This window comes from Crassostrea angulata, chromosome 3 (genome assembly GCF_025612915.1).
Source record: "Crassostrea angulata isolate pt1a10 chromosome 3, ASM2561291v2, whole genome shotgun sequence".
NCBI classification, from domain to species: Eukaryota; Metazoa; Mollusca; class Bivalvia; order Ostreida; family Ostreidae; genus Magallana; species Magallana angulata.
Window position 1 is genome coordinate 15592580 of NC_069113.1, and position 129921 is coordinate 15722500.

General features: G+C 32.9%; 8 protein-coding genes, 1 long non-coding RNA gene and 1 pseudogene across 13 annotated transcripts; 2 read left to right on the plus strand and 8 right to left on the minus strand.

Moving 5' to 3' along the window:
• Positions 1-4957: 4957 nt before the first annotated feature.
• LOC128177595 (integumentary mucin C.1-like) lies at positions 4958-11411 on the minus strand. 2 transcript variants are annotated; one of them, XM_052844368.1, is made up of 5 exons: positions 11246-11411; positions 10419-10589; positions 7517-7687; positions 7144-7314; positions 4958-6349 (listed from the first exon to the last, which is right to left on the minus strand). In XM_052844368.1, exons 2-5 carry the CDS (start codon positions 10450-10452, stop codon positions 5799-5801), a joined length of 927 nt encoding a protein of 308 aa, XP_052700328.1. In that variant the 5' UTR covers positions 10453-10589; positions 11246-11411; the 3' UTR covers positions 4958-5798. The 2 variants fall into 2 exon arrangements, with proteins under 2 accessions (XP_052700328.1, XP_052700327.1); XM_052844367.1 differs by having other exon boundaries at positions 4958-6382.
• Positions 11412-14259: 2848 nt separating this feature from the next.
• On the minus strand, positions 14260-15644 carry LOC128177598 (uncharacterized). Its single transcript, XR_008242853.1, has 3 exons — positions 14769-15644; positions 14535-14618; positions 14260-14292 (listed from the first exon to the last, which is right to left on the minus strand). It is a non-coding gene; the product is annotated as an uncharacterized LOC128177598 (long non-coding RNA).
• Positions 15645-16113: 469 nt separating this feature from the next.
• On the minus strand, positions 16114-28784 carry LOC128177596 (semaphorin-5A-like). 2 transcript variants are annotated; one of them, XM_052844369.1, is made up of 6 exons: positions 28644-28784; positions 28380-28427; positions 24337-24507; positions 23529-23690; positions 22602-22763; positions 16117-16493 (listed from the first exon to the last, which is right to left on the minus strand). In XM_052844369.1, the coding sequence occupies exons 1-6, from the start codon at positions 28699-28701 to the stop codon at positions 16183-16185; spliced, it is 912 nt and encodes a 303-aa protein (XP_052700329.1). In that variant the 5' UTR covers positions 28702-28784; the 3' UTR covers positions 16117-16182. The 2 variants fall into 2 exon arrangements, with proteins under 2 accessions (XP_052700330.1, XP_052700329.1); XM_052844370.1 differs by lacking the exon at positions 22602-22763 and having other exon boundaries at positions 16114-16493.
• A 10003-nt stretch (positions 28785-38787) lies between these two features.
• LOC128177594 (coadhesin-like) lies at positions 38788-51575 on the minus strand. 2 transcript variants are annotated; one of them, XM_052844365.1, is made up of 10 exons: positions 51420-51574; positions 50412-50612; positions 50041-50235; positions 48180-48377; positions 45939-46109; positions 45608-45778; positions 45243-45413; positions 44916-45083; positions 44373-44543; positions 38788-39399 (listed from the first exon to the last, which is right to left on the minus strand). In XM_052844365.1, the coding sequence occupies exons 1-10, from the start codon at positions 51475-51477 to the stop codon at positions 39146-39148; spliced, it is 1758 nt and encodes a 585-aa protein (XP_052700325.1). In that variant the 5' UTR covers positions 51478-51574; the 3' UTR covers positions 38788-39145. The 2 variants fall into 2 exon arrangements, with proteins under 2 accessions (XP_052700325.1, XP_052700326.1); XM_052844366.1 differs by lacking the exon at positions 45939-46109 and having other exon boundaries at positions 51420-51575.
• Positions 51576-53070: 1495 nt separating this feature from the next.
• LOC128175247 (uncharacterized) lies at positions 53071-59083 on the minus strand. The gene is made up of 4 exons (XM_052840738.1): positions 58941-59083; positions 57659-57673; positions 54956-55186; positions 53071-53192 (listed from the first exon to the last, which is right to left on the minus strand). Exons 1-4 carry the CDS (start codon positions 59002-59004, stop codon positions 53101-53103), a joined length of 402 nt encoding a protein of 133 aa, XP_052696698.1. The 5' UTR covers positions 59005-59083; the 3' UTR covers positions 53071-53100.
• Positions 59084-64343: 5260 nt separating this feature from the next.
• On the minus strand, positions 64344-83153 carry LOC128175248 (thrombospondin-1-like). The gene is made up of 7 exons (XM_052840740.1): positions 83034-83153; positions 74613-74627; positions 69669-69935; positions 68343-68495; positions 66741-66911; positions 66468-66638; positions 64344-65051 (listed from the first exon to the last, which is right to left on the minus strand). Exons 1-7 carry the CDS (start codon positions 83095-83097, stop codon positions 64741-64743), a joined length of 1152 nt encoding a protein of 383 aa, XP_052696700.1. The 5' UTR covers positions 83098-83153; the 3' UTR covers positions 64344-64740.
• Positions 83154-97840: 14687 nt separating this feature from the next.
• LOC128175754 (uncharacterized) lies at positions 97841-99117 on the minus strand (annotated as a pseudogene).
• An 852-nt stretch (positions 99118-99969) lies between these two features.
• On the minus strand, positions 99970-106271 carry LOC128177509 (uncharacterized). Of its 2 annotated transcripts, XM_052844233.1 has the most exons (5): positions 106117-106271; positions 105644-105797; positions 100619-100764; positions 100181-100225; positions 99970-100083 (listed from the first exon to the last, which is right to left on the minus strand). In XM_052844233.1, the coding sequence occupies exons 1-4, from the start codon at positions 106163-106165 to the stop codon at positions 100197-100199; spliced, it is 378 nt and encodes a 125-aa protein (XP_052700193.1). In that variant the 5' UTR covers positions 106166-106271; the 3' UTR covers positions 99970-100083; positions 100181-100196. The 2 variants fall into 2 exon arrangements, with proteins under 2 accessions (XP_052700193.1, XP_052700192.1); XM_052844232.1 differs by having other exon boundaries at positions 99970-100225.
• A 3539-nt stretch (positions 106272-109810) lies between these two features.
• Positions 109811-116179, plus strand: LOC128175755 (uncharacterized). Its single transcript, XM_052841592.1, has 5 exons — positions 109811-110740; positions 111247-111299; positions 111792-111863; positions 112399-112500; positions 115019-116179. The coding sequence occupies exons 1-5, from the start codon at positions 110350-110352 to the stop codon at positions 116177-116179; spliced, it is 1779 nt and encodes a 592-aa protein (XP_052697552.1). The 5' UTR covers positions 109811-110349.
• LOC128179104 (uncharacterized) lies at positions 116114-118906 on the plus strand. Its single transcript, XM_052846604.1, has 4 exons — positions 116114-116171; positions 116308-116585; positions 116826-117021; positions 117209-118906. Exons 2-4 carry the CDS (start codon positions 116460-116462, stop codon positions 118258-118260), a joined length of 1374 nt encoding a protein of 457 aa, XP_052702564.1. The 5' UTR covers positions 116114-116171; positions 116308-116459; the 3' UTR covers positions 118261-118906.
• Positions 118907-129921: the final 11015 nt, after the last annotated feature.

Here is a 129921-nt window from a genome sequence, read left to right on the forward strand (position 1 = left end):
GATTTAGAGAATGAAACATCCACATAAAGGCAACTACTTTCCCATCAAAACGGCAATAGATAGAATATTTATAGTACAAAATAGCGATTTCATAATCATTCATGCATGATTAAACAAGAGGCCGATGGGGCCACATCGCTCACCTGAGCAACAATGGCTTTATATGCATTGGGTGTTCAAAGGATATTGTGCCATATGGCCCCTCGGTAGAAAAAAAAAATACAATACAATAAACTGTATCCAAATTTTACACTTATTTTCCTACCCTTAATCTTTGACATTGTACCCTGATGAAATACCATTTTTACCAAAAATAAGATCCTTTGCAAGATATAAAATTAAGTTTCTGGTAGGGGTACACTGTAAACTTCCAATTCCCTTTATTTCAGTTCTGCCCCCTCACTTTATAAAACAATTAAATTATATATGAGAATATGCATATAGGTACATATTCATCTTCAACTACATTGTACTAGCCATAAGTTATTGTATTTTAGTAAAAAAATTCCTATATGTGAAAGGAGAAAATTGTACCTCAAGGCGCTCAAATTAAAAACATTAAAAAATTTAATTGGTCTTCCGCATTATAAATAAACGATTGTTGTTTACCAGGCGTGAACTCGTGCGACGTTCTATAACCTTACTCACTTGATCGATGAATTCACTCGAATGAACAATGTTGTCATGTGATACATGTATGTTAAAGAGCTTTTATATGAATAATCAATGCATGGGCGTCGGAACTGGGTAAAAGGGGGGGGGGGTCCCCACTTTTTTTTGGAAAGTTAGACATAGCCGTACCCAAAATGGGTTTTATTCTCAATGAGTCTCAGACTGCAATGTATTGACAGGCATAACGCTCTATTTTACTTAGGTGGCAGGGGATAGTTTTTTTGGTCGATGAAATGTGAGGCAGATAGTGCTCATTTATGAGATTTAATTTTTCAGTGGGTTTTTAAATTTGCTAAAATTGGTTTGCATGCAGGGGACACATGGTCCCGACTCTTGAGAATTTTTAAACATTTCAGAATAAAACAAGTACAACTTACATATAGCACTATAAGAATAGCCAGGGACGGTCTCAAAATTTTCTGAAAAATTGCCCTTTTTTCACATTTTCACGGGTCCAGAACCACGCTCCAGTCCCGAGCAACTGCCATAAACTACCATAGGATTGGTAGCTTAATGTATACCCATGCAAATAATCACCAATTGATGGGGGGTCAATCACCTTCTTTTCGAGTGACATTTCGTGTTCTGAACCCACCCTACTTTTCAAGCACAAAACCGAAAGTGAAATTTTGGCCACAGCTTCGCATTTTCATTCCATATCTGATGAAAAGTGCTACCAGTATTAAAGTGTCGCATATCAATGAAATTGACATGAGCTCCTCTATCCACAAAATGAATGCAATAAATAGTCTACCAATTTATACCCCTCAAATAACCAGCCAAACCACAGGTTCTCCCTTTATTTCAAAATTTTGATCAGGTCTTTCCTTCGAAACTATCCCCTGCCACCTTTAACTTTTAGAGTTTGTTTCTCTCTAACCAAAACACTTTAAATTCAGAAAGTTCATGCAATTCTGAGTAAAACTCTCCAAATTTGGTCTGATTTCATTGAAAAATAAAAAAGTTATGGCTGTTTAAGTATTACCCCCTTTTCCGGCTGAATCACCTTAACCTGTTTCTGTAAGGTTTTCAAGATATATCATGACTTCTTTCAATCCAAAAGACATTTTTTCTTTTAAAATCAGTTATAACAAGAAACCTTTATCCAAATCTGATGTAAAAACATTGAAATATTCACATTTAGTAACAACATCTAGGAGAATTCAACTCATATGTATCACCTATCCCCCTCTAAATGGAAATAAGAAAAAACACACTATTACTGCTTGCAATCAACCTTTTTGTTTCTAAATGGTATTAACAGGTTTAAAAACTCCATTGGAACATAAAAGCAACTTATTTGGAACACAAAACCTTCACTTTCATCTCTTCATAAGGGACAGGTACCTAGAAAATGGCAATCAGGCATCTTACCCGGGGAGTCATTTCCCAAATATGCTGATCGGATGATGAGGAAACCTAATTTCTCTGTTTATTCTTTAACCAATAGTAAAAGATCTAGATTTATTGGTTAAAAAGATTGAAATACATGTGTTACATACAAAGAAATACCAAATTTGAACATCATGACCACACCCCCATCATGAGGTGGACTACATGCAAATGACAAATGGTTAAAAAATGCACACAAATTCAATTTTTCTTGATATATTTTCAATAAAGAAGAAACCAGACATATGTGTTTTGTTTTAAATGGGAGCAATTTTATGTACCTATGAGATTTTATCAAGAGAAATGTGAAATAAGGGCTATTTTTTGGTTTTCGGTGAAGAAAATTGAAGGGTGGGGGGTGCTTTTTTGACAATCAGACATTTTAAAATTGTTTATAATGACTTAAAATGCAGATATTAACTATTTAGTATTACATGTAATTACATGTAATTTACATGTAGCACATGTAAAATATATATTTAGCCATAAAATCTACTTTTTGTCAGTTTTAGCTTGAGAAAGGCCAATATTTAGCAATTTCTTATCAAAACTAAGGGTTTAAAACTTCATAAAACTGCATGGCTATCAATTAATTTCAAGAAAATTTAAAGAAAATGGTACAATAGTATTCAGTTAATCCAAATTCAACCCTGCAACTTATACAAATAAAAATAATATGCCTATAAAGGGTTTTAAAATAAGGACAAACCCAAAACGCTAAAAAGTTGCACTTTTTCTTAGGACCACCCCCTGTTACATTTTGGCCCCTAAATCTCATCACAGGGTTGATCAATCATAAAAATTCAGCCAGTTTCCCATTTTACACACATTGAACATCTTTTCTGTTCCCATATTACTTAACTCCAAGCCTAGTAAAAATTTGACATTTTCTTGAAGGTGGCAGGGGATAGTTTTTTTGGTCGATGAAATGTGAGGCAGATAGTGCTCATTTATGAGATTTAATTTTTCAGTGGGTTTTTAAATTTGCTAAAATTGGTTTGCATGCAGGGGACACATGGTCCCGACTCTTGAGAATTTTTAAACATTTCAGAATAAAACAAGTACAACTTACATATAGCACTATAAGAATAGCCAGGGACGGTCTCAAAATTTTCTGAAAAATTGCCCTTTTTTCACATTTTCACGGGTCCAGAACCACGCTCCAGTCCCGAGCAACTGCCATAAACTACCATTGGATTGGTAGCTTAATGTATACCCATGCAAATAATCACCAATTGATGGGGGGTCAATCACCTTCTTTTCGAGTGACATTTCGTGTTCTGAACCCACCCTACTTTTCAAGCACAAAACCGAAAGTGAAAATTTTGGCCACAGCTTCGCATTTTCATTCCATATCTGATGAAAAGTGCTACCAGTATTAAAGTGTCGCATATCAATGAAATTGACATGAGCTCCTCTATCCACAAAATGAATGCAATAAATAGTCTACCAATTTATACCCCTCAAATAACCAGCCAAACCACAGGTTCTCCCTTTATTTCAAAATTTTGATCAGGTCTTTCCTTCGAAACTATCCCCTGCCACCTTAGGCCCACTATTTTGTGATCGGCTTCGGTCGATCACAGTTGTGTCCATAAGAGGCATCCGGCAAATTTAACTATTTTCGTACGCATTGCGCCTTGCACTATTTTATTTAATATGCGATGACAACCTTATTTAAATCTATAATTAGACGTAGATTACTACAAACGTTACTCTTATCATTTTACAAAATTTATAGGGTTACATACATAATGATTCAATTCACGATTTTTTTCACATATGCGTAAGAATATTAGTCGGAAGTATGATTCGCCTACTAAGTGTAAAGTTCTTTAATGCCTTGCCATTTCGGAAATCATTAAAATATATATATTACTACATGTAGCGTATATTATATTTACAGAGTTGACCAAGTGTATTTCATGCCGATCATTCCTTTAAAAGGAATACTTGTTTTCATCTTTATTCAAAATCAACGTTAACAAATGGCTAATAATCAAGATGATTTTCCGCTATTTTCTTAAGAATAGCGATAATATATTTATATTCGTAATAGTAAGGTTTTAAACTATTTTAAAGAAGTCGTTTTTATTTGTGTCTGAAAATCCAATAAAAGTTGGTGTAGATTCATCGTATAAGGAGGGGGCCCCAAAAAGTTGTTACAGCATATCATCCTTTTAATTTTTCTGTTCAAGTATTTAATGTTTAGTGAGACATTTCTAGTGATTAATCAAAATGTTGGCGTCAATTGTAGAATTATATGCAATATATATTCAGAACTCACAATTCAGCTTGGTTTTAGTCAACTTTTTGTTCAAAAGAGTTAATTACAGTAAACTTAAGATTTTTGAACTTGGAATTTCCTATTCAAAATGATCAAAAGCATTGCCTCAGTTCTGTGAGCAAAGCTCTGTATCTTGCTTATAATTCGAAACTTGACACAGCTGAATATGGTTAGTAAAGAGAAAACATGCACTAAAACAAAGAAAGAACACAATTTTTTTCATTATATATATATATATATATATATATATATATATATATATATATATATATATATATAAAGCACAGAGAAATTCATCTTATTGGAGCTCCACCTCCGCCCCAGCCGGGGCTTGAACTGATCACGACCTGTGGAACCCATTCTCCTAGCAGTGAGCGGCCACCGCGCTAACCACTGGGCCATATATATATATATATATATATATATATATATATATATATATATATATATATATGTATATATATATATATATATATATATATATATATATATATATATATATATATATATATATATATATATATATATATTTCTAGCAGCAAATACAATACTGAAAATGCAAAAAACACGTTGCATTATAATCAACCATAACGTAGCGATCGTACCGAATTACCAATAGAATGTATAGTATTTATAATATAAAATGTCGTTAGTGCATCAGATTTTGCTCATTTTGCGCAGGTAAACAATGAACTGTCTGATTTACCGAAGTCTATATTTGATTCGATACGTAAAAATTCCAAAATACAGGCAATATTTCCCCTCAAGTTAAAAAGCATAAACGAAATTCAAAACAACGTAAAACCACGGTCACGAGTGAAAATGTCAACGCATTGAAAGATTTAACCTCAATTTACTTTACGAAATAGGCACAAATATATTTAGCATGCTTCAAGTATCCCTTCGCACGTAAACTGTTGCCGTTGCTTAGATATTTGAATATGTACATAATAAGATTTGTGAATTCACGGAATAACATGTAACTCAGATTCCATATGCTTCCTTAACACCCCTGCGAAACTTGCTGAACAGATTAAAAATGTAAATAACAGATCAAAATTATACCTTTTAGCGTCTGATCGACATATTTTTTAGCAAATTACTTTTTTACACTCCATTCTGTTCAATATTCACTGTTTAATTTGATTCTTGGTACAGAAGACGGTAGGAAATGATATTGTGCATAACAGTGCATTGTTTAAACAAATATTAACCAGCGATTACATACTTGAGTTGGCGAAATTTAAGGAGAAAAAATAAAGAGTTATTTTACTCATTTTATATTTAATTTCGATATCAGCTGTAATGTTTGAATTTCCTCTGTTCTGTTATCTTGTATTGAAGAATACATGTAACATCTCATTTCATTCTTAAATAATTGTATGCTTCGAAGCTTTCATAAAGAAATACAAACCGGTAGATGACGTGTAATGCTTATGCATTACTGTTACAATGTTTGTTTATTTTCATTTAATGGTAAGGCTCGTATTGTAAAAAATCTTGCTTTTGTTGTAGTTGGTGTCGACTTTGCTGTTGTTAATTGAAGTTTGGTGGTTGTTGGTTGTGTCGTAGTAGTAGTTGGTGGTGTCGTAGTGGTAGTTTGTGGTGTTGGTTTGATGGTTAGTAGTGTCGTAATTGAAGTTGCTGGTGTCGTAGTGGTACTTGGTGATTTCGTAGTGGTTGTTGTCGGTGTCGTTGTGGTAGTTGTTGGTTTCGTAGTGGTAGTCGGTGTCGTAGTGGTTGTTGCTGGTGTCGTAGTGATAGTTGGTGGTGTCGTAGTGGTACTTGGTGATTTCGTAGTGGTTGTTGTTGGTGTCGTAGTGGTAGTTAGTGTTGTCGTAGTGGTTGTTGCTGGTGTCGTAGTGGTAGTTAGCGGTGCCGTAGTGGTTGTTGACGGTGTCGTTGTGGTAGTTGGCAGTGTCGTTGTGGTAGTTCGCGGGGTCGTTGTTGCAGTTCGTGGTGTTGATGATGGTATGGTAGTTGGTAGTGTCGTGGGGGCTGATGGCAAAAAACAAAGAATGTGCTTTGTACCTGAAAATTGGTCAATACATTTCGTACTTTTGAATGTATTACTGCCATTTTTGAACAATTAGCATGCACATGCACTAGCTGGTTTTTTTTTCAGAATGATGTCTGAAAAAATAAGATAATAATTTTAGGACCCTTAATATTAAATTAAAAGTAAAAGTCTCTAGCTAGATGTACCTGTATTTTCAAATTTTGTCAAGGGTAGCCATAAGAGCATTAGAAATAAATAGTCGATACAACTTGATATAACCTACACTGCGGAAAACAATAAGCAGTGGAAAAGTTTGGTCAAATCAAATATGATTAAAAACTGTGAAATAATCCTTAAATCAAAAAATGTATCTCTGAATGAAATAATGTAACACAATTATTTTAATACTTTACGTGCTGTGTTTTAAAAAAAATTAATATTTCATCAATTAGATGTAATGCAGGGGCAAGCGACATATCAGTATAATCAAAATATCTTTTTAACCAAAAAAAAGGTTAATGTTCATATTCCTATGTATTCCATTAGAAATGCGTCAAAACAATATCACAAGCAATGCTAAATTTGAGGCGGTATCATATACACAAATGCGTAGGCATTTTCGATTAAAATTTTCTATGATAAACAGTAAATCTGATGAAACGATTTGACAATTTTTCAGAGTATGTCTTCCTGTACATTTTTTTGCGGTGAACTCACGGTCCACCTTAAAGAGCTACATATTTCATTAAAATGCATATACAAGAGTTTAATAAAATATTTATATGAGTTTCACCTGGGCACGTATAAGTGTTACAGTGTTCGATTTTGAGTGAGCTTCCCCAACAATGATGACCATTATTGGCTGGGGTTGGATTGGTACACGTCCGTGTCAGTACTCTCATTCCCCCGCCACACGTCTTGGTACACTGCGATGGATTTTGCCAACTTGACCATCCACCGTTTACTGGAAAAATGCAATTTGTATAACTCATTTAGTTTGACATGTTTATATGACCGTTTTGATTTGACTAAGTTTATATGATTAATCTTATCTTGAACAAGTTTAAAAAAGGGTATACTCGTTTCTGCTGCTTTTAACTAGCTATATATCTAATAAAATATGCATATGCACAAGATAAAAAATAAAATGTCCTTAAGAGGTTAACCTGGACATGGGTTTGTATTGCAATGTTCCCTCTGGAGTGATCTCCCCTGACACTGGTGGCCGCCATTTGTTGGAGTTGGGTGGTTACACGTTCGAGTCCGTGTTCTCAATCCTCCACCACACGTGACACTACACTGCGTTGGATTTTGCCAACTAGACCAACCGCCGTCAACTGAAAAATGACGCAATTTTACCCAAAATGAATCCAAAATTGATACGTAGACGTCGAAGCTCAATCATATGTTATGTTTATATTCAAGGAATACATATTTATCCGTCGTTACCTTTCGTTATGTGTTTTTTTAATGAGCAATACGAGGAATAATACGGTGAGCAGTTTCTTTTTAAAAACTATTATATTCTATTTCGAAATAGTATTATGATAACAAATGTAGTAACTTTTTTTTTTACATTACACGATAAACTTAGATTTTACAGGTAGAAAAATCGCCATTCTCAGTTATTGAAAAACAATGTGCAAGTGAAATATTTAATATTTACTCTAGCATTTTAACCATTAATTTAAAACAAGAGGCCAATAGGCCCTAACAGTCACCCGAGTAGTATATATAGCCCATACACAAACTTGTCGAGGAATCTCATATATTCATTTAATTGGGTTTCATTCTGGAGAAGAAAAATTATAAATTTGTAATAACGACCACCTCCCTGCCTGAAATCTTTCAAAAAGAACTATGAAACCTATAATTTTGGCGAAAAACTTAAAGATCTGGTCCACAAATTCATGAATTCAGTTTTCCTATCAGGTGTGTGGGAGTAAAGAAGATAATTTTTAAACATGATCTGCATTAACACCTATACATCCATTTTGGCCCTGCCCTAGAGTCAAAACCCATACCCCAGGGCACATGACATTTAAAATTTTAGTAGAGGACTTCCTGGTAAACATAGTTATGAAGTCAGTTTTTTATACAGATGTGTGAGAATATAGTAGAAGATTTAAAACGTTATATGCATTACCACTATATTGCCATATTGCCCCCACCCCCGATGTCCTGAACCCCTGACCCAGTGGGCCATGAAATTCACAATTTAGGTAGAGGAGTTAGTGGAAATCATAACCATGTATATAGTATTTTGCCCACATTTTTGGGAGTAAAGAAGAAGATTTTTTAAAGATTAAATACATTTTTCTATATTGCCATATTGGCCCCACCCTAGAGCCTGAACCCCTGACACAGGGGCCATGAATTTCACAATTTTGGTAGAGGGCTTCACGGACATCATAATCATGCATTTAGTTTTTAACAAATATGTATGGGAGTAATGAAGAAGATTTTCTAAGATTTAATACATTTTGCTATATAGTCATATTGGCCCCACCCTAGAGCCTGAACCCCTGACCCAGTGGGCCATGAATTTCACAATTTTGGTAGAGGGCTTCATGGACATCATAATCATGCATTTAGTTTTTAACAAATATGTGTGGGAGTAGAGAGGAAGATTTTTGAAAATTTGGCTTTTTGGCATATTTGGCCCCACTTGTGGTGCCCCGGGGGTGGTAGAGCCACCAACTTAATAATTTAGATTCCTCTTACCATAGAGATGCCTCACACCAAAAATGGTTACAATTAGCCTTGTAGTTTTTAAGAAGTTAAAAATGTAAAATTGTTACCGCACGACGAACCACGCACGACGACGGACGGAACGGATAGCAATAGAGGACCTGAGTTTACTCAGTTGACCTTATAAATACCTTATCCAAGCATTAATCTTAATTGAATAATTAATTTATTCTAGTTAGAGATAACAAACATACTGTTGAACATAAATTATTATTCTTTGTTTAAGTAATTATTGCTTTTCCCTATTTTTTTTAATAATTCACATACTCATTAACATTTTATTTTTATGAAACAAACGACTTTAAATTACCGGTATACACACTTTTACTATTTCCATGATCTGTTGTTATTGAATATCAAAACACCTGAAGCTTCTGCGTAATGTGTCTAAATTTAACAGGTCTGATTGCTTTTGCCTTACTATTTAGTAATATTTCAGAGTTCTAAACTTTATTTTTGCGGAAGATGACAGTTTTATATAGATCTAGTTTAAATAATTGTTTGAGCAATAAAATGCCATCAGGTTTTCATTGGCCTTTTTTATACTTTTTTCATACAGAATAGAATGCAAAAGAGACTAAACCATATACATGTACGGCGAAAAAACCCTAAGGATTATGTTTTAACCGCATCAGTTTAGGACAACTTTGAAATACATGATACAGTTTGTTTTTAAATCGCCATGTTAAGATATTCATCAGTGGATCATTCATTTGAAAAGCTGATAATATCAATCAATAGATCAACGGAATCATGCAACTCATATATATACGGAGAAACAGGCATAGCGACAAGATATTGGTTAAGTTAAATTTTCTAAATACAGACAGATTAACCTAGTGCTATGTATCGCTTACACCAGGTCTGTGGGATTTCAGAAAACCACAAAACCAGGAACGATAAATAAAGCGTGTTACAATTATATTCATATGTTGAGTTCTCACGATGATATCTCAGTAAAGAAAGTCAAAAAAAATGGAGCTACTACACGTAGGCTGATACTCTTTAATATTGTGTTTGATATTCAAAAAAGAAATCAGTGTCCAAAATCGTTTTGTATTACCTATGACATTTAAAATATTTAATAACGGTAAGAAAACCGAACTATTATTCATCAACAATAGATAAAAGATACCATACATATTTTATTTGGTTAAAAAATTGATAATGTGATTTCAGTCAAATGATTCAGGTTGGTTAAAAATAGGACAATATACAGTAACCTCTATTTTCTTCACACGTCTAATATTATATATTGATATGCGATATTTAATCAACTTTTGATGGTTATTATAACAGCTGTATAAAAAATATTACCTGGACATGGCTGTAATTTGCAAGTTTTAAACATAGTCGATGGCCCATGACAATTGTGGCCTCCGTAAGCTGGAGTAGGATTGTTACATGACCGGATGTATGTTATTACTCCCCTACCACACGTTGCGCTGCATCTGGATTGTGTATACCATCCTGACCAATCACCGTTTACTAAAAGAGTGAAATCATTCAACTGTGTCTTTAATTATGAGATAACGATTTGGATAAAAAACGAAAGTGTTTAAAATTATGTTTGAATCCCCCCAACGGTAGCATATTACGTGCAATTTGTATATAACATGGACAGGGGTGTCTGTTTATATAAGATTTCTACATATCGAGGAAGTTTGGCAATAAACTACAACATGTCGGCAGCAGAGAAACGGCTTACATCTCAGTTACATGCACTTTTACATATGTGAAATTATGTCCAACATTCACATGTTGCGTTTTCAACTTGATATCTCGTTTATTTGAGGCAAAAATGAATAACCACACGTAGCAATACATTCTTTATTATCGTGTCCCGTATTCATGAAAGAAATCAGTTTCACAAAAAACGTTTTTCATAATCTTTGAAATTTCGAATTATGTCATCAAGATTAAAAAAAATTATCATTCTTCTACAATAGATATTTGATATCATACATAGTTATTAAATTTGGTTGAAAATATCGATAATGAGATTTCAGTCTAATGATTCAGGTTGGTCAACGAACGGTCACTATACAGTGACCTCTATTTTCCTCATACAACTAATACTTATTAAGATATATCAACTATGGCTAGTTATTGTAGAGGTTGTATACTAGGATAAACATTTTTACCTGGACATGGCTGTAATTTGCAAGCTTTATACTTAGTCGATGGCCCATGACAATTGCGGCCTCCGTAAGCTGGAGTTGGATTGTTACAATACCGGATGTATGTTATTACTCCCCTACCACATGTTCCGCTGCATCTGGATTGTGTATACCATTTTGACCAACCACCGTTTACTAAAAGAGTGAAAAAATCTAACTGTCTCCATACTTATAAGATAATTTTCTGAATAAACACAAAACAAAACTGTTTCGGCAATAAACTACAAAATGTCTACATCAGAGAAACGTACTTTCACATCAAGGTATTATCCCGGCATTGGAAAACTTAGAGTAAGAGTACATGTAAGTTGGTAAACACGCTTTTGCCGTTACAAGTCAATGGGGGATTGTTTCAAAATCTATATTTGCAATGATATAATATTGCATGATTTCGTAAAGCTTGGGTGTATTTATTGAAAATTAATTTATACATGTGTAAACATAGGAATGACTTTGATTAAACATAGGAATGACTTTGATTTGTTTAATAGAAATTGCGTCAATTGGTTTCTTGAAAGCGCGATTTCAGTTCAATGGGAAGAGCCTTCAAGATAATGTCAAGATAATGTCGATGAACTTATATGATGGAAAGTGTAGGGTTAGATCATTAAGCATCGAGCAGATACATGTACCTTGGATCACAGCCGGATAATGTTGGTTTAAAATTTAAAAAATCATCTAAAAGTAATCTAAATAGTTTAGATTACATACCTTTTAAAAGTCAATGACAGATTGTTGCATGTATTAAAACTAATATATATATAAATATAAATATATATATATATATATATATATATATATATATATATATATATATATATATATATATATATATATATATATTCGTGACTGTCAACTCTATTGACAACTCTCGGGTGCTGTTGAATCATATTTTTCGTGGGAGTTGAAGATTTGAACAATTTACCCAGAATATTTTTGTCTGATTAAGGAGATTTCAAGTCAATTAAGTTTTGTAAGAAAATTTACGCAAATTTCTTGTTTCAAGTCTGTTGCTAAACATTTGCCTCACATATAAACAATATATCAGTAATTTTTCAGATTGTTTTATTGTACAAAAAAAAAAAATGATAAAGTATTTTAAGGATAATATGAAATTGAATTGAACTATTTTCATCGTTTATCTTGTATTTGATAAAAAGATTATGATATCGATGTGTGGAATATTCCTAACTGTACATAAAAGCAGATATTAAGTGAATAATATTGTTTTTATTGTAAGATAACTAAATTTGAAGAGGAAAGCTATAGTCATAATTTGATAAATTGGTCCTAATGTGTCACTTTTTTTTCTACACAACTAACTTCTAAATTTCAAATACAAGTGGGTTTTAGAAATACTTGGAAGAACATTAATTGAAACATTATTCGAAGGCAAAAATTACAAAACACCGTCCAAGAGTAAGCCAAATGGACAGGTCCTTCCATATTCTAGTATACATATATGTGTTGTAAAGTTCTTTGGAATCATTTCTAAAAATCAAATCTCTGCTTGTATTGATGTGTTGTTGTAAAAACTGAACAACGCGCTTTTCTTTTTCCTCGGAAGTGTGACCAACAAAGAGGAATACATTTATGAAGAAAGAAATCCTAAGAAATCTTGTTTTCTTGGGAAGACAATTTAGCTTGTGGTAAATACTTGTCTAATGTTGCTAATGCCATTGCTCACATTACGCAGAAAAATACAGCTTGAGACTTACTAAGACAATACCCCGATTGAGTAATCCTCTAAACAGCCAACTAAATCAAACATCTAATTTTACTTCAGTTTTATTACTGTAAAGATTAAATTCAAATAAATGTTTAAAAATAAATTTAATGTTGACAAAGATTGAGGGAATGAACAAATACATTTTTAGAATAAGTCTTTGGTCAATTTGCCTGAAGTTGTTAAATTTCTTGCATATATATATATTTCTTTTTAAATATTGATTATGGACTTTATGATTATGCATTATATTTAAAAGAAATCGTTTATATATGAGAATAAATATTGAAGAAAAACTCTGATATCAGAGAGATGTGTTTCATTATGAAGGTTAGATGGTTATCTATATAATCTACCCTAAATTTTAAAAAATGTTTATGACCCTATGTATCATGAAGGGAAAAGAAAATCTAAACGTAATCCAAACGTATTAGCTTATTTACCTTTATCGCGATAGAGATTCTTCGTTCTGAAAATAGACTTGACCACTTATCTCTAATAATCAAACAAAAAGAAATCAACAAATTTTTAGTATCTGAAGTCAGAACCTACCATTCAGTGCATCTGAAAAACAAAAGAAATCTTAATTTAGTTCATGTCATTTCTTTTACAAAAGATTCACAACTCTTATGTACTTCAATCAATTTTTAAAACATAAACACCTATAATATATATACTACATCTAATTTTATGTCTGGGTTTTTAGGTTTATACATAGACGATGAAATTTCAACATTCAAAAGTAAAATTATATTTAAAAAACGCTTTACCATACAAAAAGTTTTTTTTTTTTTTTGCTTTCTTTCGAATAATAAAGACTTGTCGAAATGTAATCAAATTCGGAATTTGCAAAGACTTTGAACTGATAGCGTATTAGTTTTATGTATAGCTTTTGATTACTTTTTCATCATTAATGTTGGATTGATTGACAAATTTGTGTTCACGTAGTAATCTTATTGCTTCATGGACAAAATTAATTATATATACTGTGTACTGAAAATCAAATCAAGTTTTGCCATTTTTAAAAACTTGTCATAACATAATTGAGACACATGCTTCGATATTAAAATCCACTCATTTTTTCCAATATTAAAAGAAACGATGGCAATTCATCCTAAAAAAAAGCACAATCTTACTATCAGTATATTTTTAATAATGTATATTTCTTAATATTTAATTTTAATCCTACTCCTGTTTTGCAATTTTTATATAACGCCAAACAGAAATATGATTGAAGAGTAATTTTACTTACTATTTAGTATATTGTTTACTGTTGAAATCACGCCTGTCAAAAAAATAATAATATAAAAATCCAAGTAGCCAGAAAGATGATGGATATATGATTCGAACACAGACACACACAGGTAAAGAAGACTAACACTTATAAATCAGTTTGCTCAGATTTTCAGATGTTGTGAAGTCAAAAATCGTACCTTAAGTTATTGATTTTGTCTGACAATTTTTTTTAAACCAGTCATTTTGTTTTAACATTTTCACATGTGGTTCAATAAATTGCATTTCACGTACCCTCCAAAATAGTCTGTGCACTATGGTGTGAATAACTATGACATTTGGCTCTGAAATCCTCAAGTTCTTTGTCTGACAGCGGGACTGAAATTTAAAAATATGTTACCTAAAACTTTACAAAACTTTATGGAAAGCTTTGAGTTGAAATGCAAGAGACATTGGTCAAATTTAAAAAATATCCATAATTTCGTTTTTTTTTTATTTTAATGTACAATCTCGATTTCAACCTCTTACCAGTGCATATAATCGGGAAAAATCCAAAAAGAAGAGCTAAACCCCACTTTGATCTCATGTCGTTCTTTAATATGTAGATATAAATTCCTTATCTTAACTAATCCCTAAGTTACGATACTGGTCAAGTGTTAAGTATAGGTCATGTTCATCGTAAATCAATGAAATGCCAAAAAGTTAAGTTTATATCAATACTATTTCTTTCACTGTCGAAAGAATGAATTCTGTTGATGAAATAATAGAAATTTATAGTATTTCAATGTTATATTTAAGAGTATATTTAATCCTCCGTGACTTCAAATCGTGCCTTTTAGCGAAACAAGTAAGTTGTTATAAACGTTATTCAATTTTTCTTTGTCACTCTATATTGCTACATGTCCTATTTACAAACTTATTACAAATTCAAACAAAAATGTTCACTACTAAAAAATTTTAAAAATGGTATTTCTGGGATTGTCTCTTTCCTGTAAGTAATATTGATTAAATGTTTTCTTTATATAATATAATTTCCTTCAATTATCAGAGAATATTTGCTGTGTGTATTGTGTGTGAAACTTTATGTAATTGTATGTGTTTATCTATATATTTATGTTATACTTCAAATGATACCAACTTGTTGCATGCGAGATTTTGTAAGAGATGTTGTGTTGTGTTTTATCTGTCTGTATTTCTTATAGATTAATGTGAAAACGTACAAAACTCATTTTATCTACAAAGCACATCGACGTTTAATCTAAATCATATTCAAATCTGCATCGACCGATTTTTTGTTAAATATTTTAAAATTTGAAAATTCTAAACCTGTGAAAGCATTTAAATTATAATATACTTTAATCCATATTCATATCAAAAGATGTTCCATACCACCTTAAGGAAGGATTTTACAGCAACAGCTCAGCAAATACAACAGAAATGTTAGTATCTTTTTTTAAAGTCATTGCTTATTATTATTTTTTTTGAATTTCGTTAACCTGATTACTAAATTAATAAAACTAGAGCTCGATATAATTAATGAATTTCTATATTTATGGAATTTCAAACCGACAACCATGATGTTGAATTTGCTATTGATTTTAAGGTGTGCTGCTTATGGTAATGAGTGTGACTGTTCAAAGAAGAAACAAGATCCAATCTAAGACATAGATTAGGTGGAATGCTGCATGGTGCCAACGTTGGGCTAACATGTGGAGTCTTATGTTGGGTAAACCCCAGTTGGCCAACGTCAATTGCCAACGATGGCCCAATGTAACCGGTGACGTTGGTCCATCATTGGCCGAATGTAAGCTTGCTATTTCGAAAGGGACATACCTACATGTATATGATTAGACGTTTAAAATAAGTGTCAATGAATACATCTGTTTCGTATTAATTATTTAAGTCCTCCAATGCCAATGCATAGTTTATTGATCTTGTCAACTTATTTTATTACAGCGCGTATTGTAAAAAATTTCTTTTTCGTTGTAGTCGGTGTGGATTGTGTTGTGGTAAGTGGCGGCGTAATGGTGGTAGAAGACGTTTGTGGTGTCGTCATGGTAGATGTTGCTGTTGTTGTAGTAGTAGTTGAAGTCGTAGTTGGCGATGGCATCGTAGTTGTTGTGGTAGTCGTCGTCGGTGGCGTGGTAACTACTGTTGTGGCTGTTGTACGTATTGGTTTAGTGGTATTAGCTGGTTGTTTGGTAGACCAAATAGTTGTGGGTGGCGGCGTTGTAATGGTTGAGGTCATGGGAACTGATAACGATTTTAAATATCAAATATTAGTTATCTTTAAATTTATTGTACATATTAGATGGTCAACTGTTGTCTAAATTGCGCTTCAGTTAAATATCATTCATTTACACCTTTAAAAATATTTTGATACTATCTACCTAACTGAATGCCAAAGCAAACAAGAGGCCCATGGGCCACATCGCTCACCTGAGCAACAATAGGTATGATAAAATCAGCTTTAAGCTGCTTGGTCCGATTTATTTGTAATTACAGTATAAAAAATTTTTCCATACAAATCATTTATCTTAGAAAGTTATGGACTTTCTCTTATTTACACCAGCAGAATCAGTCTCCTTTCAAAGTTAGAAATATTCAAAGTAAATAAAAATAATTTCTCTTTTAGCAAACGAAAAAACAAACCAAAATGCATCACGGGAATGTTTAGAAAAGGAAACCGCTTGGTTTCGTCCCCCGAATGATTAGGGTTATTCAACCCGCATGCTATGCATCGATTGTAAAGAAAGCAGACTTTGGAAATATTAGCGAACAAAACGTACACATGTTTATTTGTAATTTGTCTGATCATTTCGACCTTTATTTAAAGCGATGTCAAATTCGTAATACATACCCGTCTCGTCGTCAGGGGTGAAATTTAACATGAGGCGAAATAACGCGGTACCTTTTAATGTCGTTTGTTTTGTTAGCAAATTTTGTGCGTATCATTCTTCATTGAAATTTGGCATAATTGACGGGTAAAACTCCTGCAATGTCTATTATACATATACTAAGCATAGCCATCATTTAAAAGCGTACATAAAATTTGATACAAAATCGGACCAAGCAGCTTTAATGGATTCATAATACAAACTATCTGGACAATGTACAATAATACATGTAGATCCATTTTTCCCCTGGATATTTTTATGTTTATAATCATTAGTCCCATTTCTAACAGGATGATTTTATAGTCATATCATATGTTGAGTATTGCAGTTCTCAAAAAGATCCTTAACAATAGTTTATATATGGGATATAAACCTACATCAAATTCTAAACCTTCTTTTGAGGACAAAGAATTCTCCTGGGGATCTATTCACAAAAAATCGTACGTTTAATCGTAGATGTAAGTTTGACGTAAGATTTTTTCATAAGATTTTGCTTATTCACAAAATGTCGTACGTGTGACGTTACGTCAAAAAACAGTCGTAAGTTTACGTCTACTACTGGGTTGACGTAAGTCTATAATTGATATGTTTATAGTTGAGTTATGGCAGTTCTAGGGTCTTCCTTCATTTTGTCATTAGCAAAATTAAGAAATTAAGAAACTCCTATTTGATAACACGCTACGATTTAACATGAAAAGACAGTGCCAGAGCTCCTTTCGTATCACATGTTGCAAAATATATAAATGGTGGTTGGAATTTATTTTTCTTAATCATATTTGAAGAACAATTATAATCATTCGAGCATACAATAGATAATCACCAGTACAAACTCTACACATATAGGAAAAGAGATATATTTCACCAATGAATTTTAAGTGTAATGTTCCTATCGCGAATTTTCCGTGAAGTTGTTGTTAGCCCAGAAGCATGTCACTCGGCTTTCTACTAAAATACTACCCAACTTTCACGAACGTATCTTGTATTTTTTTGTATTGTAAACTGTAAATCGTAATGTAAGAGTTCATAAAATCCATATGGTGAATTCAGGGGAAAGCTCAATACGTTACACTTGCTCAAGTTTAAGCTAAAAAAAAATTCCAAAACGAAACAAAAGTTCAGCAAGTTGTATTTAAGTTGATCAAATATCGGTACATAGTATTCCAATGAAAACCGATTCTCGGAGTTCCTAGGTAACAACTAAAACGTGCAGAGGATCCAGCATGGACAGTCCGATATAATTCTGTATACACAACTGAAAAATCGACACTAACGTGCGGAAATCCAGCACAGCTAGCCCTATATCACACACACTCCACTAACGTGCGGGGTTCCAGCACAGTTAGCCAGACCGTTCTCTTCCAGATCTGAAACCATCCTCTTTTACACTTATTTATTTATTTATTTATTTTTTTGACAGGCATTGCTCTTTTTCGATGACAAAGAGACGGTAATGACATTCCAGAAAAATAAGTATTCACACATCTAGCTGTTACGATAATTTCACAATTCTATTGTCCAACAATTATTTAATTTGCCAGGATACTAAGTAAAGAAGATATCAAAGACTAGTCTCAAGAGGATTAACATTTTTGTCACATGAAAGCATCTCCGTTTGTTTGGTTGTTTTCTTTTTTGTTACAAACTAAATTGCCTAGTTAATTTGAGAGAGAAAACAAATTAAACTGAAGTTCTCATAGCAGCTTGTAAATTTTAAATCGATAGATTTAGAAATCTTCGATTTTAAACCTTTTATTTATATATTAATCATATATTACGCGCAATCAATTAATTCCGGGTATATAAAATCGGTATTAGATAAAACTACGAAAATTATTTGATAATAAAGGCGTTTTCTTTAATTCCTACAAATGCATTAAATCAGTAAAACGATAGTCATATGCATACACACTAATTATATATGAGTATGTAATGTAATTAGCGTACTACATAATATGCACGGATCTAGAGAGGGGGGTCCGTCTGGCCCCCCTTATAAATTTGATTATTTAAGGTATACCTAGCCTTTAAGAAATTTGTGTCCCATTTCTTTTTCTTTTTTTTTTAATTTGAAACAACTTTTAAACTTATTAAAAAGACCAAAATATTTATACCTTTGCACGTTTCTTTTCAGCTCACAAGGTCCAAGCATTCAACCGCCAAATGATAATACAATGAAGCATGATCTTATAATTTATAAAATTATGCACAAAAATGCATCATGTTATACCATAATTTTGATAAAAATCAAATGATAGTCATTAACCTAATAAATTCTTTTTGATTTTTCTACAGAATATTTTTAAGAATATATATATCACATCTATTCCTCAGACGATCTTTAAATAAATTCAAAATATCGAAAGAAAAATTATTAACGAACACGCCAACGTGGGTGATACTACTTAGTTCCTATATTATCGCCAAAACAGACACCCCCGACCCCCCCCCCCCCCTTAAAAAACCGGCATATTTAGAATGTACATATAGCGATAAACTGACAGTAATTTTTGACAGTATTTTTTTAAGTATGCCACGTTTTATTACATTATGTAGTAGATTTTTTGGAAGTTTAAAATATGAAATATTCATACAGAAATAAAAGTTTCTCACATGCGTCTGGCGTTGAAAATATTTCTTTTTATAACAAAATTATTCCCAGGAATATAATAACACTATTAAAAAAAACAGGGAAATGTCGTATTATAATAAAAAATATGTTTAACGTCAGGCACATTTGGATTTTCTTTCTGATGATAATTGTAAACATACATACATTAGAATAGGCGTATGGAAAGAAAAGAAGCAACTTCGTTATATATGTCTGTGCTCAAAGGCGCTAAAAAGTTCCGCGAATGTAAATGAGCGAATAGACAGAGTGACGTCATTTCTCTACAATGCCTACTGCGCATGAGCATTGTCGGTAACTAAGAACTTAGACGCACTTACGACTGTAACAGACGTACGACAACATTATTATCTTACGACAGCTTTTGTGAATAGCACCATAAACGTAAACGTTCGTTTGTCGTAAGTTTAAAGTGTTATCGTAGACGTACAATTTTTTGTGAATAGATCCCCTGGGGCCTAAGTCTTAACAATTATAAAGAATCATCTGGCTGATTAGTTTCTGAGAAGAAGATTTTTAAAGATTTACTCTATATATTCCTTTGTTAAACTTTGACCCCCCCCCTTGTGGCTCCACCCTACCCCTGGGGATCATGATTTTCACAACTTTGAATCTACACTACCTGAGGATGCTTCCACACAAGTTTCAGCTTTTCTGGCCGATTAGTTTCTGAGAAGATTTTTAAAGGTTTACTCTATATATTCATATGTTAAACTTCGACCCCCCCCCCCCCCCCATTGTGGCCCTACCCCCGGGGGTCATGATTTTCACAACTTTGAATCTACAGTACCTGAGGATGCTTCCACACAAGTTTCAGCTTTCCTGGCGTATTAGTTTCTGAGAAGAAGATTTTTAAAGGTTTACTCTGTATATTCCTATGTTAAATTTCGACCCCCCCCCCCATTGTGGCCCCATCCACCCCCGGGGGCTATGATTTTCACAACATTAAATCTACACTACCTGAGGATGCTTCCACACAAGTTTCAGCTTTGCTGGCTGATTAGTTTCTGAGGAGAAGATTTTTTAAGATTTACTCTATATATTCATATGTTAAACTTCGACCCCCCCCCCCCCATTGTGGCCCTACCCTAACCCCGGGGGTCATGATTTTCACAACTTTGAATCTACAGTACCTGAGGATGCTTCCACACAAGTTTCAGCTTTGCTGGCTGATTAGTTTCTGAGAAGAAGATTTTTAAAGATTTACTCTGTATATTCCTATGTTAAACTTCGACCCCCCATTTTGGCCCCACCCTAACCCCGGGGGTCATGATTTTCACAACTTTGAATCTACACTACCTGAGGATGCTTCCACACAAGTTTCAGCTTTGCTGGCTGATTAGTTTCTGAGAAGAAGATTTTTAAAGATTTACTCTGTATATTCCTATGTTAAACTTCGACCCCCCATTTTGGCCCCACCCTAACCCCGGGGGTCATGATTTTCACAACTTTGAATCTACGCTACCTGAGGATGCTTCCACACAAGTTGCAGCTTTGCTGGCTGATTAGTTTCTGAGAAAAAGATTTTTAAAGATTTACTCTATATATTCCTATGTAAAACTTCGACCCCCCATTGTGGCCCCACCCTACCCCCGGAGGTCATGAATTTCATAATTTTGAATCTACGCTACATGAGGATGCTTCCACACAAGTTTCAGTTTTCCTGGTTTTATGGTTCATGAGAAGAAGATTTTTGAAAATCTCTCGAAAATTTTGATAAATTCCTTATTATCTCCCTTTGCAAAACGGCGTGGTCTTTAATTTTCACAACTTTGAATCCCCTTAGGCTAAGGATGCTTTGTGCTAAGTTTGGTTGAAATTGGCCCAGTGGTTCTTGTGAAGATGTTGAAAATGTGAAAAGTTTACAGACAGACGGACAGACGGACGACAAACAAAATGTGATCAGAATAGCTCACTTGAGCTATCAGCTCAGGTGAGCTAAAAACATAAACTGTGTAGATTTTAAAAAATGAATTATTAATGGAAAAATAAAAGATTATTGTAATTGTGAGAATAGTGTGATTTTCTTTGGTACTTTGTCACAAGAATTTGCCATTCATATTTGAAAACTTTTGTATTTGACAGCATATAGGAAAATAGTTTCGTTAGGAAAATAATTTCAGAATTAATTTCTTTAAGTGACAAATAAGTGTAAAATTGAATTTTTTCAATGGTAAATTGATGCTTTTTATGCTTGAGCAAACTTTAAAAGTCAAAAGTCAAAATATAAACAAAATACAGAGCTTTAAAATCTTTATTATGTAATGAAGATTAGCTGAAGTCCGGAACACCCCTAATTTCCTCAATTAACAAATTAAAATTATCAAAAATATTACTCCGACCCCATTCCGCACAACCCAGCCCCTGGCAAACCCTAAATATTCATCGGACCAATCTTTCCCTGGAAAGAAAATTTTGAAAACCGAGCATGAAAACTTGGTACGTTTTCTCCTGGTTACTTTTTCACAAGGGTACGATTTCTCCTGATACCTCTTTACACGCCATCTAATTATCCAGCCAATTACTTCTTTTTTAATTCAGATTTGAAAACTCTGTTAAGAATTAAAATCAAATAAAATAAATTTGGACGCATTTTACAGTTTATAAAAAAAATCTGGTTTATCATACAAAACAAATTAAGTTGTAAAGAGTTAATTTCCGCGCATTAGCGGGCTTTATCTAGTATAAAATAAAACAAGTTTTCCTATGAATATTGAACGGTGAATTTTTCAGACTTTTATAAAATTAATGAAATTATAGAGTTCCTGTTTTAAAGTGGCATGTTTATAAGACCAAACATGAAGACAACTTTGAGAGTATAGTAAACAAAATACAGACCTTGGCATGGATGAGTATTGCAAGCTACGTATTTATAATACAGTCCTCTGCAGGCAGACCCCCCAAACCGTTGAAAAGGGTTCGTACAAGAACGTTGCATCAGAGCGTATCCGCCTCCACAAGTCTTGCTACAAGAATGGGTGGTCCAGGAACTCCATCCCCCTACAACAACATTACAAAACTGCATTATTCCAGGTCTTAGCTTTCGACAATGTTGTTAAACAATATGTAATGTCGTTATGACGTCTTCCAGAAATCGCTGTGTTACAGTGTGTTTAAACATTTGTTTGAATGTATGGCCATGATACATGTAACATGCATACATTCTATTTGCATCAGTCATTTTATACAAAAAACAGGCTTTTATCTGAAATTTACATATAGAAACAGTGTGACAATGTTTAACTTATATTGAAATTTGATCCAAAGAACAATTTTTTTAAAAAAGGAGATACACTGAATGACACACTATACCACGAAATAAAAATGATTAAAATCCATAATCGTGGAAATGCGACTGGTCATGAGGTTGCAACAACAAAAAATGTTGGTCGCGTTTAATCCATTTCAGTTTAATTATCCTTACTCGCTTTTCTTATTATCAAGCTAATCACTTTAAATTTAGGTTTGAAAACTATATGAAAAATCAAAATCAAAAAAGGAAACTTGACACAATATACACATTTTATAAAAACAATATGGTTCATCATGCATGTACAAAGCCCATTAAGGTATAAAGACAAATTCCGGCGCATTAGCGGACTTTCATCTAGTATTAAACAAAACAAGTTATCCTATGAATATTGAACGGTGAATTTTTAGAATTTTATAAAATAAATGAAACTATAGACTTACTATCTTTCAGTGGTGAGCTGATAAGACCAAACACTAAGACAATTGTGAGAAAATAATAAACGAAATACAAACCTTGGCATGGATGAGTATTGCAAGCTACGTATTTATAATACTGTCCTCTGCAGGCAGACCCCCCAAACATTGGAGCAGGATTCGAACAAGAACGTTGCATCAGAGCGTATCCGCCTCCACAAGTCTTGCTACAAGAATGGGTGGTCCAGGAACTCCATCCCCCTACAACAACATTACAAAACTGCAATATTCCAGGTCTTAGTTGTCGCCAATGCTGTTAAACTATATGCAATGTCGTTATGGACTTTTCCGAAAATCGCTGTGTTACAGTTTGTTTAAACATTCGTTTGAATATATGGCCTTGATATATGTAATTGTAATATGCAAACATTTTAGTTGCATCAGCCATTTTATACATAATTATGTAAATATTATAAAGGTAGAATTCCAAAAGACGATATATTATTGGGTTTATAATATCGGTGTATTATTTTGATTAACTGGAGTATCATTGGGTTTTATGGGGTATCATCGGGTTTTACTGGAGTACCATTTGATTTTATCGGAGTATCATCTGGTTTAAATGTAGTATTATTTTGTTTTATCGGGGTTCATTTGGGGTAAAAGGACGTACAGCAAAAGTGTTTTGATTTGCTTCTATTTAAACAAAATCATCTAAACGCATTTGCTTAACAAACATTTCCATCTTTGGAATTTTTATTATATTTACTATTTTCGTAACACAAGAGCGCCCTTTTCTTGACAAAGTACATCCACACAGTAACCCTTCGGCTAAAAGGTCATCGAATCTACAAAAGATTTCCACTTGTTTTGGATTACAACAATATTGAATTTTTCTGACACAAACCATGGATAGCTGTTGTGCATATTCTTTGTTGATATGTCCCAACAGGACAGGCAAAAGAAGAGTAACAGTTTCGGTATCTTTTTTGAATTCCAAAGCCAGAACTTGACGAACACTGACTCCAGTGTGACCATGTCGTCCATCCTTGAAAGTGACTGTAAATGGTGTGACTGCCTGTTAAAAACAGAAAATCAAATTTTAAATATTGCAATTATACAAATATCAATTTGTACGGAATTTTTAGTTTCAAGCAATTATAAATTTTATCAGATTATTTATGTGCTTTAAATCGTCACTAACATTAGAAATGAATCAAATTCTTATTTTATTAAATTTATGATTTGTAATAATTGAAAAGTCTCCTTTTTAATTTGAAAGACAGTTTATAAGTCACGGTTAAAGTTTAATCTGTCAGATAACAGTGTACTTTTGACAAAAGTTTTGCTTAAAACTTTGAACTTTTCTTTTATTTTCATTTTTGTATGTCAATAACAGGAAACTCAATCATTTGAAATATCTTATCAAAATTTGAATGAAAATGAAGATTCATAGGATATTTTTTTTTCTGTTAACAAAGCTAATGTCATGTATATGGTTTACAAATAATGTAACGTCAAAAAAAGTTACTATTTGACTTAAACTAAATAACTCCTGAAAACCGAGATTAACTTTTTCTTTACAAAGATGAATAACTATAAATAGATTAAAAACAAGATATCAATTAAACTTTGCTAACATATTACCATATGCATGAAAACAAAACAAAGACACGAGCCTTGTTTACATAACAAAAATTTCTGATCTCTATCTCGTTTCTGACCCGACTAATAATATTTAAAATTTGCCCAAGCATCAAAATGTCCAAATTAAAATTCTAGAATGAATTGTTTTACGTAGTTTAAAGAATTGTTTTAAATTTATGAATGAATATAATAATTAACATGTAAAACAAACCCTTAAGACTTCGGTTTTTCAGATGCAACGAACTTTTTTGTAAAGGAACAAAATTAATTTATCCATTGTCTTTTGAATTAATATGACCGGATTCTATTATCTTTAAGGTTCGTAAGTAAAACCTATGTTAAGTTATGGATATTTTTAGTGGCACAAACAGATTAATTTCGTGTCTTCTGTGTGACGTTAAAAAATTTTTTATGGGGATCTTGAGTTTATTATTAAGTTTAAATTGAGTGAGTTTTAAAAACACCCAGAACATATAATGCATTAAAACAAGGTAAACTTACAAATTGCTACATGTAGTATACTTAGAAATAAAACAAGAAATCTAAAGTGTTTGACATCGTTTAACACATTTTGTTCCATAATTTTCCACCTTTATATCGTGTTCTATACTACTGAATTTCCCTTCCTTTTAAACTCTAAGGAATCGATGGTTAACCTTGTTATAATTGCTCTCTACATTATAGCTTAAACATAGTATACTATGTATTATGAAATTGGGGGAAAACTAATCTATACATTTATTCACAATATTTACTCAATTGTATTCGTACACAAGAAAAAAATTAAACTGATTCACATATCCAAAATACCATTATATACTGTGGGATCATTAGATTTATCATTAGATTTCGTGGTCGCTTAATTGTCATGGAATTCGTGGGTAATTCTCTTCCACGAATTAACATCCTCCACGAGCTAATAATTTAAGGTTTTAAAGTAATATTTCCTTTTGTAGGTATAAGTGAAAATTATGTCCCCACAAATCTGTAAAGTTAAAAAAATCCACGAAAATAGGCCTCCACGGATTTTAATGATTCCACAGTAGTGCATTGTAAAAATAATAAAATATTTTTAAATCGTTGTGAATAAGTTAAATATGTATTGCTAAATAACAATGAAAGTAAAATGAAGCAAATGAACATGACTGACAAAATATATGAAGCTGGCCATTTTGCACCTAAAACTGTTTGACGAGTTATCTTCCCCTATTGAAAAAAAGACAAAAATTGTCAAAATGTATGTAGTAAACAACACACTTTATTTCATATATGTAATAAAACGAAATTGTATCAATACATTTACCAACGGATTTCTATGAATTTCAAGTTTTCACACATTCTTTACCTTTCTCATCTTCATTTAACGAATGAAGCGTAACTTGTGCTTCAATGTATGAATACAATTTTTACAATACACTATGATGATATCGTATGTGTTAAGAAAACTCTTCATCATGTTAATCCTAATAAAAGTTTAAACGTTTAAGAATTATAATATGTCATATAATAATGACTGGGCTATCCGAGAATTACACATACCAGATCAGGTTTGATAAATGTTACCTGTAATAAACCAATTCACACTCTACAAAAGTTATATCCCTTGGCCAGGGTTAGGGTTAGGCTTTGAAGGAAAACCTATAGATTTCTCACAGTAGCCCTTGTAGTTTAGAGGTTTGTAACTTTGTCATTCACCATCAAAAATCCTTTTCCGTATTGCATTTTGATTATTCCCCTTTTAACCTTTGGATTGACCCCGCAGAGGGAAACAACTTTTGCAAAGCGTGGACTGGAGTATCGAGACACTATCTGCGAACACGCTAGATTTCGTAGGAGGTTAAATGGGAAACATTTGGACTACTTCCTGCACCAGCTCAGACTACACCTTGTCCCGTTTTACAATTATCTATTTTTATCAAATTTCCGGTTACTGGTTGCCGATTTCGTGTTCCTCTGATTGGATTCACAGATCTATGTCTTGTTTAAAGGCGTGGTACATGTAATAATATGTGCTAACCAATGCAGTTATACTGCATGCATGCATTACCAAGTTATACACAATTTACTTTTTATTGGATAACATCCTTTGTTTCGGTCTCTTACAGATTAAGATTTAATAATGTTTTGCATTAGAGACAATAGTCAAAATCCTTGCATTTTGCTTGAGTTAAAAGAAAATATTACAACTGATCTTAAAAGTCAAATGAATATCTTGAAAAGATATGCAAAACATATATACTTAGTAATGTGTATCACGGGTAGCTTCTTTAACATGAAACTGTGGAGACCACTTTGTTTTCCCTCTTATGTCTTTTTTTTAGGTCTTGCGCTATGTGTACACTAGGCTTAGGAATAAAATTGAGTGTTCAAACTGCTTTGTGCGGGTCTTTTATTGGCAAAAGACATAAAAAATAACAAGGTATGCTCGTAGCCTTGAAACACAGTAAATTATCTTTTGGCAGCTCGACATATAATTTAGAACATTTTAAAGCGACTTTATAACACATTCACTCTATTCTACGCATGGCAAAATATATTGTTTATCATTGGTATCCTGTTGATTAAAAAATAAAATTAGCATGTAAAATATTTTGGGCCATTTTTTAAGATTTTTTTTTCAATTTGTTCTTAAAAGTTAACGATAAAACTGGAAATTCTAGAAATAGTAACTGAATGAAGTGCGTCAAAGTGCTTAGCCGAATACCTCACCAATGTAAACGTTATGCTATTGTAGACCAACAGATAAAGTACTTTATCAAATTTGAATTACAGGTTTTTTTAACATATAACCCTTTTGATATACAATAAGAACGACAAAAAGATTTTATTAACGACTTAGTTGACAAATATTTTAAATCCATGCATATCATCAACATGACACTAACAACAAAAAATGAATTTATCATTAAAACTTGATTTAAAAGATAACAAACTGGCAATGCATTTAACACGACGCAAGCTTAATAATTTCCATATCATGCTGTGTGCAGCATATCATTGATTGATTTTTAAGATTTTTTTTATATACAGTTTTGTCCGTGCTTATGAAAAGATAGATCAATTTAAAATGGTTATGTAATTGCAAAGATGACCACACTAACGAAAATATAGTCCACACAACCCATTCTCGTATAACAAATTTTTGACGAACAAGTTTGTAGAAAAATATACATGTTAAGGTGATATAAACCTGAAAGAAAAACCACTTTGTTTTTAATGATGCAATTTATAAGTAAATGTACATCTTTAACAATTTTCTGAAATATTTCACCAACATAATTTTTGTTCGATATAAGTACTTACTGTAGCATTTTACTCTGATATCCTCCTGCTCTTTTTGTGACAGTGAGACTGAAATTTCAAATAGTCTACATGAATCATAAGTCAATGTTTTAGAGTAAAATAGAAGTGATCTGTTATTTATTTATTTTTTAGATTAGATTGAGTTTCTCCAAACTGAATTTGTACAATGTTTTGATGAGATAAGCAAATTAAATAAATAAAAAAAAAGAAACAAGATAAGGTTTTGACAAATTTTGACTTTTTTTTCGAAGTTTAAGCTCTTACCAGAGAAAATAACAGGAATAAGTGCGAAAAAATGGACTAAATGCCAATTAAACCTCATATCGTTGTTAGTTGTCACAATGAAATAACCAATTGCAGTGCCTTATCTTTCACCTTGGTTTATACGTTAAATGTAGGTCAAGTGTACACTCAGTCAATATGCCCAATTTTCTTTCTACAGTTTTTATAGTTTTCATTCTTAGAAATATATAAGGTTAAGGTTTAAAGCATTTTGCTCAAACGTAAAAAGTTTGCTTGACTTTTAAATAAGTAAGTAATTTGGAAACTATCAATAATTTTGCTACACTTAATAAGGGTCAAATACAAACAAGCTAATTACAGTAAAGTATTCGACCCCGTTTCGTGTTTTTATTTTCGCCCTTTTCTCATCAAGCGAATTTAAGAAAAGGCATTTCTGATTCTCAAGTTTCGACTCAGGGCGAATTCGAATTCTTGGGAAATTAAAGATGGGACAAAACCGTCAGGAAATTAAAAGAACAAAAAAAACCCCAATACATAGGATGAAAATATAACCCTGCATAAAGTACTTCAATGCCGAACAAAAATCTCTTGTTGTTGTTGTTACACCAAATTTTAAAAAAATTAAAAAGGGACACCCATTGACTTAAGAGAAAAAAATACTACGAATACACATATTCATCTGTATACGTGCAATTGATTTATATGATAAAATCAAAGGAAACGAATTGTAGACTGGTCAGAGGAAATTGCCTGCGAGTTGAGGCAAGGGGATGTGAAGTTGATCAAATGAATAGTTTTTTGAATTTTCTGATGTAAAGAATGTTTGAAATGTTCATAAAAAACAACTATATCCATATATACCGTTGTAATTCAGTTGCATGTTAACATAATTAAGTTGCATGTCGACATAGATATGTTACATGTTAATATAAATAAGTTGCATGTCAACATTAATATGCTGCATGTCTACATTTTTATCTTGCATGTGAACATAACCAAGTTGGATATTGACATAAATAAGTTGCATGGCAATATATTTATCTCGCAAGTTAACATAAATAAGTTGCATGTCGAGACATGAATAAGTAGCGTCTTGGAAGTCACATGTGGGGGATATTTGAGATATTTTTGAGATTATTATCATTCTTATTTGATTGCAATTTTTTGCATGTCAACATAGCTATGTTGCATGTTGACATATAACTATCTTGCAGGTCGACATATTTGATAGAAAAATTGCTTGAACACAAGGGGCAGAGATGCAGAGATATGCCACCATACGATACTGTTAATATTGAATGTTTCTAGTACCACCTCCTTCAACGTTGTAAAAGGTAATCCAAGTCCAACAAGTCGTCGGGATAGCTAAAATGTATAGAGAATTTCAAAAATGCACCATATGATTGAAGACATGGAACCAATACCATCAACACCAACCCCACCCTATCTCACAAGATCTTCGATTTAGAATCAGCGTGACGTGACTCTCCCTTTGATAAATATTCTTTAAAGTCTTGTACACAACATGTCCCTTTTTGAATGAAAAATAGTTGATCAACGTTAAACACCATCTGTAATTAAGAGAGGAAGTATCTGCAACTCAGGTTTGTTTCCATTTCTACCCTTCGTAATATTGTAATCTAACTAGACCATGTCAAGCATATTTCTAAAAAAAAAAAAAAAAACAAGTATGGTAACCGATACATAAATCAACATCTTTCAGTGACGAAATGGAAACTTTTGCACTATAAAGTTCGAGTTCTTCTGCGCCCGATACTAACCAACAAATTTTTTTGGAATTTGACCATACAATAATGATCAAAAGATGTTTATTTTTGTCCAAGTAATCTAGCGTAGTAGCATATCCTTTTATATATAGTTAAGGGTGTTCTTCAATTCGGAAAAAAAATTCCTTTGAATTTTTAATATTTGGATATGGACATTTTGATTACTTGATATTTAAAGTATTCCGATAAAAGGGAGAGCCAGCTATCCTGGAATTCTCAGTAAGCAAGGGGATCCTGCCTTAAAATACATGTGAAAAATCCTATATACATTTATAGGCAACCGAACAGTCAAGACAAGTCGGTGTTTGTGCATCTGATTTATTTCGGAAAAAATGACCTACAATACATTGTAAGTGTAAGAGAAAAAAAGACAAAAATTTAAAAAAAAGACAAAAGCTATGATTTACAAATAAGACCTGTATTTGTTTTAAAAAAAACATAATGAGTATTGTAAAGAAACTTATTCTTTAAAATTTACCAGCATATTCAAAACTTGCAACTTGCTTCTACAAAGTAATACTGCAATGCAATTGAAATAAAACCAAAGAACACTCCATCACATAAAATAAAACGTAAACTTAAGATAATATAAATTTGTGAATCTGATGTTTACAATAATATTCTTTTTTTTTCTTTTTTCTACACTTTGAAATATTAAAATTCATTAATATATGAATCAATTGACCACATTTTAACCCTACTTTTGTTGATAACTATTGATAACATTTTCTTCTAACATATTATGCATTTTAAACTTAACAAAAAAATGCAAAAAAAAAAAAAAAAAAACAAAAAAAAAAAAAAAACCAAAAAAAAAAAAAAAAATAAAAAAAAATAAAATAAAAATGCAAAAAAAATGCAAAAAAAAAAAAAATAATAATAATAATAATGCAATCATTGCGAAAATGTATAACAGTGGTTGTAAAAGCAAACTTAACTGAAAAAAATATGATAAAAAAAGTGTTGAAGAAATCTGGCAAATTGGTAAGTTTATTTTATAAATAAGATATCATTTTTGGATGTATATCGGGATATAAATACGGGTTGGTCACGTGATCAAATCCCATAACGCTAGGAGGGCTTTATGGCAGATTTGATCACGTACCAACCCGTATTCTCCATACTTTCTTTTTTGTGTTGACAAGTCGTTTTGATTAAGATGACGTAACATAAATAGTACAAGAATGCTTTGATTATCATGATAAATAAATATGACACTACTTTTGACTCTTTTTTATTATACTAAAGGGAAACAGAATAGTTAATTCACTTGTACAATTGAAAAACACGATTGAAGCTTGGCGGAATAGTACCACTTCTGTTGAAGTCGCCGAGCGGTTGGGAAAAAAACCGATTGAAAGTTGAGTTAGAGTGTACTTAGGCATTTTAGGGGAAACTCTATAGCAGAATCGGATTCAAGAGAATAATGATTTTCCTTCGACATTATAGAGGAAAGCAGTTTTAACTTCTTAGTTATTTTATGGAATTAAACGGTCAGAGAAGCACAAAGGAGATGACCGTGGTCAGTGGATGGACTTGACACGAAAGGTCTGTGATATTGCGTTTGCGATTTTGATCGAGGCTTATAATAAAGTAAGAAATGAATTTTAACTGAATTAAGTCCTTTGACAAATTGCGATTGTAATTTTCAAGAACGTCTCGCGCTCGTTATGATGTCGATCCATAAACATAATTCCGTTTACAGACCCATCTTTCAATAATTCGTACTATTCCGCCAAGCTTCAATCGAGTTTTTCAATTGTACAAGTGAATTAACTTTTCTGTTTCCCTTTAGTATAATAAAAAAGAGTCAAAAGTAGTGTTTTATTTATTTATCATGATAATCAAAGCATTCTTGTACTATTTTTGTTACGTCATCTTAATCAAAACAACTTGTCATCACAAAAAAGAAAGTATGGAGAATACGGGTTGGTACGTGATCAAATCTGCCATAAAGCCCTCCTAGCGTTATGGGATTTGATCACGTGACCAACCCGTATTTATATCCCGATATACATCCAAAAATGATATCTTATTTATAAAATAAACTTAAAATTTGCCAGATTTCTTCAACACTTTTTTATCATATTTTTTTCAGTTAAGTTTGCTTTTACAACCACTTTTATACATTTTCGCAATGATTGCATTATTATTTTTTTTTATTTTTTTTTTGCATTTTTATTTTTATTTTTTTTTTGGTTTTTTTTTTTGGTTTTTTTTTTTTGCATTTTTTTGTCAAGTTTAAAATGCATTATATGTTAGAAGAAAATGTTATCAATAGTTATCAACGAAAGTAGGGTTAAAATGTGGTCAATTGATTCATATATTAATGAATTTTAATATTTCAAAGTGTAGAAAAAAGAAAAAAAAAAGAATAGTTCATTATATATGTTTGATTACAAAGAGACTCAGGGGCCACATTGGGGTTTTTTGTATCACCTGCATATAGAGTTTTTGTCATACAGTTTATTCAATATGCCTCCATGTATGAAAAATTTCCAAAACAAGGCAAGCTAATAACAAACAAGTTGATAAAGAACATTATCAACAGTCTCGATTGAAGTCATCATTTTGTAAGTTCTATGGTCGACATAACGACCTCGTCAGCACAGTCTTCCGCTAGGTCAATTGCTGAGTAACTGATTTATACTTATTGTTTAGTCTAGCATATTAATCACCAATTTGTCAACTGATTTTCCAGATTTTCTAAGTACGACAAAAAGCACAACGCGGGTTTGACCGGTCAGCAGAGGATGCTTAGTCCTCCACCCACGGCACCTGATCCTACCTCTTACTTTTGTAGAGGTCCGTGTTAGCTCAACTCATGTTTTGTATTTTCCTGCGGACTTTTGATTTTCAATACCCTCTGTTTTCACCACATTTCAATAGTCTTTGATAGATATATTTTCAAAATGCCTAAAATATTTCTTAATTGTATCCCCTTGAATAATGACGTGATCCATCATTTTTATAAACTTTATAAAGAATCTTCTCTAACTAAGAGTGTTTGATCTTATTTGGATTAAAATTCGCATAATGGTTTGGGATAGAAAGTATAATTTCTGTAAAGTTTAGAGTCATGCAGACAGACCGGCAGTCCGAGGACGTCAATGAAAAGACCAGATAAGCTCAATTCAGCTCTCATCTCAAGTGAGTTTGAATTAACATAAATGTCAAATCATATTTTATTCAAGACTGCTTTTCTGTTACCTATTTTCCAGGATTTTTTCTAAGTTTAACGGTTATCCTGATATATATTATACCATAGTTAAAGGAAGTGAACATGAAAAAATTAATTGTTGCTTAATAAATTTTAAAAGCCTTTTGAAACTTAAAAATTAGGTCTGTAACCCTTTTGTTTACTTCTATAAAGAGGTTTTATCAATTTAACACTCTCAGTGAAAGGATTATGGAGGTAATCCATTTTTCCCCAGCAAGCATCTGTTCTCTGACGTATATACAAATGTAAGCCACATTGCTGCTGGTGACTAGGTCATTGTTGGAACTAGGCCAGTGTTTATATACAGAGTTGATAAAAGTTACGAAGAAAAAATATGCCTGGATGTGAAGAAAATTTTTTTACTGTCATGGAGGACAAGGATTTAGTACATTGCTATAAATGAACATATGATAACTATATATGATTTGTGCAAAATTGAGATTGAGACAATCGCATGTTTGTACGGAGATGTGGCAGTCAGTGTTTACGTTTACATAAATAAAATGCTGTTTGTAGATTTCAATTTAAATTAATATAAAATTGTAATTTCATTTTCTTTGTGGGGTTTCTTACCATTACTTTTATTTAAGTGCCCTGGACATTTTTTCTGATTAGTTTTTATCTTTTTTGATAGATAAGATCTTGATGATATGTACGCCGGTTCTGTTTATGCCGTGACAGTGTCAGAAGAATAACAGAACTGAGACACTTTTTTTAAAGTCAGGATCCTGAGCAATGCACCCTGAGTGCTCATTTATGTAGCACACAGAATGTTCAAACTCATAAACAAGAAATTCCCGAGTGCAAGAAAAAAAGGTCACAATAACACTGATCCAAGGACATTCCATTCTAGTTACATGTTACATTAACAGCTGGTGGGAATGCATCATACTGAGATCCAAAATCTTTCTCCATAAACACTGTTTCAAAATGACAACTCCTTACATCCATTTCAAGTTTCAATGCACATTTTGATGATGGCATTTTATCTCTGTTACTAAACGTGTGTAAAAATGCAATGTGTCTCACTGTCATCAGCATCAGTGCTGTCCTCTCTTAGACCCAGCAAGGCGGTAATGATTTAAACAATATAGCAACGCTATAGGATTGCAAGAATTAGTTATTCTAAGTGGTATATCTTCTTACTGAGGAAAGCTCTGTCTAAACGGTTTTCAGATATCATTATACACATCAAACAGGCAAATCTGAGCCCTTGATAATTTTTTCATGTTCACTTTCTTTAAGGGTTGTAAAGATGATAGCAAATCGGTTGTCCCCTAGACAGCAGCAATTTCCGTAAGCTGAGCCGAGGAGTTGTTTCTGTTTAACCTTGATATTGTCCAAATTGGTAGTAAGTAGTAATTTTAATATATCTAGTTTGTCGGCAATAGAGAGTAAGTCCGATATTTGACACAAGGTATATTGAAAGCTGTTTTTGCATAAACCAACACACATGTACGTTCTCTCCTAAACATTATAACTTATAACTATACTCTGTTCCTCGATCCACATTTTGCTTAGGTACTAGAAATATATATAAATACCTCAAGGTTAAAACAATTATTCCGAGTACATATTGATAGTGTATCAAAGAAGATATTATGGATATTTTGTCTTTAATGCATTTTCATTGTACTTCTTTCATAGTTATATGTATTTTGATTGAAAATGTCCATATGTGACGGAAGCAATAGTTTTGGACAGACTACTGTAAATTCCTTATTATACCCGAGTCCTTAATTCCGCGAACACGCTGTTGTGTATCAAATGCGAGAATATAAAATCACGAGCGCGGAACATTTATTTATATGTCTTATAGTTCACAACTTTCAGAAAATAAAGGCGATATTTTGAAATCCGCACGATTTTACACGGATATAAATTACTCGCGTTTAATTAAGAATTTACAGTATACCTTTTTCCGTCTTGCTATTACTCTTCCTACACACTTTTAGCTGTGTTCCTAAAGGATTGCCAACCATGATAAGACACCTTTGTTTATCTGATAAAATGTTTGAAGAATATAGCAAGATATCAGAGTATCATCTGTAGAGTAGAATCTACAAAACAATTTACCCATTGAAATCTGTAATTATATTACATGTAATATGTTAGTAAAGAAATAAAATACACTACTTATTCATATCTAAGGAACGAACGTTACGTATGTTCTTTGACAACAAATAGCTATCAAAGTTTAAGTGTATCAAACTTTCCTCTAAATTATCATGGGTTGTATCCTTTTTGTTAGAGGATTTAAATTACCAACATAATTATCTCATACACATAAACATTCTTTCCTCTTGGGGGAAGGGGGATTTTTATCTTTAAACTTGTTGGGTTTTTTTAATAAAAGTTTTTGTAAATTTTTGATAGCATTTTCATTATTTGTCAAAAATATCCAGGATATTTACAGAACTTTCTAAAAAAAAAAAGCTTTTCAAAAAGAATTTCAAGATTTTTTTTTTCTTATTGAATTAGTGTTAATAAGTTAGTACGAAAAAACGTTGCAGTTTTACTATTTAGGTTTCCGGACACATTATTTGGTTGTTTTTTTTAGTAAAAATGAAATATAATATTTTCATTTCAAGAACCCACAGATTGATTTCGACAAAGCGATGTACAAACCAAATGCTTTCTCTTATGCAACAGAAAATACAGTACATCACATTAAAAAGTCAATTATCTGAGTCGGTACTTAAGGAAGGAGTCTTCTCATTATCAAACATACTTCTTAAAATAAGAAATTCTTGAAATTTTGACACAGTCAAACGGATCATATTACCAAATGATTCAAATTTTTAATCAAATTCGACCTTTTTGTTTTCGCATAAAGATAGGTCAAGGTCACTACCCTTTTCCTCAACGTAAAGGATTATAAAAATAAGTGTAGCTCTTTGTTGTTCTGTTGACATTTGTTTAAGATCTGAAGATTCTATTCTTCAATGAAATTATAGAATATCAAAATGTCTATCAGCTTATACTTCTAAATTGGAATAAATATTTATACTAAAATTTAATATTGCTTAGCCCGCATTTCCCCTAATTTTCTAAAATTTTAAAGAAATTTTTTATTATTTTGTTATGCTTCCAATAATAAAATATTTCTGATTTTTATGTATTATGAAGATTTCATATAAAGATATAAATTGACAGAAAAGCTTATATATTGACCATTTAATACGAGAGAAAAACTGATTTTAGTGATTTTTTTTCCCAAAAATCAATGTATAGAATGGGCGCATTAAAAAGCTTGTAAAAATGTAATTTGATAGGCAAATCATATTTTAAAAACATATTCTAAAACCCAAGTATCATATCATTAGTTCATATTAATAGTTTATAGTAAAAAAAATCCAACATTTATTTCATTCTTTTAAAACGCTAAAACAGACTCATTAATCTGCCGCAATTCTGGATTGCGGAACGTGATATTTTCCTACGCCAATATTACGCCAAAAATATAGTCCTTGTCAGATTTTAAACATTGATTACTTTTTCTATGACAAGTTGTATGATAATAAAAAAGAAAGAAAAATATACTATTTAAATTTCCTTTCATCTTGATTTACTGAACAATTAATCAAATTTACGTTTGACAAGTCAAAAACCAGAAAAGACTCCTTTCTGAACGTTGAGATGTACCGAGCAGCTATATTTACTTATTTCATGCTAAATTTAAAAAAAAAATGAATAAAACATATCATATGAAATAGAATTTTTATTAGCAAAAAATATGATTGTATCTGTCTGAAAAATTCTGTCAAAGCTGTCAAAGATTCACGCTTTGGGGTGGACATCGGATAGAGCGTCACTAAAAATTTGTCAAATTAGCAAAAAAAAACTTGGTTCATCTGCGGCGTTTTTTTTTTTTACAAATCCCTATTACAATTGCAATTGCAATATAACCGACCTTGTGTATGGTCCATTGATAACGCATGTTTACCATTATATAAATTGTGCCAGTTTGGGAGGGTAACAGTTGAAATTGACACCCCGAGGAAACCATTGTCAACCGACGCGAAGCGGAGGTTGACAATGGCTTTCGAGGGGTGTCAATTTCAACTGTTATCCTCCCAAACAGACACTATTTATTTATTATACTGAATGTCTTAATTTTAGAGAATTTCTTACTTCTTTTTTTAGAAATGACGTGAATTTTACGGCGAAACGTACGCGCAAATTTTACGCGCATGTAACAATTCGTTATGTTACCCGTTGCTAAGTGTGTTGCTAACGCTGTGAGTAATAGAACAAATAATCAACTGCATCTAAACCATCAGATTTCAGTATTTAACATAAAAGTATAATAACATAATTTAAAACCTTCTGATCTCTATCTGTATCGCTTGTAACAATTTTAAAAGCTTGTTTCTCAAATTATCAAGGAAAAACACTGTGCTCTTGAATCTTCATCTTTGTCTTGGGTATCATTTCTCCTGACAAAGTCCTCTGTTAGTCTGTTCTCAATAGCTTCCTTTTCAATTTCTTAGCCGCTATGTGACTTAACATCAGTGAAAGAAGTAACATTCTATCCAGTTCTCCATAATCGATTTCTTTACAAGTACATTCTAGTTACTGCATGTATTTTACCCCATCATTAGATAACATATGCTGTCTTTTTAGAATTAGCGTCATATTTATATCATCCGTTATATTTAATCCATATCTTTAACATTGTTGAACTATTGTTTGTACAAAGTACGTTATGTAAATCTAAGCGGCGTTTTAGAAAAGCAGAAAAAAGAAAATATGGTATACATGTAATGTGTTTATGATAACTTGCAACAAATGTATACTTGTCTAGTATTTAAGAATCTATTCAGGATTTCTATATTATGATCGCGTGAAATTGTCTGTAGTATGCATAAATCATCTGTATTCATATCCTCATATGGATTTGACCAAATAAATTACCTTAATTCGGGCTTCATGAGATTAGGTGACGTAACGAACATATCTTTGAATTCCCATATTTTTTTTTAAAAAAAACCCTTACTTTGGGCTTTGTTGGTTTTTATCGCGTGAGTATACTATAATTTGGACGTCATGATAGAGGTAGCCAATTTTTACTGTCAAAATTACCAATCTAGAACCAAATCAACTATTAGTTTGAATTTAATCTGATTTCTTCTGAAAAAAAACACTGAAGATATAATTTTGTGGGGTTTTTTTTAATCAAAATACACTACCCTCTACACTGGCTCGTTTCTGTAAGGTCTTTTTCCAAACAAGAAAAACCAAAATACGAATGGATAAATATTACCAAGACTTCATGCAACTCTTTAAACACACTTTGACTCAGCCAAATGCAATACATTTACAATAGCATTTGAAATTATATCTACTATCTTAGTCCCTTTGTATCAAATCAAAATCTTATTTTGAATTTATACCCTGACAATTTTAGTTAAGTCAATCTTATATTGATATTCAAGAAGTTTGTAAGTCTTATAAAACTTTTAATGTAGGAAATTAAGGCTTTTCTATTTTGAAAAAAGACTAAGTAAATTCAATTAATTCAACACAGCACGGATTGTAAAAAACTTTTTTTTCGTTGTTGACGGTGTCGACATTGTAGTTGTAGTTGGAGGTTTAGTTGGTGTCGTAGTTGTAGTTGGCGGTGTCGTAGTGGTAGTTGGTGGTGTCGTAGTGGTAGTTGGTGGTGTCGTAGTGGTAGTTGGTGGTGTCGTAGTGGTAGTTGGTGGTGTGGTAGTGGTAGTTGGTGGTGTCATAGTGGTAGTCGTTGTCGTAGTGGTTGTCGTTGGAACTAACAATTTTTATTTTTAGTCATAAGTCAGTTACTTAAAAAAATATTTATTATTGATATTAAGCTACTGAACTGAAATCTACAATTATGAATTTTATCGGTTATATATATTAAATCTTGGCAGCATTTATGAGAGAAAAAAGCATTTGTTTTAAATGCGGTTTCCTCAGCCAAGGTACCTTTTATTGAAAACAGTTCTTTTTAGATATTTACAAGAGATTTGTACATACTAGTTCCGACTTAAGTTTTTAAAAATAACTGTTGCTACAAATATTACAAACAACAAAATCAATTCTTCAATAGTCATATCTAGGCTTGTTTGATACGACACCAACTCTATTTTTTACATTCAACATACATGTATTTTTTACGTGTAAAGTGTGTGGAATGCTACATGTACTGCAGATAATTACAGCACCATGACACAGACAGGGTATTCAAAGGTTAAAATGACAAACGCTATAAAATACAATGCCCCAAGCGAAAATCACAGTTCGCGCTTGTGGCTGTTACAGTGGCTATACCATTAATTTGAACATATCTTTCTGATAAAATAGGAATTTTAAGCTATAAATCACATTTAAAGACAAGACAAGAAGTTAAATAAATGTAAAGATACATAAATATACGCGCGATATTTAACTGGTATGCAACACTGCTGCAGTTATGAGAATATCTTTAAATTAAAGTACTGAAGAACTGACGGTAGTTGATTTTCTTGATGTTTATTTATTTTAAAATCAATGATATATTATTTTGCATGACAAGTACATGTAGTTTCTAATTTGAATTACGCACATTTTTATAAATGAGTTCTTGTACTTTTATAACAAGAATGTCGAGAAACCCCCATATGAATCATGTTAAATAATATTTAAAGATAAAATTAATTCAATCAAACTATGTATCAGTAACAGAAATATTTCTCGAAAATTGTATGGATCCAAGCAATATTGAACTCTAGTCTCGTTCAACCAAACGCTCGGCTGACACCATGAATCTCCGACATGGATTAAGGGAGACAACCGAGCGTCGAGTAGAACGAGACTATATTGAACTATGGCGTAGGAATACATACGACTACAAACAATATTTAAATTGTTCATACCATTTAAAGTCTGACGATTTTCAATGTATTTATAAATAAGTTTCCTTGAAAAACAGTGCTTTAGCATACATTACATCGAATTTATCAATTATTTCAAGAACTAAGTCTTGTCAGCAGCAATGATTTGTGCCGAGGTCCAAACACTGTTTCACTTTCGGTTTGTCTGAGTAACTGCATAGGAGAGTTGATTAAAATCAACTCCCAAAAATAATGATTCAATGCTTAAGTATCCGTTTTGCATGTAGTAAGGCTTTTATATCGGGTGGATATATGTTGCCATATTTGAGGTTACAAGGGTTGCCATAATGAAAGTTAGAGCAATTCCCTGAACTGATTTCTTAAATCATGACATCAATCTATATAGATGAAGCTGTGCATATCATTCTAGTTTGAAGGCAAAGGTGTATGTAGACAATTTCAAGTGTGGGTCCTCAATTGTATTGGAACTATTTGAGCATGTTTTTAAAATATAAAAAAGATGTTTATGATATACTTCGTTTACAGTGGCTTTTAAGCCAATCAATAGCGTATGTCTTAATTCCAATGAAAAGTTAAAATTATTTTTAATTAAAAACATTTTGAATTCAGCATTGTAATTTAAAAGACAAAATGGGCATAGCCACAATTTTGGTCAATATTTTTTCCATTTTTTAATGTTCTCAAAGCTTTAGTACTATATATCCAATAGTTAACTAAAATTAAAGCGTCAGTCGTTCATTATTTTTTTTATGTAACAAAGCTCATTCATTTTTTAGCTCACCTGAACCGAAGGTTCAAGTGAGCTTTTCTGATCACCCGTTGTCCGTCGTCCGTCCGTCCGTCCGTCTGTCCGTCCGTCTGTAAACTTTTCACATTTTCAACTTCTTCTCCAAAACCACTCATCCAATTTTAACGAAATTTGGCAGAAAGCATTATTATATTAAGAAGATTATAAATTGTAAAATTCAAAGGGCAATCCCTTTTTAAACGAGAAATAATCATGAAACTGTGAAAAAGGGGGGGGGGTATCTTTTAAAATCTTCTTCTCAAGAACCGCTGCTCCAATAATACCAATATTTATGTGACAACTTCTATATATAAGGCAGATTCTAAATTGTAAAAATGGTGACCCTCAGTCTAATACTGGGACCCTTAGAAGGGTTCAAACTATGTGTTGTAAGCGTGTTCTGATCGTGTGTTCATTTATATAAGATCGGGCTCGTTATTCGGAATTACGAAACGGAAGCTCTTTGTTTGTACTAACTAACCGCCATTTTGAAGAAGATTTCAGACGTCAATTTTAATAAAAGAAAAGTTTGTGATTTGCCGGTTTAACTATAAAAGTAACGTTTTTAACGAAGAATGATATAAAGAATATTTTATGAAATAGTGGTAAATCGTAGTTCCGAATTCAGCTCTACAGTACACTATCAGCATAATCACCATGCCATTTGTTTTTACACCGCGTTTTCAAGATTCTTTTTTTTTATACTTAAAGCTATTTAATTTGTCATCGATTATTGGAATAATTGTTGCGTAATTTAATTGTAAAGTTTACCGATCGAATCAAACAAGTGCAACCACGACCTTGGTAAATATGAATGGTACTGATATCGGAGAACAATGTTACTACGATTTGTTTTTGCAATGAAAGATTAAAATCGGGGTTAGATGTTCTACAGACGTTTATATCATGTTGATGCTACATTTTGACAAGCATAAAATGAAATAAAAGAAATTGTTTTTGTTTTTCAATGTTTTGTTTATTATTAATAATTAGTTTGCATGACTGTATTGCATTTGGAGTAAACATAATTTTAATTTTAAGCTGTGATAGCAGTCTAACAATTTTTACGATAAATTGTCAGGCCAATCAACATCAAAATTGTTAGACTGATTTTTATGGACCCTTATTTTTAAAATATGAACTATAAAGAACAATATTTATTGTTATATTACTGGCGTGCGACCAGTTCTCGCCGAGTACCATTTCTCGCCGGGACATTGTGGCGTCATTTTATTAACACATAAAATTATATACGAAAACTGACGTCACAATATACTGGCGAGAAATGGTACTCGGCGAGAAATGGTCGCACTCCAGTAAGGTTCCCGGACACTGCTAAGGCAAGAAAAACAAATATGTGTGTTTCCTATTTCATCAGATTTTAAAATAGGGTAGGTAGTTTTTTTTATGAGCTTTTCAGTTTTCCCCTTTCCTAGCATATGATTTTTCTATACATTAATAAAATGTATTTTACAGGTGGAGCAATTGTGAATAGTGACAACATGCGAAAGATGAAATTGTTATTATCTTCTTTTTATGTATTGTTTAATATACGGCAAAATCTTGAAATATATAAGTTTTACAATATTTATTAAGAGTTCACATCATAATAAACCCTTTCGAAAAAAAATGATGCAAGGACTATTGTTCAAGTGAGCGATTTGTGGCCCATGGGCCTCTTGTTTATTTTTTATTTTTTGGTTAACATAACATTTACACTTGCATATATGCTTTCTTATATAAAACCTTTCGATAGCAAAAACTTTCAACTCTGGCTTAACTTTATCACGACGCCTCAATGATACATGTAATCGCACGCGCTTATCGTTTGAGGGTTGCAGTACTGTAAGTGTAAAATATCGTTATATCGATGATTCTGAACGAAATGCTATTCTCAATCTTAAATATAAGTAATAAACAACAATTTAAAAAAGTTCACCGGTATATGAACTTGGTTGGTACGTGATCAAATCTTTTGTGAAGCCCTTTGGGCTTCACAGGATTTGATTACGTGTCCAACCACGTTCATATCACGGTGAACTTTTTTAATTGCTGTTTATTTCTTAATTGAATTTTGAAAAGAATATCACAGGTAGAGACCAAAATAAAAGTGAAAAGGAAAAATGAATGTTGACCGAACTCGTGACTAGCCCCTATAAAAAAGAAATGATAAAACGTCTTAATCGTTCACTATTACCGAATATTGTGCTAATAAATAACGTTATTGTCTGTGTGAATGTGATAAAAAAAAACAGTTCGGTTTAATGTGTGTGTCTATATCACCACATTTGCAATTTATATCAACAATTCACTATACTTTTTGTTCAGTTTGATCTTTTTTTCAACAAAAATACATTTCAGTAACGGTTTCATTTTTGTAATGAGTTTAAAATGTATTCTTTGATTCTAATACTTTTTAAATACATAAAATAAAACAAAATTTACCTTTAAATTTCAGCTTTAACATATATAAACAATTAGATTGTTAAATTTTTCAATGATTTTGCCTCTTTTTGACGTAAATTATGATATATACCAAGAATATTAAAAACTGCTAAATATGAACTGTCTCATAAAGACAAGGTAGCAATGTTTATTCAATTTAATTGAAAATAATTTAATTTTGCTTGTAATTTGCTATTTGATGGATAAAATAAATTTTATATCGTATAAAGAATGTTGCCTACGTCATAGTAAGACTAACGTCAAATACGTATGATCAATCTACCTAACGATACATTTGAGTTTTGTACATGTTGATGTCATTTTAATAAGTCAAATGACTTTTTATGTACAATTAATAGCCAAAAAGTGAATTATAAGGAATGAACTCAATACATATTAGCTTTATACGATATGAAATGGCGTAAACTGTCCCAAACTATTAAACTAATAAATATTGAATTTATTCCTAAAATATAAAGACAACAAATCAGACACACGTATCGAAGCAATTTTTCTGTTCTTATTTAAAAGCAGTAAATAAGCAAGAAAACTTGCTTTTCATATTCATAAACGTGTAAGAAAAGTATAATTATGTGTAAAGAATCGTTATTATCGTTATTTTCCAATTCAATTTATTTTAAGACACGTCCTTACCTGGACATGGACTTGTATTGCAATGTTCTCTCAGGAGTGATCCCCCCTGACACTGATTACCGCCATTGGCTGGAGTTGGGTGGTTACACGTTCGAGTCCGTGTTCTCAATCCTCCATCACACGTGACACTACACTGGGATGGATTTTGCCAACTTGACCATCCCCCGTCAACTGTTAATAATTGTAGAAATGAATAAGACACCTTGCTTTGTCTATTTTACTGTTTTTAAACTAGTAAATAAAGGCAATATAACTTTAGAATAATAATCTGTGTATGCAAAAAATATTATATTTTATCCTGCACAATTACTTTTGAAGGTCGTTAAAGTATTTGCATAAACATTGATTTTAAATGTTTTACTTTTAAATCTGTATTAATAGCTAGTTTTCTGTAGTTTAAAAAACAAACTGATCGAGAGGCAGTCCTAAACTTGACACTGCCACTTCCTTATTTCTTGATTTTTTTTATATACTTTATTTTTCAACGACAATATTCTATGAAGTTATTTTAATGATGTTATTTTAACTGTTTAAAAATATTACCAGGACAGGGCTGTGTATTGCAAACTTCACTCCTGGTTGACGGCCCTGGACATTTGTGTCCTCCAGGACTTGGAGATGGGTGGGTACAAGTCCGAGTGTATGATTTTACTCCCCCGCCACATGTCACACTGCAACTGGTGTGTTGCCATCTCGACCAACCACCATCAACTAAATAATATCCATATATATTAATTGTCTACTTTGTGCATTGATACAATTACAGGTAGTCCCATGATATTTAGTAGTATAATACCACCACTCTAAAAGAGCGTATCTGTTAAAGTGGGGAATCTAATGAAATTCTAATATAGTGGTGTTTTTAATTACCCGGGCATGGTTTTGTGTTGCAAGTTTCACTCCGGGTCGATATTCCTATACACTGTTGGCCGCCACGACCAGGGGGTGGGTTTGTACACGTCCTAGCTCGTACTCTGACTCCCCCGCCACATGAAACACTGCATTTTGACTGTACTTTCCATCGTGACCACCCACCATTTACTGAAATAAATGTCAATCATTACTACCGTTTCTGAAATATTTAAGAAATACTAGTATCCTCTATAATTAGCATAACGTCACTTTCTACTAAGGGATTTCGAGTTCTGAACTACATGTATTATACGTATCCAATATGCAACATGTCTTTTTAATGAATTCAATTATTTATCGTGCATTCTTTAAATAAAAATTACCTGGACAAAGTCTGGTTTTACAAGGTACACTCTGGGTTGATACCCCTGAACACTGTTGGCCGCCGGAACGTGGAGGCGGATTGTCACAATATCTAACCTGTACTTTTACTCCCCCACCGCACGAAACACTGCATTTAGACTGGGTGTGCCATCTTGACCAACCACCGTTGACTAAAAAAAAAAATAAATTAGACGCACTGTTTCTAAAATTTTTAAGAAAAACTTCATTGATTTAGGAGCAATGGTCATTTTCCCTAAAGTTTTGTAACATTACATATACGCAGCCCTACACACAAACGTTTTCTACATACTTGTTTTAACCAAAAATTACCTGGACATGAATTCGTATTACAGGGTTCAATTTTTGTCGATAACCCTGAACAAAAGAGGCCGCCATTAGCCGGTGATGGGTTGTTACAGGTTCGTGTGCTACTTTTTATACCTCCACCGCATGTAACGCTACACATCGATTGAGTCTGCCATCTTGACCAACCACCGTTTACTAGAAGAAAAATTATTAAAGTTTTTTGATTTAAAAATGACATAGCTTCCTCTGAATTTTTTTTTTTGCACTGGAATCATAAATTGCGCTTTGATTTACTTTATGATATTTCAATGTTTTGATTCGAAAGCTTAGAAATAATTGTCAAGCTGAGAATGTGCAATAAACAGCCATAGAGGACTGTGGGAGAACGGCATCTTTGTCAAACGTTAACCAGAACACGCTGATTAAACACATATTCAAAATGCTAGCGAGGAGTGGTTGCTTGCTAATTTGAAAACAAGCGATGAACCAATTTGTTGTTCAATAATTGTACATTAATGAAGACAATGAGTTGTTTAAAACTTGATTGAAACAAGAGATTATGTAAAACACTTATGCCCTTCTCCCTGCGAAGAAAATGCACAGAAAGTCCAAGGTGCATGACTCTACATAACTACGCAAAAAATTCCTCAATCATAGTCACAATTGAACTTGACCTAGATATTGTTGTGATAATTCTATAAATCATTATCAGTTCAGAAAATGCACCCTCTGCGAAGAAAGATGAACATAAAATATAAATAATTGGAATTTTTCTAAGTCCATGAGACATAACTCTGTCGAGAATTGCTTGGTCGTACCCAAAATAAAACTTGACATTATGATAAATCTGTTTACAAAATTTCATATCAGTAATTGAAACATCTGCAAAGAAAATGAACAGAAACTACGAATAATTGAAATTGTTCTACCTGTGAGGGGCATAACTCTGTCGATGATTGATGGATCGTACCCAAAATAAAATTTCACTTAGATAATATTAGATAAATCTCAATTCATGCATCCTTTGCTGAGAAAATGAACCGAAACTGCGAATAATTTGAATTTTTCTACGTCCAAGGGGAATAACTGTCGAAAATTGCTCGATTGTTCCCAAAATCATGTGCGAAGAAAATGAACAGAAACTGTTTGTGGACCGACAGACAGCAGCAAAGCATATAAGCATATGCCCTCTCTTCTTCGAAAGGGGGGGGGGGGGGAGAGTGGGCATAAATATAGAAATTTTAAAAAAACGCGTTCATGGAGAAGGACAAACTTTATTCGCCGTGAAAGTATCTATAGGCTATCCAAAGATATTTGAGCAGCAGATTTGGACAGGTTTTTTTTTTTTAAAATACACATACTTGTGAAAGAAGTGCAATTCAAAGAGATAAAAGGGTAGTATCCGAGATTCATAAAATCATTCGTTATAATTACGAGTGTAGGAAAGTGAAATTCAACCTAGGGGACAAGATTCGCGGTCTAGAATGACACTTTGCAGAGTTCTAGACTGTGAATCTTGGCCCCTAGGTAGAATTTCACCATCCCACACGAGTATAAAGGGTATGATTATTTTTCTCGCATTATTTTACATTAAAAAATGAGGTCTGACAATTTTCTGTTATGACGTTCAAAAGATTACTTTCGGTTTATCCCTATCCGTGCTTCGAGTATTGCTAGTCAAAATGGAAGCATACGACAGTTGTGAAATATTTAAATCCTATAGAAGTAAGAATTATCTAATCATCATGAAATCGTCATCAACCAAATGTTTAATTATACTGTCTTATGTATAGATGTATACATGACAACAGTTTTTTCGATAAAAATGTGATAAATTGTAATTAATTAATATAGCAAAATAGTTACTTAATGGAAAATATCACTCCTTCATTTTTCATTTCCCAACAGCAGATAACGTTTGTTTACGTTTTAAAGCGTCGTAGTATTACACAGTGTTAGACAAAACTCTCACACTGCTATCTCACACTGAACAAACTGATCTCACACCGGTGATAATGCGAGAGAATTTCATTCACACATAATTCTTTTTCACTAGAACGAAAACAGATTTCTTATGGAATTCATTCGGAATACCTCGTACATTTTTTCAACGTTATCATCCGGGTTTGTTGCAAAACAAAACCCCCATAGACATCAAATTTTTTAGCCGTGTATTTAACTCTGATAAGCTAGAAGGGACGTTTCAAAGGAGAAATTGACTTATAATTTAAAAATGGGAAGGTAAAGATCCGGAAGATAAATAACCTGGACATGGCTGTGTGTTGCAGGCCTCGGTCCTTGTTGTCGGTCCCTGGCAGGGATAGTCGTAATGATCATGGTGGCCACCCTTGGGTTTGTGGTCTCTATGATGGTGATGACAAGACCGGGTACGTGTTCGAAGCCCTCCTCCACATGAGACACTGCAGTGAGATGAATCATGCCATGTTGACCATCTACCGCTTACTGAAAAAATAAAACACAGTCAATTAGATATTGTAATGTAATCTCGTTCTGATAAATTTTGCACAAGAAGTAATTTCTTTCCTTTTTTAAGAATGCTTTCTACGTAGTTTCATATTCGGATTGATATAACGTTCAATGGCACGAGTAAAATTTGTTCATACCACAAAAAGTATCTATAAAACGAATTATTATTGATATGAAATTCTATATTTTCACCATAAGGAATTAGGCTGAAACAAAAAAGCCTTTGCATAAAACAAGTTTGAGCGCACTAAAAAATAAAAGTTTTGAAGATTTAATTTGTAAGTCAACATAATTTTGCATACTATCAGTAAGGTTTTATAATTATTTGAGATAAAATAAGATAAAGATAATGGTATGGCACGCAATGCAAAACTACTGAAAAATGCTGAAAACAATATAAGGCACCAATCTAACAATGTTAATCATTGACCATATTCAAAAATATTTACATTTCCCAGTGTCTTTGCCTGTGATAACACTACGTATCGATTTTGTACTATATAACCCATAATACAAATGACGCCAAATTGAGGCGCCAGCGGGGTTTGCTTATTTATATTTAAATATTTAATCATACGATGGCTTAAAATTATATAAATATAAGTAATAAGGAATCATTCTTTGAATATTATGAGATGATAATTTCGGTCGGGGCGTGATCAAATCTATCATAAAGCCCTTCGGGCTTTATTGGATTTCGGTCGGGGCGTGATCAAATCTATCATAAAGCCCTTCGGGCTTTATTGGATTTGATCACCCCCGACCGAAATTATCACCTCATAATACTCAAAGAATGATTCCTTATTCCTTATCTAATGATAGCTGGATAAAGATAATATTAATAGTTAAGGACTATCAATATTTTAGTTCCATTATCACTTACATGTATGATAAATTGAATAAAATGATTAGAAATTTTAAACTGATAGTGGAAAATCGGACTCGGATTTATTATTTCAAACTGTTGCTAAAGACATAGTGCTTTGTATCTATTTAGCTACATAGTCATTCATAAACTGTATTTCGTTGTGTTTTTTTTTTAAAGAGTTATGCTATTTATAATGTTTCCACAACAAATACAATTTCAACCTTAGTGTAACATTTTGAGGGATTTTTCTTCATTTTTAAAAAACAATTCACGGACCACTAACGCAAAAAGTTGTTGACCTTCTTTATTGAAAGTGAATCATAACGTTTCAATCTTTCATTTCTCCAAGTCTTTAACATACAGTAGATGACTTTTCATTATCAACAGGGGACTTCATATTTCATTCTGAGGAAACGTAATCTTTAACGGAAAGGTGATTTTTTTTAATGTAGATAATTGGTAATGACAATAGAAAAAGAATGCATAAATGTCTTTGTTGTTCATAAAATGTTAATGCTCATTTTACCTGAACAAACAGTGAACAGAAGTTCAGGGCCGATAAGAATAAGAAATATGTAATGTGGAATCAATTTTAGTCGTGGCGGTCAGCAAGTGATTTTATATAAGTTCGCGGGGATGTGAATTCTTGGGTAAGGGATACCAACGAAAGCCTAAACAGTGAGCCCCCACGAATAGTATTGACTCTACATTAAATGAATATTTTAAAAAGCGCATGATGCATGTATCATGTAACTGACACGGTCGACATACATGTATCTGGACACGGATGTGTGTTGCATGGTTGCGTGCTCACTGTCGATCCCGAGCACCGATGGTGGTGGTCTGAATCCCTGTCGCCATGGCAAGATCGAGTACGTATTTGAACCCCTCCCCCACACGAAACACTGCATTTAGAATGACGAAACCATGTCGTCCAGCTCGACAAATGCACATGTTCTTTAGAGTCTGAAAATATGTTTGCCATAATTATTCTCTTCAAAACATTAGCGGATATTTGTATAGATCTGTTACTAACGACATCAGTATGACGACTAACGTACTAGATAAAAAAAAATGATGACGCGGGCTTTTCAGTTTGTAAAAGGATAGGATGTGTTGTTAAACAAACAATTAAATTATACCAGGGCATGGATGTGTGTTACAAGATTCCGTCCTGTATGCAGCGCCCCCGCAATGACGATAGTCATCTGAATCACGCCCACCATGGCACTTCCGAGCACGTGTTCTCACTCCTCCCCCACAAGAGGCACTACATCTGGAATGATCATGCCAGGTTGACCATCCTCTGTGTTCTGGCCGCCAACCATCATGTTTTACTGAAACTACCGGTTTATACAAGTGTATGTAATTATGTCGAAAATAAATTCAGGTAATTATATAAACATAATGTTTATAAAACGTTCTCTAGTTAAAGTTAATGATATGTTCAAATAGTATAATCTGAGAATTGGTCTAAGACTCATACGAACGAAGTAATGGTCTACAAAGATAGAAAACCTACGATGGAGGGTGATAACGTTGAACAAATTCACAAATTATTTTTATTCATATACATTCATAGAAATACTGTGAGCATCCAATTACAAGGTACGTGTTGACTAGATGTTTAATATGATCTATCCTGTTAGACACAGGACACTCCTGGTGATTATTTCACTTTCAAATTAATATGTGTCATACAAATGTATTTTGTATTCCTAATAATTGCAGTAGTTTTAAGTCGCAAAATGTAAACGGTAGAACTTTAAAAAGGAAAACAGAGAATTTTCTTCTAATTTTCCTTAACCTAGCTATGTGATGTCTAACATAAATGGTCAATGCTTTCGTTTGGTGTTAATGTCAAGTTATACGAAAAATATGATAAAATGTTGACAGTCACTTTGTGCTGATAACATTTTCAACATATAGCGATCTTTTTAAGCATTTTTTTTCCCTTCTCCATCCAAGTGATCGCTCACATAGTTGTGGTTACTAGTGTTTACATATTTTTGTATTTTGGAAGCTAGAATGGTCAACACCTACGTTACAGAAAGTCTTCAGTTTTAAACCATATACTAATAAATTGCAAATTTCATCAATTGAAAATTATTTACATTTAACTGAGTATATTTAAACTTGATTTGTCTTACCAGAGAGAACGCCAGCAAAAAATCCGAAAACAAGAATGATACAATAATTCAAATCCATTTCTTTGTAAATGTAGTCCTAACGTAACACTGGCTTTTTCCTTATCTAACACATATATTTATATGCCATTGCAAATTCTTAACAAATGGTACAGTGTGGAAAGGCAAGAGGTCAACAATGTGATAAAAACTCCGTCTATCAATTACTGAGAGTTCGTTGAGGGTTTTGTTCCCGATAATTACGAGACATTGAAAGAAGAACCGATTCTTTAAAACTGTTTAATACTCCTTACATTTGTTGTCGATGTTGAGTTGCTTCAACTTGGTTAGAACTCACACTGCCATCGATGTCAGACCCTGACGATAATATTTATTAGATGGACCCTTATAAACAAATTTACCATTTATTAAACTGTGAGTTCTACAAAATCGAAGTAGAAAAATGTCCATAAGTGATTATGTAACCGAGTTCACTTTTTAAAAATCTAACCACAGTCCTTCCATTTCATGTTTTTTATAAAGTCTATAACGAAATAATTCATGAATAATAAAGATATCTAATAACAAACTAGATAAAATTTATTTTATGCAGTGGAATAACCAGTGTCGTTAGAATGCAGAAAATGCTTTTTAATCATGTTTAAAAACAGTTGGAAAAAGATCAAGGATTATGTCTATAAATATACATAAATTGCTTACAATTATATGGATTAAGTATATTCGGTTCTGTCTGTTATAGTATGGACATATTCGATGTGAAATAAATTGGAAAAGTATTCTTAAAGCAGGAAAATATACGTAGAAGTTTCTTGCAACTTCAAGAACTTTACTTCGAAAAAAAAATATAATAACTTTTGAATCTTATGGCTCGCCATACATGATACAAGTACGATTCTATTCACGTGGTTATCTTCTAACAAATCTTATCACAAGCTCATAGGGAAGGTGAGATTCAAGGTAGTCCTACAATTAATTTTTACATTATATTAATCGTCTTGATTAAATTGGAAGACATCGCTTTTGTAAACGCAATAATGAACAGGGATAGGCAAACTTCTTTTGAATAAGTGACAGTCCAAAATCTAAGGATTGTTTCCGACCTTAACTTTAACATTGAAAATTGTAGTATTGGTTACTAGTATCATAGTTTTTGACCCCTAAAGAACTCTTTGTTAAAAAGTGGTTGTTACATAAAACAAAATGTGATTTTCATTAAGGTCTCTGATGGAATGTATATCTGATGTATCTAGCAGGAGTATAACATGGGTCAAGATAAGAAAATAATGGGAATTCATGTATTAAAATTAATATTTCGGCGACCGTCGACCAGTGGGAATAAAAAGCATTGTTATACATGTAACAACAAAGTCCGTTATTTTTGGAATTATCTTTCTTACTTAGGCATACTTGTTTACTGCCCAATGGTCGGATAAAATCAGAATAAACCACAAAATCTTGCACTCAAAAGAAAAGTAGTTCGACCAAATCAAACCTGGATAAGAACTATAGAGACATATAGGTGGGCTTCAGCAATGATATCAGTATCAGACAGAGACATGTCAGGAAGTGTATTAGGGCTTTAAGGCCGTGTGTGAACACAAAGTTGACAGATAAAGAGAAGGTGAGGAGGTGGCTTACTAAAGAAACAAAATACAACAGGGTGTTACATAAATATGCAACAACTTTATTTTCCTTTAAGTGTTACCAGAGTTTGCCATATTCGAGTGTATGAAACAGGTTTAACTGTTGAGTGTTTCTGCAAAGAAGTCGTTGAAGCTGAAAAGAAAGGACGAGAGATTAGAGATTATTTATGTATTTTCGTGGAAACGTGCTATACAACTTATCCACTGATATCAAAGAAGCAGATTAAAATGCACAATAATATTTTCGAAAGTCTTTCTAATGTTACGTAAAAATGACTCTCACATTTGTTTACACAAATGAAAAGTACTGTTAATTGCCTGAAGCTGAAAACAACGGTGAAGAATTTCCAATATTATAATTTTTTTGAATAATTATTTAATTGTATTACAATATGTTTTAATGTGTACATGTAATAGCATTTCATTGAAATCGTCTCAAAGTATTTTTTCCGTATTAGGACTAAATTTTTTAACCTTGAATTTACAACATTTATTAAATACTCTTATAATAACTCCAAGCATTTTAGAGTAGAAAAGGATTTACTAATGCTTTTTAAAAAAAATCATATTATCTATTAAGCAGTAATCAATTTATGAAGATTGCATTTACTGCATGGGAACAAGCAGATTTTTGAAAATGAAATAGTAAATACTAAGAATATCAGTAAATGTTCGGGTGGAAAGATGTATTATCATTAGGAATATACAATTTATTGAAAATGTTTTTTCTCCTAATAGATTTTTTAAAGAATTGATTTTTATAAATTAAAAGCAAAAATGGGGGAGTAACTCTTCAAGAAGAGGAAGTAGCAATTTATTTAAGAAATAAAGTACGAGTTTTCGTGAATGTTGCAGAATAACCTCCGAGGTCGAGAAATGTTGTTTTGAAATATAAAAGCCGAGGCGTTAGCCGAGGCTTTTATATTTCAAACATTTCGAGACAGAAGAGGTCATCCTGCAACATCCACGATAACAAGAACTTTATTTCTATTCTACTAACAGCCCAGTATTTCTAAAGATCGTTTCTCCTATAGAGAGACGATCTAGGTCATTTTGACTGCTGTTCCGTGTAACCCCAACGGTTTTTATAGTAATGTTTACATGACTGTGTTTCGATCAAAGGAATCACATGCAGACGACAGAATTTTTCTTTGAATTTTTAATACTCTTCACTTATTTATAAAATGTCTTTGAATCATATTCCTAATATTTTAAGGGCAATTTAATACGATTATTACAACTACACGTTATATATTTTATGTAAAACCACGCAGTGAAAATGTGCTAGGGAGGTCCTAGGAACAGCCGCTTTGATCATTTGAGGCAATACACATCGTTTTGACTGGAACTAACACGTGGAATATTGACATGGTTTAAACTTTTTACGGTTTGAAGTTGTACTATCATGATCACTAATATAGACAAATATAGGTATTTCTGATCTGATAATTTACTGATGACGTTTTTGGTATATTGGAGAATAATGTCCGTGGCATCTCTTTGATCTCGGCAATAACTGTAGTAGAATAGGATACATTCCGCCCTTACATACTGATACTTGAACATGAAAATGGTGTCTAAGTAAACTGAGTATATTAAGCCCATACATATATATTATGCATCCAGATTAATTGAATATGTGGCTAAAATGAATCAGATACCTTAAGATACGCATTGGAGAGATTTACACGAGTTTCGATAACGCCATCGTTTTCAAATTAATGTACATAATATGTTGCTTGATTTTTTTTTTTGGAATTTTAAATCCACAAAACACTATACTCCGAATCAGAATAAAACACCACTACCAGATTCTCCAATGAAGGCATAATAAAAAACGCAAAACACCGTTATATTTATCACACTCATGTCATGTTTTGAGTTCAAAAATATTACCTTGAGACAGTGTTGTTTTTATTACGGTAGACAAAGTTGAACAATCGCCTACACAAGTCTGCGTCTCCTCGCCTTCTATCGGACATTCGTGGGAAAACTTAAGAAATCCTACCATCACGTGATGACAACCACGAGTTCTAAATCTAGTTCCTGTCTCCCCACAGGATCCCGAGCAAGGGCTCCAAGATTGCCAGGATTCAAACTGGGTTTGTATCTTTACAAAGGTGTCAACTTGGTAATAAAGATAATATTTTATATTTAATATTTTTTTTTCACTTTTGGTCGTTTAATCGATTGTTATAAAGGTTATACATTTAGTAACAAAAAAATTTCTAAATTACAATTCAAGTAATTATGTATTTTTCTAACTTATTGTTGCATGTCATTTTGTTATGCATTAAAAAAGAAGCTCACAAAACTGTTCAACACATATATACTTCGATATCTAATGGATAAATATTCCTCTTAGTTGTTTTTAATTTGTTGTATAAAGTTATAGTTTATCATTGTAAAACCTTATATATCAATGCAAAGTCAACAAATGAAATGCTAGCCCCACCGAAAATATTGAACGGTCTTTATTCATTTTTAAATACTTATCTGCTAGAAATAATTCAATAATTATATTTCCACAATTTAAATTAACTGCATCCTATCTGTAATAGGATTACTGCCGGAATCTATAAGATAGTTTTTTTAAATAGATTAAGTGCTAATTTATTCATGTTAGCTATATGCAAATCTGAGAAATACACGACGATTAACTGTTGTCAATTTTTTTAAAATTTTTCTTTTCTTTCTTTTTTTTTAATAATTTGCTCCATTAAAATGAATCTTAATTGTAAGAAAAAGATTACAAGCTCACATAATTCAGCTTCCCAATTTATTGACAACTAGCATTAAAACTTACAATTTAAATCATCTGTGTAAAACTTCGAAAAATGTACACTGTTAGGATTAAAAATATTTATACCTTGAGCTCTGATAGAGAGAACTAATATAGGATATTTTTGCCTGCTGTTTAGTACATATTCACTTATCATTATTATATGTATATTTTTAAATAAAACATTTCTTAAACTATAAAATAACAATTATTTTTAAAATACTGGCTCAAAGTTGCAATATTTTGAGTACTTTATCGAAGTTGTCGATCCAGTTACGAGGAACGTGATTATTTGTAAGGTAGAACAAAAAGTGTATTCGAAATTTTGTACAAAATAAGTCGTGATAAACATGAAAAAAAAACCTGCACATGCCCTTTTTCCTTTCTCTAATTCTGTGTGTTTATTACTTTTTTCAATTGCAGTTTGCCCGCGATCGATGCATGATGAAGTCGTCTTACACTTTTCGTTAATTATAGTAAATATCGCGTTCTTGGTTACCCCGTTCTGTAAAGTTCTATCCCATTCTCTTACTATGACCAGAGGTCGTGCTTTGCAAGCGAATGAGTATCAAAACTAAAATCGCCCACTACAGAAACGAATTGACTCATTTTATTTATTCAATATTTATCAAATCTTAACTTCTAGGTATTCTCTAAATAGGCTCACTGTAAGTATATTAACTCTTTATGTAATCATACAATATTATTTCTTTGCAAATATATATTTCGATCTCGACTATCCCTGACTTTGATCCACCAAAGCGTGTCCACCACCTTACTCTCAGTTTTGCAATTTCGGGCTTGTTTATCGAAAATGAAAGTAGGTTTTTGATTAATTTCACAATAATAAATTATCAGTTAAAATTCACTTATACCCTACGAACATCATCTAACATGTGTTGAAATACCGATGTGTAAGCTTAAGCAAGTACTCTGGTGCAGGCATTTAGTAGTTTATTTGCAAAATTCTTTAATTTATAAGTATAGATGATACATATAATAAAAGACATGCTTTGCATTAACTACACAAAATAATTAAACTCTTTTTTTTATTTTCAAAATAGTGCAAAAGTTTTAAATTTGAAAGGGCCTAAATTTCCAGAAACATAAAGGTTTTGGGGTTTCCTGTAAATATGCACATTAAGATATACATCCACATCATGTATATTCTATGTATGGCGAACGGAGGGTTCAATAACTGTATACCCCTCGCATATTGATATAGTAAGCGATTGTCAGCGAGCAAGATAAGTAGGTCTAAATGCAAAACAATTACGTTGATAACCATGGCAAGTGGATATTGTAATATTGCATGAATCAAACTTGCATGTCAACATAAAATATGGTTAAAGACATATCGACATGCGACTTGTTTATGTACTGTTATGATCATTATTATAACATCTAGACACAAATAAATATCATGTTTACATGCAAAATAATCATTTCAACGTGCGAGATAGGTACATTAGACTCTTTTATGTAAATATGCAAGATAAAATGGCTGACATTCGACTCATTATGTCTACGTGCTATATAACGTTTGTTTACATACAACACTGAAAAAAATCTGAGTCCCATGTTAACATGATATTTCGCATGTCTATAGAATAAAGGTACATCTTGAATGTTTAAAGATTGCATTAGTAGTTTTTACCCATATCAAAATCAGTTTCTTTCAAATTTTTAACATAATTATCTTGCATGAATTATAATTTTCTTGCAAATTGAAATACTTTATCTTGTTTATAAGGATAGAAATATGCTTCTATATATATCAGAAATAGTAAGTCTGGCATAATATTAAATGTACTTACATATAAACCGCCTCTCTAGAGGAAAATATAAAAAAAATCTTTAGAAATGGCATAATTTCCTTTCAAGCTTTTGTTTTGGTATTCCGTCCAAAGGTTGTAACACCGTGTGCCTGACCAATGCAGGTCAAAAGGTTAATATACTTTATACTTTAAATTAATTTTCTCTTAATCTGATGTGTATTCGTCAAATATAATTTGAAAATACCTTTTTCAATTGGTGTACTTGATTGTAAGTATTTTTATACTTTATCATTTAAAAATCTCTTTTACAAGGAATATTTGTATAAAGATAGTTTACCTTTTATTTAAAACAAAAAATGAACAACAAATTCAATGACAAAAGATCACTTTAGAAGCAATACAAAACATTTTATAAAATATACTCGTTGAACAGTATCAATCTACATATTTTCTTTTAGAAATGTTTGAAGTTTCTTTGAATCGTATACGGCAGGCTTGAACATTTGTCAGATATAATAACGAGCAAAAAAAAAGTAATATTTGTATACCTATACATGTAGCAAATGGTGACCATATATCTCAATATGTAAATGGCGTGATTGTTGGTCCGAGCACAGAAGGACAGTAAAGTTTGATTTTGTAAAAGAGAAAACAAAATGCATTTGAAAAGAACTCAGTTGGATCCGCCTGTCTACACAAAGCGTAAGCCAAAGTGTAAATTAATATCTCCAGCATACAACTGTGACGTTATATTTCATACGTCAAGTTTGTCTTCGGAAATAACCGAGCTGAAGGAGAATGATTCTGAGATTTCTTTTTTCTTTTTCAATACTAATAATTTATTTTGTTCTTTCTTTCAATACAACTAATTGTATAACATTAATCTAGAATGTTCTTAGAGTAATCTTTATTCAGTATCAAAAAGTCGGTGCCTTTGATGTTTTAAATGTTTTAATAAAACATACATGACACAAGTTTGTCCTGAATAAAGCACTATTGCAACATATATGATTAGCATTCTTGAGGGTTTTTTTTTATTTAAGTTCATTTAATTGCAGCGCCAATGAGCTGGAAGAAAGCCGTTAGTATTTCTGATTTAACTTTCATGTTTCACTGTTTTGATTTGTATTATGTTTATGTAACATGAACATGCACTTCTGCTTCATTAGGTTATCATATTTTGAAGGGCAAACTGACCTTATTTACAGCTATACATTTATACGCATTTATATTTAAGAATTAAAAAATGTAAGTATAAATCCACATTTTATATATTTTCTAGATATTGTAACGATCTTGTAATGATTGCTAGATTTCTTACCAGCGGTGCTAAATGAAAGAGTCGTCAATATAATAATCCAAACGGACGGTCCAAACGTGGTCATATTCGTAATCTGGTAATTCGTAACAAGACAAAATTTCTGAAGATCGCAACTGCGAACGTGAATTTATTATCGCGGATTACATTGTAGGGTCAAATTCAATGCTTCAATAGCCATTTATAACACAAAGACAGGCAATGGAAACCCAAATAATGTTATTTTGTTTGGTCTACTCATACATATTGTAATAATTTTTCCATTTAAGAAGAAATAAATATTCAGTACTCTCTTAAAAGATGAAAACGCATTCAACGTTTTACATTGTAAAGTAAAAGATGGACGTGTTTATCTCTTTTTCGGTGTACTTGTTTGTAAAATCATTCTAGTTTTCGAACTGTTATCCATATATTGGTGCTTTATTGGAGAATATAGACTAAATATAAAAAATAAACCTTTAATATCAATTTAAAACATTTTTGTTATTTAAACATGTTTTATTAGGCTCTCAGATAGAGGAAAACCAATGCAATATTTTAAAACAATCCAATAAGTTACCTTAAGATGTCTTTTTTCGTTAACAAACGGACAAATAACTGTCCAATTATTAGAATATTAGACATTGACAGGTAAAACGATAAACCTATTAGACGGCTAATGGTTAAAATACAAATTACGTCGTTACATTTGCTAAAAAAGCAACAAATTTAATATCAAATATCTTCAATGACATATACAGCAAAGCAGCAATGAAACATTGAAATACAAGTAAATATGTTTATGTTCCAATATATATCTCTACCCTATCGTTTAGAATAAAGACTTTAATTTATTTTCCTATATCAAAATAAGTGGTTGCTTAAAATCTATTAAATGTTTGATCGTTAAAAGAATTTTAATGTGATGTTACATGTAAAACTAAATTTAATTATTAACATATAACATAATAAAGTTAGCAAATCTATTGCTCATACATATTAAGATATATTATAATACTTTGTATATTTCAGAAGAAATTTCAATATTTACCTATGTCTTAATAGAGGAAAGCGTATTCAAGGATTTATAAATATTTTCAAAATTTTATTTCTGTAACAATGAACAAGTCCATCATATTTTTTGGTGTATTTGTTTGTAAAATCGGTTCTAGTGTTTGAAATATTGTACATATTCTGGTGCTCTTGATGAGAAAATAGGACTATATAGATATAACTTTTATGTAAAGTTCAAACAAACATAATCAATAGAAAATATCAATTAAAACATTTTTGTTATGTAATCCTTTATTTAATAGGCTTTTAATCTGAACAAAAACCCATGCAAGTTTTAAATCAATCCAGTAAGTTACCTTTAATTTTTTTTAAATAATGAACATACTTAATGCATAATACTTGAGAATATAAACTAAATACAAGACTACTATAAGAAATACAAATAATTTGTCAAAAAGGAAGAAATGTTATATCAAACATCTTAAATGACACAGATAGCAGAGCAGCAACGAAGCATTAAAATACTAGTAAACAATGAACGTATTCGTCCAGTGACCTTGAACTTTCCCAAATGACCTAAAGTTATAATCATGACACAACCTCTGGTCATAAGGAGACTTTGTGTAAAGAAGGAACTCCTAAACTTTCTCTATAAAAAGATATAGACCACTTACTAATTATGCACTTTTCCTTCCAATGACATTAACCTCGTCCTAATGACACCTCCTCAGATCAAATGCAATCTTTGTGTGAAGTTGAAATTTAATGTTTCTTCATAAAAAAAAAAACATTGACCAGACACGATTACCAAGACAGACGGAAAGACGGGTGGAGAAACAGACGGACATACAGGCAGACGAATTCATATATACTACCCAAACGACTGGACACAGCTGCACAGACGGAGGGGCGGTCTAAAAAGATGAATGTTTTAGGATGAGATGTTTATATTGCAAAGTAGAAGAGTTAAATAATTTGAAATTTTTGAGCTGAGCTGTCCAATAATTGAACAAAAGAAACAGCACTGTTAAGAGAAGGTTTACTTGACACTGTTCATTCCTTAAAAAATTTTAGGTCTGGTAATGAGCCTCGACCTGTCCTTTTTCTGGGAGAAAGAACTAGTCACAACCCTTCCAACGTCGATGGAACTTAATTAGCTGATTCCATTTACGTATAATTTTCAGAAATAACAACAAGAAAACGAGCTTGAACAGAAATGTAAGGGTTACTTGCTTTAAAACCAATGCTCTAAATCAAGTGAGTTTTTCTCGTACTGATCAACATAAATAAAAATGAACCTAGAAGGTTTTAAAAAAAATAATCACTTGTTTTTCTAATTTTTGTTTGACACATGCAAAAATTTTAGTCGATATTTCCTATTAACAACACAACCTAGAATAACATCAATCTCGCCACTTGCTTGTCACTAACAAGACGAAGATAAGGAACTTTGCAACTGAATCGCAGATAGTCTTGTACATATTGTCAAGGTCGACATTATGAACACCCTAAATACGCTTATCTTCATTTACGGAGTCAATGTCCCCTTCAGAGTGGGACGCATGAAGGCATAGATTGTAGGTTTTTATATGTGTTATGTTTGTAGGGTTAGACTAGGTTAGTATATTTTGAGACAAAATGGAAGAGAGAGAGACAGAGAGAGTTGATGATATTGTTAAAAAGTGACTTTTGTACAACAAAATACTATTGGTAGCATGAGGGGAAAAAGACAGGATATTCCAAAACTAAATGAGATAAGTATTCCTTTTAAAGGAATGATCGGCATGTAGTATCATTAGTCAGCTTTGGTAATACAATACAAAAGCATTACGCTTGATGCAATAAGCTATATAAAGCACCGTTTTGTTGATTTCCAAAATAGTAAGGCATGAATAAGCTTTACTTTTAGTAGGCGAATTATACATATACTTCCGAATATTCTTACGCATATATGAAAGACTGACATTGTTTACATATATCAGATATTAGCTTAATTTTTTACTAATGAATGGTAATGGTGGCTAATACAATAATCCAAATAATCGGTTCAAACATTGTCATATTCGTAATCTAATAATTTGTAACAAGACAAATATTATGAAGACCCTTTATAGAACGTGAACCACATGCAGCACTAAGAAAGAGATCAAGTATTTAAGTAAATCAAGTATTCCATATGTATTTTATCAAATTTAATTAATACTATCATTAAATGTACTATAGTAGTACAATCTTATACTCTGTCCCGAGTTTTTGCTTCCACCGCGTTTTGCTTGATATTTCGATGATCATAAATACCTTTGTACTCAAACGTTATCCACTAATATGAAAAATGTCCAGATTTTCTGTTTTGAAACGCACCCTCTACCGCTTCTGGTTTCAATACACATCTAAAAGTAGAAAGTCTACGAGGATTTTGCATTACATCAGCCATTAATAAGCCGGGATGATAACGTTGAAAATTGCACGAGGTATCACGAGTACTTCCGAATGGAGAAAAAATAATAACCGTAAGAAATTTGTTTTTGTTCCTGTGAACTTTTAAGAGTGAAAAATGACAACTGTTCAATGAAGATATTTTGGATATGTTCCCTTTAATCGATTTCAACTGCATTTCTTTTACAGGTATGTTTAGTTATAATAAAAATCATCAAAAAGTGATGGAAGCAATAATTTAGGACAGACTATAGTTGAGAATATTCAAGCTGGTACACTCATATATTGTATTGATTGTTGACGATAACATTTTTATCATATTTTCTGAGGTCTTGTCCGTAAAAATCGGTTCTAGTTTCTAAACAATTGTCCATAAACTGGTGCTCTAGATGAAGAAATAGACCTAGATAAATAAAGCTCATTAGTTCGGACAAATGTCGGAATATGCCAAAATTGACAATCATTTTTACAGTTTCTTGGTAAAACTTTGTTTATTGCACCACAGGTTCGAACTTAAACGCAAAATATGTCTTTTATTAAAATAAATTTAAGTCCATTGTCTAACATATGTATCAACATCTATTTGCTTAATTTCTAAGGAGAATTCTGTAATTATTTCTTCCTTATCAAGCATAACATTCTAATTGAAATACCCTAACCGCCTTCAGCTCAAATGACCTTATTTTTTTCCAATCGCTTGCATACTACATGTATTTCTCAAGAAATTGACCGAGATCAGAAACTATTGTAGTCCTGTATACATTGATGACGAAATATTGGACAGACTGAATAAAACCTTGAGACAATAGTGAATATTATATGGATATAGACTATAGTGACTTTCGGAAAATCACCATCATATTGCTTGTACTTTAGTCTGAACGTATCTTATCCTAAAAGTTACTTGAGTAACTGAGTTACCCATTGTTATTTTTGGCTGTCCATCGTGTCTGTCCGTGATATTTAAGAGCAACTTTCAAAATTCTTCGGTAAAAGAGTGGCCAGTCAGCTGAGGATGCTCACTCCTTCTTCGAACATGATCCTTCCTCTAACTTGTTTTGAATTCCGTGTTCGCTCTGCTTCTGTTTGGAATTTTTTCTTTGGACTTCTGATTTTGAGCACTATTCGTCGTCACCAGTTCATATAGTGAAATGCATTATTGCATTTTCTTTCCTGCTGTTCACAGTCATGCATTTTCTTTATGAGGTACAATGATGTAACTACTAAAGTAATGCAAATTAAAATGAATTGGGTGTAAACATAAGAAAAAACAGACTTAATCAGTCCTCAACTCATGATCATTTTAAAATAAAATCATCAATCACTTGGGTGTTTGAAGCGGGATTGTTACAATTAAAGGTGAAACTTTTCAAAGGTAATTTAACCATTACTAATCTTAAATATTTGGTGTTAAGATATTTCCTACATTTAACCAAAATATGAGTGCCAAAATTCGAATTAAAAGAGCGATATCTAAATAACTTTTAGAACAGGCACGTAGCATCAGGGGGGGGCCAGGGTGGGCCTGCCCCCCCCCCCCCCCCCCCCCATCCACTTTTTCTCGCAGGAACAAATTTTTCAAAATTTACGTAAAAAAAATTGAATTATGATGGAGTTGGCCCCCCCACTTTTTTGGGAGTATGTAAAAAATTGATTTAAAAATAAGGAAATGAGTACTGAAATTGAAGTTATATATACAACACCAAGCCCCCCCCCCCCCCCCCCCCCCCCCCCCCCCCGGATTAGGAATTTGAAGATTTTGGGAAACTTTAAATTTTCCTTTTTTTTTTTGGCTTGTCAAGATTATTTACATGAGTCTGCCCCCCCCCCCCCCACTTTCAAAAACGATGCTACGTGCCTGTAGAAGGCCAAGGTTTAACACCTTTAATCGCAGTTCACATGGTTATTTATACCCTTAGTATCTAATTTGCATTTTTATACTTTTTTAATAAATCTATATATGTATATCACCTTAATTACTGTAAAGAAAGCCAGTAGCTATGCGTATTGAGACTACTGTATAAAAGGCTGGAATTATCAAAAAATTCACTTCACGTTTTTGTTCACATTAGTGGCCTGCATGATAAACATTTTTTCATCTTAAATACTTAAAGATATATTGTAAACGAACTACATTTGGCGGTGTATTCTATTTAGAGCTTTTGGCGGAATGCAGCCCTCCGCTAAATCAAGTACATCGCTAAATGCCATACATCTATGTATAAGAATAGTCACATTCAGGGATAAGCCAATTCAAATCCACGCCAACTTGTTCAAAAACTTATTTCCGCCAAATATCGCACACGCCAAATACAATACGTTTACATTAAAACAACTGACAAGTTATGACAATAATTGATAACGCATATTCTCTTTATTTGAAGACAGCGCGTATTGTAAAAAACTTTTTTCTGGTTGTCGTTGGTGTCGACTTTGTTGTTGTTTGTGGCGGCATTGTGAAGGTAGAAGACGTAGGTGGTGTCACAGTAGTGGTTTTTGTTGGTTGTGGTGGGGTGGTTGTGGTTGGTGGTGGCAAAGTTGTTGTGGTAGTTGGTGGAGACAGATAAGTAATGGTAGTTGTTGGCAGTTGCAAAATAATTGTTGTAGGTTTGGTGGTTGTTGTTGCTGATTTAGTGGTAGTCTTAGTTGTCGGTGGTGGCGTCGTAGTGGTCGTAGTCAAGGAGGCTGAGAACGTTATATGTAATAAAATTTCAAGATTTTGAAAATTACTTCACATTGATTTAAGGAGAATGAAGTTTTACGACAATGCTTGATAATAGCTATTACAAATGTAAAATGAACTACGAGCAAAACACAAAATTATCAATTTCAAAGCGTTCGAAGAATATGGGAATGGATCTATTTATGATGTGGACACAATTAAGCACTTCATAAAGCACCACTTTCCTACTAAATAACTACTGAGTAGAAGATCTGTATATCTGATGGTTTTTTATAATATATAAAATTTGTTTTTTATGTGTAGTCTTTAAGAGCTTACATATATGTACTAATAACCTATGCTTCTTTAAACTGTCCACCGTAAGTAATTTTACAGTTTCCCTCAGTTTACGTTTTTGCTATCCAAGGGATTTCGGTCCACTTCGCTCCCCATTATGGGGAGCGAAGTGGACCGAAAATCAGTTTGTCAATTTCTTAACATGTGTAAATGTAATAACATTTTGGGGAATAAGAACATTTTGAATCTATATCTGGAAAAAAGCCAATCATATTTACTTTTTAATGTATCATCCTAATTTTATGTTTTAAAGAATACGACATTTTAAAATACTTATTGTAGAGGTGTCTTGGAACACCTTGCAGCAATTATCCAAATAGTTTTACCGGTGTCATATGTAATGCAAATATCCAGTAAGACATATCAGTTTTTTGCTTCAAAGGAAATGTGAAAAAAAACAACAAAATCCGTTTTCCTTTTTCACTGTCCTAGGATATTCCGAGACACTTTTTAAAATAATTCGTTTTCATAAATGCGTCGAGTTTAAAATTATATATTCTTTTATTCAAAGAATAAAAACCCTCATGTTTCAAATGAACGTCCCATATGTCTTTTAAGGTTGAAGGACATGGCTTAAAATAAAGAGTATTCCGTGACTTTGCAATGCAAACGTCATGAAAGTAACCCAGATGATAACGTTAAAATTGGAAAAAAAGATAATAAGATTTTCCCATTACAAATCTAAGGAAAAAATTCTGTGTTCAATTCTGTTACTTATTCGGATAAAAAGAAATTAAGTGTCAATGAAGAAGAGTCGAGATTTTTTTCTTTACATTAATTTCACCAAAACGTGATCGAAACATAAACGAAGGGCATACTTAAGTAAATACTTGTAGTTTGAACTCACTGATATTTATGAATACGCTTAATTGAAATGTTGAAATGAATTTTGATCAAATATATAATTTACCATTTTTATTGATTTTTTTACAAATAAATTAATGCTTTTTTCAACGTAATGCCCTATCTGATGCTGTTACAACAAACTTTTCTGTGGTGTTTTGCCTCAGTGTTGCACCTTAATTTGTAAAACAAGGTTCATTCACCGTTATATTCATATACAATGTAATAAAGATTTTCACCTGGACATGGGTGCGTGTTACAAGATTCACTTCCAAAAAATAAACCAACACATTGCTGTCCGCCATTGGCTGGGGTCGGATTGGTACACGACCGAGTTCGTACTCTCAATCCTCCGCCACAAGTCACGGTACACTGCGATGGATTTTGCCAACTTGACCATTCACCGTTTACTGGAAAGAAAATTCAAGTAAATTTTGTCTTAAGAAATCAATTGTCCTAATTAAGTGCTTTAACTGATACATTAAAATGCAATTTAACGAAGGCAGCCTCACCTGGACATGGGTTTGTATTGCAATGTTCACTCTTGAGTGATTTCCCCTGACATTGATAGCCGCCATTGGCTGGAGGCGGATAGTTGCACGTTCGAGTCCGTTTTATCACTCCCCCACCACACGTGACACTACACTGGGCTGTACTTTGCCAACTAGACCACCCACCGTCAACTGGAAAAAAAATATTGTAAAAAGCTGAAGATTTGCTGACAATACAATCTTTAACATGGGCACCGCAAAGCGGAGCATCCCCTCGAGAAATGAAAATATTGCATGTGCGGGGAAATGCATTATTCAGAAATAAGCATGTAATTGAAGAGACCAAATATTTCACTTGTAAAACCATTTTGTATTAAAATATTTCGTTTATTCCTATTCCCATGCACGCTCTGTGTGAACCCATGGGAGATTGGTGCATTTACGTGGTTGTTTCCTCCCATTACTACGGAAAACACACCGCACACTTATATAATATAGTTTAATAAATTCTCTTATCCAGTGACATACCTTACACATTTAGGCAATTAGTGTAGGCAAATTTTAGTTTATTATTCAAAAGGAAACGTATGTAAGATCTGGCAATTTATAGTGAGCTCTATGAGAAACTTCGAGTTAACATGTCGTAATTTTAACCCCAATATTTTAAAAAGAGTAACATATCTTCAGCAATTAACAAGAAATGAATTTCCGGTTTATCATGTCGCCGATATTTGTCAAAGCCTCTTCTGCATTATGAACATGTTCTTTTCTAAGTAATTCGTTAAATATTGCCCGAAATTCAGCTCAGACGGCTGCTTGTTTCAATTAAATTAGGGTCAACTTAATCCCCGCTTGCTTCAGTTTTTTACTTTCGACATCCTTTCATCTCCCTATTTCTCAAAAACGTTTGCTTATTTCCTTTACAGGGCTTACATCCAACAAAATATCAAGTTGTTGATTTGAAATGTTTACTTCACGAACCGGAATTCGCACGTAAAAGAAAATGGGGGAATAGGATGGCGCATATATCTATATATGTGTATTTGTCAAATTGAGTTAAATATAAACTTTAAATGACCGCAATAATCCAACCCTCTTGAGAAGAGAACACGAAGGATTCTAACATGCTATTTATCGACACTTTCGAGTGTTTTCAATTGACTATTTTTATGATAAAGTAATATTACATGAGGGTTTTAGTTTAGACCCCAATACATTTCTTCACATACAATCGGAAAAAAAACTGTTTGACCAGCTTATTTTCTAATACCACTCTAGTTAAGTCACAATAGCGAGGTGTCAATGCTTACAAACCAATGTTATGCATGTATAAACACAAAAAAACTATTACACATATCTTTAATTGTAACCTTCAAACATTTTAAATATTTATGAACTCAAATGTACAAGCATTTTAGCCAAAACACTTGTTTTTATATTTAAAAGATACAGATATTTTGGTTGTGCACTTTTAATGCAAAGGGGCAAAACAAGTCCTATTTTTAGTGTCTAATATGCCTCTTAAGGCATGGTGCTAATATTTTATGCAATGTATCTTCATAATTTTTGCATGTGACCAATAAAACAATTACTTACTTAGTTTCTTACTATAAAAAATGGTACCTGGACACGGCTGCGTGTTGCAGGATTCAGTCCTGGTTGACGATCCATCACATGAGTGGTGGTGATGGCAGGATCGACTTCGTGTTCTAAACCCTCCACCACATGACACACTGCAGTGGGATGAACCATGCCAAGTTGACCAGAGATCGATTACTGGAAAATTAGATTGAGGGTTTATTTAAAGGGACTTGGACATGATATGACCTAAAATTTTCAAATTTTATTTTTACATTTTATACTGATGAATATAGAAGTTTATAATGCTATGTCAAAATTTGAAAGTCAAATATCAAGTTATAAGCAAGATACAGAGTTCATAATTTTTTGTTTTGTAAACAAAGCTCGAATATTGACATTTTTACATATGTGTTGTATTGATGTAAGTTTCAATCAATTGTATCTTTCTTTTTCTTTTTTTTTTGGATAATAGTATTTATGAAGATATTGAATTCAAATTGTTTTTTAAATGTCATTTTGTCTAAGAAATGGTAATTCTCTACATTACATTTTTTGTAAACAACTATAAAACTCGAGCTTTGTTTACATAACAATCAATTCTTACCTCTGTATCTCGCTTATAACTTGACTTTAACATTCAATATTTTGGCCAATCATTTAAAATGCATCATTTAATGCATTAAAATTTAAAAAAAAATTGATCTCAAATCGTGTCCAAGTCCCTTTAATAAGGAACTGTAACTAACGAGATGACATGCTTAATATAAAATGAAAAGAAAATTGTACTTTGGTTAAATGAAAGGTAATTAAGATATGAATGTGACTAGGATTTCGTTTTGGCTACCATGCCAGAGCTTTGATGTTGATTTTTAACATTAATGAAAGGTTGGACTTCAAATTGTAATTCTTACTGATAAAACTAAATATACACGATCAAATTAGATCTGTTTATAAAAACAATCATTTCCTGACCGCCAATGGATACGCAAAATTCTATATAACATGGTTTTCAAACAATAAAATGCTTTCTTTGGTGATTCATGCAGGGTATGAAGGTGGCGACAAATTTTATTAAACCAACCCGAAGATTAAAAAGTGATAAAGTCTGAATCATTGAAAACAGAACGCAAGGGGAAAATCGTAAAAATTGCCACATTCAATAAAACACGAACTCTGAGTTTGAGACTTATCAAACATTTTATTAATCATGGCTATTTTTATTATTTTAAGAAGTATTATTTTATCCAAGAAACACGTTTTCCAAAATGTTTACGACTTTTACACCAGAACATTGATGCTGATATGTTTTACAACCATGTGGTTTTACAATGTTTTCCAGCATCAGGGGTCCTAGATTTTAATACGTACCTGGTAACACTTTTGTTGTTGCTGCTGCTACTGTTGTTTGTGTTGTTGTTGTTGGTATATTGGGCGATAAAGTTAAAGGACAGTCTCCTATACAAGACTCTGTTTGTGTGCCATTAATGAGACACTCGTTTGATATGTCAATTATTACTATCACGTTATGACAAGTACGTTTTCTGGTTCTAGTTCCTGTAACCCCACAAGATGCCGTGCAAGGGCCCCAAGATTGCCATGGATCAACGTTGGTTTTTATCTTTAGGAGATCATCAACTTTAAAAAACACAAAATTCATCAAGCTCCGTTTCATTTTGTGTCAATCGGCTAAGAGGGAAAGAAAAGGTTGGAGGGCCAGAAAAAGCCAGTCTACATGTATATATATTTTGATTTTTTAACAATTTGCAGGTCTATTGTAACCTCAATAATACTTGAGAACTGATGTATTTTCTACATTATAAAGGTTATATTGGAAATTATATCACCAATAATTTCGAATATCCTATAAAAGCAAAGAGTTTTTGATATGCCAAGTGAAAAGTTTTCCGTCCGTCCCTCAGTGTGTCCGTCCGCCATGCTGCCTGTATGGAACACTTTAGTTTCCATGCAATTTTGAAAGGAACTTTTAAAATAAACACAGCTGACCAAAGGAAAACCCCTTTTGTATATTTAGGTTAAAAGTAAGGGTCATAAATTTCAATTTTCTGTCTTTGTTTAACATTTTCCTTTTCGTAGGATGTATTGGTATTGCAATTTGATAGCGAAATTTTTCACAGCGTCTAATGGAAAAAAGACCCTTAACGATTTATGGTCAAATTGTTATAATTATAATATATGTTCTTGACAAAATTTCAGAAAAAAACACAAAACTGTTAGGCAATATCTCCATGAGTGTTTTGCCCTAAACTTTATAATTAATAAAGAGTTTTGTATATAATTGTGTCCGAAATTATTTCATAAATTATTTGATCCAAAAAAAAGATGTCTTAATAATGCCACTGGACTGAAATTCATTAACAATTCGAACCTGAAGAATGAGTGATGAACAAACACGAACGGAAAGAAAGAATTTAACCTTTCTTTCAGGTTGAGAGTAAAATGGTCATTCTAATCATTTCACATGTACTAATTGATTGAACTCGCAATATTTGAGACTAAACGATACTAAGTTTTAATTTTCCTTACAAAAATCTACTTTTCAAGGTGAGTGTGCTTAATACCGTTCGCTAAATATTGGTATTGTAAGTAGAAAATACGATATGTACATTAAATATGAGCGTCGATCCCCTTGTTATTCTATCAAGTTATTTTGACATGCTTTTTGCCGTTTAATTCTCTTTCTAATTTTTACAGTAATAGTGTTTGCGCAACCCATTAAGATGACATCACAGGGTTTTTCTTTTTTAAATTTTGTTTGTTTGTGTAACGTACAAAAGTTTGAGGGCAAGAAAGTCTAAATGAAAAAGGGATAGACTGCACTTTACCGGTACGGCCGCCATTTTGTAAATGGATCCGCGCGTGACCCTGAGCGGCGAAATAACTTAGCAACGTATACACAGTGATGGGCGCCGCCATTTTGCATTGCAAGCGGGGGATTGGGGGCGGAAGCCCCCAATATATTGTAAAATATAAATAAATAAACATACCTTAGTCTTCAAATAAATCCGTGCTGGCATTCAACTGATCTACCTGGTTGTTTTGTGTCAAATTGGCTAAAAGCCGTCTTTTTTGGCACTTGTAAACGCGTTTAATGACTCCAAGGAAAGTGAGAAATTTATCGTTGGCTTCATTCAAATATTTTTTTCTGATGCAGTATTCGATCTAATAGCTGTCGTAGTGTTGTTTTTGAGTTCCAGTTTTGGGGAGAGAATTCTTTACTGCATTCCAAGTAGATTCAATAAGTTTGGTGCAAGCTCCTGTTTCCTTCTTTTTAAATTCTAAGGAATGGTTGACGGTTAAGTGTTGGTAGCCTTCGGATTTCAATGAAGAGTATGCCTTCCAACAATCTGACAAAATGATTGTCCCAGGTTCAGCAAATTTTTTGATGATCGGGATTAAGGTATTAGCACTTCTGTCTTCTACAACTTCAAAAAAACACTCCTTTGATTCTCTTTCTATCCCCCCGAATACCCACACTCCGTCTACCCTCTTACCACGGTGGTACTTTCTTTTGCCGAAATTACTTTCGTCAATTTCGACGTGCTTTCCGGGTCCTCCGATTCTTGCACTCTCTTGTTTAAGAATGCATAGACACATTTCCCTGGCGAAATTTTTCCAATCTACTCTGGTATGATCACTACCGATCTTAAGTTCTCTGGAAATGAAATCACCCGGTAGTTCATACACCCAGTAATATGTCAGTTTTACTGCCTGTTCCAATAGCAAATGACTGCCGAAAAACCACGATCCTACTCGGACAGAAGTTTTCTTGTTGCAAAGCCTGCTGCTGCACCGCCACACGATACTGTCCTTACTGTAAGATTTATCTTCAACAAGTTTCACTGTTCCAACGTTACAAGAGTCACATATACCACTAAAGTTCCCCAAAAGTCCTAACTCCTGAAGCCAATCAGTTAAAAATCGTCTTTCTCGACACATTTCATACAAATCTTCGTAAACAAAAGGCATGATATCTCACTCAGCTGATTCAATGTTTACATTTTCAGAACTGTCAAACTTTTCTATTTTACCTCACTTACCTCAACTAATCAATAACCTCCAATTAATCACGTGCTTAACAACGTCACGACTTTGGAATGTGAACGACAGAAACATAGCGAAGGGTTTGTTAATTAATTGACTTCGTTATTAAACGAAGTTTAGTAACATAAAAAACGATGAGGAATTCAACAAAAGGGTTATTTTTTCATTTTATTGCCGTTTTAGCGAAATCTTCACGCTAAAGCGTGACTCTATTATATAGGAAGAGCACGTGCTACTTCCATGTTTTGTTTACGTACCGGTAAAGTGCATTTGCTTTTTGCCGTTTAATTTTCTTTCTAATTTTTACAGTAATAGTGTTTGCGCAACACATTAAGATAACATCACAAGGTTTTTCTTTTTTAAATTTTGTTTGTTTGTGTAACGTTCAAAAGTTTGAGGGCAAGAAAGTCTAAATGAAAAAGTGTTTAAAAAACAAAAGTGTTTCACACAAACGGAGTATTGGATTTAAGACCTTGACATTGGACCTTGGAATTAAAAAAGGGCCTTTCTTTGAGCAATAGTGTATATAAAAAAGTTCATTCAAAAGCTCAAAGGCCTTTTTAGAAATCGAAGGATAATAAAATGTAACATAGTGACAGAATGGCGAACGGACAGACCAAAATGAAACAACCATTTTCAGAGAGAGTTAGGTACAAAAATATATTACTAGGACGCTAGCTTCAGGTCTGTAGCTACCGGTCTCAAAAAATTTGGATGGAATATCTGGGAGTGCCTCCCATAGCAAAGAAAACAACTTAATGCGCATTAAAAAAAATTGCGCTAGTTTTGGACTGATTAATTTAGTACCATTAAATTCTTTAAGGGCAATTTACAACTGATTTCGTCACTTTACTTGAGTCAGACTTTCTCTTAAGCATGCTTACCGACCTCGAAAAATGAAGTATTATAATTCTAGTCTAGATCGAGAGTCGCCATTTTTAAATGTAATCAAACTGCACCCCTTCACTTTACGAGGCTAGAGATGGTGTTTATGCGTAGTAAAATATCCGAAGAATTCCTTGGGATCAAATATTTGTATAGAATTTTAACTAGACTTTGACCCGTGCGTTCACGGATTGACATTGCATATGATATCGAACATTTCCGAAATAAATACATGAATATCGACACACCGGTCGTATTGTTGACATTTACATATTAACCAAGCTTTAAGCCTACAATAATGCTATTAATTTGACTACACTCTGCTTAGTTAGAAAAATCAAACTGTGTCTCAGAAAAGGCCTTCACCACAGTTAAAATGCCTCTCATATACCCGAAATATAGCAAAAAATTGCAAAATCGCTCCAAAACGTTTTTGGAGAAAATTAAGAAGCTTCATTGAAAATAACAGTCAAGTTATTCATAACAAACCATTTTGAGGCTGTAAATACCTTTTATCTAAAAACTTAAATCATATTTATTGAAGAATTCAACACTTTTTATCAACGTTTTTTACTCGCTTCAAATTTACACACCATGTAATTGTTGGCATTCGGAATTTTCTGGTTTTTCCATATTAGTTAGCGTTATTTCCCGTATTTTCTTTGATGAACAGAATATATAGCAAATTTTCAAAGAAAATTTACACGTATTTGAATGATCGTTTCTGAGTTTATTCATGCAAATGTGATATTGTTCAAATATACACTAAATAGCCTCCCTTGATTTAGCGTGAATGTAATACGCATGCACAAGATTGTAAAATCCAGAAAATCCTTATTATATCCGGATTTTTAAAAGGAATTTTCGTTGATTATTAATTAGCGAAGCTTGATTGAGAATAAAATAAAAACAAATTGGTAATCTTCAAGTGTTTAAAATACATATAATAAAAGACAGTACTCTTCCGATTTCTCGGTAGTAAAGCCCAAAAATTCGAGACAGTGGTATATATGTTTTCGGTTAAGTCAGCCCAAATCTTGCGCAATTTTTTGTGCGCCGTAAATTGCATTTTTTTTTACTATGGGAGGCACTGTAGCTCCTAGATCGTCCATCCGAAATTTTTTTCAGACCTGCAGCTATTAGGTGAGATTTTAAACCATGAAAAGATAACATGAAAAACAAATCCTTCAATTAACAAAGAATATTAGTTTTTATCAGGTTATTAAATAAGAAAATTGTCACTTACATTGCTCCTATAAGCAAACCTTGAAATCTTTTCCCATCAGAATCAAACTTGCTACATAGCAATCATAGCAATCATGGCTTGTTTAAAGAAGTACTCTAACTACTTTATAATCAACTTACGTAAAAACCGCTTCTCTGAAAAATATAGAAAAATGTTGAGTAATATAGTTAACTAAATAAAATGCAATGCATAAAGTATGGGTTTGACTAACGAACATTTTTATAGGTTTCTTGCTTCAGACCCCCTCACAAACATCAAAAAACATCATGACGGTCACCTGAGCACCATCAACTGCAGATAGACCTATACGCGAGTCTTGCGTTTGAATTTCAACTTTATCTCGGAGTAAAATACTAAGGCCTAACAAAAAAATAGGTTTGTTTCCGCTTTCAGGCTGAAATAAATTAGGGTCGGTAGGTCGGCTTTTTTTTTAATCTTTTTTTTTTCCCTCTCCATCTGTTCAATTGTGCATATTAAACCATATATCTATTAAACTGGGTAAACATTGTTTAAATGATCTGATGAACTTTTTCCCCAGCTGGTGGGAACATTTCTTGAGCTCAACTGGCACGACATGTGCTGCCATTTGTAAATAACAAACATCTACACAACACTGATGACATCTAAATAAGTTCTATAAGCGTTTTTACGACTTAAATTAAGAAGACACAATAAATTTTTAAATCGGATAAAAAGGAAATTTTAACAAAAACGGATAAAAACGGAAATTTACGAAAACACTCGAAATTTTTTTTTGGGTCAGCTGGTTTAATTTAGGGTCGGTCGGGAAAGCGGAAACAAACCTATTTTTTTTGTTAGGCCTAATCAGAAACTCTTCTGACTGATACCCCGCGTTTTATATTTGAGATTTAGTTTTTGCGCTACAAAAATACATTTGTATGTAGAGAAAGAGAGAGCGGGAGGGAAAAAGTACATTAGTCTCTGATATTAAATCGAATTTACCATATGGTCGTATTGTCCCCCCCCCCCCCAACCCCAATCAAGGCCTGAACCCCTGTCCCAGGGGCCATAAATTACACAATTTCAATAGTTCCAATTTGACATCATAACCATGCATTTAGTTTTTCTTAAATAGAAGAAGGTCTTTCTTAGAGCAAAATAAAAGAGATTTTGACAATTCGGCAATTTTGTGTAGTTTGCCCTGTCCATATTTGGAGGGGGGGGGGGGGGGTAAGGTTATTAATTTCACAATTTAGATTCCTCTTATCCTAGAAATACTTCCCACCAAACATGGTACATGTAACAATTAAGCTGCGATGAGCAGAACAAACGAAATCAACGACTAAAATGGCGGTAGTCGAAGATGAAAATGAAATAATAAATGTTAAGGATTTTATGTCAACTCTAAGAAGTATAACCAACGAAGACTAATGGGCATGTGCATAGGTCGCCTATGACGAAAGATGCAGTGTTTAATTCTTCTTTAATCGAGAGTTGAGTTGGCTTGTAATATTTTTGATGAATGAGATGCACAACATAACTTCATTTGATGAAACTACCAGTAAAATCAGGGGAGTCATAAGTCTTTATCGCCTCTTCGTTTTCCAATTTTTTTAAATTGACGACTTGATTTCAAACTCATTGTCTACGGATGCCTAAAATATGAATTTCTTTACTATAAATCAACGGGTGTTGAGTGATTGATCTCGTATTGCTCCAATAGATGAAGTTGACAAAACAAGGAAGACAGGACCTATATCACAGACACCCCTGCGAATGTTATTGTCATTTAAATTTTAGACCACGTGTTTTTATTTGACCCTTTTAGTTTCGCAGTAAAAATTGTGCCTCGTGTTTATAGCCTATTTCATATAGAATCTAGGTACTTGTAGTCAAATATAAAATCTAGATGTTTATTGATTTTAAACTTTATCTTCATTAATTGATGGATAAAATGTGTTCTAGAAAAAAATGTGACAATACTAAAAATTGTTTTTGTCTGCTGTTGCAACAATTAACATGCTTGTAGAGATCCCCCTAAAGGATTAGTTTTCGATCCGCGCCTGACCTAGTAATAGCATCAATAGTGAAACAGAGTATACTATTTTATGCAGAATGTTCCTTGAAAATGTCTCGATATACTAAGTTTTTATGCAAAACAGACACCCATTATTTTTTTTAAAAACATGGTATTGCACACAACAAGCATCAAACATGGCTATGATTTTTTAAAGCAACCCAATGTTTATATTTTCAACCACTCTACACGTGGTAAACACGAACGATAACTCTGTTCTGAAAATCATCGTTTCATTAAAAATAACCGCTAGATGGTGGGAAAAAAAACCATACATCTTAAAAGATTTCATGTTTTAACTTTAAACAAAGTAGGATATGATATGAAAAACGACCAGAACTTACGTATTTTGAGAATATTATCCGAACACATATACTTCCGCTCGAAATTTCACAGGAACTGAACTAATCTCGGTGAAGTCTCGTGAACTTTCATTCGAGCACCTCTGGATTTATTATATACTTAGCAACAATAAAGAAAACATTACGAACACATTGGCAGGGGTGACATAGGACCTTCTGAATTTGATAAGTCATGCGACTTGTCGAGTTTTAGGAAATCATTTGCACTTCTCAAAAATGAAACACTTTCTTCAGTTATTTTCTCATGTTTGGAAGTAGAAATACATTTTACTTCTGCAATTGAATTAACATCAATTATATCATCTGGTGAGGCAGCAAGAAATGGGTAGGACTTTGACACAAATGTGCCACATTTTTGGGGTCTTTATGTCGCATTTTTCTTCAAAACATTTTATGGCTAGAGACTCATAGCATTTGCCATGAAGTATGGATGGGACATTGATTTCGGGGACATATTTAGTCAAACGACAAGCAAGTTTATCCTCATCTGTTCTTTCTGTACATTTGCAGATTCTGCCAAAATTTGAGGAGTGAATTCTCTTGCACCTCTCAGCCTGCCATAAGGGATTAATTCTTTGGCCACAAGTTTCTTTTTCAAATTTTGTAATATCTGCGTCAATAATTTCTGTTATATTGACATTTTTCAGCCATATTTCTGAAAGTTTTTCTTGAAAATAATCATGATCAGAAGCTATACCAACAGTGTTGCAACTGAGAAACAGGAACCTTGTTAACAGATTGGTTGTTTAACCAGATGTTCCTAAATGTGTCCTGATAACCAGGCCTGTCCCTATACTTGCGTGGTCGAGGGTCAAAAACAACAATTGTTTCATTTGCTAAAGGCAGATATTTAGCTTTAATTGGACTTCCCTTATAAGGTCTAACATTGTGAAATGTTCGGAAATTTTGCTTGACGTTTCCTCTGTGATTAAATCACCACTCTCGCTAAACTTTTGTAGAGCAAGCAAAACAACACACACGTTTACAGCACACTCACACTGACATTCAACAACACATCCATCAACATGTAAACATGCATCAATAGTGAAAGAGATAGCTTTTTTCATCTGTGTCTTTCATTCTGCTTTTAAAAAAAAACATTCCATCATCACATGCTAATCTCACATATTTTAAAAACTGGCTTTCATAAATGTTTTCACATTTGCATTCATTTCTTTGTTCATTTTCCCCAGATAGGCACACATGCCTCCTCTCTTATTCCTGTGATAACTGTCTTTTTTTTTTATGTCTTTATACTTTTCATAACTTGGAACTTTCATCCGTATTCTAGTTTAACTCTCTCAACGCCACCGATATTATGGTTTCTGTCGTATGCATCAAGTCTGGAAAAAATACATTGGTTTGGTCCAGGTTTTAAAAAATTATAGTATTCAATTAATCAGTGAGTAAAACTTAGTATACTTGGAATCAGACGTTACGTAAATATTGAAATTAAGCCATCCATGTATGACCACTTGCAGTTTAACAAGTCTTTCAAATAATTTCATTGATTTTTGGGTTAAAACATGTTATTTAAAGAATTGTCTTCGTATTGATAGCCATTTTATAAAGAAGAATTATAAAAAAAAAAGAAAGTAAGCTACAATTTTCACTAAAATTACTTTGAGAGTTGTATGACGTTGTAGTCTTTATTCAATCAAAAATAGCGATATTGAAATTTAGCAGAGAAAATTCGAGTCATAAAGTAAAACCAATCGGACCTCTCAACGAGTTCTCTTTTCTGCCCAGATACACGTGCATTTCGTATTTTTAGTTTACATTTTAATGCCTTTAAATCCCAATACCCATAGTCCGCCATCGGTAACGCGAATTTTAACTGCAGTAAAACACTTCGATATATGCAAGTTAGAACTCTCTTTACAATCGGAGGAACGAAAGATGTTAAACGTCAACGAGCCTTGCACCACCTATAATCAAGGGAGCAAAATTTGGAATTTTATTTGCAATTAAAGCTAGCCTGACGGAAAGGCAAGATATCATCATATTTTGTTGCACTTCAAATAGTATTCAAGGGGCTGGCTAACACCCTGTATCTAATGTCTGGGCCTTCATATTTGGTAAGGATGGGTTCCTAGGAACACCAAGTCGTACCTAAAAAGGAATTATGTTTACAAGACCATTAACAGGCTGAGCTAGCCTGGTTAAATAGGAAATTTCCTATAATACAGTTACATTGTATAGTGGAAATATCTTTTGATGGACTGGCTTACACCCTGTATCCCACATATTCGCCTTCATATTTAGTGGGGATGGGGCCACCGGGAAAGTTCAGTCGACCCTCGAAAAGAATTTAGTTTACACGGCCATAAATAGACTTAGCTAGCCTGGTGACAATAGGAAATTTCTAATAATACAGTTATATGAGAAATATCTTTCAAGGTGCTAGCTAACACCCTGTGTCGCATATTTGGGCCTTCATATTTGGTACGATAGGGCCCTGGGAATGTCAAGTCGACCGTAGAAAAACAAGGTTTACACAGCTAATAACAGACTGAGCTAGCCTGGTGAAAATAGAAAATTTCGTATTACACAGTTATAATGGGAATATCTGGTGGCTGGCTAACACCGTGCATTCCATATTTGGGCCTTCATATTTGGCGAGGATGGGGCCCCCCGGAATGTCTAGTCGTCCCTCAAAAAGAATTGGGTTTACACGGTCATTAACAGGCTTAACTAGCCTGGTGAAAAGAGGAAATGTCGTTTAATACAGTTAAAATGGGAATTTCAAGGGCTGGCTAACACCCTTTATCCCATATTTTGGCCTCAATATTTGGTGGGGATAGGGCCCCGGTAAGTTCCAGTCGTTCCAGTTGTGAAACACAAATTTTCTGTAAAGAAACTAAATAAAAAAAGAAATACATATACTATGGGGGTTTTTTATGAGGCCACTTGCACCTTAGCACTTCTCACATAAATATGCGACAATACGGAAACGTAACATTGCTAGGATTAGACAAGGAAGATGCATAGGCCAAAAAGCGAGATTGCAGAACAGACATAAATGTCTATTCAGACACAGAATATATTTATTTACTTTAGACATAATGAACGTCAATGCAAAATTCATGAGTGTGTTTGTGCTAATTATGGTCTCAAATGTGATATTTTATTTTAATTTCAGAATGTACCACGACAAAAAAAATTTATGGGACCTGTGGTCTTCTTGTTATTGGTTATGCAGTATGGCTGAAAGAGAGAGGCTCTTTAAAGGATTAAAAGTAAATCATAATGACAAAAGATTTGCAATTCTCGTGTTTTGATATATAGTTACATCAAACTCGTATCATAGTGATAATTTATCAAATGAATATTTCTTTTATAGGATGATCAGAATTTGAAAAACCATATCCTGCATCTTTTACCACAGTAAAGTAAATAGCCAGAGGCTGCATGTAAGTAGAAATGTTATGATATGAAGTTTTAACAATGCTTTACTTAAAAAAGTGGTTTTCGTAATGTAAATAATTGATTTAAAACTTAAGCATAAGATTATAAAGTTAATGAATTTATTCTCCCTTTTCAGATTTACGTTTAACTTGTTACCAGTAATATATATTTATTTTCTAAGGATGAATTAAAGAAAAGAAGAAAAACGAAAATGTTGTTTATTGAATAAATATTGAAACTTTACATGATTCATCGATAACATTTTGGTTAATGTTTTTCTTCTTTGCTGAATGACATGTTCGTTATGAATTATCCAATAATATTAATTGAATGATGTATCATTACCAATATAAAAAAGAACCTTTTACCTATTGTTTGACACGTAATACAGATTTTAACAACAGAAACACTTGAAAAACATTTATTTGGAATATGCACTTTATTTATTGCCAAAAAAAAAAAAATAAACAAAATTTGATATATACTCCCTCCCCAACAATTTTACTTCTAAGTTTTAGTAGATGTAGTATAGTACCAAAGTCCATCTTTATTGAAAAATGAGACAGAGAGTGCTTATTACTTCCCCCGACATCGATGACTACCTCTCGCTAAAATCCGTATCACAGAGAGATATTAATATGTTGCATAACTGGTTTATTAATCGCTGTAAAATAAATAAACACTAGTCTCATTACAATACTCTTGATTTAATATTTGTTGTATAACATCAGTTAATCTATGGGGCAACTGAAATTAACAAATTTGAACTTTACAAACAAATGAAACGATTGTCAGTCTCCCTTCATAATTTGCCTTTGGAAGTCTTTTGTCTATGCGGATTTTCCTTTTAAGTGAAAGGAATAGAAAAAGAAAGTAACAAAATCAGATTGACTGAAGAAAAACGGTTCTACGTTATGACACACAGACCGATGTCCCACAACACACTGAATGTGTTTGCACTTGATGCTTTGAGAAGGTTTTGAAGGATGAAAAAAAAATAGATGCTGAAGGCGATCCAACGGCAGAGCAAGAGATCGAGGGGTTAAGATCTTAAACGGTTTTTTTTTCCAAAGAAAATAATCCGGTTATTGATATGGTGAAAAGGGGGAAGGGCGGGCGGCTTCCAAAAGGGTTCTCTTTTGTCCTCCTTAAAATATTTTGCAAAATATTGCATCTAGGGATGTTCTTCTGTACGGATAACTCCTCTGAAAATGTTCAGGATACATGTATATAGTTATGAATTGTAGGTACGTGTATATGTATATCAGAGATCATAGTATTCCTCTATTGTACATATTATTCCTCTTTCAAATTCAGGATATAAAGTTTTTGTTTAGTAGATGCAGCTATTAATATAAACAATTTTCGCGTGTTAAATGTGCGATATCTGTCAATGTCTTTCCTGAATTATGGACTAGTTCTATTGTAAGTAAAATTTGTCCGAAAGTCGACTGCTTGTTTCGATGTAAATTGATGACTTTAATCTCTTGCCCACTTCAACTTTTAACTATGGGCAATCTTCTAACCCTCCAATACTACATACATTTGTGTTTTTATACCTTTACTTGATTTAAATCCCAAAATTGTCAAGTTGTTGATTTCAACTGCATACGGTACAAAATGTAGCGATTTACTTCAAGTCGTACATAAAATTACCGGAAATATCTATTGTCAAGTCGTACATTTTTCTGTTTTAACTTCGTATTTTAATGACAATTAAAATAATTTGGAATCATTTGGCTTGGAAATCTATAGGATTTGTCCTTTTACCATGCCAAAGAAGTGTAGAAGGTTTGATGAATATTCAAGGGAGGGTTTTCTTGGAAAATTGCGAAAGAGCTGACCATGGACACACACACACACACATACATACATACACACACACGCACATCAGCTATGCTATATCGCCCTCGCAACAAGTTGCGCGAGGGGATAATTAAAGCTGCATGGTCCGACTTTTTCGCTATTACAGTATCGAGCAGTTTTCCATACAAACATTTTATCCAAGAGGGTTATAGACTTTTGCCTTATGACACCAGTAGAATCGGCCTCCTTTCAAAGTTAGAAAAAAAATATTTTCTTTTTGGGCAAAAAAAACCAATCTGCATCATGGGAACGTCTATAAAAGGTAACCGTTATTTTGACATCAAATAATGTTTTGAAAAAAAAATGAAAAGAAAACATTTTGGCGAGTCTACATAAAAGGCAAGTGAACTTATGCAATACTTTTCAAGCTCTTATTACCTCGGTCACATAATATATATTTGATTAGTTGTCATTTATTCTTGGTATATATGGAATTACTTGGCACAACGATAAGATAATGGATTGATAAAGGTGTTGTAACACAATTGAATATTATTACATATCTATTATCAATGGTCAGCAAGAAATTATTATGAAGTCCTTTTCAGAAAAAAAAAATGCAATCAAAGAATAACATTTATATTAAACCAATTTAATATTCAGTATTTGAAAACTGATTTAAAAACAGTCTTCCTGGATCACGAAAATTTACGTATAGTAGTTTTAAATACTTATTACATGGATGAAGTTTTATTCAATAAAAAGTGTTTTAATATATTCTAATGCACATCAGCAATATTTCAAAACCAAATGCAAGCAGTATCATTTTTTACCTGCTTAAAACATGGTGGGCACAAAAAAACACCAGTATATTGAGTATATTCACTAAAATAGTAACTCTAAAAAGGAAATTGGAAAATTCTTACCAGCGGTAGAAAAAGAAATTGTGAACAGAAGACCAATCAAAAACATAAGTCGAAACATGGTCATCTTCACAAACAAAATCCTAGATAAAAGCGCCAAGTTCACCTATGTGAAGGTGAAATTATTATCGCGTAATTATGACTGAAGGTCAGTTTGGAAGATGCAATATCATTTAGCAATGAAAAATACAAAGCTTTTAAAGAGAAATTGAGGTGACAAAGTTGTTAAATGATCTCTTTTTTCTATTGATAGAAGTATTTAATGCTAATTTTTGTCAATTTTAAGTAAAACCTATTTACACCTACTGAAAGGTCACATAAGTCCAAATGTTATACCTTGATTTCTTATAATGGACGTCACGATAAGTGTGTTCACCTAAATGAACATGCCTGTTTATAGTAGTTAACGCTCTGGCCCCAGGATCATGAAGCAATTTCAGACTAAAGTCAAAATTTCAACCAGTCATAAAATAATGGTTTATCATAAAATGACAATGGGAATTTGTAATTGAAAACATTATATCAAGACACTTTAAATAGCATTTCAATTTTGTCAGTGTATTCAATCAAGAGTTATCAAGAGAGTTTACAATTTTTCACTTAAGTCTAAGTTTGCTGCATGATCCTGGGGCCTGATATATTCGAAAATTTCAACTTAATATTTCATTAGTTATAGCTATCAATTTTTTGTTTTGATTTTATTAGATCGAACAAATAAAAGAAAACTTAATATGATCGACCATGTCAATTTAATTAGGTAATTTAAAGGCTATGCACAAAACAAAATCATTTAAAGGACCTTGGATAAGGTATCCCGACACTTTGGTTTTTAAAATTGTCTTATTAGTCCCCTACCGGTTTCACCGGAGGGGACCATAGCTTTCCTCTTCGTCCGTCAGTCCGTCCGTCCGTCCGTCTGTCTGTCCCACTTCAGTTTTCCACACATTTTTTCTTTATGCGTTTGAGGAATAATATGAAATTTGCTGAACAGCTTCAAAATGTCAAACTACAGATCACACTTTTGTAACGTCTGGTTGACATATTTTCGAGAAAATTAATTTTTCATAGTCCATTTTTTTAATGTTCGGGTTCGTTATCGGGTTCGGTGTGTACTGAATAAACGAGGAAAGTATGTAGTCAGTAATAATATCGTGATTTACTTGTACCATTCATTTTATTGTTTCTAACAAACAAATAAGTTCAATCTGTAAAATAGTGTCAAGCACTGTGTTGTAAATTTAATCGATGGGTGTTTTTGTATTATTACAATCGGGTTAGTCTGTTGATTCAGGGAACAGAAGACGGTAAGAAATGATATTCTGCATTACAGTGCATTGTTTTCACTAATTTCTACCACCAAATACTTAATGGACTTGGCGAAATTACTGGAGATAAAATAAAGAGTATTATTAACCCATTTTTTATATGAACTATGTAGTTTGAATTTCCTCTGTTCATTTATCTCTGATTAAAGCATAATATCTCGTTTATAATAGTTTTGAAACAGATGTATGCGTCGAAGCTTTCATAGAATTATAGACGTGTAGGAGACGTGTATTGCTTATGCAATACTCTCAGAATGCTTGTTCTTAATATCTTTTCTTATAGTAGTAGTTTTTTTAAGTAGTCAAGTAATTTTATAAATTTGCCAATGAAAAGTCTATAAGATACGTACACGTAGAAAGTGAATCTCAACCATTTTTGAGACTGTTTACTAATCAGAAGGACATATTTAGATGGGGAACCGGGTACTCTCTAAAACACAGTGCAGCAATCTAGCCGCGCAGGGAATGGGCGAATTTCACATATCTTTAGCTAGAAAACGGGCTGGAACAGAAGGGATAAAAAATGCTGAGGGGGAAATTTAGAAAACTTGACTCTGTTTGTGAAAAACTTTCGAAGTTCTACAATTCAAAAAATGCACAATGAATTATCGTTTATGCAAGTGATCTTAAAAAAACAACGTGTCATACATGCATCATTAGGGTCAAGTAAGCATTCTCTTTTCTTGTCAGACAAAATGATCTCTTTTATGCTTAAATTATCCAAAAACTCCTTATTACCATTTTTTTTAAATATTTTGTATTTTTAATTAGTTTACTGATTATAAGCAGTTTTATCTTTTGATGAAAATAACTTTTACTCAAATGTTATAAATGTATGAATGTGTCCATGTACGTAATATCCGATAAAATGTGCATATACTTCCACATTTTTGGGGTTTTTTGTTTGTTTAATCCCACAAGAAAATTTAATGAAAGAGATTAATAACGAGTTTCGACGTTGAACTTTCAAGTATGACGTCAAATACGGAAAAGCGACAATTTTCGGTAAATAATCAGAAATATTAATAGTGAGATTTTTTATGGGGTAAACCCGTGACCCACCTTAAGATCAGACGAAATCAAGAAATTAAATTTTTGATCAATTTAAAAGAATCAAGGAGTAATATTACGTGAGTAAGACGAATATCATTCTATCTTGATCTTGATATATCCTTTGATACTGTCTTTTGTACATGTACGATATCTTTCATAAACCAAAATTATCAACCTCTGTATGGAAAAGATCTTCAATAATCAAATTTGTGTAACTCTTTAAATTAATTAGAAAAAAAACAAATATGAATTTCGAATACCTGAATATTTATATTTTAAAATGTTACCTTAATCTGTAAGAGTACTGTAATAAACTGCTGTGCTGTCATTAAAGCCTAAAGTGAATATTGAGAGGATTATCGTGCCAGTACCTACAGTGGTTTGGTTTCAAAACGTGTCGGTCGCAATTTTAAATTTGAGTGGTTAGAGGCGAAATTTTTGCTTCAACATTTTTTTAATTCACTGAACTATATTTCGGTTTGAATGCATAGAATGAACACTGCATACGTTTATTAACATAGTAAAATCGCCCATAGTAAGCGATTCCATGGCGTACTGTTGGGGCGCAAGCGGGAATGCCGTAATTACAAGAAATAAAAATATCGGGGGAAGAACAAAAAACACCGCTAAAAAAATATTGTAAATATGAATAATAATTATTTGAATAATAATCGGTGAGCAATCCGGCCCAGTTTGAGTAAAGGGGCATGGTCACGATTTTGGTCAAAAATTATTTTTCCGATTTTAATATTTACAATGCTTCAAAAAGGCATTTTTAGTAGGCAACCGAAAATTGAGTGTCATTTGTTGAGATATAAGCGAGTTACAGAGCTTGAAACTTCAGTTTTCAACCTAAAACGAATGTGTTAAACGTTAGGAACTGTTTATCTATGCTTGAAATAAATAAAAAGATAGACAAATAAGCTGGAAAAAGAGTTTTTACTGGTATATTGAACCTATGTAAACAAAAACAGGGCACGACCCTTGTTTACATGACAAAGAATTGTGAGCCCTGTATCGTGCTTACAACTCTACGAATGACTCTAAATTTAATCTGATTATTAGAAACGCATTTCTAAAGCATTGTAAAAATAAAAACTTAAAAATAAAATTTGACCAAAATCGTGACCATGCCCCTTGAAGTCTTGGGTTTTATTTCAAAAATATTATTTCAAGCCCCACCGTATTTGATCATCTAATACCAGCCACCAAATGCAATTGCGGAAATAGGCTACCAACCACAGACCATGATGGCTGAGAAAAGACGGTCTCAATTATTAATGAATGGAATGCTATGGGAAATCAAATCGACCATTGTTATTATTTTTTTTTATCTTCCCTAGACAAAAATTGAAGCCTTAGCTTTTCAATGGAAAATAGGTGGGAACTGAAGGAGTTGTGACAGCAAGTGGCCTGTCATACTGAAGTTTTCGATCTATTCAACAAGCAACATTTCTTGACATATGTTCAAGGACAAATTATTTTGAGCACTGTCCATTTTATGATGGTCAAAGAAGCCACATATTTTTAGATTTAATTGAATGGGCGAAGAACAACAATATTGTCATGTCTGATCTTCTTCCATATTCCTCCCATATTTTACAACCATGAAATGTAGGATGTTTTGGGCCATTTAAATTTAAATTCAAAGAATTTTTGTCCTTTTCCCGCCCGACCCACAACACAGTCACTCATTATGATTTTTGCGCTTTCGAGAGTTTTATACAGTCTTCTTTTTTTAAAAACCATGCATCTACCATTCCAAACTGGTGATGTACCACAATTACCCCATCAAATATATATCTTGGAGTAGTGTAGGTAACAAGGTCTTGCCAAACTCACTTGTCAATGCCAATGACGAAGCTATTGTAAAAGTATATGAGAAACAGACAGGACAGAATGCTCAGAAATTAAGAAAAATGAGGCTGTTGGGATTTTTTTCCTCATGAAAATGGGTATAGAAGAAGAGAAAGCTGACAGTGTGACAGCAAACCAAGTTTTCTCTTGTGTGAATAGTATCCATAATATATTTGTCAACCCTGAATTGATGAACACTACCTATCCAGAGAAATGGGGTACTTATGTTATTGCAAAAAAAACGGAGTTCAGCAGCTGGGTTTTTTTTCCATGAATTATCAGAAATCAAAATCCTAGAAACACCTTAGATATGTGTACAATTGACTTCCAAAAGAACAATTTCCTATCTTGAAAACTGTAGGAGTTATCCGTATAGAAGAAGAGAAAGAAGAGAAAGCTGATAATGTGACCGCAAACCGGGTTTTCTTTTGTGCGAATAGTATCCATAAACTATTTGTTAATCCTGAATCGATGAACACTACCTATCCAGAGAAATGGGGTACTCTATATGCAATGTTACGCAAAAAAAACGATTTCAGCTGCTGGGTTTTTTTCCCCATAAATTATCAGAAATCAAAATCCTAGAAACACCTTAGATATATGTACAATTGACTTCCAAAAGAACAATTTCCTATCTTGAAAACTGTAGGAGTTATCCGAATAATAGAAGTATAATCTTTTTTGCAAAGGTTTCTAAAAGTAATGTCATCAGTGTAATGTCATTAAATTCAGCTCCAATTACTAACTCGAGGAGACTGAAGAAAAAAAAATGGAAAAGACAAGTGTTGTGGTTGCAAACATTTTAGGCAAAAAGTGCCATTGCACGTCGGGGCCAATGTGAATTGTGTGGACATGAAGTCCTTTTGTAATAATGTATCCCCATTCGTATAGTATGAATAAATACCCGATTACGATGCCCTGGTTCTGAAGCGTGAATTAATTTTTCTATCTGTTCCAAGATATCCTCGATTCACATTAAAAACCGTCTTAAAACCGATCATCCTGAAAACCTGTCACTTTTGCGAGAGCACCATCATGTAGGGTAGGTTCAAGCTTGTTCAAATCATGGGGCAAGGTAGGTCCACAATGGGAGGTTTTACATATGAATACATAGATAAAACTTTTAAAAAATCTTCTCAGAAACCGGTCCGTTTAAAAAGTTCAAACTTGTATGGGAGCATTCTCTGGTAGGATTGATTCAAGTTTATTCAAATCGTTTTCCCGGGGGTAGGATGGGGCCATAATTGGTTTCGAATTATAACAGAAGAATATATAAAGAAATGGAATCACGTGTGGAGACGAAGGAGGAACCTTAAGTGTCTGATATCCAGGAGATGGAAAAAAGGTATAGTAATATAATGTCTAAACTGTGACTTTGTTTGTAGTTTACGTAGAGACAATCAAAACTTATAGTACATACTTTGTACCTGACTTACATCTTTCTATTGTTACAGATTGAAATGGAAGAAGAGATTAAAAGTGACAGAATTATCAGATTTAAATGACTCAGACTATGATAGTGTGATGAGCCGACAGAACTTGTAAGTAGAAAGAGAATTATTACGGAGATAAAATCATAAACGCATAGAAGAATAAAATGACTTCAATAAAAAGTTTTCTGTGATTTTTTGGGGGTCATGTAATTTTTTGTTCGAGCAACTCGAGGATAAACCTGCCCGTGTTAGAAATAACAATTGTGAAGACTGCATAATTGCATTGCATCATATGAACTCTCTTTGGCGATCGTATGATAGGTTCCAGTATCTTTGATATATTTCTGACATCTACTAATATTTGTTTGCGATTTTGCTAGACCATTTGTCCTTTTGGTGGGGTTTTTTTTAGGAATGACACGGTTTTGATTGTTTGTATATTTCTGTCTTTTACTGCGAGGTATTTTTCTTTTCTTTTCCATTCATATGGATTTCTTTGTTTTCTTCTTAGATTTTACTTGATAAGAAAAACCAGAGGTAGATTCATTCTGTTGTTTTTTCTGCGTGTTCTTTCCGCCTGCTTCTATACATGTATCGCCCTGCTTCTTTCTAGATTAATTTTCCTTTACTTTATATAGATCGGAAGTTCTACTGATAAAAGCATGTGAAAACAGACATGGAACAACCTATTCAATTTACTAAACCTAACAAAATAAACGATAACTGTTTTAAATTAAAGATACTCGACTATTAAAGGTCATATAAAACGATTTTTAACACTATGATTTTCTTTCGTAAATATAAAGCTTGGTATAAACAAATGTTAAAATATGTGATGTAAGATTTTTTTTTGCCTTTGCATTACTGAGAAATAACCGTGAAAACTGAGCACCTGAAAAAATTCCTCCCCGCTTATCGTTCTTGATTTTGTGGATTTATGACGTCACACAGACCCACCGATGAAAACAATGCATCAGAACTAGTGTAATTTAACAGTAGTTTATCGATTAAATTTTAGTAACTTTTGCATATATGAACGTGTCTTTCTTTTCAAATGGGATAATTTGATTTCGTAGTAGCCTAGAGATGACTTAGTTTTAATTGGTCGTTATAATGAATAAAATATAATTAAATCTAATATCAGCGTAATCTAATACCAGTGTAAAATCATGATGAAGATCCCGTACTTTAGTGGAAATTTAACGAAAGAAATACTCCAACATTAACAGCTGATTAATGAATTATCCTTATCCTTTTGAAATAGAAACATCATTTTCTTCTTCGGTACGTATAATGACTGAGCTACATTTAAAGGGTATTAAAGCATTCTAATTGATTTGATTTATTTTGTCACATAAAAAGTATAAGGCAGGCCAATGAAAATGTTTGAGGCATTGTGTACATAGTTTGTAAACTATTTTATTTTGAAATAATATAAATTTCTGACTAATTGTAAAATACATGTAGCAATATCTTTAGAAAATACTTTGTGTATACACGTGTATTAACGTTTTAATAAATTAGATCGCGGAAATATGGCATTTAAGGATTTAGAAATGTATCGGTAAAATAAATGCGTTGTTTGATAAAAATAGTTGTGAACGAACGTGAAGATAATCAACAGATTTTTATTAAGAACAAGCATCAATAATGATAAAAAAAAAAGCGAAAGAAAAAATTGCGGAAGAAAGTGAGATAGAAGGGATCTGTGAGTAAACACCGCATATACACGTTGTAAAATCAAAACACCGCACATACAAGTACACGTTTCAAAATCAAAACATTTGAAGAAATTTTTCTTAGACTAAAAATTATTAAATGGTAACATATTTGTGAATTTGAAAGCGAAACAAACAATATAATCGTGAAGCGAATGAGGCACCACGAAGCCCGTAAGTTGTTTAGAAGAAAAAAAATCTTAATGAATTGCATGAACCTGCAAATGGGAAAAAACGATCAGTTATTTTTGAATTTGTCAAATTCATTAAAAAGAAATAAAACATATTTCATGCATATATTAAAATTATATTATACTTGCATGTGGATCTATGAAGAAAATCATTCATTCTCCGTGCAGTCTCAAAATTGAATATGTACACGCTATTAAATATAAACGCACACGATTTCATTTCTTGAGAGAAAAAATACTGACGTGGTTGATTATTGTACATGTATAATTGTACAAGTTTTTATATAAAATAGTATTTTTTTCTTTTAAAATGCTGCAAAATGACATGGATATTTGTATTCACAACATAGCTTTATAAGGCTATTGGGTCTTACTGACGTCATAAGCAAGGGAGGTAAGCCGCGTAAGTCAATGTTCCTTTTCCCGATGAAGTGATTTTGATCGACTGTGGCGCTCACATTTTGCATAAAATATTCAAAAAATAATGTCAGTCTTATTAAATAGGCACTTATGAACTCATTCCTGTATATTACTCAAAATGGTCAGGATATCGTTTCATATGACCTTTAAAGAACGTGTTTTTCTTATGCAATATTCTCAGAATGCTTGTTTGTAAAAATGAAGTCAGAGGCGAGTTTAAGTTGTTCTGACTTAAATAACATTTTGAGAATATTGTAATGAAAACATTTTAGCGAGTCTAAAAAATAGGAAAGTTAAGGTGCGCCATTATTTTAGGCCCTTTTGAATTATGAAAATTTAACTCTAGCCATATTTCCTGTTAACCAACGTGTATCATCATCTAGGTCACAATATATATTTGATTAGTTATCATTTATTTCAGGTAAATATGGAATTATTTGGCACAACATTAACGATAAGATAATGGACTACTGTCCTCATACCAGGCTTGGGGCGAATTACATTGTAAAGTAATGCATTACATTACCATTACTTCATGAATTTGGGCATTAAATTACCATTACCATTACTTGATTTTCTTGAAGTAATGCATTACATTACCATTACATGAGTAAAGTAATGCATTACCATTACTTTGGTTTAAAAAAGTGAAGCTAAATAAAAGAGTTTTTGAAAAATGTTTCAAATAAATAACACTCTTTAACATATTTACAGGTTCATGTTCAGTATCAGGTTCAAATTCAATGACTTGTAGTTATATAAGATTCATTTTGTATTTTCTCAATATATAATCATCTTATGGCATTATGAACAAGCATTCTGAGAGTATTGCATAAGCAATACACGTCCCCTACCGGTTTGTATTATTCTATGAAAGCTTCCAAGCACACAACTATTTCAGAGCTATTGTAAACGAGATGTCATGCTTTAATCAGAGATAAAAGAACAGAGGAAATTAAAACTATATAGTTGATATATAAATTGAATAGGAAATAGGTAAAATAATACTCTTTATTTCATCTCCTGTAATTTCGCCAAGTCTATTCTGTATTCGCTGGTAAAAATTTGTGAAAACAATGCACTGTTATGCACAATATCATTTCTTACCGTCTTCTGTACCCCGAATCAAACGAAACAGTTAAACAGCCCAACCCGACAACGAACCCGATTGTAATAATACTACAAACTGCTGCCGATTAAATTTACAACACAATGCTTGACACTATATTATAGAATTCATTTGTTTGTTAGAAATGATAAAAGGAATGGTACAGGAAAAGGAATGGTACAGGAAAAGGAATGGTCAGGTAACGCACAGTATACTGACTACTACTACATACTGACCTCGTTTATTCAGTTACACACCGAACCCGATAACGAACCCGAACATTAAAAAATTGGAATATAAAAAATTAATTTTCTCGAAAATATGTCAATCAGACGCTACAAAAGTGTAAACTTGATCTGTAGTTTGACATTTTGAAGCTGTTCAGCAAGTTTCATATTATTCCCTAAATGCATAAAGAAAAAAAGTGTGGAAAACTGAAGTGGGACAGACAGACGGACTGACGGACGGACAGACAGACGGACGGACGGACAGACGGACTGACGGACGCAGAGGAAAGCTATAGTCCCCTCCGGTGAAACCGGTAGGGGACTAATAACATATCACATAAAGTAAATTGATATTTATAGACATTTGACATGGTTCAATGTCAGGTATGAAATAGAGACACAGAAGTACATGCATAACAGAAAACAAATTATGGAATAATGTTGCGGTTATTTTAGCTAAATGGGGGTATTTCCCCAGATTACACAAATCTTTATAATTTTGGAAACTTAATTAATTTATAAACAGAGGGTTTTCCCAGTAATTCTTAATATATTTTAATCGGATTTCTCTATACTGAGGACACTTTAAGACAAAAGATTGCTGTTGCACTTTATGATCACCAAAGTTTCAAAGGGTTCATCTCTTAACTGCATCCTGTTAGGTTTGAACATGTATACTAAATTCATAAACCTTCTACAGGAGCAGTGGAAGCTGGGACTGAACATCTTTTTTGCAATCTTTATATTAGGATATATATTAAGACCAGTGATAGAAAAATTACATGAATCTTGTATTTTCTATCAGTGTAAACTAATGTACTTAATATACGAGAGAGAGAGAGAGAGAGAGAGAGAGAAAATTTTCAAATGGGTTATAATATTGAAAGTGATTTTGATTTTCATCATGGATGGACAGTGCATTCATTTTGTTTAAAGGTGCTTGTCTGTCCTTTTTTTCTATTGGAACATAGCCAAGGGGAGGGGATTGGGGTCTTCAGTGCTTCTTATAACAATAGATTGTTTTGATACTTAGATTGTCCTGGTGGCATTGTGTGTTGTTGACAACTTCTTAATTGAAGTGAAAACTAATTGGAGTAAATTGTTTAAATGATTTCAAACTCTTGATAACAACACTCTTAAAAATGTTATGGAATTGTGTTGTTATATCAAGTAATAAAATGAACTTTTTAAAAATCTTTTTTATAATACAACCAAAACATTTTTATCTGAAGAACATTTTTATCTCAAGAATTATTGCTTTCTCCTTTAAAATAATTTTAATCAAATACAATTTCAGCTATTCATTTATTTATCACATTTTTTAAAGTGAACATGCATAAATAAGCCTAGTAATGCAAAGCAATGCCATGTAATGCCAGCATTACCCTAGATTTTGGAAAGAAATGAATTACATTACCATTACTTGTAATGCTAATTTTGTGGCATTACACGTTACTAGCATTACTTTGAAAACATGTAATGCATTGCAATGCATTACCATTACAATTAGCATTACCCCAAGCCTGCCTCATACATATCGACGACGTCTTCCGAGACAATGAGTGGGTGGAGGTCCTCCTCTGGTAATCTGGCTCTGCCTCCTTTGTTCTGAGAATTTTAACTTGGCCTCTTGGGACGTTTCTCCATCATTCACTTAATTCTTTTGACTCTGTTAGCACAATGTTCTATATCCACTATGCTAAATTGCTTTTAGACAACTAGATTTAGCCGCTGTGATAAAGCTTATTACTTGATTAAGATATGACATAGTGTTATCCCTTATCAGCGTGTTAAAGTTAAGCGCTCTTTGAACCGGGCCCTAGGGCCGGTTGTTCAAAGGGTGGGTAACTTCATAACGGTGTTAACTTTAATAATTTGGTTAAGCGTTTTAAAAGATGCGTTTGTGTTAACTTTGTGCTGACTTTAATCCTCCCCCTGAGATTAGTTTAAAAGAAAAAAACGCGTAGTTTTAGAGAATCGAATTCTTTCGACGAGTGTAAAGAAAAAGATTTACGGACAAGATTTGGAAGGAATATTTTAGAATATTTAGCTTCACTACTAAGAGATGACCGACTAGAAGAAACGGGAACTGACTGTCAATATGCAATTTCTAATTGCACTGGGATTTGGTATATTTTAGAATTATTATAAAATTATTTAAATTATCTTTTAACTATTTGCTTATAATTGTCAAATAAAAATTTACATTCCATTGACTCCCTGCGTGATTTATAGTCTAGTGTACATACTATACGTACATGAACTAGCCCAACATGAGTTTTTCTGTCGACAACAAAGTTTGATATAAACACCGCATTACCTACAGTTCAAATAGTTACCGATGCTTTGGCTGCTAGCGCTGTCATATTAATTAAATGGCCTTTTTCCTCAACTCAAAACTCTTGAATCAATTACAAGATAAGATTTTCCCTTATTGTCAGGTTTAATTTAACTTGGTGTATTGACGGTACCAATGTTTGTATCCAGCTCCACCGGTCGATGAAAACACCTTTGTTGATCGTAAGGGATATCATAGCATAATGTGCAAAGGATTTGTGATCATTAAGGTTTGAAGTTTGTTTACAAATTTAAATTTTAGATGTCCCCACGTCCCTCAAATTACATACAATTTATTTGGGTCTCGCCATATGCACGCACATTCATTTTCATTTGAACGTTTAACATAGGTCCAACAACCTTTGATTCTTTATCAAAATAGCCGTAAACATTTTTTTGATTTATTACTTACATTTTTCAATGATAGTATAAAAACAGTTGTTCTCCCCTTGTGGAAAAAGAGGGTTGGATGATGATTATATTACAACACGTATTGACATTACTACAATTAGTTATTCATTTATAAATGCGTCATTGATATGCTAAGCCAAAAGGATGAGAGATAAAATTAAACACCACTGCCTTTAGATTTTTTGTCAAATAATATTAGATTTTATTATCTGCATAATATGCCATACATGATAACGACTTCAGCGGTGTTTGAAAACAATAGGGTGGATAGGGCCCTCCTCCAGTTTTCTGGCTCTGCCTCCTGTGTTCAGCTTAAGTTAGCATCTCGGTACATATTTCTCTCTTTTAACTCTTGACTGTCGTCTGTGCTATACCATCTTCATCCAATTTATCAGAAATATTTCTTCAAATGTGTTGATTTTTAAGCATTAGTTACAGTGTTGCTGTGTTTTGCGTCCAAAGTTGGATTCAGTTAAGCTTAATTTTTACTTCTGGCCTTCCTTTCGTTCTTTATGCAGACGATCTCTGCCATATTGTTAAATGCATTATAGATAATCAAGTGATTAACTTTGTTAACACATTGTTATCTAACTACTGTGTTCAATTTTTTACAAAAATATTTACATCCAATTCTCTATGTATTGGATGGTGTTATCGAAGAAAGGGCCGACACCATTATCTCCCCTTTGTCACGCACTTTATTACTAGAGTTAAATCCCCATTGAATATATAAATTAAAGCCCAAGCCCCATAATCTTTCTTTCACTTCCTGTTGCTGAGAAGATAGGTTGGTTAAGTTAATATTAATTTTTCTCTTTGATAAGCACGTGCTGCAAATAATTAACCCTTCCCTCCCTTTAGAAATGGTATCTGCTGGTTGTTCTCCGTTTTATTTTTCAGAAACCCTGTAAGGACCTGTCATCCGGTACGGCTGTTGTATGCTACACGTGTGCAATTAACACCTGATTGGCGTGAATGAGCGGCGCTGGTCATTTGAGACTAGTGCATGTATTATTATGTGGACATCGACCCCAACACCTCCCAAGGGTCAATCGTAAATCTTTGACTTCTGCACCTCCCAGAGTCAAGGTATTAAACCTGTGAACTTTGAATAAATTTGAACTTTGTTTGAATTTGTTGAATAATGTGAACTACATGTATGATGTTACTTGATGTGTTGAATTTTGAAATTTGGGGCATGCCCTTTGTCATGTATGGCGGCCCATTACCCGTGTCCAATCATCGCCAGATTTGAAATAAAATTAAAGAAATTTAACAATGTTTTACTTTTTTTGTTATGTCACGCACTTTTTTGAGATAACTGAATTTAACCACTGCGTTAGCTAATCATTTGATTAAGATTTATAACAGTGTTATCTCTAATTAGTGTGTTAAAGTGAACCACCTTTTGTATAGATATGAGGCTTCATCATACATGTAAGTACAATTCTGAAATTCAACATTGAATTCTTTTTGCAAGTATTGAAAAGAAATACATGTTGCGTTTTTAAAGTATCCCGCTTATATAAATTATATTATACCGGACTTGGATTTTATCTTATAAACCCGGGATGTTATGAAACGTACCTTGTGGGTATCCCAAATCCGTGTATTGGCACCAAAGAAAACTCAGTCAGGATTTAAAATAAAAAAAGATATTTTCAGTTTATCAAATAACGATAGTCCCAAGACTCTGGGAGTGTATATATAAAATCATTAAATTCCGAATTTGATGGGATTAAAATCAATGAATTCCCAACTTGATGGGATTAGAATCAATTAATAAAGATCTATATCCCGCAAAACCGGAAGTCCCGTTCCTTTAATAATCCTCCCACTTTATATATTGCCTATAAACCTAAGTAAAAACAAAGTTTATCTACAAACAAATTAATAAATTGATTGATTAAACAATATTATTTCACCAGCTTCCACTGCCAAATAATTAAGTATTTAAAGTCTGGCTGATGTCCAGAAGTGGACTAGACCGTCGTCAATTCAAAAATCAGCTGGCAGGCGGTTATAAAGCATCGGGTTCGGCCGTTATGACATCATATACAAACCAGCCATTATGGGGAAAGCAGTTAACATGATGGGAGAACTGAAACACGTGAATAACGGCGTTTTGACAATACGTATTATCGAAAGGCAATAGAGGGAGTTGTGATTGAAGAACTTAATGAAACGAAAGAGTTTAAACGATGTATGGAACTCTAAATAAGACCAAATGTATCGTCGAGGAAATTCGGGTAATTCAGTCCCGTTTGTTATGACGATACCTCGGTAATTATATCAATATATATCAATATGATTTATTATCATGAAAACATTAATCATAATTTATTTTCCCTTGTATGAATTGTGTTGGGTTTTCACTTCTTGAGTTTATTACGGCTATTAGGGATAAGAATGGTATGTCAGATGCACGAATTCATTTTTGTAACACTGCTCCCTCCTTTGTAAAGCATTCGTCTTCAAATGGGACTTATTATTAAACTTATGGTAAGTGAATTTTTCTCATAGAACACAATTTATAATGGGTTGTTAAATATGCATTCATCTGTTCTTATTAATTCATTATAATAATTAACACAACAATGTCACATGTAACAACAATTGAACAATTCATCAACAAAGTATAGAAAATTAAAAATATAAAATTCATACATACACAGTATTGATAATTTACCAACCGTTCTGAATGACATTAACAGATTTATAATGTTCACTCTAGTCTTCCCACAATGCAGACATGCTTTTCTTCACAGCGATTTCGCACAGCTCAGGAAGCCGGTAATATTCCACCTCCACATGAATTTGTCTCAGGACCTGGCGGTTTGGGGGTACAATCTTGTGAAAACTACTTGGATCTCTAAGAAAATCAAGGATGAAGTTGAAGAACCGGGGATTTCTGTCAATGAAGTAACAAAAAACGCCTTCCCACGATTAGAATGATTCGTTTTGTTTTACACTGCGCTAAGATACTTATTGGACCTACATTTTTTGTTGGGGTGTAGATAGGTGCATACACTTCGTCAACGGTGTACCGGGTGGTGATTTCTTCAGTGATTTCTAGCAGAGGGTCTTTGGATTTGGAAAATGTTGTTGAGGAATTATCAGAAGATGAACTTGAACTGGATGATGGGCTGGACGACGATGAGCTGGATGAAGAGGATGACATATGTCGTCTCCTGGTGGAAATGATGGTAAGTTCTGGATCTTTAGCCGGATTGCTTGGGACCTCATTGGGTGATGAAACTTCCTGTGCGGCTTTTGGAAGGGGATCTGCGGCTGGAGGTACGATGATGGCAGCTTCCTTTAGTTGTTGGATATCTTCTGGTGGTGAGCAAACCGTTTCTGTAGCCTGTTTCGTAGGAGGCTCGTCGTTGCCAGCATCTCCCTTACTTCCTGGTTTATCCGTTAGACTCTTTTCTTTTTGTACAAAATGGAGGGTGGTTCCACGCATATGGTTCTCTTCGCGCTCTGGGTTTCCGGGTACATATCTGTTTTTTATTTCCTGAATAAATGGTTTCACATGCTGCGCCCGATATTTCTGGAATTTCAGAAATTCTTTCTTCTCTTCCTCTGTGTACGTGCCCGTAGCCCTCTTTACTACACTAACTTTGTGATCCTTACAGGAGTGCTTCTGATCTTTCCTATTAAAGATTTCGAAACATTCTGTACACATGAAGCCAAATCCTAAATGTGCGGAGGTTATATGCCTCTCGCAATGCATTTACTGGGTAAAAGCCCTTTGTTCTGTGCATAGCAGGCATTGGTAACACTCAACATAATGGATGAAATTTCAAGTTAAGAACAATTTGATTGATACTGATATTTGCAAATGTTGAACTGTTTAACTGGGATTTGGATTGTATTAACTATTTGGGTTTGTGAGTTCCCTGGTATGGTGTTAATCTATTGTGGTGGATTATATCCCCCTTGTTTTTTCCATGCTTTCCTACTCTATACAGAACATCATTAACACTTTGTAGGGCCTGTGCCATTTCAATGGTAGTTTCTTTTTAAGTCCCATATTTTAAATAAAACCAATGAATTCCCAACTTGATGGATTAGAATCAATCCATTCCCAAACTTGATGGGACGGTAATCAAATATTATCAACAGTCATATGCATCAAAACACTAAATATATAAAGTTTTATATCCCTTTTGCGGGAGTCCCGTCCCTATAATAATCCTCCCTCTTTATATATGCCTATAAACCCAAGTATAATAAATTGATTGATTAAACAATATTATTTCATCAACTCCCACTGCCAAATAAATAAATATTTACCCATCGGGAAATTTCGTCCGCCATTGCCAAAATGTGGCTGATGTCCAGAAATGGACTAGACCGTCTGCTCAAAAATCAGCTGGCAGGCGGTTATAAAGCATCGGGTTCGGCCGTTATGACGTCATACCGCATGCTACACAAACCAGCCATTATGGGGAAAGCAGTAAACAAGATGGGGGAACTGAAACACGTGAATAACGGGGTTTTGACGATACGTAATATCGAAAGACAGAAGGGGGAGTTGCGATCGAGGAAATCAATGAAACAAAAGAGTGTAAACGATGTTTGGAACAATAAATAAGACCAAATGTATCGTCGAGGAAACTCGGGTAATTCAGTCCCGTTAGTTATGACGATATCTCGGTAGTTATGTCAATATATATCAATGTGATTTATTATCATGAAAACATGAATCATAATTTAATTATTTTCCCTTGAATTAATAGTGTTGGGTTTTCACTTTTTGAGTTTATAAATGCTTTTGGGGATATCAATGGTTTATCGGATGCACGAATTTATTTTCGTAACATACCTATTGAAAAAATAAAACAAATCAACAATATCAGTTCTCTTGTTTATTCAAAGCAACATTATCAAAATATATGATCACCAATAGTCACGTCTATAGCACAATTGATCACTTTTCTCCAAATCATTTTTCCATAAAGTTCAATCTGCAATATATTAAAAAGTTATTGAAGAATAAGAATGATGTATTCGATCGATATCGTTCAGAATTATGCTGCAGGTAACTTCTTCCTTTATGCTTACTTGTGTTGTACATGATTTAATGGCTAACTGTCTGGGGCGGTGTCCCTGCAAGCAAATGAACAATACACAAATCAATGCAAAGTCTAATTTTATTCGATAGAATGTTTCATATTAATTGCTATCGAATTCTTGTTTATAATGTAGTTTGTTCGAAAATCAACACATTGTTAACCAATAGGATTTCAGTTATAAATATTATTTTCACAGAAGATTCCTTCTTGTCTATTTTCAGTCGTTACATATTGTCTTTACGTGTCAGATATGTCATTCTAACATTTTATATTCGGCTTACATAAGTTCTCATTACATAACCAATTTTTTAATGAAAGAAAAGTTAAATTGCAAGTAATTACACATAAGATTGCTCTATAGTTCATGTATTGTCATAAAGCGTAGTTCAGCTTTAGATGTGATTACAGTCATTTATTTCAAACTGACCTGGTCCACACAGAGTATCCACCTTGTACTTGAGGCTCGTGGTGATCATGGCTATTTTCATTAAACCGTTCTGTTCTCCACAGACACTGCTTTTAGATGTATCTGCCGTCATAGTTTCAATACACTCTATCATCTTGGCGTCTTTACTGTGGATGCAATAAAACGTTTAACTGTGTTCTCAGACATTAATTTCAAATGTATGAGTTCTATTTCATCGTATAAATTTGATTGAAGTTTTACCTCAATAAAATAGTTCCAAGGACCAACCACACCTCTGGGAAAAGCCCCAACTACTATATTTCTATACTTAAAGAAAATGATGTACCACTATTTATAAAAAATATATTCGAACTCGGGACCCCACTGGTCATTAGACAGAAGCTATAACCAATTTGCTACAGAGAAGGACTCGCGCTTATGGCGATATACATAATCAGTTTCATAATGGGTTGAAACCGCCTTGTTGTGACGAACAGTCATAAAAAGTAATATACAGGAGGTGTTGAGGATCATTACGAAGGTGAAAATTTTCTTTTTAAAAATAAATTTGAAATCATGCACCATAAGCTTTCCATAACTACATTTCTGTTCCTCCTAAATACATACAGTTAAGGTCAGGCATTCTATTATGAACAACAACCCCCCCCCCCCCAAATAACAAAATTAAAAGTCTTTTTCACTTGAATTTTGATTTGCAAACGATAAGTACCAATGTGATGATGTTGAAAAAAAATTCCAATTCGTTAAAAATAAAATCAAATTTTCTCTCTAAGAATTAAATGTATTTTCGCTCAAGTTAATTTCCCCCGGGTATAAAGAGGGGACGTATGAATGAATTCGTGACCTTTATCGAGTTCAACACATCACTGAAAGATATGTGTATTTACTTGCTTCGAATTGTTTTTATAAAATGAGTGGAAACGGTTACCTTGGATTATATAGTAAAACATATTGATAGCAAAAAAATTGATTATGCATGTATAGAATTTTAAAGGATTCTGTATTGACGCAAGTATTATTTGTTTTAAAATTTGAACCACCATATCATGGCCGTGCATGATATAAAGTAAACAGAAGCTGTACGTTTTTGGCTGAGAAAGAGCTCTTGGTGGAACGAGAAAACGTATTACGTCGTTTAAAAAAATAATAAAATGTAATTTTATAGTTTTCAAAAGTCGTAATGATATTAAATACCACATGTTATTTGGAATCAGTAGGAATGCAGAAAAGCAAAATGTAAATAGCACATCTTCTTTTTAAAAGTGGTATAGAATATTGTTTTCAACTAGTTATACTGAAACTTTTAAGCACCTATTTCATTCATAGCAATTTCGGGGGGGGGGGGGGGGGGGTCTTTTTTTATGAGCCAAGCCACGCTGCGTTATTTTACACTAGTTGTAAACAAAACAAAAAATAAAGAACGCAATCCATTTGTTTTTCTGAACAAAAATGTTTTAAATGTAAATGATTGAGATTTGTTTGATGATGTGATTACAAACTCAAGATATAACGCTACCCCCCCCCCCCCCCCCCCCCCACCTTTGTCTTTTAAAATGATTAAAATGCTAAGAAACAAGTTATCGTTTGCATGGTATACATAATTTACTAACTTCGGACAGTGTACCTCCTCTCCTTTGTGATTTGTAGAAAATATATGATGTGAAAAATTAGTTTTATTTCATTGGTTGATATGCGTTCGGTGCAAGGAATATGATTTTATTATCATCTAATATACCAACGACTTTCCAATTTTCCAAGATTTCCAATCATTTTTATAAAATGAATATCGCTAAAAAGGGGGAAGTTTTTTGTTGCGTAACATATTGAGGAGTAATTATGTTGGTATTTTCAATCATCAAACATCAAACAAAATATCGACCATTTACATTGCAAATTTAGAAAGATACATGTGTTTTAGAATAAAAGCATATATTACTAAAGCAACCAAGCGTTGCACGAACCCTTGGTCTTTAGAACTTCATACATTAGCGATGTTATTCATGCAGCGATTGATCACGGACGTGTATCTTCTTAACGAAATTACAAAAACATCCTCTTGAATTTCGTTCTACCTTTTAAAAGTCTTGCTTATGCATTTGTATTTTCACCTAGACAATGACTTAAATTGAACTAAATAACTTGTTTATATTGAGTGCCAAACAATACTCAGAGTCGCTGCATTCAAAAGAAAAATATAGAAAAGACAAAATTGGGGGTGGGGGTTGTTATTGTAGACCAGTGTAAGAAATGAAAGGTATTATTTGTCGAATCTATTTCTATTATGCTTCACAATCGGTGTGTTCTTTAGACTTTGTGCACTCTTACCGTATATCCGGGTTTTTTCGCGTGTCACAAAAATGGGGGAAATCTGATAAAATTTTAATTTGCGTCAGTTAATTTTTGCGATTTAAACAGTTTTTTATAGAAAATGATACAAGAAATAATTTCTGCGTATTTAATTATGTGCGATTTAAAAGAGATCGCAAAAAAGTGAAAAACAGATCATCATAAAAAATACCGGATATACGGTATCATGGGGGGTGTATATATATATATATATATATATATATATATATATAAAGCACAAAGAAATTCACCTTGTTGGAGCTCCACCTCCGCCCCGGCCGGGGCTTGAACTCACGACCTCTGGAACCCATTCTCCTAGCAGTGAGCGGCCATCGCGCTAACCACTGGGCCATCTAGGCAAGACAAAAATCTTGCTTTCGATGACGAAGGGAACCTAGCGCGCTGGTCGCTCACTACACGGTCGTTTGAGATACAGGTGGAATGCAGTTAAACGACAATTTGAGAGGATCGGGACGATACACATTGCATAGATATATACATATAATAAGCACAAACATTGCAATAACTCTCAAATTGACATATACCTGCCCATAGTGAATGATAAAGATATACATAAAGCACAAAGAAATTCACCTTGTTGGAGCTCCACCTCCGCCCCGGCCGGGGCTTGAACTCACGACCTCTGGAACCCATTCTCCTAGCAGTGAGCGGCCACCGCGCTAACCACTGGGCCATCTAGGCAAGACAAAAATCTTGCTTTCGATGACGAAGGGAACCTAGCGCGCTGGTCGCTCACTACACGGTCGTTTGAGATACAGGTGGAATGCAGTTAAACGACAATTTGAGAGGATCGGGACGATACACATTGCATAGATATATACATATAATAAGCACAAACATTGCAATAACTCTCAAATTGACATATACCTGCCCATAGTGAATGATAAAGATATACATAAAGCACAAAGAAATTCACCTTGTTGGAGCTCCACCTCCGCCCCGGCCGGGGCTTGAACTCACGACCTCTGGAACCCATTCTCCTAGCAGTGAGCGGCCACCGCGCTAACCACTGGGCCATCTAGGCAAGACAAAAGACGAAGGGAACCTAGCGCGCTGGTCGCTCACTACACGGTCGTTTGAGATACAGGTGGAATGCAGTTAAACGACAATTTGAGAGGATCGGGACGATACACATTGCATTGATATATACATATAATAAGCACAAACATTGCAATAACTCTCAAATTGACATATACCTGCCCATAGTGAATGATAAAGATATACATAAAGCACAAAGAAATTCACCTTGTTGGAGCTCCACCTCCGCCCCGGCCGGGGCTTGAACTCACGACCTCTGGAACCCATTCTCCTAGCAGTGAGCGGCCACCGCGCTAACCACTGGGCCATCTAGGCAAGACAAAAATCTTGCTTTCGATGACGAAGGGAACCTAGCGCGCTGGTCGCTCACTACACGGTCGTTTGAGATACAGGTGGGATCCTCTCAAATTGTCGTTTAACTGCATTCCACCTGTATCTCAAACGACCGTGTAGTGAGCGACCAGCGCGCTAGGTTCCCTTCGTCATCGAAAGCAAGATTTTTGTCTTGCCTAGATGGCCCAGTGGTTAGCGCGGTGGCCGCTCACTGCTAGGAGAATGGGTTCCAGAGGTCGTGAGTTCAAGCCCCGGCCGGGGCGGAGGTGGAGCTCCAACAAGGTGAATTTCTTTGTGCTTTATGTATATCTTTATCATTCACTATGGGCAGGTATATGTCAATTTGAGAGTTATTGCAATGTTTGTGCTTATTATATATATATATATATATATATATATATATATAAAAGAATTGTTTTTTATTTACAAAATACTAGTTAGGTTAAAAAAACAGTTTTAAAACAAAGTAAATAGTTGTTATGACCAGATTTTAAAAAATCGTTGTTTTGGTGACTACCATGCAATTATTTCTAGAATTAAAGTATTGATTATAAATGTTTATTTTATGGGAGTTGATTTTAATCAACTCTCCTATGCAGTTACTCTGGCAAACCGAAAGTGAAACAGTGTTTGGACCGAAGCACAAATCAACATCGCTGACAACATTTAATTCTAATCGATAATTCGATTTAGTGTATTCTAAAGCCTTAATTAATTCCAAGGGATCTTATTTATAGATACCATGTAAATAGTCAGATTTTAAATGGTACTAGCAAGTTAGATATTTTTTGTAGTCGTATATAGTTTGCATTCCTACGCCAGAAGTCAACATAGTCTTGTTCAACCAGACGCTCAGCTCTCTCCGTTAATTTCCGACTAGCAGAGAGTCTCTCTCGCTTGTCGGATATTGACGGAGACAGCCGAACGTCGATCTAGTTGAACGAGACTAGAGTTAAATATTGCCTGAATCCATACAATTTCTCAGAACTATTCCGATTACTGACACGTAATTTGATGGAATTAATTCTTTGAATATTACACAACAAGAATCATATGGGGTTTTCACGAAATTCCTGTCGGATAAATAATATAATAAAAAAATGTGCGTAATTCAAATACTTATAGGAAAATACCTAGCATGCAAAATAACATATCGTTTATTTTAAAATAAATAATAATCGATAAAATCAACTCCCGTCAGTACTTCAGTACTTTGATTTAATTCTAGCATTCTCTGAAAATATTTGACCGTGCCTCTTGTAAAGCAATGGTGATAACTTGTTTTACCTGCAGATAGTTTTGATAGTGCCAGCGTTCTGTTGTTCATCCATAAGAACATCTTTGACGTCATCGGATGGCAACCCTGTGATATCACTGAAACATTTTCTCATTCCATCTGTGTACAGAGCTAGACAAGGGTCTTCTTGTTGACCATTGCAACCTAAAACAAACACGAGAAATGATACAATAAAACGTATTGGAAGTACTAGTATTTACGATGTATTTTAAACTTAGAAGAATGGTAAATATAATTCATAAATAACACCAAAGTTCACACCGCTGTGAGTTTTGATTGTGATAAATAAATCTTGGGTAGAAAAGTGCAAACTATAAAAAATGTAATTTTTCCATATTTGATTATTTTTTAGACGTAAGTAGTTATACTGTTCATAAATAATAAGAATTTATAATTGATAAGCCTATCTGAATAAACTCCAGTGAGACACAGGAGGAAACTATCAAGGGATGCGTAAACCTACCTGAGTATACTCCAAAAAGACACAGAAGAAAAACGGTTAAGGGATTCATGTTGCGACTTTTCTTGATTTCTATTTCCAACTGTGCGTTGCTAATTGCCAGAAAAACAATCAATTTATACGGCAGGAACAATTTCCTGAGGCATTTTATGACGTGTATTCGGTGACTATGGAAAGCCGTATGTACCATGTATACCGTGAGATTTCTGTTTTGTTTTATTAAGGTTTATGTTGTCTGTTTTGAGTAAGTGGCGGGAGAAAATAACTTTATTTAAGATGTTCCTTGTGCTAATTTATTTAATTTTTACCATATTTTTAATTAAAAAAAACAGTAGAGAAAGCCAATATCGCCAGAGTGTGGTTCATTGGGTCATAATGATACGCAAGAGTTTCTGAATTTCATTTTTTTTAAAAACTGGAACCAATGTGTTATTTTAGCAAGATAGAATTTTTAAATCTACCTATATTTTGAAATTACTTGTAGAACAGTTTGATATTATAAATTATAAAAACCTATTCATATGTTTTCTTCTGGCGACGGAATTATTTAAAGATCAAATTAAAACGATGTAATAAATAAATTACTATTGATGTTGCTGATAAGCTAAATTAGACACTAGGTTTTCGTGGCTTTTTGGATTGCTCCGCTTTCCATATCACTCAGGTAAAGTGTATATATGTAAATGTCATGGAAAAAATTTGCATTTGCTTTGTTGCAATCAGTAATCAGTTACGCTTTGTGCTTCAATCCTTGTGCGAATAAAAATGTACAGAAATTATGGTGCTCAATAACGTACGAGTAGCTCCCGCTAAAATGGTGAATATAGTGTATCTCTTGATTGCTGTAATTGTATTTTTTTTGTTAAATGTTATTTTTGTTATTGTGATCACGAAGTGTTATAGATAAATATAAAGCAAGCTGATTCTTCTTTATATTCTTGTCTTTCACTTATACTACTACTTGTTACAAATATTGTAATCGATTTTAGCTAATTTTGCGTGTATTAATACATGTATGTATCTATTAATTTTTCTCTGTATACCAGACATCTTCAGAGGATTTATAAGAGTGAATAGCATTGTTAATTTTGTTATGATTGATGAAATATGTTTATTCCTCTTTCACAATTTTTGAGAGAAAATAATTATTTTACCCTCATATACATGTATACAATCGTCTTATCGATATTTTCCGTGTTTGTCACCCTCCCCCATCCAGCAAGCTGACACCAAAAAACCTTCAATAACAATATGGCTTTGAGGAACTGAGCACGTATAACACCTTTAAAAGCACGAATAATGCAGCTATTAACATGTTGATGTAAATATGAGCAATTGTACGCAGCCCGCAGATAATTTTAATTACATTACCACATTTTTGAATAATTTAAAAGAATGGGGAAATTGTGGATAGTTTTGATTTCCAAATACATTTAAACACATTCATATACTGTTTTATTTAAAGACAGGTAGTCTAATGCTCAGTTCTTGAAATAATCAAGTTTTTATTTTTTTAATTATCTAACTATTAAATTAGTTTAATTGAAGGTAAGGGCAAGGGAGCACTGGACTCTCGAAACCTAATTTTTTTCCCTCAAAATGTCCTATTGTGCATAATTTATATGTATATTTTTACTCCACTTGAACATTTAACAGGATTTTTTTTTATAAAGCATTGACATTTAATTTGTGAATTATATATATCACAATAATTTAAGAGATCATATTTCTAAACCAAAAAAGATTCCAGCATTGAATCAGCGTATCAGTACAGGTTTCTTAGAGAGGAAAGATAGTTAAGGAAAATACATATTTATTCACTGTCTTTAAAAAAAGGAAATTTTACCATTTCACAGTTATTGATATATGTTTTCATCAATGTATAAAATATTTTGTCTTTCGTTGTGTTCGAAAGAGGGTAAGAGTAGTTTCACATATCCATTGTAGTTGTTAGCAAACCATAAATTCTTGGTGAAAAAGATATTTTCTCAAGACTTTTCTCTATCCAATCATGTAATTTCTCCCATTATTGCACTATAAACAACAAGAGGGCGTGTCTTTCAAAATAAGCCTTACAACAAGAACTTAATTTTATTTAATCAGATTTAGAAAAGTTATAATTATGTACTTAAATCAATTTGGTATAGTAAAATTCAGTAAACGACACTACACTGGTAACACATGCACGATAATCGAAACTTCTGACAAAATAAAAAATTAGATGAATTAAGAATTAAATACATGTAATATTCATTATTCTTTAAGTGGTTCATACTATTTACAAACCATCGTTTGTTTTAATATAAAATGATCAGTGGCTGAAATAAGCGTTAATCCACACGGCAGTAACATGACTAAATCTGATAAAATTTCCTGAGTTATGTTTCTTGATCCAAGTCAAATTTTGCGAATGTCCCTGAATTTGGCATCTTCGCTAGTCAAGGTTTTTCGGTCCACTTTGCCCCCAATAAATAGGGAAAATGGGACCGAAAACCGCTGGCTAGCGAAGATGTGAATTCGGCTTGAGTAATCCATGCTATATCGTTTTTATATAATTTATTAACATTCTAATTTTTCATATGATCTCTGTTTTAGAGAGCAAATAATATGGTTTTGAATAATTTAAGACATTATAATGGTTTGATATGGAAAAACGTATAGTACCACCACATTATTATTGTTTGGAGAGAGGAAATTTTTCATAGTCATTTCATTTAAGGAAAAAAATCACACAATGGAATATACCACTAAATGGTTTATACATAAATGCATTATTTTTTCATGCTTTTTAAAAACTAATTTTAAAATGACACTGAAAAATATCCGTACAGTTTTATTTTCTGTAGTTTCTAGACTTTGAGATAATTGCCATGGGTTTAATTTTTCAGTAGAGGAAAGAGAAAGGGGGGGGGGGGTCCACGAAACTTCAAAACTCATCGGTCCTCTTTAATTGCATGATGTTAAAGGTAATTCCTAAATCATGATTGTATGAAAATTGAGTTCATCGGAACAGAGTTTATTCTTAATTTTCTATGTAGGATGTTTAGCATTGAAATTTGTATTGCACAACTTCCTCCGGTTAACCTAATTACATTTAACACACGCTGGTCTCAAAAATACTCCAAAAAATTTCCACAAAGCGTGCCAGTATTGAAGTACAAGCTCGAAGCCATCAATGATGACCCATACAGAATACTTTATCTAATTATCAATAAAGAAGTCAAATAATGAAATCTTAATTTGTTGAGCATTCAATGACTGGAGCCCTCTACTGAAGCACGTGTGAGGACCCTTGGTCTGGAGAGCGAAATATTCATGAATATGTCCTCCCTCCATGGGGTGTTTTAATGACCGTGGTCACTCGTCTCTCCCCAGTGACTCTAAGTTTGGAAAACTACAATTTGCAAACAATTTCGATGACTTGTAAACTTGGGGGCAATTCTCTCTCTAAAATGGGCGTGGTTTTTATTTGAAAGAATGACTTATTTTTGTGGACGAGAAGTTCATCCATAGCTGGCTTTAATTTAACAGCTGGTTAGAGTCAAGTGGACGTTAAATTAGGGAAGACCCCCGAAACCTCGATTGTGTCGCAATCTGCTAATTTGGAAACTGACTAGTCGAGGGATTCGCTTCTTTTGATTAGACACTTAACGGAACGAGGACTGGGTTTTATTTAAGTACAGCTATTTGTAAGAACCAGGCAGAAACATAGATGACTGATTCATGATATTTAATTTGTTTGTAAAAATTGGTACAAACACATTAAAAAACATCTATATGAATATTTTTTCTTAAATATAATTTGATTCTGTGCACTGGTTTAAAAAAAATGAACTCAACAAACACCATAGTTGCTGATTCAGTCTACAGTCTCTATTATATAGTGGTTACACATTTAAGGTTTGTTTCTAAAAATCCTACATTTTCCAGGTATATGGAAAACAAAACTGTGTTTAATTGATTATGCAGAATTTATATCAACTGAAAATTCCATGGGTTATTCAAACTATGAATAAATATTACGATTAGAAATTATGCAATTTCATCAAAATCTAGTTATCTCCCTTTGTCGCTCTTCAGTGTTGGAGTTGAAAAGGGTACAGTGATGCTCTTCCGTGTGTAGAAGGTCATGGAAGGTGAGGATTATGCAGGAAAGAAAATGTAGTTTTATTTGAAATTAAGTAATATATTGAACAATGTAGTTAATATATTTCATATTAGGAAATATTAGAATCCATGGAAAGTAGTCTTGTATGCAGTTTTTCTTCATTTTTACCTGATAAAAGCAAGTGTACCACATCACCTTATTTCCCAAATGAAAACAGTTTAGTGTACGTGAAAAACTGTAGGAGAAACATTAAAAACCACCTCAAATCATGTAACATAGGAGATATAGCTTCTGAGGGACATTTGATATGTTACCGTGCTGGTGTTTTTTCGCTATTTGGGGACTATACCATCTGTCCATTTCATCGATACTCCCTTGGGATACGATGGAAGAAGAAGTCATCCTGCTCACACCCGAGTCACAGTACAACGGCAAAGGCAGAGGTTGGGAGGAGCATAACTTTGTCTATGTCTCGGCACCTTCATACAGTATATGGATATATTGTCCCTATTGGCTCAGGTATATATATGTATTGTATTTGTGTAGTGGAAGTTGCATATATCATGTCAATGAATAGATTTGGCATACATGTTAAAAATGCAGACACATATCAATTTATATAATATTGAGAACAGGATAGATTTCAGAATTAACATATCACTAGGCAGGGATCAACATAAATAACAATCTCTGTTATTTATGTCTCTGACATAGGCACTAAAATCCATCTTAATCAATGTATAAAATTTTTGTTCTATAACATTTTATACAAGAAGTAGGTTATATGGAGATAAAAAAAAATGTTATATTGATTTAAATAGGGAGCACCTATAATTATGTGCGAAATGCCACAATTAATATATCCAGAGACATAAATAACATTTATTATGTTATTTATGTCTCTGAGATATCACTCTTGTATCTTCATTGAATGCCTTTTAAAAAATTCTATTAAATTAACTCACAATAAAGGAACATATTTTAGCTTCTATGTCTTTTATGCATAATTTAAAATACATTTTTAGGCTTGTGCAGTAGATGTAGAAAATATGTAACCCAGGAAATGAAATGGTGCGAGGTAAGAAATAATTTTTATGTTTTATTTTAAAACAAATAAAACAATGAATTGAATGCTATTAAATAACTTATACATGTATGATATACATGATTGATTATGGGAATAGATGAGCACACACACACACACACACACATAAAAAACTTATTTCTGTATGCTATTTTAAAGTACATAATACCTAGTATATAAAACTCTAAAAATAATTTGGCTGCATTTTTAACAAAATGTATTTAAATTTGCTTAAAATAAAGGCAATGTATTTATCTGTTTGATCATGTCTATAATCAATATGATTATGATATTGACTTTATCGGAATCGCACGTCATACACAAATTAAACTAAAAACAATCGGGATCGGCATTTATAAGATAAAAAATTTATATCGCTGCATGGCCAAGTTAGAGTTCAAATGCATTTGTGTCTCGTTTTAGTGATTATTTTGGAGTAACAAACTATTTTGTCAAGCTGAATTTTAATATATGACATAATTTCAGTGCTGTAAAGATGCATCTTCTGCTCAAATTTGCAAAAATACCTCGGATGACACCCCTGAAGCAACCTTACAGGTAATGTTATCAATTTGTCTCTCACTAGTCTTCAAACAGTTTTATTTTATGCACTAATTTTATGTGCTTATAAAATATGAGGCTAATTGTAATAAAATCCTGAAGATAGTTGTGTGAACAACTTGTCAGAAACTTTCTAAAGTTTGTTTTAATGATGCATAAAATTACAGTAAATCGATCAACTCTCAAATTTGGACAAAGTCAAATGATTTTGTTTTCAAATGATTTTGTTTTGTTTATACATTTCCATGTCACATGCACATTGTACATATGTTTCTTCTTTAACCTGTTATAAACCTTCTTTTTTTTAAAATTTGAATATTTCTGAATTTATCTCTTTGAAAAGAGATGAATATTGCTTGGGTAATTTGAAAAAATATTATAAATTTTTGGAGAATTGATTGGGATGAAAAATTATTTACAGAAATACTGTAATGAGCAAAGAATTGGACCAAACAGTTTTAAAAAAATTGCATTTTAAAATAAAACCTGTATGAGTTTGATCTTTTACTTATAAACATATATACATTTTCAGCAGTCCAGGAACCTCCAAACAAGGACAGAGAATTATGCTGAACAGTGCCATTCAGAGACAGAGAATTCTGCTGAACAGTGCCATTCAGAGACTTTGTCACAGGTATTTGCTTTGATACTTGATTCCCTAAAAATTGTATCCTCCTAGCCGGCACCCAATAGGGATCAGTCTGTCTGTCCGTCCATCCATCTGTCTTTCTGGTATCACTTATCTGGGGCATATTTTCTCTTCCCTTGGCCCAATCTGGCAAATACTTCACAGACAAAGTGCCTTCTGGTAAAGGTTGACTTGTGTAGTGACCTTGAATCAAGTTTTTATATCAACCTTAAGGGACTAGCAGACCTTTATTTGTCAAAATCCTTGTCTTGACTTTGCTCTCTCTCTCTCTCTTTCTCTCTTTCTCTCTCTCTCTCTCTCTCTCTCTCTGACCCAATGAATCTCAGACTAGACCAGAAGACTGCCAGTAGGTATTGGCTGTGAGGTGAGCATGAATCAAGTTTATTCATTGCCCATAGAGTACTTGTTTAATTAAGGGATGTGCAATGATCTTGACCCAAATTTAGTAGAGGTTAAGGTCAAAGCAGAATCCCCTGTAACACTTTTGTAAAAACAGGGCATCTCAATGATGTCTAGTGGTGTTTCATATGTAAAGTTGTCTTAGATACTGTCCTGTAAAAATTGAAGACTGGACATATATATATGTATATATATACATGTATATATAAAGAGGATTTGTAAATTTTGTGATTTTTTAATATGATTTATCCAGTGAGTTGAAATGGTGTTAATACTCACTAGACTTGTCAAGCAAATAAACTATATCAATTTATGCTAAATCACACAATCATCATAATTATAGAAGCTTTATTTTTTTCATATGGCTTAAATACACCTCTTGCAACAACTTGCATATAGAATTTTGTTGTTAAAGATGTGCATGTGATGTGATGATATTTCGGAACTTGTGCTTCTTTATGAAATTAAATTATGTGCAGTATTTATACATTACCACTTACCAGACATTCATTTTGTGTACAATAAATGTCAATTAATGTGGGAGAGTGGGGTATGTGAGCGTGGCCACTTTTTAGCTAGCTTTTATGATCACTTTTAGTCCAGCGTCCATCTGTCTGTTTGTATGTACGTTAACTTTTTACATTTTTGACTTCTTCTCCAGAACCACTATTAAAATTTGTTAAAATGGAGGGCCACTTCATTCAAGGGGAGATAATTAAAAATCATTGAAAATTTGTTGGTATTTTTTAAAAATCTTCTCAAAAACCATTTGGCCAAAAAGGTGAAACTTGTGTGGAAGCATCCTCAGGTAGTGTAGATTCAAATTTGTTCAAATCATGATTTCCAGGGGTAGGGTGGGGCCACAATGGGGATGTTGAATTTTTACATAGGAATGTAGAAGGAAAATTCTTCTTCTCAGAAACTGATCAGCCAGAAAAGCTATTAATCGTTTGAAAGCATCCTCAGATAGGGTAGATTCAAGTTGGTTCAAATCGTAATCCCTGTGGGTAGGGTGGGGCCACAAAAGGGGGGGGGATGTCAAATTTTTACTTAGGAATATATAGAGAAAAATCCTTAAAAATCATCTTTTATTTTAACACAATTTTTCTAGAAAAGCTCTTACTTTAGTCAGTTCAGATAGTGTAGATTAAAATTTGTCAAAATCATGATTTTCATATAATATGATAAAGGTGGTCTCATAATGGTGATACATCGTCTCGGTGAGCTTTGTAATCTGTGATTACCTATGTTTAAAAATTGTTTTGACTCTGGCTCCTGAACAATTCTTGGGCCTCACATAATCCATAAATAAACAATTGTTTAAGTCTGATCATCTTTTCGAGAACTGCAATGCTCAATACTAGTATATGATATGACTGTAAATTTTGTTAAAAATAATGTAGTAGTGAGTGGGAATGAAACCTTAGCATAATGTTTCAATAATTTTCAAACATCCCTTGCATATTTATTTTTTTAACCGGGTTTTCCAACGGAAAAATCTGGTTATTAAAATGGTGAAAAATGGCGGGCGGGCGGCTGCCAAAAGGATACCTCATTGTACGGATAACTCTTCCTACAGTTTTCAAGATAAGAAGTTGTTCTTTTGCAGATCAATTGTACATATATCAGAGGTGTGCATATTGCTAGGATTTTGATTTCCGATAATTTATGAAAAAAAATACCAGCTTTTGAACTTAGTCATTTTTGGGCAAAATATTGCATATAGGGTACCCTCATTGTACAGATAACTCCTCCTACAGTTCTCAAGATAGGTAATTGTTCTTTTGCAGATCAATTGAACATATATTAGAGGTGTGCATATTGCTAGGATTTTGATTTCCGATAATTTATGAAAAAAATACCAGCTTTTGAACTTAGTCATTTTTTGGCAAAATATTGCATATAGGGTACTCCATTTCACTGGATACGGGTTGACTTGGATTATGGATACAGTTCACATAAAAGAAAACCTGGTTTGCTGTCACATTGACAGCTTTTCACTTGTATTTAGTTGTACAGCTTCTAAACCCCAACCTCCCTCAAAATCTTAAAATTCACTTGATGGAAAATTGTTTTTACTAATCATTTCAATTTTTTTTCACAGACAGATGAATCGACAACATATACTTTGTCACAAGAATCTAGCTGGAGCACTTCCTTAGAAGGACAAATACACCTCACAGATGGAATAGAAAATCTGAACAACACCTTGATGTCTCTAAGTGGTGGCCAAGTAAGCCCAATAAAGTTTCAGCTGAAAACTCCATTGAGGGAGGTCCAGTCTAGCACAAGAAGATATTTAAAAAGGAAGGCCAAGGAGGTAGTGCATACAGTTCTCAATCATTTGGCTCCAGGACAATCCAGTGATATGTTCCAGTTACTTTATGAAGACAACTGTCATGAGGATACAGAGCAAAGTGATAAAACAGAACTTGAAATCACTGATACAATTCTTCAACTCTATTGTGAAGCTGAAAACAATGCTCTCAAACGTCAACTTCTGTCCCTGCTGTCCTTGCCGAATGCACATAGTAAATCGAAACTTCAGAAACTCATTCCAGGACTTACAAAGTGGGAAATTGATCAAAGTCGAGCACATGCTGCATCTCATGGAGCAGGTTCTTTACCAGGACCTATGGAACCAGGATACCGGAATCGCATGAACAAAGAAAAGCTGGAGCATGCTTTATCTTTTTTCTTGGATCCAAAATTTCATCAAATTTGTTCATATGGAACAAAAGATTTGCATTGTGACAATGGACAGACTGTCACCATACCCCAAGTAGTGAGAACAACATGCCACTCCTCTCTCCTACAAATGTACAAGTCATACTGCTCTGAAACAGGTTTTGTTCCTTTGTCAGATTCTACTCTCTACAAAATTCTGTCTACATGCTCTGCAAGTAAGAGAACCAACCTAACAGGTCTAGACAACATTGCCACTGATGGTGCTGCAGCTGTAGATGACCTAATAAAAATGTGTGACCAATTAAAAGGATTAGGATCTGAAACAAATACAGTTGCCAATCTCACCACTGCCTTAAAATCCCTAAAGATGTACCTCAAGTCAGAATATAAATTTAGCGTGGGACTATCTAGTGGATGCCAAGATCATTGTTTGAAATTTGCTTTGAGTCACCCAACCAATGTGCTGTTGCAGGAAGAATGTGATCATTCCCATGAAGAAATTTGTGGAAAATGCAACGTCCTCAATGATATAAACAGTGCCTTGTTTAATGAAATCCAAAATATCAGAAGTAAGTAATTTTTTTTTTGCAGAGCAATATTTCAATTTTTTAAACAATTTTTGAGAATTAGAGCTTAGCTATTTTATATTCGCAACAAAGCACTTCATTTAACATGTATTTTAACATTCCCATTTTTTGTTCACAGCATCTGACGTAGCAGAAGAGTTAGCATTAACAGCAGAGAAAGCTCTTGAGAAAATATCAGATTGGAAAGCCCACATACTAAGGACTCAGAACCAAGAAGAGGGTAGATATAGAGCATTAGAAGAGCTGCAGCCACACCAACTTCTGATTATTATGGACTGGGCAATGAAGTTCCTTCCTGCACTTTATAGAGAAAAGCAGTCAGATTTTTTTGGACAAAAAGGCATGAGCTGGCATGTTTCTGTTGCTATATTTAGAGCAGAAGATGGATCTTTGAAGGTACCTTTCAAGATATTATTCAGACAATGTCACACATTTTTAATATATCAATGATATAAAGATTGAGAACTCTATATACAAATGATATACATAAGACATTGACTAATTGGACGCATTTGAATAAGATGGAATTAGATTGTCTTTTAATTTGATAGAGAGAAAACAATCTGTAGTAGTATACAGCATATTGATTATGCATGTATAGGTATGAAAATGATAAATCCAACTTTGCATTTATAGCACAAGACATTCAATCACATTTTTGGAGCAGTGAGGCAAGATTGGTTTGCTGTTGCATCAGCCATCGAGCACATCCTAAAGAGTATAAGAGTACAAATGCCTGGAATTGAAGAAGTTTTTTTACGAAGTGACAATGCAGGTTGCTATCACTGTGGGTGCCTGTGGCTGAGCATGCATGGAATTAGTGAAAGAACAGGTGAGATTTCAATTGCCTGCAATGATTTTTCTTTATTGTTATATTTGGGTATAAAAGGAAACCATGATATTTTTTGTTGTTTTATTTTAAACAAACATTGGTTTATGATTGCATCATAGATTTTTTTGGCAGAATTTGTGCAAATGATGAAAGTAGTGTTTATAAGGTTTTAATAACTTTTTTTCAGGTATCAGCATTGTACGCTATGACTTCAGTGAACCTCAGGCAGGAAAAAGTTATTGCGATGCCAAAATTGCCCATATGCGATCCAAATTAAGGATGTTTGTTTCATCTGGAGAAAACGTAACAACACCATTTGACATGAAGAAGGCAATAATAGATGGAAGTGGTGTAGCAGGATGTCAATGTGCAGTTGTGGAAGTTGACAGGAAAAACCAGACAATGACTAGTCATTGCATCAAGGGAATCACCAACATTAATAATCTTGCCTTTGAAGGAGATGATATCATTGCCTGGCACAGTTTTAGTATTGGTATTGGTATCAAGATAAAAAGAGAAGATGTCTTGAAAAGTGAGCAGCTTGACACAGGACTCATCATACTGTCTGACTTTGAAGAACCATCAAAAAACTATGGTGTGATCTCTCACATAAAAAACTGTTCAGTTACACCAACCAGTATTTTCCACTGTTCTGAATTAGGCTGTAATCAGCAGTTTTCCTCATACCAAATACTTCAAGAGCATATTCTTCTGGATAGACATGTTCAAGAGAAAACATCAACTTATGATGCTCTACGACATCATTGGTCCGAGTTGTGTAATTCCAATTTGTTCATTTCTAAACAGCTGGTGCAAATAGGCAGAGATCACCATACCCTTGTGAAGAATTCATCAGTAGAGAAGCTTCAACAAGGATGGGCACTGAAAAAAACAAGGAAATTTGCACGCTTCTCTTCCAAAGTGAAAGATTTTCTCCATAGAGTTTTTCAAGAGGGCGAAGAATCAGGTAGGAAAGCAATTCCTGTTGAAGTATCTCAACGTATGAAATCTTTGCGAAACAGCACTGGAGAGAAGTTTTTCAATCCCGATGAATGGCTGCAGCCTTCCCAGATTAACTCCTTTTTTTCAAGACTTTCTCTGAATGCAAAAGCCAAGGATATCAAGGATGAACCAGAAGAAGATGACCATCTGCGAGAAATACTGCAGTCAATATATGAGGAAGAAGAAAGAGACAGCATTAGAGATGCCATGACCTTAGAACTTGACAGTCCAATATGATTGTTTAAACTTGTAAATGTAGAAATATTGGTGCTGTCTTTCAATGATTGTTGGTTTGTTTAGATAATGTCTGTATGTACATCTAACATGCATGGAATCATAAATGATATGTGGCAAAACCTAGGTGTATTTTTATATGTATTCTTTCAGCTTCTGTGGTTGTCATGGCAATAACAGTTGTGATAATGCATAGATATCTAAAAAGTAGATTTCAAAAGAAAGGAAATATACATGTGGGTTATTTTTTTGTATTAATTTTTATCAATTTTAAAGAATTAAAATGAAAAAAAGCTAAACTTTAATTTGCTCACAGTCATAATTACTAGCTAATAGACTCTTTGTGATTTTGAAATATTCCTTGTTGAAACATATTAGCACAGGACTTTACTTTGATTTATATATAGATATACACGTGAAAAGTCATTTCTGCTTCAACTCTTTCTGTAGTCATTATGCTGCCATGGTAACAGAAATTTACAATTTATCTAAATTTTGAATTCTGAGGATTGGCATTCTCAATTCTGTATATTTGAAATTAATGAATGTTTCGTTTAATATCTCAGTTTGATCTTTTAAATATTTGACAAAATTTTATTTTACTCAAATACAGATTGTGATGATATTTTTTGTTGCTAAGGTAAAAGAGTAATACGCTTTAAGTTCAAGTTTAAGATATGTATTTTCCTTGCTACATGTATATGCTCAAAATTTTTTAAACTTGTGCGGCTAACTGAAATATGCTCCCAAAATGTAAAAATTTAAGTTGTATTTTTTAAGGCAATTTTTTGGATATTTCGTTGCCATAGTAACAGTTTGATAGTTAATAAGTCACCAGTTTTATCTGTATTTTGTCATTTTTAGGATGTGTACTTTCTATCTTATATGCTCTATTTCTTTTTAAACTTGTATTTATTATTAGCAGTATGTCCACAAAATGTAACAATTTTTGGTTTTTTGATGAAAACGATATTTTGGGAAATTTTAATGACATGGTTACCAAATGCTTTTTAAAAACCCATCGGTTTTATCTAAAGTTTTAAATGTTCAAGGTGTGTACTTTCTATTTTAGGTATTAAGATTTCTTTGACAAGTGTTATTTTTCCACAACATCTTTCCAAAATATGATGATAGGTAGTGTATATGTAAAATTTGAATTTTCATGTAGTTTCATCACCATGGTAACACATTATGTATTTGAAAACCCATGAATTTTATCTTAAAAGTGTTTTGTAAGGGATGTGTACTTTTTATCCTCTGTGCTCAAAATTTTGGCACATGTGGCATTTTTACGTATTATGCCCTTGAAAATGTTTGATTCTGAGGAAAAACCTTAATGACGATTTCTTAAAAAACAACATGTTTTTAACTTATTTTTACCATTTGTTGGAAAGGTAGAATAATATTGTTATTATGATTAACAGTGAATATATTGGGCCATATTTACAGAAACAAAAATAAAATTTGTATAGTTTTGTTTAATTTTTTTTTTTAATTGCCGAAAGTAAGAGATTAATTCAAAATAGTATGTGTTTGGTGTTTGCTGTTCAGGTACATTTACATGGTGCCACGTTACCATGGCAACAAAGGTTGAACAAAAAAGTCATCATCTCCAATGATGTTCTGGTGGTCCATAAAACTTCATATTAAAATTTCATAGAAATCTGAGTTGGTCATGAATCACCCCCTGCCTGGTTCTTACAAATAGCTGTACTTAATTACATGTAAATTCTAAACTGTGGACATTCCAATGAAGGTTCAGTTCCATTTTAATTATAACCATTAATATTCCTATAACTTATAAATAGTAAACGGGGCAATATAACAACGAACAGAGTTAATCGAACACACTGTTAATGAATTAAGGGATTGTTTATTCTTTTGCAACCCGGCGCGCAAATTCGCTTTTCAATCTACTAGTAGAAAAAAAAACAGGCGGTAATGAGAACTCCGAGATATTTCCTCGATTAGACCACTATGTGAAAACCCTTCAAAGTGTGTGAAAGTTTAGAAATCAGAAATACTGTTTATCTCTGTCTAGTAAAACACTGCAATAACATGACAAAACACTTTTTAGCGCTGATCAACTTACTCTCGTCCCGAACGGTGTGTTTGATTTGCCGATTAGCCATGACAGTGATGAATTAAAAAAGTAAATGTAAACAGCGTAAACCCGGCAGATTTTCTTCGCCCCACCAGCAGTCGAGGATCAGACGAAGTTCTAGAAAATCTACCCAATCTTGCTGTGAGGACTTTTAAAAACAAGACATAGAATACAGACCACGTCATGTTTCCCCCTCCCCCTCTTCTGTTTTAAAGGTGTTTGGAATTAAAAGACTATAAGAGTGTGTTCATATATTATTTAATAATGCAAAATCTCTTATCGTTTTCCTTATGCGCCCACTATCATGTTATCAGTGAAGTTGTAGGGATTAAAGCAGTTCGGTACACAAGCAGCTGGAAATGAGAGACAACAGATTTTCATCTGTTCGACAAAAGCTGCACGACTTCTAAATTTTCTGGTAGTATTTTTATTAAATAGTGATTCGGTAAAACCAGCCTTTAATGATATACAAGAAAAAAAATATGATTTTTTTTAATACCGGGAAATAAAATTATGTGGAGTAGAAAAATAAATGCATAACAAAATAATGTTTGTTTATGTAAAAATGATTATTACAGTATATAATTATTTTGAAGTGTCTTTTTACAATAACATTTTATTGAAATTCATTTAAAAAATTTATTATTTTTTAAAATATATGGGGTGTTTTGTTGTTATTTATACAATTTTTGGCCATTCTTGCAGTAACATTCATATACCGACATTTCAAAATCGTTCGTAATTGAACCTTCTCATTTTCGTAAAATGCAAGATATTACTGATATATTTCAATCATTTATCTCTATTGAGATCTGTTTCTTTGATTCGCGTAAATCAAAATAACGTTGTGAAAACATCCAAACACTTTGAAAAATTAATGATCAACAAGAATTTTTCGAACTGAAAATTATTTATTTTTTAGTATTTGATTGGGGAAAAGCATGCGATTTTTATAACAATCATTAATACTAGATTAAGTTCTATTTTAAACAAAAATCAATTGATTTCATAAGTACTTTACTCGTTTTTATATTGTGAAATGTGCAATGACAGTAACTGAACATAATCCTAATGGTTTTAATTTCACTGTGTTCGCAAATTATTTTTTTCCCGCGAAATTAAACCCATTGTCAATACTAACATTAGTTTTCAAAAACGTTCCAATGCCTATACTTTGATCAATTGATTTAATTTTGATTTAATTTTAATTTTCTAGCAGCGTGAAATTAATCCATTGAGATAGGTACTTTTTGAGAAATAGTAAAATTTTAACAACATGGAAATAAAACGACTTTCTGTATGTTACACGTGTTTCTCATGAGATCTCATTTTGTATTGTCTTTTACCATAACATAACGTTCATCGTTTGAATTGATTTCCAAGCATGATTTTGTTTAAGATGTCGCTCCGTTTAATATTTTTTTCACAGCGTGAAAATTTAGATTTCTTGTCAAATGAAATTATTTGGGTACGTTAGTGGCCCCGGAACACATAATCCGCAAGTTTATGTTCAATTGAGACAAGAAAATTAAGAATAATTTTTCTTTTAAAGTCGTTATGTTATTGTAGTAACTACGTACACATGCAACAAATTATTGGAAATTTCAAGCAACATAACATTAAGATACACTATAGTTTAATGATGGATACTTTATAGAAAAGGTTACATTTATATAATCTCTGTTGATGAGCTTCATATATAATTCACAATTTTTTTATGGACAAACAGACACAGAATCAGCCTTAATTTTGGTAAAAACATGGATACTAGAGTAGAAATGTATTGGATATCACAGCTATCTGCACATAATTGTAACGAAAAACCAGTGGTTACTCTTACAACTGATGAATTCGTTCTAAATGCATTAAAAATTCTGACATTGGTAAATGATATCCTTGACACATCGGTAACAAAGGCCGTATGCTAATACCGTGGACTTTATTCCATTTTCAAATATGACATGTGGATTTTATTCATTTTTTAACAAGATTGTTATTGTCCCCTGGACTGCTAGGGTTGTTTAGACATTGCTTACAATCTCTGTATTTTGTCACATTGTTGCCCAAAATCTGAAAAATATTGTCACCTTGCAGTGAAGGCACTTTCAGAGGACATTTAAATCTATCTCATTAAAGTTCGATGAGGAATTAATTACACGATGTACAATTTCATTTGTATAATTCTTTGACCTCTGTTCATAAATCCAGATTAAAAGTCCCCGCTCCCGGTCGAGTCTTCTTTGAACGATATGTCAGCAAATTTATTTAATACTACAGGCCAATGTTGCTTCTTTGTCATTCCTGCGTTTTATTGCCATCTGCTTTGAATAATGGAGATCAGTCATCGTCAATAGAACGTTTGAAAAATTGCTTCTTTCAAGAATAACTGGCTGTGACATCCACATCATGAGCAAAGGTGGCGTTGGTTGCAAAGCCAGCTAGCAAGGTATTTAGAAGCTCTCGAAAAATTCTCAACGAGAAACAGAAATTTATGATTCACCTTCAAAATGCACCAAGCAGCTATTGAATTATTAATCTTTAATGGATATACTAGTATATCACATGATATACATCATAACATGAAAAAAGAGTTATGAAAAAAGAACTTTGTGATATAAATTTTCTCTTACATTTTGCACTAGAGATGTCTCAATGCAATACAACATTCAAGAATAATTGAGGTCTCATCCATCTATCCCCTCCACCAATATTCAAGGATTTTTGGTGATGATTCGATCAACGAAATTAAAAAGCACAAAATAAATTAGTAAAATGACATATGCATTAAAAAATTAGTTATAATTCGGGTCGTTGTCAACAAACTTATAAAACTAGTATCCTCAAAACTGTGAATTTTACTGAACCCACGAAAATTGATGCTAGCAAATATTAATAAAATTACAGTATTTCGACTTGCATTATATATGTATTATATACATGTAACTTTAACAAGTTTACAGTAATCAAAAATGTTCAATTACCACCCGTAATTGACACCCATGCACCTAATTCATTAGATTTGTTAATGTACAAGTTCTAAATGTTGATACATGTAATTATGCGAGATGAGTTTGTTGACATGCAATTTGATTATGTCTGTATGGATACTTGATATGAAGCATAACAGGTCTTTTGACATGGATCCTTTTAATATGTAGACTTATAAAAACGTGATAAAATTATTTAAAAAAAAAAACAGGCGTCGAATCTTAATGCCAGACTAACATTAATGATATAAGTGTTAACATTATTTAATAAAGTTGCACGTTAAGAACATTTAATAGCAATAAAAATTTTCATATTTTAATGGAGTTTAGCAGATGGGTGTCGCATAATAGTCATAATATTAAATGCTTAAATCATTTTCAATTAATTCAAAAATTTTAATTATCTTGCGAATAAAAAATGTATATATGAAGGTTTTGTTTTTACAAAAATTTTGAAATAAAATACTGCATACAATTTTTATTACTTCCACGAAAGTCGATCTTCTCAGATTAAAAAAATATATTGATTATTTTTGTAATTTTGGGGGTTTATTAAAATATTTTACATTAGTCCTTGGCAGATTGTTTGCTTGTTATAGAAAATTTTCTTCCTTTTACATAGCCTGAACAAATATAAAAAATTCAATATCAAATAAAACCACACAACTAAAAAACATAGGAGGGCTGGATGGTCATGGCAACTTTTAGATTTTATTATTTTTCTAAAAGCTTTGTAAAAAGATTTATTGTAGAAAATATTAAAATGTTAAAGCAAAAATATTTGGAATTTTTTTTAACTTAATAATTATAGTTTATGACTACAAAATTTGTTATTTTATTTTGTGGTAGATCTTATGGTTAATTTGAAGACCAGCCAGCCTCCTTAATATAATACAATGTTTTGAAGATAAACAAACACGTTGGATTTGACGAGCTACTCGAGTTGTTTCTCACGAGTGGCATTCTTATATGCGCACAAATTATTCTCAACATACAAGATAAAAGGGTCAGTGTGTGAAACCAAGTAACGGATTGTATGTAATTGAAAATTGAGAAAATAAAAAAATTCGTACATCTATTTTGACTTCTGTAAATTAAAACTTGATATATTTACGGCTTAAATAACCAACTTACTTTGATAAAAATTTGTGCACATTTTACCAGTATCCCGCCATAGGCACGCTGTGCAGTGGAATATTTGTTGTTAGCAAATACCTGCATTAGAATGCCGTCTTTGATCTTTGACATCCTAGTGAAGTGCACTCTGGGATATCTATGATATGATGGTCTTGATGCATTTTCTTGGTGGTTGTGCAACCTTTAATAAGTCTTGCATGTCCGCATAAGTTGGTGTTATGTAGTACTAACTCTGAGAAGAATCACATAGAGATATGGGACTTTAGACTGTGTAAATAAGTGCGTTTGTCTTCTCTCAATCAGAAGGATCTCCTGCAATGAGACTTAACACCGCTCTCAAGTCATCGTTTTTTTTAAACCTTCTAAAAAATTGGTATTAATTTCAGCTCACCTGAGCTGAAGGCTCTCAAGTGAGCTTAAACGACAATATTTACTGCGACTGTTCTTTCCCTTCAAACATTTAACGTTTTTACGTCTTCTCCAGAACAATTGAACTAAAATAAACCAGACTTGACATAATTCTGTTTTTGATAAAGTTTTTTTTAACTTTTTCTTCTGAAAGCCCGGGCCTTGTACATGTAATTTTTAAAAAGAATGATAAATGGTTGAGGTTCTTTTCCATAACCAAATTCTACAATAATCCCAAAATTTACATAAGATTGTAACAAAAATCTTCTAAAACAAAGAGAGCCTAACATTGTGTACGATGTTTCAATTATCATGAAATTGAGGTGTTTTATATTTATTTTCACCATTACACTATGTGTTTGAATGAGATAGCATTATTAAATTAAGGGGGTGGTCAATTTTACATAAAATAAGAAAACTATCCTTTTGAAGACAAAACGGATGATAAAATTTGTAAAAAGGAACGGGGAGGCAAATTCCATGCATAGTAAACATATTTTTTGACAAAGCCTAATCATTTTCATTATGGTGGCGTTCGAAATTATTTTGGATATTATGGTTTACCGGGAAAAAAAATTTTAAAGAAAAAAGTAGATGGGGATATTTCATATTTGTACGTACCTTGCACTGGAGGGGTGAGGACTAATTAACGAAATAGAGGCTTTAATCTGGCGGGCTAGTTTAGAAATCTTTACATTGCCTGACAGCTAAAGATTGAAAAGGGAAGAAACAAATAAAATGAAATTAAAGTTATTGAGAATTTTAGGATGCTTTAATTCTTTTTTATTATTATTATTTTGGTATCTGAAAGGTCACACAATTAGATGTAAATGTGTCTAAATTTCGTAGAAAAATTACCTAGCAAAACTTGTATAAAGGATGAAGGAAAATGATTCAAATTTCACGTTTTGGAGAAATATATATATTTATGACTTGTTTATGAAATTGCTATGCATCAAATTATGGCAGTGTATTTTACATGTATTAAAGTAATAAATATATGTACTAGTAAGCAATAAAATATAATCAAATAACATTTTGTTCAGGTAAGCTATATTGCCCAAGGGCTTCTTGTTTCAACTTCTTTTTTTCACTTTTGGGAGTCTCCAACGATCATCAATGTCAACCAGGGTCACACAATTAAATGTGCAATTTAAAGCATAAGTTAAAAAAAATATTATATACATGTCGCCGATACCTGTAAAAGATCGTTTTTTCTCATCAGCTTATTTGGGGCTTCCGTTTACTTGGAACTATAGGAAGTTCACAAGATGAAGAATAATTAAATACCTTTAAAGTATTCATATGCAGTTATACTTAAGGTAGATCGACACACCAATATATTATTCAATGGAAAAAAACTTATTAAACGAAGGAGCTCATATCAATCATTTAATTATGAAATCATATATTTTCAAAATACTTGATATATTTTTATATCAAATAACATATTGGCGTGTCGAACCACCTCAATTCGTTGAAGTTAGTCACTCTTTAATACAATAAGAGTTTGACGGTGAATGTATACTTTACAAGTTTATATTAATTTTTGTAATATGAATCAATGAAGTCACGTCCCCTGTAGAATTTATAACACCTCGGTTAAACGATATCGTTGATATGGACATATTGCAACATATGGTGATGTTTGAGTTTACTTCCGGTGCCGGGATCGTGATTCAGATAATACCCATTTTGTCAATCCTGTGTTTGTCGTGCATTGATCCCAATCAATATATTCAAACAAAACATCATATTGTGAAAAATAAAACCAAAATAATGTAACCTCGTTCCTGAATTCTTCTATTAAAGTCTTTTTAATAATTGAGAAAAGTCATCTTTTCTTCTCTTTTACAAACATGCAGGAAAAATTGAAATACACCAGCGGTACATGTTTACCTTTTGAAATAGAGTAACAGCTAGTCGGTAAAGTTTATGACGTTGTCTGGCACATTCTCCAGATGAACTTTCTTTGGACCATATGGTCACATTTACACAAGGTCTAGATATCGATGTAAAATGTTTTTCTGCAAATGTAACTCATTGTCCAGTGTGATAAATGACGCAATTTGAGAAGCAGTTCTTGACAAAGTCAACATTTTGCTGAAGCCCTTGTTATCGAGATACCAAAATCATTACCAGGTCCCGTGTTTTGGATTACCGACTTCTTTATTAGAATGGTATGTCGGAACGGTTTTTACCAATACAAACTTCTTGCCTTTAAATGATGTAAGTTGAGAGCTATCACTTCATTATGAAGAGCAAGTGAGCTATCTTTCAACAAGTCCGATTCTATAGTCTCTTCAATACAAGGAGCTCTATAAACACTTATTTTTTCATGTGTCGATTATTTCCATTGAAAAACGAAGTGTACATTGTAGAGGGGTTTTTTTGTAACCGGCATTTAATACATTATATATTGATTATAAAATGTAAACGATATTTGCAATTTTCAAGAGCATGATATAAGAGTGGCATTTCAATCGCCCATAAAGCCATGTAAAGCGCATTCATAACAAATGAAAAGATATTCATGTTGTTCCATTTGCACCTTTAATATCTTCATAATTACCAATTGAGACAACTTAATTGGGTAGGATTTTGACAATGAGTCGTTTAGATCTTTTTTTCCATTTTTGTATTGCTAGTTTTTTTTTGTGGAATAAAGTATAGCTGTTTACTCTCTTGTGATTTGTTAAGATATTCAGCAACTTACGTAACAGATCATTTCATTATTTGCAGGTACAAGGAAGCGATGTCTACGCGTGTATTAAATCGTCTGATCGAAATGAAAAACTGTGATAGTTATAGAATTAAATTTCATAAAATATTATCAAAAATATTTGTGTATTGTCTGAAAATTAATACCAGTAAATGTAAAAATCAATGAAAAGCTATTTATTGCTATGTAAGTTATACGTTTTATTTGATGCCAAGCTAGTGTAACAGAGTACATGTACATGAACAGATTATAAATACACTGAATTTAAATTATCTTTTAAATCAATTTTGAATTTTTTTTTCACCGTTTTTATTCTACCCTTTTCCACAGGTGTCATTATATTCAAGAACTATCTGAAAAATTACAATTTTATTTTGGAATTCCGTGGCACTGTTCTATAAAGGACAAACGCCATTCCACACCTATCGCTTCTTTTCTCTCTTTCAAACCGGGTCATAAATCAGCACTATCAGTCCACATCCAACTGGCCCTTGAAGTCCTGTCTTTTTGTCAACAAATGCGTTTTATACCGACAACCTTTAGCGCTAAATTTTTAATGAGTGAAATGTATCGTGCATTTGAGTCTGATAACATGGTACTCCGGTAGAAATAAGAGTGAAAGGTACCACCGGGGTTAAATGAATTGTCTTTATTACATCAAAGAGATCCAGCCTGGGGTATCTACAACATGTCGATAGGATATTTATGAAGACTTTGCGTCTTATCATCTCAATTTTCAATTTTGAGATACGGAAACCACTCAGGTATGATATATATTTGGATTTTGATACCATTCAAATATAATTAGAAAACGGCAAGTTTATTCCGTCTTGGGGCAATAAAGTTTATGGTTTTATGTCACTGGTCCAATATTTGCGTGTTTCATATGCTGTCTAACAAGGTTTTATATTATAAACGTTATCTGGTGTTATTTGTTTTAAGATTTCTCTAATAATAAAGTTGAGACTGTCTGAATGATAGTTATTTTTGTGATAACTGTATTATACAGGTTTATTCCCACTTAGCCAAAATTCTGAATTCTTATTTCCACCTGGCCAAAGTTGTGATTTTCACAAAAATCATAAAAAATGTTTAAAATAAATAAATAATAATTCATAATGTTAAATTATCCCTCATTGGAGTATCATACCTTTATTGAGCACTTGTGGTCATTCTTAAACAGACTATAGATCACCTGTAATTAATTTCTTTTGTTCTCTCCCTCCCGTTTCCTGTACACCATTCCCACCTAGCCAAAACCAGTCACCTGTGTAAATTTCAGAATTTTGGCTAAGTGGGAAGACACCATTATATATGTAGTAGTAAAAGCAAAATCATCATTATAATACATAACATAAAAGTATTCAATTTATTTATTTTTTTATCTAAAAAACAAAAATCTGTGTAGCCAATTAACCAATAGAAGTGGTTTATTACCAAAAGGAAAAATTCCATCTTGTCATACAAAAAATATTTATGTTTATCAACTGCGGATAATGTGCGTAACCTTAATGACTTTTGATAGACAAGCATTTATTGCTAAGGACCAGATATATGGTGTTTTGTTATGTCTTGGACTATTATAACTGCGTCATGTACCCACCCAAACACACGTGCGTACCGATTTACCCTCTAAACATTCTTATCAGGTATTCACTAAAATTGTTACCAGGGTACAGACATCCTACTAAATACTTTTCCTTTACTTATATTTTTGTATTTGGTTCTGATTATCTGAATATTATTGCTCCCCTGGCACGTACCTGAAAGCCCATCTTGCAGCACAGGGGCAGATTTGAAGCAATTCGCTTCCATGGCACACAAACAATAGTTTAATCCCAGTACTTCAAAGATCCCTAATGGGTCAAACTTTTATTTCAGGTTACGGAAAAGCTGGCCTTGCACAGAGGGAAATAAAAAGAGGTGAAAACATCTGCTGTGAATTATATCACTAATTGTTTGCAATGTCGGAAGTTTGAAGGCGAAATGTGCCAACAATATAGATAAAATCCTTTTTCAAAGTTGCATGGAGTAACAAAGGTTAAGATTAAAGAGTGTTCGGGTATCGGGTAAACTTAGAGATCGGTGTAAACTTAAAATGTAGTGTCTTTAAATCGATACAGTTCCCACTGAGGTGTTTTAACAAGATTGACATCTTGAACCTCTAAATACTATTTGATAACAAAAATGTGTCCGTTTCTAGCTAACACGAGCAAATTCGGAATTCGGAGAAAAGTTGAAAGAAATAGCGTGTTAGTGACAAATAATGTACCGTCAGTAAGATGTTCACTTGGAATGTTTGGTGT

Coding starts and splice junctions, on each gene's coding strand:
- LOC128177595 (XM_052844367.1), bottom strand. CDS start 10,452: ATGTTTAAAACTTGCAAATTACAGCCATGTCCAG. Junction 7,315..7,516: donor CAATACAAACCCATGTCCAG/GTTAACCTCTTA, acceptor GCATTTTTCCAG/TAAACGGTGGATGGTCAAGT. Junction 6,383..7,143: donor TAACACTTATACGTGCCCAG/GTGAAACTCATA, acceptor ACCAATTTTCAG/GTACAAAGCACATTCTTTGT.
- LOC128177596 (XM_052844369.1), bottom strand. CDS start 28,701: ATGAGGTTTAATTGGCATTTAGTCCATTTTTTCGCACTTATTCCTGTT. Junction 24,508..28,379: donor TATCAGAGTAAAATGCTACA/GTAAGTACTTAT, acceptor TGTTTTTAACAG/GCAGTCACACCATTTACAGT. Junction 22,764..23,528: donor CAATACTCATCCATGCCAAG/GTTTGTATTTCG, acceptor ATGTTGTTGTAG/GGGGATGGAGTTCCTGGACC.
- LOC128177594 (XM_052844365.1), bottom strand. CDS start 51,477: ATGGATTTGAATTATTGTATCATTCTTGTTTTCGGATTTTTTGCTGGC. Junction 46,110..48,179: donor CAACACACAGCCATGTCCAG/GTTATTTATCTT, acceptor TTTTTCTTCTAG/TAAACGGTGGTTGGTCAAGA. Junction 39,400..44,372: donor CAATACAAGTCCATGTCCAG/GTAAGGACGTGT, acceptor AAAAATTGTTAG/TTCCAACGACAACCACTACG.
- LOC128175247 (XM_052840738.1), bottom strand. CDS start 59,004: ATGACCACGTTTGGACCGTCCGTTTGGATTATTATATTGACGACTCTT. Junction 53,193..54,955: donor AAAAACAACACTGTCTCAAG/GTAATATTTTTG, acceptor CTTTCTTTTCAG/CTTCAACGACTTCTTTGCAG.
- LOC128175248 (XM_052840740.1), bottom strand. CDS start 83,097: ATGACCATGTTTCGACTTATGTTTTTGATTGGTCTTCTGTTCACAATT. Junction 68,496..69,668: donor AACAACAAAAGTGTTACCAG/GTACGTATTAAA, acceptor CTAATTTTCCAG/TAATCGATCTCTGGTCAACT. Junction 65,052..66,467: donor TAACACGCACCCATGTCCAG/GTGAAAATCTTT, acceptor TAACGTTCTCAG/CCTCCTTGACTACGACCACT.
- LOC128177509 (XM_052844233.1), bottom strand. CDS start 106,165: ATGAATCCCTTAACCGTTTTTCTTCTGTGTCTTTTTGGAGTATACTCA. Junction 100,765..105,643: donor ACTATCAAAACTATCTGCAG/GTAAAACAAGTT, acceptor TTGCATCCACAG/TAAAGACGCCAAGATGATAG. Junction 100,226..100,618: donor GGATACTCTGTGTGGACCAG/GTCAGTTTGAAA, acceptor ATTTGCTTGCAG/GGACACCGCCCCAGACAGTT.
- LOC128175755 (XM_052841592.1), top strand. CDS start 110,350: ATGGAAAGTAGTCTTGTATGCAGTTTTTCTTCATTTTTACCTGATAAA. Junction 110,741..111,246: donor TATTGTCCCTATTGGCTCAG/GTATATATATGT, acceptor ATACATTTTTAG/GCTTGTGCAGTAGATGTAGA. Junction 111,300..111,791: donor AGGAAATGAAATGGTGCGAG/GTAAGAAATAAT, acceptor ACATAATTTCAG/TGCTGTAAAGATGCATCTTC.
- LOC128179104 (XM_052846604.1), top strand. CDS start 116,460: ATGGACTGGGCAATGAAGTTCCTTCCTGCACTTTATAGAGAAAAGCAG. Junction 116,586..116,825: donor CAGAAGATGGATCTTTGAAG/GTACCTTTCAAG, acceptor TTGCATTTATAG/CACAAGACATTCAATCACAT. Junction 117,022..117,208: donor TGGAATTAGTGAAAGAACAG/GTGAGATTTCAA, acceptor ACTTTTTTTCAG/GTATCAGCATTGTACGCTAT.